We start from the raw sequence: 144,179 nt of genomic DNA on the forward strand, positions 1-144,179 counted from the left end.
GTTCTATGGAGTTGATCCTATTTGTTCTCCATCAAATGCAATCAATATTTTGTTGTACTGTGTTTAACAAATTAATTTTTAATCTAAATATTGTCTCCAAAAAGAAATTCCTTTAATTTCTAACCCTTTCCATTCAGACCAAATTCATGTCATTGCATTAATAGTTCAGAGAGAATGCGGTTTTAAATTTTGTTGGTTTCGAAACGGTAGCCAAACTTGATTTTTTTATTAAAAAAAAATTGGTGAACAATTTTAGGAGGAAAAAAATCGGAAAAACTATTTTTGGTGAAAAAAGTCGGTTTAAAAAATTATTTTTTTGATTTTGTCCAATTGTAAAAAATTGGAGAAAAATTTTGAGTTAAACAATTTTAGGAGAAAAAAAAATCGGTTAAAAAATTATTTTTTCGATTTTGACCCATTATACGTCCGAATTTATATGGCGTTATATACATACGTCTTTGGAAAAATGTTTGCCTTTACTTTGATTTGATATCCATATTGTCTATGACTCAGTAATCGAGATATAGGTTATATAAATCGGGGTGTTTTTCACATATATCAGCCGATTTTATATAGCAACCTAAACAGGACTATAGCCGATATATTGATGTATCTATCAATCAGTTGTAAGTAATTTGGGCGCTTAGGATTGTTGATTTCAGCAGAGAGACAGACGGATATGACTATATCAACAAAAGTTAGATTTTTCACCAAAAGACCGATTTTCGTTTAAAAAAATCTACATAAAATCAATTTCAGCACAATTTAGACAATGGATTTTCATCAAAAATATTTTGTTCTCCATTAAAATGACGAATATATCATTTTGATTTTGTCACAAAGCAAAAGCCGATTAATTGATTAAAATGTTGAAGATGTTTAAAGATTCAAGTTTACTATTTCCAGTTAAAGGCATTTTTTTAGACTTAAATTGCACAAACATAATTATGTTGAATTATACTCCTTGTGATGTAATATGTATATAACGACATAGATATTATTTTTTTTTTAAATATTGCAAATATTTTTTGTTTATCCTTTGTGTTTTTTAATCCTTTCGATTTGTAATATTATAAACATATATTTTAAATTCTGCACATTTTTCTCATAATTTAATAAAATACTTTTAAGTTACTGGATTTTCTTTATGTTCTTAAAAATATGTATCAGTACATAGTGAAAGTAATCACTATAATTCACTTTACAAAAGTATAGAGATTTCCGCCATTTTTTAGATTAAACATTTTTTTTAGAAATAAATTTCTTATCAGCATATTTGGAAGTTATTTCCTTTTCACTACAAAATTAAGTCACCACTTTAATTAAAATAAGAAAAAAAAATCTAATTTCAAAACTAAGCAACAACTTGAGTAAAAATAAGCACTATTTTAGAATTCATATATGTATTCAAATTGATTGATTGATTGACTACAGATTTGTTATGATTTCAAGATTATTAGGGATATTCAATTAATTAATTTCAGTACCGGGGGTCTCCAAACGATTTGTATTTTGAGTTTAAAAGTTTATCCGTTATTTAGTTGTTTCTTTTTTTTCGATATCCGCTATGAACCGAACCCGTCCAGATACTCGCCAAGACTGAGCATTAAATTTCGAAAATATACTTAAAGCATACATACTCACACATACAAAATGTACATTCAAGTTGAATTGAATGAAAAGAAACTCAAAATATAAAATACAACATGCATGAAATGAAAGGCGATAAAAAAATATTATACATTGTACATTTAGTATTTCGTTTTAAGTAAGCCTTATAGTTTTAAACCATTTTTTATCAGTTTTTCTTAAACAAATACACTGACATTTGGACTCATTTTACATTTTTTTCTTTATGAATAAAAATTCTTATCAGCATCTTTGAGAATTTATGTTTTGGTTTTTTTTTTGAAATGTTTTAAATTAAGATTTATTAAATAATATGAACAACATACAACAACGTTAAGGAATAGAAATTAAAATTTGGTAAAATATATTATTCAAAGCAGGATAAAAAATAATGTTGTACAATATATTTTTTATAGAAAATATCAAACCTATAAATTGGCAAATATTGTAAGTGAAATTACCAAATTAATAAATTATTATTTAAATAAATTCATTGAAATTATTGTCATCGAAAGTCTAAATATAAGCAATTCATAATTATTATTTAGTTCTAAGAAAAATCTCAATCTCAATGAACTAATTACGAGGATGGGTCAAAAAGTCCGTGACTTTTTGAAAGAAACACATGTTTTTGGATAAAAACTTATTTTATTTTACAACATAGCCTCTAGAATATCCAAAACCGAAACCGAAAACCGGTGAACCGGTTTTTTCATCTTTGTAAACTCCACCGGTTTCGGTTTTTTTTAACTTTTCGGTTTTTGTAAGACGGTTAACCGGTTAAACGGATTTTTTTTGAAGACAAAAGCCGAAACCGTTTAGCCGGTTTTTTAAAAGACAATAATCAAAACCGGTTTTTTTAAAAACACACTTTTTCGGTTAAACCGGAAACTGGATTTTCAAATTTGCCGGTTTTTTGGACACTATAATAGCCTCATTTGAGCTCTATGCACTTTGTCCAATGTTTCTCCAATTCTTTTATCCCCTCCAAAATTAAGATTTGTCTAGGTCATAAAAATAAAAATTGTTTGTGAGATGATTTCATCGTTGGAGTCAAATCTATTTCTAGACATTTCTTCAGGTTTGGAAACAATATAGAGGAAGGGGGAACATTTCGTAGCCTAATTCATGGATTTTTGCCATGAAAACTGCACATGTGTGTACCCTTTTGTGCACCCAATTGTGAGCAAATGCGGCAGCCATCTTGCGGAAAGCTTTTTTATACCCAAGTGATCATTCAAAATTGAAACCACTGAGCACTGAGATACCTATGGCTTTCACAATCTCTCACACTATCAATTTCTGATCGGCCAACACCATATCGTGATTTTTTCAATTTTTTCGGGTGTAGAGACCTCAACTGGGCGTCCATAACGTTCGGCATTTTCCGTGCTTATCCGGCCACAACGAAATTCAATATTTTCTAATTTCTCCTCAAGTCACGAGGTAGTCTGCTGTCAAACACAAACTAAATGACACAGCTTGTTCAAATTTTGACAGGAATCAACTGACAGATGCATGTTTACAGAAGCAGTGTTGCTTTTAGTTAAGAGCCAGGAAATTAAAAAAGTCGCGATCCACCCTCGTTTTTTCAAAACACATTTCTCTGTGAAATATTTCTCGGCTTGACCCTTTCTTCATGTTGTCTTTTTCTGTTGGTTACACTTTTTTTGTTTATTTTAAATTTAGTTTGATAAGAGTTCATTCACTGATTAGAAAAGTTATTTATATGTACATTAATAATATTTTTAATATTAAACTTATTTCATTCCAAAAAAAAAATATTTTTTCTTATGAATAACAAAATGAGCTCATGCTAGTTTCAAAATTCTATTAATTAATTGTGAAAATTACTTTAGTAATCATAACATACATACTTGTTTAGGAATTTGAAGAGAAATAAAATAAACAACGAAAATATATTTTTTATCTCATTTGTATAATAAATATTTGCATTGTATTTTTATTTTTTGTGTATTTATGAAGTGCAAACATTATGAGACTTGCAAAAAAAAATGAAAAAGAGTTGTGTTGTTTAAAATGACTATGGTAATTATTAACCCTTTGAAGATTCACTACATATATGGTAACGCAAAAACAAAATTTCTTGAAAACCTTTAATAACATATTGCTTATTGGTCATTCATTTGGCGAAAAAATTATTATTCATTTGTATAAACAATTAAAAATAATGTAAACAAAATACATCAAACCCAAATAATATACAAAAAGACTATATTTAATTAAATTTTTTTTAGAGTTCCTAAGAAACGTGTGCCCCAACACAGCAGGAATATATAGACAGTTTTATTTAGACTGGACCACATTTAGAATACACATTATAAAACCGCAAACAAACAAACAGAAAAAAAAAACATGTTGTCTAAAACAAACAATTATTTCATTTCAATTCGATCTGTTGATCAAATTGTGAGTGAGTGAATGAGTAAATATCTACATTTTGCTGAGAATAATCAATGAAGTAAGAACATATGCATAAATGTAGTGTAGTGAAGTCAACGAAGAGGTGACCAACTGATAATTTTTTAGTGTGTACTTACTGGTATTTATTAGAAATTATTAATTTGTTTAAAAAGCAGCAGTGTTTTTTTTTTAATTTCAGTCAAAAATTTAGACCCCCAATAGCTTATGAATTTATGTATGATAACGATTTCAATTTTAACAATAATAGAATTCTAAATCCTGATCTACGCTTAATACTGCACCAATAATCTCAAATAAGAGAATTATGTTCGATTTAACTCGATATGAAATGCGGTAATTTGGCCCCTAATTTTTGACCAAACTTTAAATCAAAACACAGATTTAAAAAACAATTGATTAAGGATAATCCATGACACACTGACATCCAATTATCAAGTAACAGAGAGCTATATTCTGCTGTTCCGAATTTTATGTACCCTTTAGCATAGTATGTATACTTTAAGATAAAGATTGAATAAAATGTTTGTTGAAATTTTTTTTTTTTTTAATAATTTCTTGAAAAAGTTTATTCGTTGAAAACATTTTTTTGGTTAAAGTAAAATTATTTAAGGGAAAAAAAATTAAAAAAAATAAAAATTTCACCAAACGTTTTTTAAATCGGTCTTCAAATGACTTATCTTAGCCATTTGAGGCTAAGTTTTGCTTTACTTCTTTATGTGCTGTTTTTATAATACAAGCGAGTACTTTGAGTGGAAATTTTACATGTATCTACATATTTTGTTTTTCATGTAAAATTTCCACTCAAAGTATTCGCTTGTATTACAAAAACAAAATATTAATTTGAATAAAATTGTCCCTGAAACACACCTCTTGCTCAAAAAAGCTTATGTTGAATGTATTCCATTGCTTTCAACGTGCGAGAGATGGATTGTTCGGTTCAGAAGTAGTGATTTTGAAACGGACAGGCTGTTTGAAGACCAAGAATTGGAGGCATTACTGAAGATGTTGATTGTTGTCATGATTTTGTTAATCTCACTTTTTTCAAAATAAAAAAGTAAAAATTATTAAACCAAAATGGAATAAGTCAATTTATCGCATACAAGGCTTCGTTGAAGTGACAGGTACACCTCCCTTTCATATTAAATGTTTGATTCTCTGCCACTTTACTATTTGAAATGTGGTATTTTTGTATTCTCTTTGCATGGTAAGAGTATAAAGTATGTCACTCCGTTTGTAAGTGACTGCATCGTTATAGATAGGGGAGTCAATATAGCCATGTCTATATGTTCAAATCCGAAGCCCCCAAATAATACATATTATTGATACATCAATATATCGACAACAGTCCCGGTTAGGTTGTCGATCCCGGTCCCGGCATATAAGGACAACATCGACTTTTTACCCATTTTTGATCTATTTCTGGATTGCTAAAGTCATTAAGATAGACATTAGAAATTCGGAACACGAATATTGGTCAAAATCGGGAAAAATATTTTTAACACGATTTTTTTTCATAGAAAATTATTTTTTCAAAAAAATTTTCAAAATCGGTAAAAAAAAATTTAAAACCCGATAAATTTAAAAAAGTAAAAAAAAAATTCACCTAAAAATATTTAAATTCTTTTTTCAAGTTTTGCCACTCATTTTTTCCAGTAATAAATTAAAAAAAAATTTCAAGATGAAAATTCTTTTTTTTATCAAATCAGGAAAAATATTTTGAACTCGATTTTTTTTCATAGAAAATTATTTTTTCAACAAAAATAGTTTTCAATCATTATGTTAAAGTAAAACTTTGGTGAAGGGTATATAAGACTCGATTAGGCGAATATATCTTGTTTTATTATTATTTGATTGTGTTCGCATTATAAATAAGTATAAAATGTAATAGGACCGTTCTAATTTCTTCAAAATTACAACTCATGGCCACCTCATTAATGACTACAAATGAATACATACATTAAATATGTATTTGCAAAATTGCTGAAACTGAAACTCTCCAGTTAAGAAATTATTTAAACGAGTACAAAAAAATAAACAACTAATAACACGAATAAATGTTTTTTTTAGCCGACAATTTTGTTAGTTTTTTGTATTTTTATATTAGAATACATTTTAAAACATATTTTACAAATATTCTACTTATATACATACAGAGCTACTAATACTACATACGACTACAGTTTATTATGTTTCCTGTCGGTTTTATTTTCTTTTTAATTTTATATTTATATGAGAATGTAAATGAAATATCATGTGTTTGAACGTTTGTTGTACAGAATCCAACACATGTTTTTTATTTTACTTGCACTTTAATATTCCCAAATAGAAATGTGTTTAGAGAAAAAGACGAAATATTTTTAATGAAAATAAAGATGAGATCAGCAAAATGTAATGAATTAGAAAATATGGCATAATGAAGAGAACAAAACTGCTAATGATATCTAGTTTACAAAAAAAGAAACAAAATGCAATGTTAAATCTTTTAAAATTTAATCTTGTTCATTTTTTGTTGTTTATAAAATAATAAAACAAAAAACACTCATACATTTAATAAGTTTATTTGTATGGCAATAATTATTTCAGTTGGTTTCAATTAAAGTGTTTGGACACAATTTAATGTATTAAATGAGACTCACAAAAATAAGCCAGGGCGGATGATAAAAAAACAATCAAAAAAATAATAATAAACAAGGTTTTAAAAAAGTTTGTATGCTTTATTTATACTCTTCTAGCTAAAATATTTGTATATACAGAAATATAAACAAGAGTTTAAGAGGATTTTTTTAACAGATTTTATAACAGACACACTGATGTCATTGTTTATTAAGAATAAACAAAATTTTTAAGTGGTCTAGGTCGAATTGTTTATATATACTACAATTTACTGATTTACTGATATATTACCAAAGTTTGCGAATTCATGATTCATATATTGATACAAGATTTGGGCCCGTATGATGTCAGTTGGCCTACGAAAGTACTTTATAGTCGCAAATGTAAATTATAAATTGGGTTTCCAATTCACCGACCCTTTTTTATTACCGGTACCCCAGAATATTTAATTATATATAATATAAATTAGGAATAATAGAAATTAATTTTTGATAAAAACAAATATGGAAGAAAAGAATCGGTTTAAAAAATATTTTTCCATATCTGAATTCATTAAAATTTCTAAGGCGTTATTGTATTTGTTAATGGCTTGGTAATGATTTTTTGCTTATACCTCTGCCATTTGTGGCCCGAATAGCAACCTAAGATGTACCATAGCGAATATATTGATGTATGATTGCAGTTCTGCAAGTTATTTGGACGCTTCGGAAAGTTAATTTTAACATACAGACGGACATTGTATATAAACCCAATGCAAACATTTCAACAATACAGCTCTCAAATGATAGCAACATTATTCCATTTTAATATAAACAAATGTATTTAATTATTTTTGTATCGTTCGGGATACCATGTTTAATGCTAATATTTTGGAAAACATTAAACGACAAAACCTAACTTTTACACAAAACAGATTTCTTTATTTTATTTCACTGCAAAGACGTACGAATGTCGCGTCGAGTTCGGGACCGAGAAATGCTCATATCTAACTAGTCTTAATTCATCAACTAAAATTACTATCTGTCTCCTTAAGTTTTTCTGCTCAAAATGATTTAAGATCGTTCAAAGCAATCTGGAATCTGAGAGATTACATTGTGTAAAGATCTTGAAATACATTCTTACAATATCAAATTATTTCAAGTATCTGCAAAAGTTTGAAAAGGAAAATCATCATCCGCATTTTAGCTAAATTTAACTACAATAGCACCCAACAAAATTACCGTGTAATAGATTTCAAAACAGAGTTGTGATTGGATCTATGAAAATGATAATTACCATGTTACACCAAACAACTAGCGGAAAATGTTACCAGCCTTATAATAAAACTACAATGACCATTTAGTTTAAAGTATTTAAAAGCCTTTGTTGACACAATAATATGAACAACAAAAAGCTGAACTTGAGTTTAGTAAAATGTTTATGCTCTGCTTAGCAATGCAGTTTTATTTCCAAAAAAATAAATGCAAACAAATAAAACTATAGTTTAAATTACAACATCCACAAAAACAATTGTCTGAAAGAATCTGATATACATACTTTTGATATTTTCTTAACAACAACAGCAACAGCAGAAATATGAAAACAGTGAAAACCACATGAATAAAGAAAGGCATGTTTTTTGTACTTTAGAAGATCAGTAAAGAAATACAAAATGCACTTCAGAAAACTGAAGAAAACATTGCAAGAAACCATATTAAAGAAAAACAAACTAAAAAGTATAAGAAAAAACAGGCAAACCAACAAAAAACTAAAAGAAAATAATACAAAGTAAAAAAACCTACAACTCATTTTACATTAAAAGTATTTTAAAAGCTTGTAAAACATTACAAAAAGAAAACTGGTACATTTTATTGAAAAATTCATTCTAAACACCATACCCTTTTAATAACTTAAAAAAAAACATTAAATTAAATTTTATAAAAATTGTACTTACCATGTGTGTTGAAAAGTTTCATTTAGTTTTTAACAAAATTGCTGTTGAAGTAATTTAAAGTAATTCCTGGGCCCCTCACTGATCATAATAAATAGTTTCTTTTAAAAAAGCCACCACACACCAACATACACTCGCACATATTTTAAACACATCTAAAGTTACAACATATGTACATATAGTTTTTTGAATGTTTTATCTGTTCAGTTTGTTTTTTTTTACTTCTTATTTATTTTGATTGTTTTTTTTTCAACTTCAGATACCGCCGCACTATATTTAAGCGTTATTCAATCATTTAACATTAACGTTTAACTCACTACTAAACTCTGTAAATGCGGCAAAACATTTACAAAGTCTTTAATATTTTTAAAGAAAAACGCACTCTCTCTCCTAAGATCATATTGTTTTTTCTCTGGCTCTCTGTGATCTCAGTGCATGAAGAAGTCACAGAAAAAAACGAGAATATGTATCTTTAAGATATTGTTTTCTTGATTCAAGTCTGCTGTTATTTGAGCAACAGGCAAAATGGGTTAGCGTTTATTTATTTACGAGTTCAATAAATATGCAGTTTGTTGAATAAAGAGTTTTAGGTGGTGTTTTAAAAGAGTAGGATTTATGGATAATACTCTTTTAATATTTTTTTATGAATAATTATGTTGCAGATCGATATGGTGCTAGCAAGAAGTTTTATGTTTTAATTTTTAGTGGAGCAAAAATAAGTTTATATCTTTTATATGGAAGCATAATAATTTCTTTGATTATTTTGAAAAAATTTCTCATTTTTGAGAATTGTTTGACAAGTAAATGCACAATTATCAATAAGGCTTTCATATGGTGGAATAGAAAAATTTTGACTTTTAGTTGCTGCAATATTCAAAATAAGCTGTAGATTTTCCCAACTAAAATGAAGATACAATTTCAAATGTTTTTATTTATGTGCTGTTTTTCTATAGCGAACGAGTGCTTTGAGTGGAAATTTTACATGTATTTTGTTTTTGTTACAATAACAAAACACATGTTAAATTTCCACTCAAAGTACTCGTTTGCTATAGAAAAACAGCACATTAATTTTGTTTTTGAAATTGTTGGACATATTATATAATATACTTGGGGTATTCACACGGTCTACTATTTGGTCATATTGTCATAATGTCCTAATATATTATGATAGTTTAAACAAATTTGTGTTGTGTTTCAAACCAAAAAGTTCTAAACTAATAAGACTATTTGAACTATGTTTATTGTTTTGTCATAAAATAATACTTTTTTGTGTTTAAAACACAACAACAACTATTATAATATATTAGGACATTATGACAATATGACTAATAGCAGACCGTGTGAATACCCCAACTATGTACGTACAGAATAATTCACAAGAGAATGTAGAGCATGTGATTTATTTTCCATTTTACTCCAAATTTTACACATTTTTCGATGCTTGTTGTTAAATTTTACATTTTGTTAGAATATTATCTAAAATATTTCATTCATGTTTGTAGTCTGTAATGAAAAGTCAATTTTGAACAATTACTTTTACTAATTCGATAATTTGCAGCAAAATGGCATCAGCTTAATATTGCACATTTTTCATACTTTGTTGTAAATGCAGTTTTTGATTTTATGTGCATATAATTTGCATACATATTTAATAAAAACTTTTTGATTTAATTGACTAATACTAAATATATATATGTACTTATATAAACACATACTAATTGCTAATTATTGAACAGATATCAATTAGGGCATAATTTTCTAGTAATGTTTTAAAATATAATATGGTGAAATTTAAGTTTTGATAAATAAATTTAAAAAAAATAAAAATATACAATTTAAAATTTATTTAGTATTAATTTAATAATTTATTATAAACTAGTTGACAGCCCCGGCTTCGCCAGGTAGCATTTACTAATGTTAGTTCTTCAAGTTTCTCCAACCCACCTACACCTGCCTGTTCTTATTTATTTGTAAATAAAATATCTAAATTTGTACTGCATACTTTAGGGCGCTTTTTTTATTACATTTGACTGTACTCAAAAAAATTTTTCCGAGTTTTACCCGGAATTTTTTTTCTTTACAAACAAACCATTTCCTGAAAATTTCGAATCGAATAAAAATGTTTTTTTATTTAAAATGCTTTGGTTTTTAAAATGTATTTTTAAGTTTCAGTTTATATTTTTCGGTAAATCCATAAATTCGTTTTTTAGGTCATGAAAATCTCAGCCCTGTTTATGACATTCAATGACCTTTTGTAAAACTTTTCATGTGCTACTAAAATTAAGTCTTTTGCTGCAAGTTCATTATTTTGATATTGACAAAACAGTGGAAATTTACAAAAAAAAGTCCCTTTTAGTAACTCTCTATTTTGTTTACTGCTTCACCAATTAAAGAATCAATTGTCCATTTTTCAATACTTTGACATTCCCTTATAATGGAATTGGGCAGGTCACTTCAAAACACGTACCTCATTGGTTTGTAACCACTCGGCTACAATCCCTATAGATTGTTTTTGCAAATTGTATATAAGCAGAACGGGATTTTTAGAAATAATAGGTTTTTTTCGCTGGTCGATATTATCCAAGACTATTTTTTTTGCCCTGCTGCAGTTCGAGAACTTATTTTCAATTTTAGATTCTTGATTATTAAACTTTCTTGCTGATAAAATTTTGAAACTGCTGATTTATTAATCGAATATTTATCTCAGATAGTTTGTTCTTCCTCAAGCCTTAATTATTTTGATTATATTAGCCTTTATCATTCCTGAATAGAAAATATCACTATGAGCTTATAATTTCTTTGCAAAACTTAACTTTTAGACAGCCGAATCAAAAAAATGTGCCTGAACATTTTTACAAACTCAAACAATTGTTGCCAGCAGTTTATTCATCCCCATTTGATGCATGATGCATTTTCAAAATATACTAGTTAGATTAATTGAAAACTATTTGTTAAAATAATGAAATATTTGTCCCATAAAAAAAGAAAATTACGGATGCAACAAGTAACAGTAAATTTTATAACTTACCTCCGTCTCCTACAAAATTTTCTTGGTTTACTTAATATGTTGATGAAATTACACACTTTTTCTTTATGTTTTTAAATCAACTATTATTTTTGCTAATAGTTTTATAACATAAAATATAAATTTTAACACCAATTAAATTTTACAAACAATTCGAATGACAGAGAACTTTTGCCACCATTTTCCAATAAGAACTATTTGAACAAAGTAGCGAATAAAAGTAACGAGTGTGAACAAGAAAATAATAGAAACCAAATGAGTGAAGTTTATCTAATGGTAATGCAGTTTTGTGTTATGAAAATAGTTTATTTGATATAACAAAGTTTTGAATATAATAAAAAAACCAGGAACCGTAAGAATTATAATTATTATTTAAAAATAACAATTTTTATTTATCTATTGCTCGTAAAATAATAATTATTTATTGAGTTTTATTTGATGCTTAAAAAATAAGCTAATTATAATTTATTAATTATTATGTGTCTTTTTTAAATTTAAAAAACATACATATATTGTTTTACATATTATAATATTATTTTTATCTTTGTGATTATAGAATTCAAAAATGTCCTTTTAAACGTTTAAATTTTTTCTCTCACTGTGTTTTAATTTTCACTCGTTAAGTTACAAAATGCAACTATGCATAGATTATTTTCTGTGATAATACAGTTTTGATAAAATGATAAATATTAGCAGCCAAAAAAACAGCTAAATAAATCTTATTGTTTTATTAAATAAAATTCATAAATTGCATTAACATATTATATATTTAATTTATATCTTTATCGTTTAAATATATTCTAAATTCTTTTTAAGGGATAATGCAGTTCTACGGTATTATCATTGTGGCGAATATTATCTGTAGTGATACCATATCGCTATAATTAGTAGCTCGCGAAACTCCTAAAAACGCTAGTTTGGTGTCGCAAAAACGTCTAGGTTAACGTAAAGTAAATTCGTTTAAAACATAGTGTGATATCACACTGGAACGCACAGTGGGAGAAATGAAAAAAAGTGAAAATAAATCAGTAAGGGGAAGCAGAGACTCAAGGCCCCAAATTGGGGTATCTCAAGTATATGAAAATTAAAAATAGCGCCAAATTTGTGAACACATCCTCTATAGTCGTGGAACGTTTTAAATCGGATTATCAGTTTAGAAGTTACAGATTTATTTTATTAAAATGTTTGAAATTTTCTAAATAAGCGTTTTTATGAAAACAACTAGTCCGACAACCCTGTTTTGCTAAATATTATTAAGAAAAGGTTGGCAACTCCGTCGATTACTATTTTTTTGACATTTCGTGTTTTTTGTTTTAAAATATTTTCAGTCGATTTTTACGCGTCCGCAAAACAGGTTCTACTTTTGTAGCGTACGGTCGTTATTTGTTTATCTCTGCTTCATTCATAAATTGTATATTATTTTGAATAGTAAAAATTTGTATAACATTTGTTATTGTTTCTAATTCTGCTTACACGTAAATAAATTAATATATTTGTGTTACTTTTCGCTTTCATTATAATATTTAATGCGAAACAAGTGAAATTAATAAATAAAAGAAAAAAATTGCACGATTATTGGAATATATAAAAGGCAGGAAGGTGCAAAAAGAATAAATGTGTGTAGGTGTATAAAAGGAATGGAATAAATTGTGCAAGAATTGTGAATGAAATTCTAATAAAAGAAAAATCTTAATAGATTTATTGAATAGATAAACCAAGAATATGTAAATAAAAATATTTTGCAATATATAAAATTTGCTACAGAAAAAAAAACAAGTGAGTGTGTATAACAAAATAGAAGAAAAAAAGCCGCTAAGGGCCCTTAAACTAAGTAAAAACACCCTTTGCTAAAAAAAATATGCATAATTTAAATAAACAAGTGGAATAGATACAAATCGTAATAAATCCATATTCAAAAATATATTATTAAAAAGTGTATGTATAAAAAATAAAACGCAAATATTAAAAATGATGTAGGAAGGATTACACCTCTCTACTAAATGGATTAAGGATTACTCATCACGTCACTATCACCACTATCAGTGTTGCCAAATAGATGTTTAACTCTGTCAATAATTGAAACTTGTGCAATTCCCAAAATTATAAGATTTACAAAAGTTAATTGTCCTTTCTGGAGTTATTCATACATATTTATTGGAATTTGAAAATCACAAACTCATATTAAAGGCTCCAGCTCACATGGGTCCTTGGGTTGGTCCCTTTGTTATAGACTTCGGTAGTTCATGAACAAACTAGTTCAATTGACCGATTCCATTATTTGAACTAAATGAACTAGTTCAAATCGTTTGCTCACTTAGTTCTGTATTGAACTATGAACTAAAATGGTTTATATCTACACCCTTAACTAAATGGGTGTTTTCTTTACCTAGTAGTTCATTTTTGAACTTAAATGAGCGGTCATTGAAATGAACTATTATGCAGAAATCTGGTTTATTAGAGACAGAAAGGAGACTATAAAGAAAATTGTATGTGAAGTCTATTTTAGACATTCCCCCGAGTTAAGATACATTTTTACACCATAAAATCAAAAAAATTGACATTCTAGTTACTAGAATCTAGTAGCCTTTTAAATGATGCTCATATCTTTGTAATGATAAATTATTATTATCGAAGATATTTAAGATTTTCAGTGAGTGAAATATTTACATAGAACATAATTTTCAGAATTTTACGATACTTATTAATACATATGTGCTGTAAAAAATTCCAGATCAATTAAGTTCATTTTAAAACAATAACACCCCTTTTTATATGCATGAATGTTTATAGCTGTACAGGTAGCGGAATTCTTAAACTATTTTGATAGGTAGCTAAATTCTAATTTTAAATAGCAAATTTCTGGACAACAAAATTTTAGTTGGAAATTTTGTTCTAATAAAATTAAGTGAAACCCTATTAACAAAATGGGTTGTTATAGAAGATATTTACGATATTAAGTGAGTGAAATATCTACATAGAACATAATAATTTCATTTAATTTTAAGAATGTTATGATTCCTTTTTTAGAATGTGTTAATTTTAAAACAATAAAATCATTCTTTTTTGCGGAATTCTTAAATTCTTTTGGTAGGTAGACCTAAGTTGTAAGTTTAAATAGGTAGTAAATTTCTGGGCAATTTTTTTTGGAAATTTTGTTCTTATAGAAATTAAGTAAAAACCCTATTAACCAAATTTTTACTTATAATAATAGTAGGTAAGATGTTTTATGGCCAGGGTTTTAATAATAAAATGTATCAATTAGTTTTAAAGAAAGTCATTGATAGACATAGCTAATTTAAATCTTTAATAATTTTTTGATTTAATAGATAATTCTTTAAATAAATTAACCAATAAAAAAATCCAATTGTGTATAGACTAAATATCATCTTAATGGCAACACTGATAAACATAAGAAACAATAAAAACATCATCACAGAATCATTTTTACCTTGTTTTTGCAGTTCTTTGATTAAACTTCATTATTACGTGTTACGCCAATAACAACAACAACAAAAACCACTAAACAGGCCTAAAAATATAAAAACAAAACCAATACAACAAAAACAACAACACCATTTTTGAGCATCTCTCCCAATTGCCCCCACTGTTTTCATAACAACTTTATTGTTGAGAGTGAATGATATTTGTGCGTGTGTAACAATATTTGTGTTTGTTTATTTTTGTTTTTGCATACGAACTAGAATCAACTAAAAATAAATTTTGAAAACAAAAACAACAAAAAGGGGGAAGAGTTGCTTGTTCTTCCCTTAATTAATGTGTTGACTTGTTGTTGTTTCTTGTTCGTTTAGAATTTAAGCGCCCGGTTTTGAATAATGGCAGAACGTAAATTTACCCGGGCCCTTAATAAGCCGGGTATGGCTGCACAATTGCGTGAGACAGTATCACAAGTTGTTCGAGAGAGTGCAGTGTTGGTAAGTGTTGTTGTTTTATTTTATATTTTATACATTTTACTTAATTATGCATTTGCTTGCCTTAAATTTTGTCATTTATTTTATTTATAAACATGCGAATCCCTTTTTTTTTGGAATTCCATTTCATTAAAAAAGGGTGTGTCTCACTTTTATCAACCTTTATCAAGTTTGCAGCAAATTTGTTTTCGCAATTTTATGTTATGTTGGCTTTTGCTGTTTGCTTTTTTCTTTTGCTGGAAATGTGTGTGCGTAACCAAAAACATAAAAAATGTATTCAAAAGATGCATTTGGCAAACACCTTCCGAATGTGTTTGCAACTTCTTGTTGTTGTTATTAATATCGACAACGTCATTTATGTCATGTTTATTCATACCCGTGCTAAAAAAAAGTTGTTTATTTATCATATATTTGTGTACAGTAATTTTGTTTAATAACATGAAATTATGCAGATCCACATACAGTATACGAGTGCAATGACAGTAAAGTCTTGAACTCAAGGAGTTCAATGAAAATGTTGCAATAGAACTTGTAGTTGAAGCAATGTTTTGAAGAGTGTATTTGTCTTATTCTCTGTCATTTGATTTGAGTTTTTACTGTTTTTTTATAGTATTGAAAAACAGTAGTCAGTATATTGACCTGTTAAATGAAATTGATAAGAAATTTGTCAAAATGTACACGCCCTGAAGACATTGATTTGGAATATGTTAATAATTTAAAATGGAAATTATTTTATTTTAAATCATTATGGTTCAAATTGCCAACTAAACTATTACATTTGCTTGAAATATTAAGCATTAAAAGCAACATCAATTTTGTAAAAATTGTACTTAAGCCCTTGTTATAATTGCTGCTTAATAATATTGGAAAAAATGTAGATTTGTTTTACAATTAATATTTAAGTCACGTTCAAGTAATTATAAGGGCTCACATTTAATTATGTTCAATTATAGTAGTTTTTAACATGAACTTGAGGGGTCAACTCCAAATACATAAAATATAAATTGAAAATGAATTAAATAACAATATACTTGGGACATTTTCTCATAATGGTGGTATGTATGGTAGGCTTTGTAATTAATAAATAACAAAATTTCATAACATTTGGTTTATTGAGGTTTTGTCTTGTAAATAAATATGTACTGGCAATAATTTAGAAAACAAATCAAAATTAAATAAACCCAATCAATATTTACATAAATCAAGTATTTCTATATTTATTTCTGTAAGTAAACACTAACTAAATTAAATAAAAAATTTTATATTTGTATTTGTTTATTGTTAATTGCTAATACATGCCACTTTAATAAATAAATGTGTGTTTTCTATTCAAAGGAATGTTTAAAATTACTTACAGCTCTTAACGTCATGGATCAACAACTAAATATTCAAATATTATTTAATTTGTTTAGCTATGTTTTAATACCTTATATTTATACGCCCTAATTTCGAGTGAAACCTTTAAAATGCTGTACATTTTTTTTATTAGTCTGGACAATGTATGAAAATCATGTATTTGTTAAAATATTTATTATTGCATATTTTCTAAGCTAATGCTAGTATGAATAATCGTTAAAACGGAAGTTATTATTGTTATTTACATTAAAAATATGTAGAGAACTAAAAAAACTAGTCATGTTTTTGAGTCATTTGATACTTGTTTGTTTAAAAAAAAAATGTTTAATGTTTATCGTGAGAGGGAATCCACTACACCATTTTTCATTGAAATTGAGAAAATTCCAAATGAAATTGTGAATTTCCATTTTAAATTGAGAAAATTCCAAATGAAATTGAGAATTTCCATTTTAAATTGAGAATTTCCATTTTAAATTGAGAAAATTCCAAATGAAATTGAGAAATACAAATTGAAATTTAGAAAATTACAAATGAAAATGGGAAAATTCTAAATAAAATTGTGAAACATTATATAAATTATTTTAAACTAAAAAAACAAAATTAACGATTATATCAGATGTAGAAAGATGTGGTGGTCTGGATAGAGACCAATTTCAATTTATTTTGTCGTAGAAAACATGGTTGGTCTCGTGTTGGATCCCGAACAGTTCTTTCGATACCTATGATAGTCGCAGAGGTTCGTTCACTGCCGAAAGCGCAAACGAATGGGTCAAAAGTGTTGATAGCAAGAGTTGGGAAATCAGTTATCTGAACACGATTTGGTATGTGACAATGCCCTTTGCCACAGTCGTTTACGTGAAATTTTCGACAACTCTCCAGCAACACTTTTACCATTGAGTCCCTATTCACCAATGCTTTTTCAAATGCTTAACCCTATTGAAAAAGTCAAAGATGAATATATCAACCGTAAATCCTCCAAATGTAGGAGAGCAGAGGATTTTATATCTTCAAGAATTAATTATTAATTGGAATTGCAAGATATGCCTGTTGGTCAATAAGACTGTGTACATACATATGTTTTTTATTTAATGTTTTTATTTTCTCAATTTCATTTGGAATTTTCTTAATTTCAATTAGAATTTTCCCAATATCATTTGGAATTTTCTTAATTTCAAATGAATTTTCTCAATTTAAAATGGAAATTCTCAATTTCATTTGGAATTTTCTCAATATCATGTATAATGTTCTCAATTTCAATGAAAAATGGTATAGTTTTTGCTTTTAAAATACTAATATGAATTTATTTCGTTGTAATTTTAAGCGCATTTTTTAAAATTTTTGGCTTATATTCTGAAACATTTGTACAATATAAGTTAATTCAAAGTATTGGCCACTATTAGCTATGACCTTTTCCCACTTTTCTGGCAACACATGGATTTCGAGCCAAAAGAACTGCTCTTCTTTAGAGGCCATGAACGAATCAAGCCAATATACTATTTCAAAGTGAAGCGTATCTCAGAGAGATCGATCGAAACAAATAGTAGTCGGACGGGGCACGTTCTGGACTATAAAGCGAGTGTAGCAAAACTTCCCAACCACTTCATTCCAAATAGTTTTTAACAGGTATTTCAACATGTGGCCGAGTGTTGTAATGGAATACTACGGTTTCATGTCTGGCCGCATATGCTGTGATGGTCTGGCTAGATTTCAGCAGCTCATAATAGATAGCACCCTTTTGCTCCCATCATTCGGCTGGTTGCCCGGGCTTCACGTACACGCAGAGAAAAAATATAATTGGGCATGGTTACTGTAACCATTTATATAGTGTTACAAGTTTTTTAACTATATTATAGTCACAGTAACCATTTACATGATTGTGGTAACCATAATATGGTTAACTTACGATACACATGATTGTCTCAACGATATATATGGTTACAGTAAACATATATATGTTTGTGGCAACCATATTTATGATGAATAATTTTATCATAATATGTTGTTCTCAGATTATGATAAGCCGAGAGCACCATAATATGATAAGTCCTTCATCATATAAATGGTTGTCACAAACATATATATGTTTACTGTAATCATATATATGGTTGAGACAATCATGTGATTACTATTCACATATTATGGTTACCACAATCATGTAAATGGTTACTGTGACTATAATATAGTTAAAAAACTTGTAACAATATTGAAATGGTTACAGTAACCATGCCCAACTATATTTTTTCTCTGCGTCTATGATCTCTTATGTTTCGGGTTATCTTAATGGATCCATTTTTCAACGCAAGTAATGATTCGGTGCAAAAATGATTATCATTTATAGCGTTCCAGCATCATTTCGGACATGGAAAATCGACTGATGTGTACCCTCCAAATGACATATAAGATAGACGTTCAAAAGATCTATTGTAAATCCCGAATTTTTATGTCATACACCCAATACAATTAAGAATGGTCAATTATCCTTGTCTCTATTTTCCTTGTAGTAGAATTTAATGTGATGAAAAAATTCCAAATTAATTAAAGTTAATTTAAAAATAATTATCTTCACATACAGTGACGGACAATACAAAAGAATCACTACATATGAATTCGATTAAAGCGGTAAAACTACAAAATTTGATTTCAAAATTTAAAATTTGTTCATTATATATTAATGCTCATAACGTAAACAATAAATAGAAAAAAATAAAATAAAAAAATAACACATTCTTATGTTAAAAACGATGTCAAATCTAAAAGACTAAATAAAATATGCGACATTCAAATAGAATCAATCAGTCTTAAAATGATTAAAAATAAAAAATCATCATAAGAATTCGTTGTTTTCTTAATATTTTGTTGCATATCAATTATTTCTAATAACAGCATCAAATCTTTTGGGGATTGAATTTAACAAACTTTCGCATGTAGATCGGGAAATTGCATACCATATTTCCTGAATTTTCTGCCAAAGTTCTTCCTTGTTTTTAAATTTTTCAGGTCCGAGTTTGTCTTTTACTATTTTCCATAGGATTTAAGTCTGGTTATTGAGACGGCCATTCCATAACATGAATTTTGTTATATAAAAACCATTATTTGGCAAGACCTGACGTGTGCTTTGGGTCATTATCTTGCTGGAAGAGCCATTTTAAGGGCATATTCCATCCTGCATGTGGCTTTATAACATTCTCCAAAATATTTACATACAAGTGCTTATCCATATTTTCTTTAATCCAATAAATTGGACCAACGCAATGCCAAGAAAAGCATCCCCATATAATAATATTTCCTCAACCATGTTTAAACGTTTTTGGTTTTTGCCATTTTATGGACGTCTAACCCATGTCTTATCATCACTACCAATTAAATTAATGGTCATTTCGTCCGTCCACAACTCATTTTGCCATAGATGTAAAAATCTATGTGAAAACAAAAATAACACTCGTATGTATGATTATTTTGAGTAAGATTTTTGTTTGAGTTTTTTTTCTAGTTTCCGCTCTTGTTGTTTCTCTATGGTTAGAATCATACATTCTCACCACTTAGGTTTTTGACAACTGAGTTAGGTCTTTGACAGGAGAGTTTCCGCTCTATGTTTATTTCTCTATGATTCTAACTTTTTGTTGACACTTTTTCCAAAAAGGTTATTTAAACTTTAAACAAATTTCGTTACTGATATACATCACGATTTCTGATATTTGGTTTGACCAATTAGCAAATACATACATTTTCAACAAAGATCTATTTTACATTATTACAATTTGAATTATACTTAAAATAGCCAGCAGCTACTAGTTAATTCTATTATTATATTTATTATTTAACATCTGTGTCTTGTTAACCAAAATTTTGCAAACGAATATTTTACAAATTGTTGTCATTTTTAAATATCAACAAGTTGTCAAAGCTTTGTGCGAAAACGGCATTTTAAAAAGCATTTTATTTGTTGTAGTTTTTTTTTTAAATAAATTTGTTGTAGTCGGTCGCACACCGTTTGTTGTGAAAAAAAAATTGAATAAAACTTTCCAATGTTAATAATAAAAATCATTAAAATTAAATTGTACAAAGCAAAAACAAATAAACAATGTCATATCACATAGTCTAGGTATAATAGAGCAAAAGACGTATTGTACATACAACCAAAAAAGTTTATTAATTGTTGACACGAACAGATGAATTACAATTAGCTCGACAGGCGACAATTTACGAAATTTTATTATGTTAAAGTGACATAAATTTAAACGTTTAAGTGTGATAACATTTGTTTAGGCCTTATTTTGTTATTTTGTTATTTTTTCTGGTTTCTGTTTTATTTTGTGGGTTTACTGGAAATTAAGTTTTGTTTAGAATGTTACTTTTCGAGTTTGTTTGGCATTAACAAAACTAGGCATTAACTAACAAGAAGTTTAACTGCTATAAATAGAATATTTTATTTGCAAAAATGATTTTGAAATTTGTACAATTTAAAACTAGCTCCATAATTAATTTAAAATAGCAGCTAGTTTGAAAATGTATTTAATTTTATGGCAAATTACAATTGGGGTATTCACACGGTCTACTATTTGGTCATATTGTTATAATGTCCTAATATATTATGATAGTTTAAACAAATTTTTGTTGAGTTTCAAACAATGTTTATTGTTTTGTCATAAAATAATACTTTTTTATTTAAAACACAACAACAACTATTATAATATATTAGGACATTATGACAATATGACTAATAGCAGACCATGTGAATACCCCAAATGATTTCAATCTACTTTAATTTTACCTGGGAAATGTTTATTGAAATTTTTGTTGTAATTAGAATAGTGTTAAGAATTAGTCGCTTGCAGTTTGCCGTTGCAGTTATAACTATAAACGTAAGTCTCTTGATGATAGTTTTTAATATTTTAATTGATTTTTTTCTGTTCTCTTCTGAACTGAATTATTTTCATGTAGAGATACAGCACACATAACCTTGACCACACATTTTATTTTATACTACTTATGTATGACAAATACATGATGCAAGAAGAAATTATAATCGGATGACCTCTTGAGATAATGAGGTAACGTTTTTGTTTTGTCTACAAAACGCCTTGAGAATATCAAAAACTGACACATTTTAAATATTACAAATTTAATAATTTGTTTAAGAAAAAAAATATTGAAACTTCAAAGAAATTGTTAAAAATACTGATTATTTTCAAACTAAAATAGTTTGAGGTAAATAATTGCTTTAATTTTTATTATTTGTAAACAATTTTTTTTAAATTTCCAATAAATATTAACATTTATTTATGTTATTGTTTATTTTATTATTTTAAAGTATGTAGTATATTTATTTTCAATAACATACTTAGGTTATTCTTTACCATTTTGTAGCAGTACTGATAGACGTAACAATTTGGCGGGATTTTCCAAAAAAAAATATAAATTTCAAATAATTTTTGGTTTTTTCTAAAATTATCTTTTTTGAGTTTCTAAAAACAAAGGAATATTTGGATTTATGCCAAACGTAAATAACGTAAAATATAAACATACACTGATAAAAATGTAATATTTCAAATATAAACAAAAAACGAATAACCCTTCGTGTGTGACAAGGGTATTTAATATTTATTTTAATAATCTACAGATTCACATGTGGTATTATCATATCAAAATCGCCCCATAAATAGCTGAGCTATAACGTTATCTTACAAATTATGCTGCAGTAGTTGTGTGAATGGCAACTAAAAACATAAGTGGTTGGAAACTTTTCAAAATATTCAATTAATATTTTCTAAAAAAATTAAAAATCCTCATTTTTTAATGTTTGCTCTTACAAAAGTTGTTTAAGAACAAACAATACTGGTTATGCTTATTTTGTAAAATAAGTATTTCGCTCATTTGCTGCAACAAGGTCATAATTCAAAAAAAGCCCTTTTGAGAAAAACGGCTTTGAATGTTTTATGACATTTTGCTATTTCTTAAATAAATGTTCAGCATATCATGCGATTTCCGAAATAAAACCTTAAATAGCTTTAAATAGTAGATATTAGAGTATTCGAATTATTCGATTTTCCTCTTGTTCGAATAAAACGAATAAGAGATTTTAACTTGTTCGAATAATTCGATCACACGTTTAAAATTAATCTAATTATTCGACTAATTTAATTTTTTTTTAAAAAAGTAAGAATGAAGTTTTGATGTAGGTTTTTTAATATTTTATTGTTAAAGAAAATAAAAAAATAACGTTAAAATTAACAATTCAAGTATTGATAATGTTAAAAAACATTCGAAAACAAAGTTCATCATTAAATTTTCATCCGAAATATTCTGATCAGATTCCCTCCCGAAAAATCTACAAAACAATTGACTAGCAAACTTTTTAGTTTCCATTTTGGAGCTATGCTTTATAAAATTTGAGCTAGTTGGACATGATCCTGAATTCAAGAACAGTATATGTTAATTCGGGTTTTAAAGTGAGTAACTAATTCTTTAGTAAATTAATTATTCACTTTTTCTAAATTATTTATAACAACATTGCCGAATCTTTGATGTCCTTCGTCTATTTCAACGTAATCATTATAAATGTCATCCTCAATATCACTTTCGACGACCGTTTCTAAATCACAGTCGCCATCACTTTCAATACCTTTTATTTATTAATTTCGATTCTACTAATATTTAGCCAGCATATATGTTCACACCTCCCCTTCATGTTTAGACACTAAAATTTATGTTTCGAAATCAATTCTCATTCATATACAGTGATCGAAAGACGTCATTTATCTTTAGTTATTTGTCGAATTTCAGAAACAACACTTAAATTTGGAATTATGAAACATTTGAAGCAATTTACATTTATTCGTTTTATTCGTTTTGTTCGATTATTCTACATAAATTTGTTCGAATTATTCGTTATTCGAAAATGGCTATTTTTAAATTGTTCGAATAATTATTCGTAAGAAAATATTCGATTAATCGAACGATCATTACTCGAATGAATACCCTAGTTGATATTAATATCTTTCTAAACTGTATTTAACCCCAGGTTTTACTTGTCAAAAATACGAGAAAACATGAATATTCATTTTGACGTTTACAACGAAAAAACACTCTCATACAAAAAAGAATTGACTTTTTTTAAAACTTATAAAACAATATGAAAGACTAAAGAACGGCGTATATTTTGTATTACTCAGTTCAAAATATCCGGATTTTGAGTTATGACGTTGTTGCAGAAAATGAGCGATTTGATTAATATGCACATATGTTCATACTAGGATATTCAATTAATCGGGTTACTGGTTTAATCGGTAAATCGTGCAAATAATTAATCGGGGTTTAGATTTATTCGGTTAATAATCGGTTAATTTTAAATTATTCGATTAACCGAATAATTTATATTTAAGTATTTTATTAATAAAAATAACAAAACATAACATAATTCAGTCAAAAAATAAATTATTTTCCTGAGATTTAATAAAACTCGACTTTGAAAAAACTCTCTCGCTGATTGCACAGTGCAACAGTGAAAAAAACACACGATCATGACTATATAGGTTCGACTCTACTACCAAAGGGTAGTAAAACCCTATACTCAGTTTGTCCATTTTGGTGACCGATTTTTTTTTATGGGCTCCCAAAGTTTCTGAAAATCAGTGGGGCCTCTAAAAAAGGTGTCATCAGTTTTTGGTTAACAGCTAATTCAGACTTTGTGATACAGCTTAACTTTATATGGCAATAATATAGCTAAGATTCCGCCAAATAAAGTTTGTTACAATTTGTTTTCAAAAAATAGCTTTTTCGTGCACTTTTGTTTAAAAAATATAGGAAGAAACATTTTTTTTTTTACTTTTTTTAGAATAACTTCCAGGGTCTCCTAATTTTTCACTAACAATATTTAGCAAAGTTGTAGCTACGGTAAAGTTGAACAACTCTTGAGAACAAATCAATGCATTCTGAACGTGTCTAGTCACTCTAAATAGCACATAAAAATCACTTTGTACCTAAAAATTTACGTTTTTACTATTTTATTACGCTAAAACAAAGATTTTTTGTCAAAATAGTATGATCAAGTCCACACTTCTATGTTGTGCTGTATTATTTACTCGGCTGAGGTGTTCGGAATGGGGATCAGTGAGTGGACCCTTAATGTCACACATTTAAAAAAAAATCGCCAAAAAGCCATTTATGATCCGAATGAGCTGAAATTTAAAATGTAGATAGTCCTTGAGAAGGTCTACAAAAATATGCTTTTATCTGTAGGTATATCTTTTAGTTCAAGAGATATTTAAGTTTAATTTTTTTTTTAAATTTTGCTCGATCTTTCTTTTGTATTTTATACATGAAGGTCAAAATTTGTTTTTTATATACGACGTATATTTGCGATAAAATTCTAAAGAAAATAAAATAAACCTGATAACAATTATTTCGTCCCTAGAACAAATTACACGCATCCAAAGTTGAAGCTTCTTTTTATATACATTTCAACTTTGTATGCGTTTGTTTTTTAAGTTTTTTCCCAAAAAAGTCCCCATATTTTTTCTTTTATAAAAAACTAATTTTCTTCGTTGCTATCTATATACATTTTTTATGATCTGGAAAGAGAACTTAATGCAAAAAAGTATAAAGTAAAATTTGACTAACTTAAGCGGACATTGTACCCCCCAGCCCTATCCAAACTTGGCCAATTTTGAAACAAAATTTTAGGTTTGAGTAAAAAATTCTAAAAACGCAAAGCACCGATCCTCAAAAGCTCATGATATTTGTATAGCCCTATATATTGTTTATATACATACAAAACGTTTTTACTATCATACTGTAAATAACGTCAAAGTGGGCTATTTTCTTAAAAAGATCAGTTTTTGGAACACATTTTCCCCGTTTTAGGAATTTCGATGTTTGAAAACAAAGAATGGCAACATTAGTGATGCCATTGACTTAAGAACATTTAGATCTATATTACTTCCAAATTTTATTGTGATGTCTGTAACTGTTCAAATTTTACATTAATTCAAAGTTTTTATTTTTCTTGATGGAAAATCAACATTTTATAATATAGTTAGTTTTTAAGGTAAAATACGTCCGAAAAAGCACAAAATTTATTCATTTCACTAAAATGTCAATCTCCAAGTCATAAGGTTTCCACCGATATCAAAAACTTTTATAAAAAGCTTATATTTACACTTCAGAAGCTCCACAAACCTTTCGCACTTTCAAAAATTTTGATGTTTTTTCATATCTTGCATCAAGCCGGTCTTGCGTGATCAACATTGGATACAGTGATGCGCCCGGATCATATCGATAATGATTTGCCCATTCTTCGTTATTCCAGCACAATAGAGAAGTATACACTCGAACATACATTTTTAACAAACAATTTTTGTTTTAGAGTAAAAAAATAGTAAAAAACTAAAATTTTTATGCTACAAAGTCATTTTTGACAGCTATTTAGAATGCCTAGATATGTTCGGATTACATTGATATGTTCACAAGAGTTATTCAGATTTACCGTAGCTACAACTTTGCAAAATATTGTTATTGAAAAATTAGGAGTCCCTGGAAGTTATTCTAAAAAAAGTAAAAAAAAAAATTTTCTTCCTATATTTTTTCAACAAAAGTGCACGATAAAGCTATTTTTTGGAAACAAATTTTAACAAAATTTATATGGCGGACTATTAGTTATATTACTGCCATATAAAGTTAAGCCGTATCACAAAGTCTGAATTAGCTGTTAACGAAAAACTGATGACACCTTTTTTAGAGGCCCCACTGATTTTCAGAAACTTTGGGGGCCCATAAATAAAAATCGGTCACCAAAATGGACAAACTGAGTATAGGGTTTTACTACCCTTTGGTAGTAGAGTCGAACCTATACTGTCATGATCTTGTGTTTTTCCAAAAGTCTTCATTTGTTGCATAGTGTTGTAGATGTTGGAGAAATCGAAAATAAGGCATGATAAAGAATATCCAATATTTCAGTATTTTTTTTTTAGTTTTTCTAAGCATATAAAATCCTCCTTTATACCATTGAAGTCCTTTTTGAATACTTTTAATAATTTCTACAAGTTCTGATAAAAGATTCGTTTCAGTAATGTCTCCAGTTTCGTCAATTATCATGTTTTCATCCAACAAATATGTACATGTAAATTAAATATGTCAGTTGTTATTGGATGTTCGAAAAAATATGTAATTTTACTTTAATATTTGTAAAAATAAATTCATAAAAATAAGTTAAAGTGCAAAAGAAAAGAAATTTCGGTTAATCGGTTAATCGACACAAATTAATCGGTTTATTTGTTATTTGAAAATCGGCAATTTTGAATTATTCGAACAGTTAACCGACCAAAATTAATCGGTTAACCGATTAACGGTTAATCGATACATAGTACATACTATGTATGCTCACTTCTGATGAAGTTTATACAAAATATATTAATTGCCATTTCTTTTTTAAATCCAAAGAATAATCTTAATTACCAAGAATAGTATTATTGTATATTTTTCTTAATAAAACAAGGGTTCACATTTTTGTTTAAAATTTATGAAATTTATATAAATACTTGTAAAAAAACCAAACGAAAAGAGGAAAATAATTTGAACATAAATTTTAATTAAATCAACATTTAAATAATTCGCTAGAAAACAACAACAATAAATATAAACACTCTAATACAAGGTCAAAACAAAAACATTTAATGACGCAAGATGAAAAAAAATGAGTTTTTCTTTTTTTGTATAAAAAAAAAACGTGCATACGCTGACTGACTGGCGGACGACGAGACTTCACACGTTTGTGTATGCAAACAAAAATAATAATAATAATAAAAATAACAATATTAATAATAATAAATTGGTTCGTAACATCTGTTTGTTTGAAAACAGAATTTAATTTCATTAAAACACCACAACAAAACAGAAAAACTAAAACGTATCTGTATTTGATTGAGCAGAGGTGAATTTTGAAATAATTTTGAAGTGAAATTGATTGCTGGGGGGTTATTTTATAATTCAATTTGAGAGAAAACATTTTCGAATAATATCTTAACCCTTAACATTAACATTACAAAACACCAATTATCTCAAAAAGTAATTATAATTTTTTTTTAAATTAAACTATGAATTTAGTTACAGATTTGTTAACATTTCCCTCCAAGGTCGAAATGCATTCTGACTTTTAGTTTTTGTTCTGTCAGCTATTTTGTGAGTGATGTCAAAATTTTAGCACGTGAAATTTTTTTTTTTTTTAAATCAAAGTTTTACTAACTTTTAGTTGCCCGACCTATTGGAAATATATTTTATTAGTTCTTTTTGATTAGTTTTCCAATAAAATCGTATCATAATTATTGTTTTTACACCTAAACCGGCAACAATGCCCTGAGACACTCTTAACCTTTTTGCACCTGGTTCCAAAATTTAATTTGCAAATTAGTTTCTGAGGTCTGTTCTGAGTTTATTGGGTCATAATTACCCTTACAAAAATTATTCGACAACTTTTTTTTTTTGGCTTTTTAAAGTTTGCGGGTTAGAGGGTTAAATATTCAAAAGTTTAAAATAATGACAGCCCCTAACTGTCTTATATATTTGGAAATATTTACGTTTGTCAATTAGTCGAGTTTTATTTTAATCGAATAAATGTTTCTAATTTGTTTTATTTTTCGTGTTCGAGTATTTGAGTGATCATCAATCGATCACTAAAACAATTTTTAAAATTTCTTTGATTATTCGAGCAAATAACGAATGAAAAATATTATTCGAATAATTTAATAAATAAAAAATGTATATATTTGATAATGAATAAAAGCTAAATTAATAATATATAGTTATAAATAGTAATAAATTTTAGCATTTTAATTATATAAAGTATCGCTAAATATTTTATGAAATAATTGTTGAGTCTTTAGATCTCAAATTATTTTTAAAATTCGTTGTTAATATTAAATGCGTTTGACTAAAATAGATTATTAATTATAACTATTTTGTTTGTTATTAATTCATTATTGCGGATAATTTAACCTTAAGTTAGGTTTCATATTTGTGTGTAAATCCAAAGTCAATTGGAAAATGAATCGTTTCTAATAACTAAAACTATTATTCATATTTCATAGAGATATTTTTTTTATTAAAATTATTTTTTTTTTTTAATTTCAAGTAGAAAATAAATTTATTCGAATAATTTTATATTCTAAATTTAAAAATGTTATTTATTCGAATAAAAAATATTTTTTCCTCGATTATTCGAATAATTTTTATTCGATTTTTTTTTAAATTTTAACTAGAAAATAAATATATTCGAATAATTTTTTTATTCCAAATTTAAAAATGTTATTTATTCGAATAAAAAATATTTTTTCCTCGATTATTCGAATAGTTTTTATTAGATTATTCGAATAATTTTTATTCGATTTTTTTTTTTAAATTTTAACTAGAAAATAAATATATTCGACTAATCGATTAATCGACAATTATTAATCGAATAATTTTTTATTCTAAATTTAAAAATGCTATTCATTCGAATAAAAAAATATATTTTTTTCTCGATTATTCGAATAGTTTTTATTCGGTTTTTTTTGTTAATTTTAACTAGAAAATAAATTTATTCGACTATTCGATTAATCGACAAATATTCGAATAATTTGTTATTCTAAATTGAAAAATGTTATCCTTTCAAATAAAAAATAACATTTTTTTCTCGATTATTCGATAGTTTTAATATTTTTTTTTTAATTTTAACTGGAAATTGAATTTTTCTACTATTCCATTAATCGACAATTATTGATCAAACAATTTTTTATTCCAAATTTAAAAATTTTATTCATTCGAATAAAAATATATATTTTTTTCTCGATTATTCCAATAATTTTTATTCGAATGACAACACTAGACAAATTTCATCAGGACAAAAGCAGTCTATACTTAAATACTATTGACAAACTGCTGATATTGTTCTGCTGACATTTGACCAAATATATTTTTTTACTTTTAACTTGAAAATAAATTTATTCGATTAATCGAATATTTTTTTTATTCTAAATTGAAAAATATTAAAAAAATATATATTTTTCTCGATTATTCGAATAATTTTTATTCAAATGATAATCCCAGACAAATGTCATCAGCAAAAAAGCAATCTATACTTAAATACTATTGACAAACTGCTGATGTTGTCCTGCTGACATTTGACCAAATGTATGAGAAAGTCGGGAAAATGTTGTTTTTTAGAAAGCCAAATGTGCGAAACTGAGAAGGTTAACTAGAAGAGGAAATTCTTATAAAGAAAAATGCGATCATTATTCCAATTTTAACTAGAAGTTTATTGATTTTATTGCACCACTTCAAATTATATGTATATTCTATTTTGTTTTTAAATTTCCACAATTTCTGCCTTAACCTTTCTACAAGCCTTTTAACATATTTACTAGATAATATAGAAACAAAATATTTTAATATTTCCCAATTCTTAAAGTAATTAAGAAAACCCATCAACAATTTATGGTTATTAAACGGTTTTTTTTGTAAACTACAAATGTTTTTCCTCATTTGTTTGCATTTTGCGGAAATTCTAAAAACAAACCAAAAAATCTTATTGTTTAAGTTAATACAATACGACTTGTCTTATACAAATCTATTTACCTGGCAGGTACTGAACGAAAAAACAAACGTATGTGTTGTACAAACTTTCTTTATTCACAACTTTTTTTATCTCATTTTAAATCAAACCACGTGTTGAGTGTTTGTTTTTATTATGACGGGGTACTTAGTACCTAGTACTATAATTTTATTTTAGTGGTTTTTCGTTTGAATTTAAATAAATATATAGGGAACCACTAAACATCTCACAGCATGCTACTATTGAAATTAGGGTTGTCAATTAATTATTCGAGTTTTATTTTAATCGAATAAAAGATTGTAATTTCTTTTCTTATTTGAGCGATCAAGTAATTTTTAAAATTTCCAGGATTATTCCAACGAATAACGAATAAAAATATATTATTCGAATAATTTATGGTAATAAAATATGTTTAAACCAGCAAAATCTTATATATAAATAGGCCACACGTTTTTTTGTGGTACACTTTTAAGTATGTTATTGTCCACGAATATTGATGAAACATATACGGTTTAAAAGGTTATTTTCTCTAGATTTGCAGAACATAATTTTAAATTCTTTCTATAAAAGTGGTAAAAAGCGTTTAAAAGTGGTCGAATTTCGGCCACCGGGCGATCCTAGTCTTAATAATTTGTTAACATATATTTTTCAATTTAAATTTGAAAATAAATTTATTCAGTTAATCGATTGATCGAATAATTTTTTATGCTAAATTAAGAAATTATATTCGAATAAAAAATATAACTTTTTTCCACGATTATTCGAATAATTTTTATTCAAATAGTTTTTATTCGAATGACAACTTTAATTGGAAACCATAAAGAAATATGTATTAATTTCATATTAAGTATTGTTTTATAAATATATGTAGATTCATCACATAATCGCGACTTAAATTAACTTTTTTTAAACTTTATGAATTTCAAGGTTTTCATTAGTTTCATTCATTTATATTTTTAGCAAATCTGGTTATTTTTTTTTTACATTTTATTCTCACTTGTATTTCCTTTCGATTATTGCAGTTTCATTGTTAATTTTCTAATGTCGTTCTTTTAGGTTATGTTTCTAATTTAATTTTTTTTTTAAATGTTTAATATAATTGTGGTTAATCGATTATTTTGGTTTTTAAACAATTTAAACATGCATTTTAAGGTTTAATGTCTAAAACAAATAAGCATATCTAGCTTCATTTTGTTTTAAACAATAAAGGTTAATTATTGTATTAAAATTAATGATTAATACTTTTGAGTGTATAAACACAATGAAAACGAAACGGAAAAATCAAAATCGTTATGCGTTTGTCATCAAAATTACGCATTTTTTGAAAATTTTTGATAATTACCGTTTTTAATAAGCGAAATTATATTTGGAAAAATTAAATTTTTTTAAATCGCTATTTTTTGTGAATGTATCTATCATATCAAATAATTGCATTTTCGAATTCAGCTATGAAGTAACCCCCCAGTACAACACCATTTTGGACCAAAATATAGATTTATTTCTTTCACCAAACACTTGAATACTGCAAAACGTACCTTAAAACTCATGCATATCTCAACCAACCATAGTATGGTTGAGGCCAACCATAGTATGGTTGAGGCCAACCATAGTATGGTTGAGGCCAACCATAGTATGGTTGAGGCCAACCATAGTATGGTTGATACCAACCATATTATGGTTGATACCAACCATATTATGATTGTGTTACAACCATAATATGATCATATCTGCTGTTATGTTCTAAACAATCATATTGATGGTGGATTTATGAAGTAATGGGACTTGTTTGTAAAAAAATGAATCCATTGTTTGGGTTTTTGTTTTTGAAAGATTTTGTTTGTGCATTTTTACTTAGATTTAATTTAACGCAATTTAAATTAACCCTAAGCTCTCTTTTGTTGTGTCTTATTTCTGAATTTCTGGTTGAATTTTCCGTTTTGGTGTATTCAGGGACTTATAGTAAAATTTCACGGATAATATTTCTGCGGAACATTTTAACCCCTTAAATTCCTGTTTTAATTGTGGTTTTTGCTCTTTTTTAAAAGAAGGATTTAGAGGGTTAACATATTCTACAAAAAAGTTGTCCTTAACATTTTACATAAATTAATTGGAAAATACAGTGACGGACATTACAATAGAATCACTACCAATATTTCATTTAAAACCAGGAGCAATCATAAGGATTGGTGTGGGCCAGAAAATATAAAAAAGTGGCAAAATGTGTTGTGGACGGACAAAACGACCATTAATTTAACTGGTAGTGACATGGGTTAGACGTCCCAAAAAAGGCAAAAACGTTTAAACATGGTTGGGGAAATATTATTATATGGGGATGTTTTTCTTGGTATTGCGTTGGTCCATTTATTGGATTAAAGAAAATATGGATAAACACTTGTATGTAAATATTTTGGAGAATGTTATAAAGCCACATGCAGAATGGAATATGCCCTTAAAATGGCTCTTCCAGCAAGATAATGACCCAAAGCACACGTCAGTCTTGCCAAAAAATGGTTTTTATATAACAAAATTCATGTTATGGAATGGCCGTCTCAATAACCAGACTTAAATCCTATGAAAAATAGTAAAATACAAACTCGGACCTGAAAAACAAGGAAGAACTTTGGCAGAAAATTCAGGAAATATGGTATGCAATTTCCCGATCTACATGCGAAAGTTTGTTAAATTCAATCCCCAAAAGATTTGATGCTGTTATTAGAAATAATTGATATGCAACAAAATATGTATTAAGAAAACAACGAATTCTTATGATGATTTTTTATTTTTAATCATTTTAAGACTGATTGATTCTATTTGAATGTCGCATATTTTATTTAGTCTTTTAGATTTGACATCGTTTTTAACATAAGAATGTGTTATTTTTTTATTTTATTTTTTTCTATTTATTGGTTACGTTATGAGCATTAATATATAATGAACAAATTTTAAATTTTGAAATCAAATTTTGTAGTTTTACCGCTTTAATCGAATTCATATGTAGTGATTCTATTGTATTGTCCGTCACTGTATATAGTTTTAAATTGCCATTGCAAAAATCCCTACAATTCATGCAATTCGCTACTACATGCGAAATTTTGGAAAAAAATCCCTACAAAAAAGGGAAAATTCCCTACACTTGGCATCACTGCTTAAGATACAATACAGTGTTGCATTGACTATTTTCAACATGATTTGGGATGATTGCGTGTCAATTGTTTTAACCTAAATCAAGTGGAAATGCATTTGGCGAAAAAATCTAAGCATACATGACAAAAAGTATGGACAAATGCGTTTTTTCAATATACAAAATAATTTTTTTGAGCAAAGCTCGACCAAGTGTTTCCACTCTGTTGTAAGTGTTTTGTAGTGCAATATTTTAAATAAAATTTGCTGTGCTTCATATAAGGTAAAGGCAATGTATCTGACATTTTCTTCCTGTTGTTTATTTTTAAGCATATCTAGCTTAGATACATTTAACAAATAAGTAATTTTAGACATGATTTGCAGCCCATCAAGTAGTTTCTCTCAAGTGTAACATTTATCATGTAGCAAATCAATCGATTTGAGCAAATCAAATGATTTGGCACAAATCACTTAATTGGAAACATACTTTAAGTTTTACTTCCAACACACTTAACGAAAAAATCTAAGCATATAAGATATAAAAAAAAGAAAAAAATCTTTAGTGATGCAAAAAATATTTATTTCGTTTGAAACTAAAAGCCATGACGTTTAAATCAAATACCATCTGATTCAAATTTAATAAAAACCAAAAAATCTTATATAGTATGCGAAATAGCCAAAGCATACAAGTTAAAAAAGTAGAAAAAAAATAAAAAACAAAAAAAATATTTATACCATATAAAACTATAAACCATGACATTTAAATAAAATACAAAATAAATACCTTCTGATTCAAATTTTGCAACAATTTTGGATGAACTTGATATGGAATGACATGTAGTAGCGAGTATCACGATTGAATTTGGTCACACTGTCGTCAATTTAATTCAGTTCGCCACAACATTCTTCAAGTATTTGCATCCAAAAAAAAAAAAAAATAAATATAACCCGTAAGAAAAAAAGATTTGAGAGCCTGCACTTAAAGAACTTCATACTTTATGATACCCATGTCAAATTTGACATGACTACCACAGTGTTTCCATATATCAAATATTAAGTAATAACTGTATGGCTACCTTTTCTCTGGTCTTATTTTGTTTCTTATAATTTTTTGTTAATCTTAAGCTTACTTTTTTCCAAAATAAAACAAATTGAGATTCCCCTATTATAAACCATTAAAATTTTAACATGATCAATCATAATTTTATTTTGAGTATTTACTTTTTACTCCAATTTCTTTTGTGCATGTGTGAAATTGTTAAAAATAATTTCACCTAGTGAAAATACTGCACACATTTTAAAACGTTATATTTTATAATAAGTTTCCCTGACTTGGCAGTAAACCTCATGCCAAAATCTAAAATATTGACGTGAGCGCATTTTAATAATAAACATTTTGGTTACTATAGTTGTTATTAAAGAAATTAATGATAATAATTTTTTATAAACCATAACATTTGCATATTTATTATTATAGTAGATATTAATATTAAATTAATCTTTTTCTCTCTCTTTATCTTTCATTCTTGTAAAAAAACAAATAAACGCTAAACATCATCATCACATTGTACGGCAAATTCAAATCAGATGAAATATCCTACAAACAAACAGCGTAATACTGGTAGTGAAAAATGGGTAATGTTGAGAATTGAATAATATGGAATGAGTCATGTTTCTCTAAATAGAAAATAATTTCATATTTTCTTTTTGTCAAAGCTAAAGTGGAAACTCTATTATAAGAAATTAAATCAAATGAAAAAGAAAAATATTTTGCACAAAAATTTTTCAATTTGCTTAATAATAAATCAATATTGTGTATAATTGAGTTTCTACTGTTTGTTTATCGTTATTCTGTTGTAATTTCAATGTAAATTATTCTTGAAGTTTTGTTTTTGTTCTATTTCAACTTGTTGATGTTTAATTTTAAAAAATATTTAAGATTTATCCATGTTATCTTGAATTTATTTTCAATCTACTAGGCTTTAAATACATTTATAAATTCAGTTATTTTCCCTGTTATTTTTGTTGTTGTTGTTGATAACAAATTATTTTTAATAATAATTTTTGCACACAGTTCTTGAGACGACTTCTGTTTTGTTTGTACATACATATTTTCCTTACACTTGATTCAATATTGAGTCACTTTACAACAGCCGTACGTACAACATGGATACAAGGTTCTTTACTTTTTCTTATTTTATCATTTGTATGTTTCCTTTATAAATGTGGCATGGTTTTTTTATTATTTAATATTTAAAACACCTAGCGCCAAACAAAGTTCTTCGTTGCTTGTATAGTTTTGAATTTATTGCAAACATTTTCAAAACATTATTCAAACAGTAGGACTGGTTTTGTCGTTGGCTGTATGTTTATTATATATATTACGTGTATTTTGTTGTTAGTTGTATTATAATATTCTTCTAAATGTACATATATACTACAATACATAATACTTTTACTATTTTTCATTTTTGTCCTTGTCACATTATTCTGTGCATTAAATTTATGTCATTTCACTTACCACATTAAGCATCTTTTCTACTTAGTGATATAAAAAATCAATTTACTTTTAAAAGTGCCTTTAAAATGTTTAATAAATACTATAATTATAAAATTTAAGAGGTCATGTTCTTAAGCTGCAAACGAAACAACCTAAGCATACAAAATAAAGAGAAGATAAAAATCAAACAAATATTAATTGCATTCCTGGCTATAAACAACTGAATAAATAAAAAAAATTATTGGTTCAGAACGAAATAATCTAAGCATACATCCTATTTTATAATTCAAATAAATATATAATTAATAAATCTATAATTTCATTGTGATTTAAGGTGCACTAAAAATATTTGGTCAATTCACAAGGTCCTCTTGTCATATTGTCATAATGTCCTAATATTTCACGACTCGGCGGCTCGGTTAAACCGTCTCTTAGGCGTTCGGCGCAGGTCTCTGCTGGTTGGTTACGATAACACAATAAACATAGCATACAGAGTATTAATTTCTTAGGACATTTTTTGCTTGAAAGGCAATATTAGGACATTATGACAATATGACATGATAAGAGAACCTTGTGAATTGATCAAATGTCTATGTCATCATGTTGTAATGTTGAAATTGAAACAATCAACAAAGCATACTGAATAAAGAGAAGACAAAACCACAAAAAATGTATTCCATTCCAAGCATTATAAACTTTTTCTAATTATTTGCTTAAATTTTCACTTCAAAGTGCCTTAAAAAACTAAATAAAGAGAAGAGAAAAATCAAAAAAAATATTTATTCCATTTGGCACTAGAATTGATAACATTTAAATAAAAACAATTTATACTTCAAACCAAATTATACTTCAAAACACAAATTTTAAATATTTTTTTTTCGAAAGTTTTTTTTAATTTTTTTTGAAATTTTTTTTTTAACATTTTTTTTTATGAACAAAAAAATTCGGTTTTTAAAATATTTTTTCCGATTTTGACCCATTGTAGGTCCAACTGTCTATGGTCTTATAAACGTCGTTGCAAATATCTATCATTAGATATCGATATTGTCTATATTAATGACTTAGTAATCCAGATATAGGTCAAAAATCGAGGTTGTTCTGATTTTTTCCTCATATCTCAGCCATTTGTAGACCGATTTAGCTGCTTTTAAATAGGAAAATTCTCGAAAGCATGTCTGACAGAATTATTGACGATTTGGATCCCGAAGATATCTGGGGTCTTCAGAAAATTGATTTCAACAGACAGACGGACATGGCTATATCGAGAATATATATACTTTATAGGGTCGGAAAATTATATTGTCGACATTACAAACGGAATGACAAACTTATATATTGTTACGTTTTAACCTTTTCAAAACGTTTGTTTATTTCCTTTAAATAAACCGGATACTTTTGATTGCAAATGAAAGCCGTTTAGTAGTTTGAAAATTGTAACAACTCTTTATTTTTTTAAAATGTACAACAACAGAATTAAATAGTCACTCAATGTTTTTTATACACGTTTATAAAATCGCAGAAATACAGACACACTTTATAATGTACACGAATTCACTTGAAAAATACAGCACTCAGTTGATGTTTATTCTAAAAGCGTCTCCGATAAACTCACTAACGACTGCAACCTCTGCCACTATTTATAACACTGCCATCTGCACTCTAGATTGCTCTTTAACTGTCAAAGCTCGTATATTCTAGAGCTTTCTAATACATACGCCATCTGTGGTGTACTTTCTACAATGTTCTTTAACTGAATATTCGAATTCGAATATAGGGTCGCAGCAACAGCGTTGCCATACTTAATGGTCAACTGAAAGCTTTTATTCAATGTTAATAATGAGAGGCACTGCTATTTGAAAGCATTAAGCAACTTTTAAATCAGCCGTTGACATCGTTATATTTGAATTCAAGTACAATTTCGTAACAATATGTATACCCTTCTCACGAAGGTGAAGGGTATAACAAGTAAGAGAGGTATATTCGGCTGTGCCGAAATTATTACTTTAAAAGTTTAACATTTTAAAAATTTTTAGGTAAATAAAAATTTTTTTTTCTTTAATTTTCATTTATTTTTTTTTTTAAATTTATGAGTGAATTTTATGAAAATAAAATTCTTTTTGGTGAAAAAAAATCGGGTCAAAAAATATTTTTCCCAATTTTGACCCAATGTAGGTCCGACTTACTATGGAGCTATATATACCTCGTTGCAATGTTCTGAAATATCTATATCCTTATTGTCTATATTAATGACTTAGTAATCCAGATATAGATCAAAAATAGGTTTTTGACCTAATCGACATTGTCCTGTTTTTTTTTTCTTATATCGATTTTAAATAGCAACCGAGCTGGGTCTATAGCGGATATACTGATGTATTAATCATGTATGTAAGTTATTTGGGGGCTACAGAAAGTTGATTTCAACATACAGACGTACATGGCTATATCGACTCCGCTATATATAACGATTCAGAATATATATAGTTTGTGGGGTCGCAAATGAAAATTGTATAAATTACAAACGGAATGACAAACTTAATATACCCTTACTCAATTTTTAGAAATAATCTAAGCATACACATTGTAAACTAAAGCATAAAAAGTTGCTTTGTTTACGTGTTTATGATTTTGATATCACTTTGAAATTACATGAATTTCCAATTTATAGATCTGAAAAAATAGAATTAAGGATTTAAAAAATATGTTTTTATTTTACGAAAATATCAAATAATATGTGTTTCAAAATATACATACATACATAAATACATATAATTAAAATAAATAAAGCATTATTATTTTCCCAACTCACATATATAGAAATCTTTAATTTCAATGTGATTTTAGATGCACTAAAATTTATTTGTTAAAATCAGTAAGTCAGTCAGTCACGCTATATAAATAAATTAAATTTGATGAGATTCGTTAAACGCAATTCTTTACAAACAAAAATACAACAATACAAATTATTGAATAATTTAATGTTTTGGAAATTAGTGTCAGTTTATTTTCATAACAAAAAAAAAAAAATAAAAAATAAATAAAATAACAACAGCCATAAATGAAAAGATACAATTTAAAGTATCTCTATAAAATACAATACAACCAACGTACATGTAGGTATGCTTTGCGGCCAAAATTCATAAAGTCTTCAATATGAATTGAAATGCAAAACATAACAATAATTTTAATTAATTAATTAATAGAAATAAAAACCAGAATGTTTATTTAGCAACAACAATTTGAAATTCAGTTCTAGGCGAGATTTTTGTTTGTTTATTTGATTTGAAAGAATGATTTCGTTATAATAAATAGAATATAGATTTTTCAGTTTGACAGCTGACAATTGATTCACATAATATTCTAGAATCTACAGGCTGAACCGAACTTAATATTCAGCCAAAAATCATTATTCCGTTTAATCAGAAACAAACCGAAACTTTTCAAATTAATTAAATTTGAGAGCATGTTTCAGCTAATTTAGCATTTTCATTAATCTTGTTTTTTCATCATGAACTAAGTTTTTTGAGGAAACCGTTTTTAAATTCTTTAAAATTCCACAATCTTTGTTTTCCTTTTCGGTTTTGGTATTCGTCCAAATTTTGACCGAATACTGCCATTAGGGTGAATACTGGCCTAATCCACTTTCTCCACTTATGTTTAATAAAACTTTGCATGCGCTTAAATCAGTGGTCGGTACTCATAGCCAATTACTTCTAAGATTTTATGTAAACAAATATAAAGTGGAAAACTATTCCACATGAAATGCTCTAATCAAAGCTAATTAATAATATAAGGCCGCACGGCGAATTCATATATTTATTTATATCAATGAGAATCAATATAAAATGGTAGCTCCATAAATTCAGGCGAATTCAACTATTTTATACTCTTCAGCATGAGTGGCAGTTTGTCATTCCGTTTGTAATTTCTACATTTTTCATTTGCGACCTCACAAAGTATATATATTCTGGATTGTTATAAATAGCGGAGTCGATATAGCCATGACCGTCTGTATGTTGAAATCAACTTTCCGTAGCCCCCAAATAACATACATATGTACATCAATATATCAGCTATAGACCCTTGCTATTTAAAAACGAGAAACTCGGCCGACAAATGGCTGAGATATAATGAGATATATTTTTGATCTACATATATCTGGATTACTAAGTCATCAATATAGACCTTATAACGCCATAGTAAGACCTACATTGGGCTAAAATCGGGACCCGAATTTTTTTCATCAAAATTTTTTTTAAAAAAAAATTAAAAAAGACATTTTTTGAAAAAAAATTTTGCGATATATTTTTTTTAAAAAATATTAGAAAAAAAATGTTGGAAAAAATTTAAAATAATTATTTTAAAGTATAATTTAGTGAAGGGTATATAAGATTCGGCAAAGCCGAATATAGCTCTCTACTTGTTTTGTTTTGTCTGTTTCGAATAAGTCATGTACATAGACAATATTGATATCAAATAAAAGGTGTTTTAAGGACTTATAAATTTTGTCCGACAATGGTTCAGTTTCTGGAACATTTTTTTCTCACTAAATATTTTTTCTCCATTTTTTCACGAAAGTTTTTTTTTCAGAAAAAAATGTTTTTAATTTTTATCTTAAAGTATATTTTAGTGGAGTTTATATAAGTTTCGGCAAAGCCTAGTTTCTATATCATAAATTAATTACACTCTGCTACAAAATGACGCTTTTTGCCAGAACTTGAAAAGCGACCTAATGGAGGTTGTAGGCCTAGGTGAGGACATACTAAAACCGTTTTCAAAGATTTTGAAACAACCTCAAAATTTTGAGATATTTTGAAAAAATTGTTTTAGGGTAGGTCGTAGTACTTTAGTACCTCTAACTCACACATTTTTAGACCGATTTCAAAATTTTAAACAATTATGGATATACAAACAATTAAGCTTTCATAAAATGTATGCACAAAATGTATATCAAGAAAAATTGCGTAAGTTTTTATAAAAAGTTTCGCTTTATTTTTTTATTTTTTATTTTTTTTTCGTAATTTTTCATATTCAACAATAGTTAATTTAATTTTTTTCTATGAAAACCTATTCTTTTTTGCACAGTGTTTTAAAGACAACTTTATATGGGAAACAATGAGATATTACTTTTAAAATCGGTTTATATTTGCAAAAGTTATTAAATTTTTTTCAAATCAATTCAAAATTTTACAAATATTTTTTTTCTACAGTTTTTTGTTTACTTTTATTTATATGCGCTGGGGGAGAAAATACTAAAAATGGTATTAATTAAAAGTTGAATAACTTTTAGAATTTTCATCCGATTTGAATAATTAAAACCATGTTTTGTTAAGAACTAAATTTCCTATATATGTTGGTATAAATTTTTATAAACTTTCATATCAAAATAAGCAATGAAAAGCGACTAAAATCAAAAAAGTTGATAAATTTTGTTTTTCTTTTAGATATTCTTAACAAAAACAATACTTATAACTTAAAAATGTATCTAAAAATGCATGTCATTTTAAAGCGCAATCAGTTTTTTTTCCAAGCCCGTTAAAAAATTTAAAGTCGGACAAAAACTGACTAAGCTACAGATCGATAAGTCGACGAACATCACTGAAAACGGTTTTTTCAGAATAACTTCTGAATATGAGGGTGTTTATGAAATTTTTAGAGACAATTTGTAGTGTACTCAGCAAGACCTATAACCCACGCTAGGCCGTTTTCCAAGTTTTTTCCATCGTAGCACCGTGTTATTAGAAAAAAGAGAATACTTAATTTTTTTAAGAAAAAATATATTTCTAATTTCGAAATGAAAGGCTTATCAAGGACATTCCCGACTTATATAAAGCCTTTGGAATTCGGTCCGATAATAGTTCAAATTATAACCCGAATTTTTTTAAAATTTTTTTTCAAAAACAATTTTATTTATCAACAAAAAATATTTCTAATTTTCCAAAGACTTTCAACCAGCTTAAAACTGAAATATCGGTAAAATTAAAACAATAATATTTTCAACATATTTTAAAGCCTTCCTTCTCCTCACCGTCAACAAGTTTCCCATAGAAAAAACTAGTTTCATAATAACCAAAGAGGAGCAGCATATTAATAAACTATGGATGTAATTTTAATAATACAAGCAATTTTTTGCCAGTTTTATGAGTATTTTTATTTGTTTTCCTCCTCATCATCAACAACATCACCATGTTGTAATACTTGAATGAATGACATTTACTTAATGTGAATGTTCAAGTATTATTCACATAAAATTGTAGGCATATGATGTGAGTGAGGATAGTTGTTTGTTTGTTTGTTTATTTGAATAGATGAATGGAAACATAAATCCAACAACTACAACTTTGTTTATTCATAGATTCATTTCTGGGTAAAAATTGTAATCATTGAATTTAATGATGAAAAATCAAGCCATAACAGAAATATACAAGGCGGAAAATTCAAACATTGGGCAAATTAGCCAAGATATGCAATGTTTTAAATGTAATGGGGACTCACATCAATGAAGTTTTTAGTAACCCATAAAATAAACAGACGTACATATATGTTAACAAGGACTGCATACATACATATGTCTGTATAGACTACAAATATCGTTTAAAACAATTACAAGCATGTGTTTATGGCTTGACTTTGATAATTGAAAAATAAAGTCTGGAAAAATTGCCATTAATTGGGGACGTTAGTTAGTAATTTATTTGTGGCCAAGTTTTTTTTTTGTTCACTCTTTTATTTGTACATGCGTCATTTATTTAACGTGTTTATCACGTGCATATTTATTTAATTGTGGTGATATTTTCTTTCATGTCGTATGAAGTCTTATTAGTTTCACTGTCTTTTATTAAATGAATAATTCTTTACAATTCATTAGCTTTGTCTAGTCATAACATATCAACGGTGCAATCATGTTGAGAGTTATTTATTTTAATGCCTTGCCATTTAAATTTTAAAATTTATTTCGTAATGCGAATTCTTTAATAATTTATTAGAAAATTACGCATAATGTCTTAATGATGTCTGAAAGCAACATGTGAAATGACATTTGGGTTTTTTTTTAAATTTAAATTAACATAATTTAATGATAATCTTTATTTGAGTTTAATAAAACTCATTTAGCCTATTATCAATTAGGTATAGTATTTAAATATAGACGATTTATAGAATAATGATCAGAAACAATGTGTAATTTGCGATTTTAACCATAATATGGTTGGGATCAACCATAATATGATTGTGATAGAAACATAATATGTATGGTTGGGTACAACCATAATATATTTGGGTACAACCATAATACAACCATACTGTGGTTGGTTACAACCATACTGTGGTTGGTTACAATCATACTGTGGTTGGTTAAAACCATACTATGGTTGATTACAACCATACTATGGTTGATTACAACCATACTATGGTTGATTACAACCATACTATGGTTGATTACAACCATACTGTGGTTGGTTACAACCATACTATGGTTGATTACAACCATACTGTGGTTGGTTACAACCATACTGTGGTTGGTTACAACCAGAGTATGGTTGGTTACAACCATACTATGGTTACAACCATACTTGTGGTTACATGGTTGGTTCCAACCATTCTATGGTTGGTTACAACCATACTATGGTTGGTTACAACCATACTATGGTTGGTTACAACCATACTATGGTTGGTTACAACCATACTATGGTTGGTTACAACCATACTATGGTTGGTTACAACCATACTATGGTTGGTTACAACCATACTATGGTTGGTTACAACCATACTATGGTTGGTTACAACCATACTATGGTTGGTTACAACCATACTATGGTTGGTTACAACCATACTATGGTTGGTTACAACCATACTATGGTTGGTTACAACCATACTATGGTTGGTTACAACCATACTATGGTTGGTTACAACCATACTATGGTTGGTTACAACCATACTATGGTTGGTTACAACCATACTATGGTTGGTTACAACCATACTATGGTTGGTTACAACCATACTATGGTTGGTTACAACCATACTATGGTTGGTTACTACCTTACTATGGTTGGTTACAACCATACTATGGTTGGTTACAACCATACTATGGTTGGTTACAACCATACTATGGTTGGTTACAACCATACTATGGTTGGTTACAACCATACTATGGTTGGTTACAACCATACTATGGTTGGTTACAACCATACTATGGTTGGTTACAACCATACTATGGTTGGTTACAACCATACTATGGTTGGTTACAACCATACTATGGTTGGTTACAACCATACTATGGTTGGTTACTACCTTACTATGGTTGGTTACAACCATACTATGGTTGGTTACAACCATACTATGGTTGGTTACAACCATACTATGGTTGGTTACAACCATACTATGGTTGGTTACAACCATACTATGGTTGGTTACAACCATACTATGGTTGGTTACAACCATACTATGGTTGGTTACAACCATACTATGGTTGGTTACAACCATACTATGGTTGGTTACAACCATACTATGGTTGGTTACAACCATACTATGGTTGGTTACAACCATACTATGGTTGGTTACAACCATACTATGGTTGGTTACTACCTTACTATGGTTGGTTACTACCTTACTATGGTTGGTTACAACCATACTATGGTTGGTTACTACCTTACTATGGTTGGTTACAATCATACTATGGTTGGTTACAACCATACTATGGTTGGTTACAACCTTACTATGGTTGGTTACAACCTTACTATGGTTGGTTACAACCATAGTTGTAACATAGTTGTAGTTAGATCTAATTTCAATTTATTTTATTCAAATTCATGCTTCATAATTAAGGTAGAAAGAACTCTATTATCATGTTGCGTTACAAATAATAGTAGCTGCTTTACCAGCCTCTTTTCAAATAATTATGGTCCAACACAACCCAAAATCCGCATCAAACACGTTGTGGACAATCAGATCTGAGCTGAAACATGCTCGAAATTAAAATATATATTTTTTTAATAGTACATTTGAAAACTTTTGTTTTTTTTCGAATTAGGCCGAATATTAGGTTCGGATTGGTTTCGACTTAAAAATCCCGATTACCGTCGGACTCTTCTGTTTATATATATAAGAATTAAAGTTTCTGGCAATCGTTTAATGGAATAAAATGCGTTAATTTTTAGATCTGAATTAGAAGCTCTGTTCGGTATAAGTTTAGAAGATATGAAGTTACCAATTTTACCCGGTTTTGCCCTATTATTCCCTTTTCTTATATCCGAAAATCTATTTCGAACATACCATAAAAATTTCTCTATTATTAGGTTTTCTGTTAGGTGATCATGAATCAGTCAGTAACGCTATGTATGGTTCTCTTGAAATTATACACTATTTATTTCACGCTAACATAAAATTGTTGCTCAACTCCAATTATTTAATTCTAATAAAACACAATTATTTGCGCCGCACATTTAACAAATAAAATGAAATGTGTCTTGAATTTCCTGCTAATATGTATCTTTTTTCCAAATCATCTTTATATCTTTATTTTATAGTTTTATTCTATCGTTTTTCAAACTATTTAGACAGGAATTTAACTTCAGTTGAAAAACAAGTTTGAATTTGAATTTTTAATGTTAATGTTGGTTGCTTCTCTTTAATAAAATGACGTAATGTTTTCTGTGTTTTTATTTATGTTGGTTTTGTTGTACATAATGTTGCTAAAAATGTCAGTGGGTACAATCCACTCCATACACAATGATGTTGGTGTTGCCAAAGGTGTGGAGATTTCAAATTTTAGCTATAAATGTTTAATCTTTAATTCTTAAAAACAAAATTTAAAAGAAAAAAAAACAAACTTTAAAGGTTAAAAATCTATATTACAAAAAGACTATAGATATGTTGTGGTAATAAATTTTTGGTAAAATTGTTATTGCTTATTTTTTAATAAATTGTAACTTGACATTTATTAGTTTTTTATAGGTTTTTTTTTTTGTAATTACTCGTAGGTACTAATGAAATTTTATATGTAGCTGTGTTTGCAAACAATTCATTAATAATTTAATATTTTTTGCGGTTAATATTTAATTTCAAACCTATAATTTTCTATATTAAATAAATAACAGAGAGAAAGATAAGAGTAAAAGTAGTAGTGAATTGTGGATAATTTTGCATAATTAATATTTGTGCATGTCATAACATGTATGAGCAAATAAATGGCAATAGATACTAAACAAAGTTTGATTTTTAGAAAAATAGAAAACAGTAGAAATCGATTTCCAAAGTAAAGTTTCAAAAGTTTGTGCTATAATTTCCTATATATCTGTATTTAGCTAGTAAAAGTTTATGAATTCATAATTTGTATTTTTTGTTTTGTTTATCTTTAAACAAGTTCATTTAAATAATATTGATTAATTAACTAATATTTGTGAAATTTGCGAATAATAACATTTAAACAGAATTAAAATAATCAGCTTAAAGTTGCACAAGAATTAGATTTCTAAAGATTAATTGTGTAAACTTTAGTTTTCTAAATAAACTTTATACATTATTAAATTACTTTAAACTTTAATTTGAAATTTCCTTTTTTGGTGTCTCTTAATTCAATATAAAAACTACTTCTTGTTGCTTATTACGCCGTTTTTTCTTTCCCACTTTTGCTGCGAAATGAAATTCTTCATGATGGTTTTTTTTTGTTCGTAATTTTAAATCATGTCTTAAATGTTGAAATAATAAAAAGAAATGTATTTCTTTTAATTGCTAGCAAGTGTAACAAAACGTTTTAACAATAATCTACTTACTTGTATGTCACCCATGCGGACAAACTGTATATGAAGACAGCCAGACGGTCAGACAAGTAACCGACTGACCCATCATTTTGACGCACTGACTGTCATGTAGGAATGTATGCTTGTATGTACGAGTATCTATGTGAACTTTTTCAGCTAAATTGCTAATAAAAAATACACTCCGTTATATTAAATCACGGGTAAGAGAAAGCGATAAAGGTACACCGAATTATCGGATGACAATTTGAGGACAAATATAATAATTGTATCCTACCAAAGCGCCAGATTGGTGTTGGTCAGGAAATATTTTATAAATAAGGAAGTGCAAATCGTTTCTTATACGAAAGTTATTACTAAAGTTTATTACACGCTAAGAAAAAGCATAGTTGTGGTGACCATAATCGAACAGCGTTATATGGTTGCTGTAAAATTTTATTATTTATTTTTATAATGTTTATTATTATAAAATATCATAATATGATTCTACTTAACCATAATTTAATGCATTTTTATATTTATTTGTTTATTAGTAAACATAATGAAATGGCGTGTAACCATATTATGGTTCAACGATCATATCATTATAGTAGTACTACCATAATATGGTTACATAAAAACGTGCTTCGTGATATGATCAGATTATGCACAAATTGGCAGCTTTATAATGATTTTATGCTAAAAATGGAACATAATCTTGAAAATTTCTGCGTATCCACGTCATCATTGGTTTTCAGAATGCAATCGTAGTTTTCGATTGTTCCAAAACGATTATTCAGTTGTCACAAAATAACTCTATTTCGAGCCAAGAAATTAAATGCAAATTCAATATTTTATTTAATTATAATGAAAGTTAATTTATTCAAACTTTAGAAAACAATATATTATTTATTAATAAAAATCGATTTTAAACACGACTGCACTTGTCTGCTGCCACAAATCGAATGCTTCTCCTTCTTCGTTTTCGTCTCTCCCTTTCTCATGTTCGTAACTATTCTGTTAGAGTTGTATTTTGGAGACAGTTGGCTGTCCAGTTAAAATCGTCAAAAATCAAAAGGCTCATGTCATTTTGCCATATAATACATTGACAAAATCGATGAGATATTTTAAGATAAACGAAATCGAATAAACAATTAAGCTTTTTCTAGCAAATTCATTCGGAATGTTACAACACAATTTGTTTACCAGAAATCTTTGGAGAAATTAGGAAAAGCAATCGCAAACACGAAGCAGTTCTCTTCACGATCATTGCGCAATAATTAACCACAATATGTTTGCCAGAATTATTTTCTCTACGATTATTTCGGAATGGGTTTCTATAATTTGTTTGGCAGACGTTTTATGAGAATTAAGTCGAAGCAATTGTTAAATACGGATCAATTCAAGCCATTCAAGGTTCAATTAAAGAAATTTTTCATACAGCCCTGATTTGATACATTAAAAATTTAATATAAAAACAAGTAAAAGAGTTATATTCGTCTGTGCCGAATCTTCAGAAGTATACTTAAAAATACAAATTTTAAACAAAATTTAAAAAAACATTTAATTTAAAAAAAAAAATGTTATGACAAAAAATTTTTTTTTGGTTTAAAAAAAAAATTCGGGTTAAAAAATATTTTTCCCGATTTAGACCCATTCTAAGTCCGACTTACTATGGCGTTATATACGACGTTGCAAAGGTCGTTGAAATGTCTATCATTAGACAGCCATATTGTTTATATTAATGACTTAGTAATCGAGATATAGTAGACCAAAAATCGAGTTTTTCCTGGTATTCATTTGAGGCAATCAAAACACTGTAACCCACGGCGACTTCGAAGAAATAATGCCCGATGACACCACTGCCGATACTTTGTGTAGATGTTGTAATAACTAAAACTAAACAATTTTCAAGGCCAATTGAGTTCAAGACCAAGGAATTGTGCTACTTCTACCGGGTTTGTCCAAAAATCCAATGAACGAAGTAAAGTGGGGTTGGCTGGGCAGTTGAACATGTGGGGATGTCATGATCAGAGGCTAGGAATAAAATGGGAACTGTGTAGTTTTAGGCTTGTTACTCCACACCGACCTTAGTTCCCAGATATACTCTTGTTTTCCTCAGGTTGTTCCTTGTGTTTGCTATGGATGGTGGATGACCTCAAAGTATGTATGACATTCCTGTGGAATTAATAGCGACTCTATGAATATCATTCAAACTCCCTTAAACCAGATCCGACCCAATGAATCCTGCAAGTATTTTAGAGGGTTCTTCTTGACATGCATTGGGGAAACTGTATAAAGACATTATGTTCCATGACTGGGAGAATCTTCGTTTCCTCTTGTGGAGGAATTTGCAGGCAGCGATTTGCCAGTTTCAATATTTCGACCAAAATCACTGATCAAAAGCCATGAACATTCGACAAGGTTTGCTACCGACTCAAAAAGGTAACGGTAGTGCTAATTTGGCATATTTCGGTAACGATGATTTAGCGATAACGATAGTTAAGATGAAAGAGGATTATTAGGGAACGGTAGCTTAGTGCTAACGGCCATCACGCGCACATATTAAAACTTTCTGCGCATGTTGGAAATCTGACGTCACGCAACCTGTCTTCCTATTGGCTAATAGTCAAGTAATTTTAATTCTATGGATGCAAACTCTCACATACTACATAAAATGTTTCGCAAGAAATTGTAATTTTCACATTCCATAAAATGGAATAACTACGTCATATACGTTATCATTATTGTGTACTACTACTTGGTATTCCCTTTTTATGGAGTAAAATGTTCAATGGTTTTATATTATCTCCCAATAGGGCAGGCGATCCAGGGGGATGATAATATTTCCCCTCAAAACCCTCTTCCCCACAAATGGTTGATCTGGATCCGCGCAGCAATAGGGTGACACATTTAAAATCAACATGTATTTGGAGTATTTTTAAGATTTTTAATGAAATACTGAATTAATAAAATTTACAAATTGTAATCGTGGACCTAATTTGTATCTTTTAGAATATCTGAATGATTTAATTACTCAATACTAGTTTTCTATTCTCAATACTTGTCTGCTTAGTGAATAATATCTATCTATATATATAAAAATGAAATGGTCCATGTATGTAATGTCATCACGTGAGAACGGCTGAAGCGATTTGGCTGATTTTTTTATTCGATTCGAAATTTTCAGGAGATGGTTTGTAAAGAAAAAAAATTAAAAATTCCGGGTAAAACTCGGAAATTCTTTTTTGTGAGTCCAGTCAACTGTAATAAAAAATCACCCTAAAGTATGCAGTACAAATTTAGATATTTTATTTGCAAATGAATAAGAACAGGCTGGTGTGAGTGGGTTTGAGAAACTTGAAGAACTAACATTAGTAAATGCTACCGGGCGGAGCCGGGCGGGTCCACTAGTTGTTAATAAATGATGATGCCCTTAATAGAATTGCTTGTAATATAACTAGTATTTTATACTACACATATTTATTAAGCCGCGAAAGTTGTTTTGTTTTTCAAGAAATTAAGAATTTTAATTATGATGATTTGTGCTTCTTTGGTGGTATAGTTGGCAGTAGAAAAACTTGCAATTCTTTTCTTTTATAAAAAATGTTGTAAAATTTATACATTTTCATTTTAACATATTTTTTATTTGTTAAAATGCTAAAAGAAAGAAAAAATTAAATAAAACATTTAAAAAAAGAATAACTACACTAGCCACTAGCCAGTCAAGTAGACGGCTACTTAAAATTGAAATATGAGCACAGATAAAAATATCAGGTGTATCGAGTTGAAAAAGGCTAGTGGTTAAGTAGGTTTATTTTGAAAGTGAAGCGAATCTGAATAAAAAAAAACCAACGACAGCAATTTACTAAGTTAAGTACTCATAAATACTATCGTATGTACATAACAATACAATTTGTAATAGCTTAAAAAGTACTATAGTACCAGGCACTAAATGCCATTTTATATGTGTGAGTGACGGATTGTATGGAAAATTAGTTAAAGCTTTTGCAATGTAAAGGTGTTTGAATTAAAAGTATTTTTAAAAGGTTGGTGAACAAAGAGTTGAAAAGGTTACAAAGTTGCAGCAGGTGATTTTCTTAAATGAAACCGTTTGGCAAATATACATACAAAACAAGTAATAAAGTAAAGTCGGTCAAGCCCGATTATATGATACCCTACACCGAGACGTACAGTTTTCTTTTAAAATTAGGTGGCATGTCTTATATATATGTATATGAAACTTATTTGTTTTGAATTTTATTTGAATACCAACATTTTGAAGAAATCTATACTCGTTAAAATGATTTTCGGAAGTGGGTCTTATATGGGAGCTATGACTAATTATTGACCGATCGTTACAAAATTTGGTGTAATGACTTTTGTATATACAAGGTGGCGCAAAAAAAAATCAGAAAATGCTATAAATTTTGCGATTGGCCCCTAATGTCAGTTCTGTTTTGACATTTGTGTAGTAAACACATGCGAAATACACGTTAATAAACAATGTTACGCTACACTGCTCCAGAACGCGGAATATTGCTGACTATTTATTTGACCAATAATCGGTCGGTGATTTTTCATCAAAAATAATCATGAGTGATGAGGCCCATTTCCATCTTAGCGGGTACGTAAATAAGCAAAATGTACGCTTCTGGGGCACTGAAAATCCGCGTGTAACCCACGAAGAGCCATTACACCCGCTCAAAGTCACTGTATGGTGTGCTGTTTTCGCTGGAGTAGTCATCGGACCTTTTTTCTTCGAAGACGTCGCGGGCCAAACGGTTACTGTGAATGGTGAGCGCTACAGAGCAATGATCAACGAGTTCTTTTTTCCGCAACTTGATGAATTGGGATTGGAAAACATGTGGTTCCAACAGGACGGTGCAACGGCACACACTGCACGTGCCACAACCGATATGCTGAAGGATGCATTTCTCGAGCGCCTAATCTCTCGTTTTGGCGATTTGCACTGGCCAGCAAGATCGCCTGATTTGACCGCTCTAGACTTATTTTTGAGGGGCTTTTTGAAGCCGCGGGTTTATGTCAAGCCTATATAAAACAAGCCTCAGACTCTTGCAGCTCTTAAAGACAATATCCGTCAAGAATGTGAGGACCTATCGCCGGAAGTTTTGGCCAAAGTGATGGAAAATGCCATAAAAAGGGCTCAAATGACAATCAACTGTGGCGGCGGCCATTTACATGACATCATATTCTCGACTTGATGTAAAAAAAATTAAAAGACCAAATAAAAATAATCCACAAGAAGAATCAAAGTTTTTAATTTTTTTTTTAATTACAGCCAAAAACATCGGAAGTTTACTTTTGCGCCACCTTGTATATAACATATTTGTATTGAATTTTATTTGAATACGAATATTTTTAAGAGATTTATGCTGTTTAAAGTGATTTTCGAAAGTGGGCCTTATATTGGAGCTATGACTAATTATGGACCGATCATCACAAAATTTGGTGGTGCTTATATAAAACTTATTTGTGCTTAATTTGGTTCGGATATCAATATAAATATCTTATGAGAGCTTAATTATTTTCAGATAGAGCAATCATATGGGGGCTACGAGAAATAATGGACCGATTTTAACCAAATTCAATATGCTCCGTCCTTGGAACTTGTACTTTGATTACAAGGTTTACATGAACGGACAGACGGCCGGACGGACATCGCTTAATCGACTCAGAAATTGATTCTGAGTAGATTCGTATAATTTATGGTGGGTGTTGGGACAATATTTTAGCATGTTACAAACATCAGCACTAACCCTCCCCACTATGGTGGTGTAGGGTATAATGATTGGAGTGTTCGGCATTAAGAGAACTTGGATTTTAATAGCATGTTATGGAATTTATTTCTCTACTGCAATCTGACCAGCTAGTGATAATGATTTCTGTTGACTTTTGAGTGGTTCGGTCCCTGGTGGCTATGAGTGTCGACCACTGGTTTAGAACAATATTAAATATGTATTTTGTTTTTCATGTTATCCTAAATTAAACTTTTTCAAGTGGAGACTCCACCCTGGTAAACATTATTTATATAAGTGTTTTTTATGTTTTGATTCCATTAGTGTTGACAATTCCCAACAACCGTTTAAAGGGGGCCACAGACAAATGCAAATACGAACACTGTACTGGGCAAAAGTAAATGTAAATGAAATTTTGAATTTCTTGTTAACCCCAACATGCACAATTCTGTTGCTGCATGTTTTATTTATGGAAAAACCTTTCATGAAGAGCAGGCAGTGTCTGTCTATCTACATACTTCAAATGATGAGACACTGAGACAACACATTTTATTTGATAAACTTTTCATGTATGAGATTGTTGTACATTATATGCAATCTCTATCTCTATTGTGGTAATGCCGTTTATTTTTATTTGATTTGAAACAACAACAACAAAAATATTGTACTTTCTATCTTAAAGGGTGAACTTAATATTATCTAAACGCCCCTAAAAGATTTAAAGATGAAAAGTTTAAATGTTAAACATTTTATTGCAGACAGTATAATGTAAAGCCTTTGAATGAATTGAAGTGGTAAATGCAACTTTTAAAATGGAAAAATAAAGTCTATTAAAACCTAATTGTATGCTACTTAAACATTTTCCTTAATGTTAATAGTTTTTCAATGAAGACTTCTGTATTTTTCCTACTGAATTTGCTTGACAATGTGAGAAAGTTTTCAAAATAAAATTTCTTGGAAATAACTAAAAAAAAATTAAATTTTTTTAAAAAGGCAAATGGAAATTTACATTTTTTTCTCTAAATGCATCTCGTTTTTTTCATCAACAAACTTTTCAAATTTATTATTGATTGTTATATCTTTCTCTTTACAATTTCATACTTCTAATAAAGCAATATATTCTATTGCAGATCCTTTGCAATATAGCTTGACGGCAAATCATTATGATTAATCATTGCCTGTCATCAGCACTTGAGCATCCTCCTCTGCTAGACATGCGAAACATGTAATTTGAGACATTAAACTAGATATAAAAGATATTTTTTAACTTGAAAAAAAGGTTCATTAAACTTTGTCATAGATTTTTATTTCTGAAGTTGTTGTTTAAAAGTTAATAAAACAACAAAAACAAATAAATAAACAAACAACAGAAATTGAGTTGAGTGAAATAGTTTATAGTTCACTTTTATTGTTTACAAACAGACAACAACAATAACAACAACAATAACAACAACAATAATAACAATAATAACAACAACGAACTGACTACCACTGACTGACTGACTACTTCCACATAATGCGATGGAAATATATGTCAATTACTTTTATGTACATACGGGGACCGAAATGAAAAGTCTTTGGAAAACAATTTGAAAATGCATTATTTAGATTAAATCACTGGGGCTTTTCAACATGAACTAATGTTTGTCCGTTATATTTGATTAATATTTGTTATTCGTTTCAAATATATAATAGTATTTCACTTTATTTTTGGTGTAGCACAGTATTTTGTCAATAATATTCTGGTTATTTTTATTTCAATAAACAAATTTGGTTGTTATTTTTAGTACAGTAAAACCTTGATAATCCGGATAATTTGAAAATGTCCAATTATGTACCAACAAAGTGTCATATGCGGGAACTTTTGTTTTACTTCTTTAATTTGGAAAAAGGTGCCGCTGAAGCACACCGATTGCTTACAAAAGCTTATGGTGAATGTGTTCCATCGATTTTAACGTGCAATAGTGATGATTTTGACACGGTTTGACAAAGACCGCCAAGGCCAGCCAAAAAAATCATTACTCCATGAAGATTGATGTCAAACTCAACAAGAGCGTGCTAAATCATTGGGAGCTACTCAAACAGCAATTTCAAAACGTTTGAGATCACACAGGATTCATTCAAAAGCAGGGAAATTAGGTACCATACGAATTGAAGTCGAGAGACCGTGAAAGACGATTTTGCATATTCGAAATGATGCTTGAGGCTATTACAGAGAATCATTTTTGCACCGAATCATTACTTGCGATGAAAACTGGATCCATAACGATAACCGAAGCGTAAGAGATCATCTGTGAAGCCCCGGCAACCAGCGGAATTGACACCAAAACTAAATATCCATGACGCTAAGGTAATTCTCTGTATTTGGTGGGCAGCAAAAGGGTCCTATCTTTTCTTGTTTTTATACCCTTCACATTCGTGAGAAGGGTATATATAAGTTTGTCATTCCGTTTGTAATTTCTACATTTTTCATTTCTGACCCTATAAAATATATATATTCTGGATCCTTATAGATAGCGGAGTCGATTAAGCCATGTCCGTCTGTCTGTCTGTCTGTTGAAATCAATTTTCTGAAGACCCCAGATATATTCGGGATCCAAATCTTCAATAATTCTGTCAGGCATGCTTTCGAGAAGTTTGCTATTTAAAATCAGCAAAATCGGTCCATAAATAACGGAGATATGAGCAAAAAACCGGGACAACCTCGATTTTTGACCTATTTTTGATCTATATCTGGATTACTAAGTCATTAATATAGACAATATGGATATCTAATGATAGATATTTCAAAGTCCATTGCAACGATGGTAAGGCTATAGTAAGTTCGACCTACAATGGGTCAAAATCGGGAAAAATATTTTTTAACCCGAATTTTTTTTTCATCAAAAAAATTATTCTGTCATACATTTTTTTCAAAAAAAAAAATTTGGAAAAAACTTTTTTTAAAAAAAATTTTTTGAAAAACAATTAAAAAAAAATTAAATTTTGTTTACCCAAAAATATTTATTTTAGAGTATAATTTGGTGAAGGGTATATAAGATTCGGCACAGCCGAATATAGCTCTCTTACTTGTTTTTCTAGCGAATTCAAGCCATTGAATTAGGACGTTTCACTCAAGAGCCTTGACATTTTTAATGTTTCTTAAATTTATCAAATTGTTAAAGTTTTATCTAACGACTTATCCACTATTAAGGGAAAGTGGGCGGATCGTGGCCTTATATATAAGTCGTTACGTTTCCTTTTAATGTCGTTCACATTAACGCGAATCTTCAAAAAAATAAGTCTGGATCAGTTAAATCTGAAGACATTCGTGATTGGAAAACATTAGTAGTAAGCCTCGTAAGATATATCGAAATAGCTGGAAAGTTTTTATTACGATATATTTTCTTAAAGTACTTTTTAAACTACCCTCGTTTTAAAAGGCATTTATGCATATATATAAAAATATGCATGTCGAAATATTAATTTGTAAATGTTTGTATGTAATTTTTGTTTATAAACAAAAAAAATTAGTAAGTGTATAAGTAAAAATAACAATAAAAAATATATGAAACAATAAACACGTAAATTAATGATGCTGGTTTTAAAAAAAAAAAAGAATAATAAACAATAATATAAACAAAAAACAACCTTTTTTTGCCTCCATCCATATTCACAATTTATCACTTTTATCATAATTCAAAAGCAGGGTTGAAATTTAAAACATTCTTATTAGATCATTTCAACATGAAACCATTAAAAAAGGGTTTTGAAAATGTATGAGAACGAGCAATAAACGAAATATAAAAAACAGCACATACTTAATTACCGGAAGTAACAGCTCTTTCAAATATAAAAATGAACTCAAACTGTTCCATTCTTTACTCTTACACACATTGTCATTAACAAGTGTTTTATTATTCAGTGTTCAAATAAAGATATACGTTACAAATTATGCATTAATTTGCATATTTAAAATTGCTTTTAAACACTTTTTTAATTTGATAAAAAATGTGTATATTTAATGACAATTTATTTTTAATATTTAAATATAAATTTTGCCAGAAACTATTTAACACTTTTAAACAAAAAATTAAAATGAAAAAAGACTAAAAGAAGGAAGGAAAATAAATTGCTTGCAGGTTTGCGTTTGGTACTCGTCGTCGTAGCTCAAAACACTGAACCTGAACTAGACCATGACTTTGTAGTTTGTTGTTTTCAGTTTTAATAATTGTTGTAAAATGCTTGAATGGTCTCAACCTAAATGCGTGTGGTACGACAGCAACATTTTCAAAATCAAAATAAAAAACTGTGAATTACCAGCCAAACACAGGCACAGTGCCGAGAAATGAGTAATAGAAAATAGTGTACTTGTCGTAACTAGCACTTGCCAAATTGCCCAACCATCATGGAAACAAACACATTTTAAATGATGGAAAGTTTTCTTGACAACATTTCATTTTTTTTCTTGTTTTTTTTGCTTGTTTTCTTGCAACAATAGCAAAATTAAAAATGAAAATTTCGCACTGCAATTTGTTTGCATGTTATTCTATTTTTTTTTTTTAAACATTAACTTTAAATGTTTTAAGTTGTTGGAAACGAGCAGTTTTATTGTAAATTAAATGCCAACATTAACATTAATTGCAGCGAAAATTTGTTTAGAAATGGCAAATTTATTATCACAAACAAAAAAAGAACAACTTTGAAGCCATATAAAACTTTTCCTGTCTGTATTAAGTGACGTTATAGATGAAATTATTTTCGATTAGAATTTAGTTTACTGAAGTAATAAATACTAAAATCAGTATTGAATATCCATACATGCCCCCAAATTAAACAAATTCGTTACCGATATAATCGTAAATACCTTTACCTCTAAATACCGTTATCGCTTTTCTATAAATAATTTTAAATTATGAAAATACAAACTTTTTATTTCAATAATTGAGTTTATTGAAATGTATTTTTACCGTTACCGAAATAAAATAATCCAAATTAGCGTAACCGTAACCTGTTAACCGTTTCGATTCGATAGCCAACCTTGGTTCAAAATAACACTTAGATCAATTTAAGAAGATTTTGAAAAAATAAACTCAAATATGTAGATATTAAGATTACTCTATTAATATACTATATCTGCCTAATAAAATGTCTCGACTATTTCAAATAAATTTTAACACTTTAACTTACTTGTGTTTGCCACTTGCTGTAAGCGTAGATAGAGTATGTGCAATAAAAAAGTACATGAAACTATTTTAATGTCAATGGCCAAATTATGCCACAAAATATGTTTGGCATTTTATGCGTAGTCAGACGACGGCCGACAGTGGTTTTAAATGTGGTTTTTATTTTCACATTTGTTGAATTGAATTATGTACAAACTGACCATATGGGTAAATTCATACGAGTACATGAATATGAGGCAACATATGTAAACAATTTGTAATTAGTTATTTAATAAAATTTTAAATGCAGTTAATGTGATTTTAAAATATTTGTTATTTTGTTAAAATATGTTAGGTTATCATTAACCCTTAACTGGTATCGTGGGATCAAAATGGACCCCAATATTAAAAAAAAAATTACTTAAAAACAAAAGGCTACTATTTATATAAGAAAAAAGTTATTTTATATACAAAATGAATTAATAAAACTTTTATTTTTAATTTAAAATATAAAAAAACAAGTAAGAGTGCTATATTCGGCTATATTCTGTGCCGAATCTTATATACCCTTCACCAACTTATACTTCAAAATTTTAAATATTTTTAGGTAAACAAAATTTTATTTTTTTTCCAGTTGGTTTTTTCATTTTTTGGAACAATTTTTTTTCGATTGTTATATTAAATTTTTAAAATTTTTTTTTGTTTTTTCAATTTTTTTTGGTGAAAAAAAAATTCGGGTAAAAAATTTTTTCCGATTTTGACCTATTGTTGGTCCAACTTACTATGGTTTTATATACGAGTTGCAAATGTCTTTGAAATATCTATCATTAGATATCCATATTGTCTATATTAATGTCTTAGTAATCCAGATATAGGTCAGAAATAGGTCAAAAATCGAGGTTGTCTTGGTTTTATCCTCATATCTCATCCATTTGTGGACTGATTTTGCTGATTTTAAATAGCAAAATTCTCGAAAGCATGTCTGACAGAATTATTGAAGATTTGGATCCCAAAGATATCTGGGGTCTTCAGAAAATTGATTTCAACAGACAGACGGACATGGTGAAGGTGAAGGTTATAAAAATTCAATTTAACTTTAGAACAGCAAATATTTCATTTCTTTAATGGGGACAATTTCGACCCCCGATACCAATTACGTAACTGGAAATATAGACACCAGTTAAGGGTTAAACAGAGAAATCGGCTCAAATACGTCTGAGATATAAGGAAAAAACCAGGACAACCTCGATTTTTTATGATAGATATTTCAAAGATATCTAATGATAAATATTTCAAAGACCTTTAAACGACGTATATAACGCGATAGTAAGTCGGACTTGCAATGAGTTAAAATCAGGAACAATTATTTTTAACCCGAATTTTTTTTTTTAAACAAAAAACTATTTTTTCCAAAAAAAAATTAAAAACAAAAATTTTAAAAACTTTGGCATATTTTTTTTTTAACTTATAAATAATTTTTTTTTTAAATTTTGAAAAAAAATATTAAATTTTTTTTTTGCCTAAAAAAATTTAAAATGGGTATGTTAAAGAATAATTTGAGAAGGGTATATAAGATTCGGCACAGCCGAATATAGCTGTTGTTTTAATTAAAACTGTCTTCATTTATTTAAAATATCTTGGGTATCAAAAAGTACCAAGTAAAATGTTCAGCACTAAATTAAATTTTAGAGGTATCAATTACTTATTAATGTAAATCCGACTCATTTTCTTCAAATTTAAGCATGTGGTTTAAAATAGATATCGGCAGCCATAGTCACCAGGGTCTGTTTGAACCTATTTTGTTAAGTTTTGTTCAAATAATTTAGCAATTAGCAATACATATTTGTTAAAATTGTGTCCGTCTTCAGACGGACGGACATAGCTACATCGTACAAGGGTAGTACGAAATATTCTGATATACACTGATTAATAAGCAATATCAGTTCTCAAATAGCATCGATAATGATTTAGTACCTGTATATTTTAATACTTAATTCAATTATGTGGAATTTTTAAACTTTTATATTTTATTTTATACATCTATGTTTCAATACATCTATGTTAAGCAATAAACTGCTTTCAAGTGTAAAAAAAACAGTCGTGACTAGTTTAACAAAAATTGTTGAATTATTTTAGCATAAGCATGAAAAATAACAAGTGTTTTTATCAGAATTGCTTTAAATACTATTAATCAACAACTTGAAATGAATTAGAAATTTTAGTTTTCATTTCCAACAAAACACATGTATAGATTTGCAAACATGCAAACATTGTTTTCTGCAGGCAGGCATTTTTCAATATTTATTTTTGAAATTATAAAATTGGAGCAAACATTTCTTAAGCGAGAATAATGTAAATATTTGGGATTAACAAAGGTTTCGCAAAAAGTGAAGTTATTTTAAATGATTTTGAAAAAACTCGAGTTTTAAATTTAAAGAATTTTTTTAAAAATTATTTTGTATTGAATAATCATATGTTTTTTAAAACATTCTAAAGTTACTTTTGTTTTGTTTTGACTGTGAAGTTTTAAAATAACACTTTTTGTTGTCAACCCCTTTCCAAAAAATGCATTCATGCAGCATGAGTGTATTTTATTTTTAAAGTTTTTCTTAAATTCTTTTCATGACTATTCTTCTTTTCATTTACAATAGTATTTATTATGAATTGAATTTTTAATGGAATTCATTGAATACATGAATGCAACGCACAAGGGAAAGAACCGTGGAAAATGCTTATTAGTAATGCCTATTGAGCGATAAACTCGTCGAACTTCTTCCATTGAATGTTAGAGTTTGTTTATACTATTGATGACCTCATAATTTATTAAACAAAATATGTAGATATTTAGAACAGCTATTAAATAGTAATATTTATTTGATTTCAATTAAATAAATATGCATTTTAAATGTTTGATCAATAAAAATTTGAAAAATATTTGAGGGGATTAAGGAAAAAGAAACTGGACCAAATTTGTTTAAATTATTTAGAGTTATTTATTTAAGAAAGTGGCAAAAGTTAATATTGGAATGATTAGATTTCATTTAATTTACAAGGGCTTGTGATAATTTTCAATATTTTTTTTAAATTTAATTCAAAATATTAACGCTATGTTTTCAGTAACGAAAGAGATTATTTTTCATCTTTATTAAAAGAATTTTATAATTTTAAAACGAATTTATACGAAAAAATAAACAAAATTTTCTGATTTTTAAAAACCAAATTTTAAACACATTCGTTTAGAAATATCCAATTTTAAATTTGAGTTGATTTGAGTTTTTACGTTATTAGAGTTAATTAATTTTTGTTTAAAAAAATTAAATGAATATGAAAAAAATTTGTTGGCGCAACGTACAATTAAATTAATCTCTATTAAGAAAAATTAACAAATTTGCAAAAAGGTTTATCTTTAGAAATAATTTCCCTTGGAGGGAAATTTTCAAATATAAGGGAAATTCAAAAATGATTTCCAAAATTTCTTTAGTTTTAAACTTGGTCAGCAAAATATAGAAATTTTCAAAATTATGTTAAAACGAAAAATTTCCCTTGAAAGGAAATTTTTTTAAATAAGAAAAATTTTTAAAATTTTCCTGAATAAAATTTACAGAGAAAAATTAATAACGAATTTAAACAAAATTTTAAAAATTTCTATTCAGAAAAAATGTCCCTTGTAGGAAATGTTCAAATATAAGAGAAATTAAAATATTTTTCACCAAAATTTCTTTAGTTTTAAACATGTTCAGCTATAATGTAGAAATTTTCCAAATTTACTTAAAAACTAAAATTTCCCTTGAAGGGATTTTTTTTAAATATGGAAAATTTGGAAAATTACTAAATTTACTAAATTATTGAGAAAAATTAATAACGAATTTAAAAAAATATTTAAAAATTTCTCTTCAGATAAAATTTCCCTTGGAGGGAAATTTTCAAATATAAGAGAAATTCCAATTTTTTTCATCAAAATTTCTTTAGTTTTAAACATGGTCAGCAATAATGTACACATTTTCAAAATTAACTTAAAAATCAAAATTTCCCTTCAGGGAAATTTTTTTAAACAAGGGAAATTTTGAAAATTTGTCTAAAATAATATTTATTAAGAATAACTACTAGCAATTTTGCAAAAATAAAAAAAAAATCTTTAATAAAAATGTCCCTTATATAAAAACTTTTTAGTTAACGGAAATTTAAAAAATTTTAAATCAAAATTAAAATTTATGCATGAAAATACAAAATTTAAGAAAAATTCCTTAAACATAAAAATATCCTAAAAGGTACATTTTTTAATTAGGGGATACTGTCATTCCGTTTGTAACATATCGAAATATCGGTTGCTCACAATTGTATATATATTCTGGGTCCTCATAAGATTATAAGACGATCTAGCTATGTCCGTCCGTCTGTCCGACTGGCCCAAACGAAAGCAACTAGGCTGAAATTTTGAACAAATTAGTTATAACTATTCAGAAATTATACTATAAAGTATGGCGAAAACCGGTCCATAGTCCCCACACATGGTCGCCATCAGAATAAGACTTGAAAATTCATAGTTGTCTTATAATAAATAATATCGTGATGAAATTGGACATAAATAAGTTTTATATGAATCAAAATCTTTCTAACAAATTTTGTGAGGATCAGAAATTGACCCGACCCTAGAGTTATCGAATTATTCGATAAGCCAAATGTAACACTGTTACTTGTTTTACTTTTATAAGCGATCAAACTTATCATTAAAATTCCTTTTCCTAATTAAGAATCCATCAATTTTGAAATTGTAACAATTTTAATTTGATTCGTATTACATTGTGCCAGCAGAACATCACTTAACGTTATTGGTCTGTCTATACTTTGCTCAACTCTTTGCTTCAACAATATTGAAAACATGTGTAATTTATGACTTCTTTTGAAAATATTTACCAAATGAATGTTTTATATCGTAAATATAAACACAAACAAACAAACCAACATTTCCAATAATAAAATAAATAAAATTCCCAATAGATATTTCAAAAATTCAATAAATTTATCACTAAATAAATTCTTTTAAGTGGATAAACAAACATATATACAAGAATAAGTACAGAAGAGAATTTTCTTTTTCTTAAGACGTTCAATGCCCTTCATTAAAAAGTTTTGTTTAAAGATTTATGATGGAACTTCTGTTTAAAGATAAACCATTTAGGTTTAAAATATATAGGAGTATTTATACATATTGTAATCATAAATAAACTTGATGTAAACATATGTGAAATAGAATAGTTTATATAGAATATATATTTATATACTTTACTATAAATTTTTACAAATTCCCCTGGAAATAAATTCTATATGACTGACTGCCTGACTATTTTACCATATTGTAACTAACCTTGACCGCTTTTAGTATACATTTTTAATTATTGTAGTCTATTCTATTCTATACTAAACATTTTGATCTATATGTACGTATTTGTATAAAACAGAATTGTCTGTCTATTCATTTTATAATACTTGCATGTACAACTAAATAAATATTTTCCAAATTTGTTTTAAACATGTAACAAAATTTTGGCGTTTTTTCGTTTTGTTTTTTTACTTTATTTGTGTTTAGATTTTGTAATACATTTGTGAGGTCAATGCAAAGTTTGTTTTTATTTTGTTAATCCAATTTTTAGCTAATAAATTTTTGTCATTAATTTTCTTGACCACTCCACTAAGTATAAGGGAAATTCTTATATTTTCTTTAGCCCCTCCCTTAAGTTAATTTTTTGTTTTCTTTTATTTCTATTTATGGTTTTGTTGGAGGCGTCAGTCATGAGAAGGTCCCACCTGTTTTACATTGTTTAATATATTACTTAAGCATAAGAATTTATGGCCTTTTTCGCACATTAATCGTGAACATTTGAATAAATGATTAGTCAGAAAGGGTATATTCCATTGAGATGAATGTTATACAGTTGGTTTTTAAACTTAAATACCATTAGTTGTGTTATTATCTTAAGAAACGCAGAATTGCATAATCATAATTTCTAAAAATGATTGTTTTCAAAATATGTAAAATTTGTTGCCCTTAGCAGGCTGAAAATGTTGCATTTTTTTAACTCGTGACTCTACCATTTTATTTGTAAGTGATTCTGTATTGTAAATGAAACAATTTTTTCATATAATTTCAATTAAAATTGTTGCCTTGTTACTTACTTAAGGCATCATTAATGCCGTTTCAATTCCAGAAAAAAATTTTGCCCTTTTTAAAGAATTTTGAAATATTGATGTTGCCTTTTTACATCTTTTTTCTTCTTATTATTAAATTTTATATTTTAATTATAAATGTATATATCTCTTAAAGTCTAAAAATATATTAATAATATTTTATCATTTCTCATGCATTTACATTTAAAAAAACTTCAACTAAACTAATTTGTTGTTTTATTTTTTTATACTTTTAGAATAAACCCCTAGTTGTGGAACCTATAGACTTTGAAAGCTTTATCTCCAAAAACAAAACTCTAATACAAAATGATCCCCAAAGAGAATTGCTTATATATCCAAGTGATGATGTATCGGTAAGTAAAAATACAGATAAAGAATAATATTTAAAAACTTTTAAAAAGAGCAAAAAAAAAGTTGAATTTCGATACTAAAATAGTGAAAAATTAATGAATAAAAATATTGAAGAAGTACTTAAATATTAATGGCTGTGAATATTAGATATAAATACTTCAGTGAACGTTTATGATTGCACTAATTTAAAAAACTGAAATATTTTACAATTGCAGGAAAAAATTCTACCCCGCAAATTACGCACAAAATCCAAATCGATAACAGATCGCTTTGAGCCACCAAATGAATCGATAGTTTGTCCCTTGCATGGTGCTAACAGTGGTTCCACACCCAACGGATCACACAATGTAACACGACAAAACAGCAATGCTTCCAACAGTCCGCGTTTGACGCAACGTCAATTAAGTAGTCAATCCACAGCTTCTAATGGTTCCATACAGCAGCACCAGAATGGTGGTAATATTTCACGTAAATGTTCACAAACCTCAACGGCACAACTTAATTCAATTAAGTCACCTACCTCATCACTGGAATCATACGAGTCTGCATTGTCAACGAATGGCACAAGTAAATCCATATCTTCCTCCTCATCAACACTCAAATCAAGTAATCTAGCCCAGCCAGAAGACGATGACGATTTAGATACTGTAGGTGATGGCTTGTCAAATAATGGTGTTGGTCCGCCGGCCAAACCGAAATTTGAATGTTCACGTTTTACGCGGCAGGCTTTGTACACGTATCGGGCAAAAAATCATTTAATCCATTATAAATATCATGAATATGGTGGCACCTGTCATGATTTGCCAAAGTAAGTTGAAGAATACAACTATTTTTTTATTAAAAAACTTATTTGAAAAGTTCCTGCTTAATTTATAGAAAAACTCCCTCTGAAGTTCTTAAAGAAGAAGTATATGAAATCGATGCCGATCAAGATCGTATTGATGAGCAAATGTCTCGCTCTCAAGCTGATTCCATTACAAAACAAGGCTTTTTATTCAAAGGCCCTGATTCCGGTTATGATCGTATGTTTGCCAATATTGGCAACAAGTCTTTTAAAAGAAGGTTGGTTTGGTTTTTTATTGTTTAAACAATGTTGGTTTTTATTTAAATTTGTGTTTTTTTTTATAGATATTGCTATTTACGTCAGGAAGTAGATGGTACTTATATATTAGAACTGCATAAGGATGAAAAACAGGGTGAGGCCAAGGCCACAATAGTCATGGACTTTTGTACTGAAGTTGTGCAGGTGAGTGGGGAAAATTACAAATTAAATACAAATAAATTTTGATAAACCAAATTGTTAAGGATAGGATTTTTACTAAATTTCTATCAAATTGGCGGAGTCCGACTGAATATCCGTTTTATAATCAGTCCAAAAGTCAGCCTTATAACATTCCAAAATTTGTATAAAGGACCCGATTTCAGTCGGACTCTACAAATTGGTCTAATAACGGCTTTAACCAAAAACTATTTAACTAAATTTTTATCCTTTTTATTTACCATTCAGAATCCCAAACGTGGTCGCTATTGTTTTGAATTACGTATGACTGCCGGTCATAAATCCTTTACATTGGCTGCCGAAAACGAAGATGATCTCAAGGATTGGTTAAACAAACTCTCATCAGTATTGCAACAAAACAAAATCCAAGAAGATAAACGTGTTGCATCGTTAGAAAGAACACCTCCTCCAAGTCCCAATACCGTAATGTTTGGCACTCTTAAGGGTCTGGATCAATCTATGAATCCGCAACTAATCAAATATGGACGAGAAACAGATATATCCATAGCTCAGGCTCGACGAGAAAACAGACGACGGCTTTTTGCCAACTATCAATCAACAACTAAAGCAACACCAGCCGATAATGTAGATCAGTACAGAGAACAATTTGGTAAACGTATATTCCTTAGTTGTCAGAGTCTGAAATTCCGCCTACAATGTCCTTCTGATAGTCAAAGTACGGCAGATGGCAGTCATGTGTGTCAGGTCGAGCCTTATATAACTAGTCTGGCTCTGTATGATGTACGCGCAGGTCGCAAACTTACAGAATCGTTTTACTTCAATATAAATGATGAGCATGTTCGTGATATGTTACCCACTACGCCGGTGCCACAATCGGTGGCCACTTCAAATGTTCCCAAAAAAGATGTGCACGATGAACGCACCAGAAGTACTTCGCAAGCCTATAGTACGCTTATAGAAAATCTTTCGGCGGAATTACAAAAATGCACAAAGGAGCACTTTGCCCAATTGAAACAGGCTTTATTCTCTGTCACCTCTCCTCATCCAGACATATTTCTTGTCCTTAAGATAGAAAAAATCTTGCAAGGAAATATAGTACAGGCCGTAGAACCCTATTTGAAAGCCAATAGAGATCCCAGATTTGCTCAAAAATTGCACAAGAATATACGCAACTATTCCCAGAATATTGGTCATTATAGACAACCATTTGCTTGGGCGGCTAAGCCATTGTTTCGTCTGTACAGCAGTGAATTAGATACGGAAAAGGATGGTGAATTTGAATTTAATACCATCTACCGACAAGAAGTAAATAAACTCAAAGACGAAGAGTTGTTAAAACTATTATCCGAATATCGAAAACCAGATAAATTAAGTAAACTGACGGTAATACCGGGTCAATTGAAATTAATGATTGATGAGGTGGAAAAGGTGGAAGGTAAGTTTCAATTGTAGGTTAAAAATATATTTATAAGTTTAATGCTAATTTCTTTTGATTGTATCTGTAGGCTCATTTACCAAATCATTAGTACCTTTGGTAAATTTCACCTTCCCCCCTACCAAGCCAGCCACTTTAGAAATAACTGAATTCCAAAGTACTTCCGAACGAGATTGTCATCCATTTACGACATTTTGTAATCATTTATTTGTATATCCCTTAAATTTACAATTCGATAGCCAAAAGATATTTTCACGAGCTCGTAATATTACGGTCGTGGTAGAATTAAGAGATTCGGACCATGAAAATTCAAAACCCTTAAAGGTAGGTAGCAAAGAAATAATTTAAACTCAAGATAATAAATAATAAATCTTTATTATTAAATATTACTTTATTTCAGTGCATCTATGGCCGGCCGGGTCAAGATTTCCTAGTCTCCCAAATTGCTTGTCCCGTTTTACATCACAACACCACACCTTTGTGGTATGAAGAATTAAAATTACGTCTACCTTTGGGAATTTTTCCCGAACATCATCTTTTGTTTTCATTTTATCATGTTGCTTGTAATCTGGGCAAAAAACGTGATGCAAATGCTACATTTGAGACACCCATCGGCTATGCCTGGCTGCCGTTATTACAAAAGGGTAAAATAAATTTGGATGAACAAGTCGTAGCAGTAGCAGCCACCTTGCCTGTTGGATATTTAAGCATTCAGCCCTTGGGCTTGGGCAAAGGGGTAAGTACAATTTTAGTAGTTTAATATTAAGTTTTTGTTTTGAGGTCTGTTCGTTGGTTAACTATTTATATATTGATGCTTTAAATCATAAAATAAAAAAAAAATTCAAACAAAAATTATTTAATTTCCAAGTTTTAATCTAATATTATATTTTGTACATATTTCTGATGGAAAACTTAATTTAAATGCGCGTAAATTAAAAATGGGTCATTTAACGGAATAGGATCCCCATTAGCCGTCTCTAAACTAAGCCAATTTTAAATAAAAATTTCAGATTTATTAACAAATTTCTAAAAAAGCTAAATATTATTTTTGAAACGCCCCATATATAATTTAAATACACTTAAATTTAATAAGCTATCACACGGGAAATAACGGCAGAAACAACTCAATTTTTGGAACATATTTTTCCCGTTTTCGAAATTTCGGTATTTAAGTGAATCAATATAATAGAATTTTTACCAGTTTTCACACCATACACATAAAAAGAACTAATTTTTCAGAAAATTATTTATATTTAGTGACTAAACGAACAGACCAAATAATGTATGTATTTAAATTAAAGAAACTTTATGTGTGACCAAACTTATTTTAAATCGTCATCGTCATTTTATAATTTATTAAATAATATTTTTGACAAGAATTAAAAAAAAATTTAAGTAAAAAAATTTAAGTTAAAAAAAATAAAAAAAAATTTACTCATTGACCCCGACGTGATTTGAACACGCAACCTTCTGATCTGGAGTCAGACGCGCTACCGTTGCGCCACGGAGTCATATGAATTTAGCTCACTTAACATCGCATTTATTGTGTTAACATTGTTTGTGTGTACTTGTCATTTCATATAATTTACTTTAACATTTCATTGTTGTTATATTGTTTCGCATAACATTTAATGTTAATAACAGTTTGAGGGTTTAACAGTTTGATGTTCATTGCAAGCTATACAGTTTGAGAGTCACATTAAATTGATTGACTAACAGTAACTGTAAAGATGATTTAAATAAAAGTGTTGCCAGTTGGAAATTATTTGTTCTATAACAATTTTTGCTTTGTAAACATTTCTAATGTTTTTCACTAATAAAAATAAAAATATTACTTATAAATAAAATAATAATATAAAACATAACTTCTAATCAAAGCCTTTAGAAATAATTTCATAATTATTTTAAAGTTAAAAAGTTTGAGGGAAAAAATTTACTTTAACCTTCGCTTTACCAATACCCACCCGGGTGACCACTCGGTTTTTGTTAGCTTAATAATTTTTTTCATTTTGTTTCGATTTGAATAAAATTTAGACTCAATGAACAAATTTTATAGTTCTATATAATTTAATAAAAACATTTTAAACTTTTTATAAGGTTTTTTCGATTTTTTAAAATTTTGTTCATCGGATATATGTATAGAAGTGCAGTATCACCCGGGTGGGTATTGGTAAACCACGTACACAAAAAACCTTTGGTAAAGCGAAGGTTAAATTCAACAGCCATATTGCAAATAAAAACAGCATGCTAAGTAACAAGTGGCTAACTTTGTGAATTTTTAAAAATGTTTTATTTCGGTCTTGATAATTAAAAAAACGTTCATTACAACCATGTACCAGATTTAAATAATATTATGTTTTAATTTTAACTTTAATTTGTTTATTTACAAACGTTTTCTAACTTTTTTGTTTTTTCACATTCACATCTCTTTTTATTTTCCATGGATGGGGTCTAAAAATTACATAACATAAATTTTTTCCAACACAACACAACATCATCATCGTCTCTCTGTCTACTCCTCATCATTATACTCTGCCTCATCTTAAACACACTCCACACATACGTTTCTTGTTACTTGTTTACACACACACATTTACCCTCTGTACTACTATTATTTCGGCTATCTACAAAAAACTACCCTATTTTTAGCAGAATTGTGGGCCAGATATACAATGGATCGATAATCAGCGGCCACTCTTTGGTGTGGCTCTGCGCATGGACTCTACAGTACACACGGCTGATCAACATTTACACAATTTCTTTGCTCACTCCGAGCGTCTATTGGAGGGCGGCAAAACCTCTGCAATGCCGGCCGAAACAGAAACCTGTAAAATATTAAAAGCAGCCCATGCCATTGATATTACGACACTCATCAATTATTTACCCACCATACTAAATGAATTGTTCACTTTATTGGTGCACACTCAATCCGAAGAGGTGGGCCTAAATATTATACGTTTGCTGATTAACATCATACACATGATTATCGAGGAGGCTGGTCGTAAGGAGTTATTAACTTCATATGTAACCTATGTCTTCCATTCACCCTATTATTCTCAAAAGACATCGCGTACTGTCCATGGTGAATTGTGCAAACATTTGCCCTCAATTCTACATCCTAATAATACAGACTTTTTGGTGGTCAATAAATTTATGCGTTATTCGGGCATATTTTTCGATTTGATTGTGAAAAGTATGTCGCAACATCTTTTGGATACGGGCAGAATTCGCATGTTAAGAAATGAAAGATTTCCCAAAGAATTTCCCGAAAGATTGGAGAATCTTATTAAGGTATTGATACCATATCTAATATCACGCTACAAAGATTTACCCGTGGAAACCCAGCACCTTAATAAGTCGTTATCACAGTTTGTACGTAGAGCCTTGACCTTTATGGATCGGGGTTTTGTTTTCAAATTAATACGCTACTACATGGAACAGTTTTCTCCGGGAGATTCTCGTGTCTTGCAGGAATTCAAATTTAATTTTCTGCAAGAAATATGCCAACATGAACATTATGTGCCCTTCAACTTGCCATTTGTTTTGAATCCCAAAAATCGTCCTCCCGAAATGATGCAACATTTTAATCTGACCGAGGATTTCTGCCGGCAACATTTTTTGTCAGGCTTATTGCTGCAAGAATTAAAAAGTAGTTTAAATGAAGTAGGCAATGTTCGGAAACATGCCTTGATGGTGTTGAAGAATCTCTTGGCCAAACATGAATTGGATGATCGTTATCAAAATAGAGGTCAACTGTCTAGAATTGCTTTGTTGTATGTACCCTGGTTGGGTATAGTAATGGATAATATACAAAGAATCGATGATCTCTCAGAAGTTACCACACCCAATGGCCATGTCTATGCCGACTCAGCTTCCTATACCCAAAGGCTATCATGCTCCAGTAGTTATGTGTTTGGCAAAGATTCCACCCTGAATTCCAACACCTCTACACCCAGAGGTAAAAACAGAGCTACGTTACACATAGAACATCCTAGTCCCGTAAGAGCTTCCGTACATCTTAAGGAAACCAACTACTTGGCTGCAATTGCTGGTACCGTCATTACAAATGGCTGTTCAGATTCTTCTCTCAACTCTTTAACGTCCGATTCACAAAACTCTCAGGATACCACATTGGGTGCCAATAGCAATGGTAATCATATAGAAAATATGGATGTGGCTTTAAGAAATGGCCACAATCGCTCCATTAGCGTTACTCATGCCACGGTCATGCAAAGATGTGATAAATTCTCAGCTGCCGAGAGCAAAGATCTTCTGTTGGGTTTTCTGTTTGTCATTAAACATCTTTCGCAAGAACAAATGATTGGCTGGTGGCAAAATTGCAATGAAACCGAGACCATTAATTTTATGACCATTTTGGAATTGTGTCTCATACAATTTCGTTATGTAGGTAAGAAAAATCTGCACTTGAATGAAGAGTCCAGAGATGCTCGAGCTTTGAGAGCAGCCAAAGCCAGTACTCTACCAGCCAGAACCTCGCCAGCCGCTTTGGAAAACTCCTCCAATTTAAATGACACAGGTACCCTAAATCTTACACACAATCGGGAGAATTTATTAAGTGAAACTACTAGAAGTCAACAGGCTCTGTATGAATCCAATCTAGCTACAGAGGTGGGCATGATTATTTTGGATTGTTTGGGACTATTTGCAGTACAGTTTAAACTCAAACTTATAGACAGCCTGATATTACCCAAATTGGCGCGTGTTTATCTCAAGTTCTTGCAACTGGGTCAATCGGAAAATCTATCGAAACATGTTTTTGCAGCTCTGCGTGCTTTTATCAACAACTTTTCGCCGGCTCTCTTTAAAGGCAATGCCATATTGTGCGGTCAAATGGTATACGAACTACTAAAGGCGTGTGACAGTCGTCTAGTGCAAATTAGACATGAATCCTGTGCCGTTCTTTACCTACTAATGCGTAGTAATTTTGAGTTCAGCGGCCGTAAAGGTCTAACAAGGGTACATTTACAAGTCATCATTTCGGTGTCACAAATGATTGGCAATGTAATCGGTCTCAACAATGCACGATTCCAGGAGAGTTTATCGGTTATCAATAGTTATGCGAATAGCGATAAAGCCATGAAGGGTACCGGTTTTCCAGTTGAGGTTAAAGATCTTACGAGGCGCGTACGTACTGTTTTGATGGCCACTGCCCAAATGCAAGCCCACCATATGGATCCAGAACGTTTGCTAGAATTACAATATTCTTTGGCTAATTCCTATGCCTCCACTCCGGAACTAAGACACACCTGGCTGGTGACAATGGCTCGTAATCATGAACAAAATGGTAACATTTCGGAAGCAGCCTGTTGTCATCTACATATAGCCGCCTTAATGTCGGAATATCTACGCCTAAAGGGAGGCGGTAGCATTAATTGGGGTTCTTTGGCTTTTAGCAAAATTTCACGCAATATCAATCGTGATGAACAAGGACTCAAATTGGATGCTGGTTCCCAAGACTCTCAATATACGGAATTAATGCTATTGGAACAATTAAAACAATGTGCCGTGTTCTTGGACTCAGCCGAACGTTACGAGTGTCTGGGAGAATTGTACAAGTTAATATTGCCGATTTATGAGAGAACAAGAAATTACAACGACTTGCAGGAATCCTATGAACATTTGGCCAAAGCTTATAGTAAAATAATAGAGGTTAATCGTTCGGGAAAACGTATGCTGGGCAGATTTTATCGTGTGGTTTTCTTTGGAATGGTAAGTTGTTGGATTTTATGAAATGTTGTTTATTTTATATAATTGTTTTATTTTTGTATTTAAGATGTATTTCGAAGAAGATCATGCTGTGGAGTATGTTTACAAGGAGCCCAAATTGACTTCATTAAGTGAGATTTCAGAACGCTTAGCAAAGCAATACAAGGAGAAATTTGGTGCCGATGTTGTTAAATTAATAATGGATTCATCACCGGTAAGTTTAAATTTTAAATTTATTTATTCAAATATTTAAAATCTTACCGCCAAATAATATTTTCAACATTTATTTAAATAAAAAGTCCGACATTTTAATAGTATCAAGATCAAAAAATAAATTTCGACGCTGTTTAAACAAGATGATAAAAAATAAAATTGACAAATATTTACATATCAAATCATACAATTCAGCTTACTTTTTGAGTTTCCGTCTTGCGTAATTTTGAGGACAACGTGGGTCGTGGTGATTTCGGCACATACTCTTTTGTTTTGGGCTTTTCGTTAGATTTTACTCTACAGCCTTGTGTGGAAGATCTAAAATTGATAGAAGTGGGAATTGGAAAATATGATTATTTATTTAAATTGTTTTTATAATACTTGATAGAGGGCGAACTCTTGTCTGTGGAACTGGAAGATCTATTTGAAATTGTATCTTTGTTTACACTATTGATCACTTCCTTTTTAAATGGCTGCAATGTGGGTTTGTTTGCTGGTAATGTATGGGATTTGAAATTTGTGGTGGTTTTTGTTATCAAATGGTTTTTCACACTTTTGGCTAATTTGGTGCATTGAACAATCGTTGGTGTTTTTAATTTAGTTTCTTTTCCGGATTCTACGGCTGCATTTAATTGTTTGCACTCTTTAACTTCATTTATAGGTTTAGTTGACAAGCCGGGTTTCTTAATAGTTCCAGTCTTGAGTACTTGTGGCGCTGCTATTTTCGAATTGACGTTTAATTTTGTTTTAGCAACTTTTACTTCTTGAGAAATTTTTATATTTTTAGGCCTCCCACAGGTACTTGTTTTTTCAACACCGGCATTATTGCTTTCTTTTATATTTTGAACTTTTGGTTTTTTATGCTCAACTGACTCTAACAAATTATCATTTATTTGAGGATTCTTATATTTTGATTCAATTATTTCAGTTTTATCTATAAAACTTGTTTTAGATTTCTGAACGATTTCATTAGTGTTATTTGCATTCTCTGCATTGACTTCAACAGGTGTCTCATTTATAATACCGGCAATATTGGTTTCTTTTATATTTTGAACTTCGTGATTTGTTTGTTCACATAACTCTAATACATTTTCATATAGTTGAGGTTGCTCAGATTTTAATTCTAGAATATCAATATCATCTCCACTATTGGTTTTATCTGTTGGGCTTATTATACATTCCTTAATGTTCCCATTAGATTTATTTACATTCTCTGGATGGACTTCTAGTAACTCATTGATATCATCAGTAATTTTTAGAACATTTTCATGTAAACAAGTATTTTCTTCAGTATTTAAATCATTTACCTCTATCTCACTTTCATTATGAATTAAATTAATTTTTTTGTCAATTATTGTATTTTCTGGCTGGATATCATTATCTTCTGATATTTCTGTTTCTGAACTCGTATGTTTAACTTCAGAAGGTCTGGCAAACAGCATGTACAGTTGATTTGTATCAATATTTAAATCTATTTTCTCGTGCCCATTTGCATTTGTTCTCTCATTTTCCTCTATTGGCTCAGCTCTTGTTATATTCTTAGATACTTGTTTATTTCCAATACTTTCAATATTTTTAGAAACAATAGGTTCGTTATCATTTATGAAATGTTCTTGCTTTTTAAAACTCTTTTCTTGAGTAAATTTTCCATCTATTCCATTTTTTAGTATTAATTTTCTTAGTTCTTCATTTAATTGTATTTGAGGCTTATTTTGCAAATTGATGGGTATAAATTCTAAAGCATTTGGATTTAAGTTCGATTGTATCTGGAGACCATTAACTTTAACAATTATATTTTTAGGTGTCCTTGATTTCTCTAAATTGTTACTAGTTTCTGTGTGTTCTGCGGTTTTTTCGGATAACAGCAATGTATTTTGCAGAACTTGATCACCAGACATCGCTAATTTTGTAATATATTGTTGGTATTTGTTTCACCTTTATTGAATCGTTTTATATGTGATTATAGGCTGATAAAAATATTGAGTTGATAAAAATATAAACTTTTTTTCAAACTTATGAAATTATTTGAAATATTTTGAAAAACATAATTGTGTCATTCATTTACAGTGATGCCAATAAAATTGAAAATTATTTAAATAATAAATATTGCTGAAAGATTCAAATATTTTATTTAGAATGTGATGAAATTAGGCGATTTTTAAAAGATCAATTATCACCAATTGAAAAGATGTTTTCTATTTTTCATTGCATTGCAAACTTTCTACAGATAATATCACAGCACTTATATATTTCTATAGGAATAGTTTCTATATAAAATATCGCACTGATACATTTGTATAAAAACAACATCGTATTGAAATTTTTGTATAGAAAATATAGCTCTGACTCTGACATTTCCTTTATAGAAACATTTGAAGATTTCCTATAAAAAATAACATCTGATTGACAATTTTATATTAAAAATATTCTCGCATTGGAAATATTGTATAGAAAATATCGTCGCATTGACAATTTTGAGAAGAATATATCATCGCATTGAACGTTTTGTAAATGCAATATCATTGCATTGAAAATTTTCCACAGAAAATATAATCGCATTTAGAAAATTTTCTATTGAAAATATAATCGCAGTTAAATTTTTCTTTAGAAAATATCATCGCATTGAAAATATTCTATAGAAAATGTCATAGCATTGAACTGTTTTTATAAAAAAATAAAATTTTTTTTAACTTTAGGTTAATATAAATGACCTCGATCCCAAATTGGCCTACATCCAAGTAACACATGTGATACCATTCTTTACCAAAGATGAACTTGATCAACGACTTAATGAGTTTGAACAAAATCATGATGTTGATACATTTATGTATGAAACGCCATTTACTAAATCGGGAGCAGCCAGAGGTGCCGTCGAGGAGCAATGGAAACGCAAAACCGTGATAAAAAGTATGTGAACACTATAACCTACAATATGAAACCTTTAAATAAACTAATTATCCTATATTACAGCTACCTATTCATTCCCCTATGTGCTAAAACGTATACCCGTTAAAGCAAGGGAAATTATAGAGTTGAGTCCCATTGAAGTGGCCATAGATGAAATGCAAACCAAAGTATCAGAGTTAGAGGAAACCATACTACCACCAGCCGATGTTAAAAAATTACAACTAAGATTACAAGGCAGTGTAGCAGTACAAGTGAATGCTGGTCCCCTGGCTTATGCCCAAGTCTTTTTGGATCCAAAAATAGTTAATAATTTCTCAGTAGATCGTGTAGAAGATTTAAAAGATGTTTTCAGGTATTTAAATAAATTTAAAATACTATTATTGTAGCATATAACATACTTACTTTGTTTATATTTACAGAGATTTCATAGGCGTTTGTCATACCGCTTTACAATTGAATGCCCGCATGATATGCAGCGATCAAAAGGAGTACCACAATGCTTTAAAGGAAAACTATCAGAAGCTGTGCCAGGCCTTAAGCGATTTGCTGGATGAACCTTTCCAACCATTGGATGACAGTGCCAATAATACACAACGCAATAGCATGGCCTTATTTAATGCCATAAGTGGAGCTTCAAATAACTCAAGTACTGCCTAAATTAATGTCAACGTTACAACTATTCGTACTTCCTTAACTATCTTCTTCATAGTAGTTAAAAAAAAAATTAAGAACAAACAAAAAGAAAAATCCAAATCCAAAATTAAACAAACATATATCTTTCAAACGTAGTTTGTGTGTTATCATCTCTCTATATATGTGTATCTGTGTGTATTTAACAAAATATGTTACTAACAACTAAAATTACAACCTTTTTTACAATTTAGAATAATCACGAATTTATACCTATTCATTACTAAATCATAGTGTCATAGTTTTAACTAACTGTAGTTATATATTCTGTTTGGTTGGAAATTTATTTTCAGAAAAAGCTATTCAAAAAAAAACGTGTAGTTATTTAAATGTCGAAGACTTTTTCCAAAATATGATGGCTACATATTTGGGACTTCTATTTTTTTATTTTAGAGTTTTGATCATCGCATTGATATGTTTTTATGAAAATATCATCGCATTTTCTATATTTTATTGTAAATGTTATTACATTTTATATTTTCCATACAAATATCATCGTACTGAAAATTCTCTGTAGAAAATATCATGGCATTGATATATTTTTATAGATACCCAGCAAAAAAAGTGAGGAAGAAGATGCAGAATTTTCACAACAAATAGCATGCTTGATGTACTTCCAATTTTGGTGAAAAAGCTATGAATTTTACATTAGCTTGTCATTGGAGGGATGTTGTTCATTTTTGACAACTTTTTACTTAATAAATTCGATGCTTTCGATGCGATTAAATTTCGATTTTAAGGTGTTATTTTAATGTAGGTAGTGGATACCTATATTTTTTGGCATCTTGGATGGAAATATAAATAATAGAAAAAAGTGATGTAATTGAGCATTTATGAATTGATTTTAATGTAGTTATAAAATTTATGAAACAATGGTTGATTAATTTTAATGATTAAAAAATGTAAAAATTGTTTGTATACCAATTTTTACAGGTTTTAATAAATTTTATAAAATTCAAAAAATGTAGGAAACAATTACATCAACGAAATATTTATAATTCAGTGTGAAATACCCATATTTAAAATCACATCTTCAGAGGTAGAAAAGATTCATTTGCAACTTTAGATGTGATTAAAATGTCATATGTAAAGATGCACTTCCATTATTTTTTGCTGGGTAATATCATGACATTGAAAATTATCTATAAAAAATATCATTGCATTGAACATTTTAGATGGAAAATATCATCGTATTGGAAATTTTATATAGAAACACCATCGCATTGAAAATTGTCTGTGGAAAATATCATGACATTGAAACTTTCCATTAAAAAATATCATCGCATTGAAAATTTTCTATAGAAAAATAATCGCATTGGAAATTTGTATATATTTCTGTAGAAAATATAATTGCATTGATATATTTATATAGAAAATATCATCACATTGAACTTTTTAGATGGAGAATATCATGTTCTATGGAAAATATCAACGCATTGGAAATTTTCTGTGGAAAATATCAACGCATTGAAAATTGACTATGGAAAATACCTTTTAAAAATATCATCGCATTGAAGATTCTTATTTTCAGATATTTTTATTTTTTATTTATTTATTTTCAACAACCTAGCCTTATTGGCCATAACCGGTTATAAATTTTGCTATTGTATTTAACTAATTTGGTTAGTTTTATGTTTAAAAAGATCCTATGGTGATTTAAAACATTTAAAAATAGTTTTGAAAAGGAGTTCTCTGATTAAAAATCAAATTTCTATAGTAGCTACTCATTAAACTTTAAAGCAAAATATATAGTTTAGTAATATTTAATGAAGGTACTGCTCTAGAAAATGTAGAAAAAAAGTGTTTAACTTACATAGATATAGTGTGATACTTAAATTGGGCTTCTTTATGATTGTAATTAATCCATTTATTTCCTTAAAATCAAAGCTATGCAATTATTTAAAATCTCTTTTCATTCATTATTAATTAATTTTTTAACTTTTTTATTTTAGGTTTTCCAGTTTACTAAAACAAACTCATTGAAATACGAACAAACATTTAACACTGAATTTATTAATTGTACTACACAACAAACAAACAAACAAAAATCCCCTCCACAATTCCCTACAAATCCTACAAAAAAACCCTCAGCACAAATGCAATTAATTTTTAAATACATACATTAATTAATTAATCAATCAATTAATAATATTATATTTTTATTAAAACGTAAGCATGATTTTGCTTTATTTTACAGTTTAACTGTTTAATTATAATAATTATAATTATGATTTGTTATTTTTTTTTATGAAATGAAATTAATTTTATGTTTTTTTTTAAGATTACTCTATAAATTCAAGCTGAATTTTTGCATTTGCATTTAAGTTTATGTTTATTCTTAAGAAATGTCCAAAATACAAAAAATGTCTACAAATGAGTTCGAATCAAAACTTATATAAATACATAATACAAATACTATATATGTAGTTATTAAATCTAATTGATATTAAAAATTAAAATATAGATTTTAATCTTAAACTATTATTAACTAATGTCTGTTTCAGTTTTTTTTTATATATAAAACATTGAATTCTAAATTTGTTTAGTTTCGAAATAATTTACACTTATTTTCTTAGGCTTTTTTAATCATAATGAAATGTGTATGCTACACATTTGTTAACATAAATATTTCATTGTGAATAAAATGGTTATTATTTCTCCTAGACATCCTAAACTTAATATAGTTTAAGCATTTAGTTTATTTAAAGTTGGATTAAAAAAATATTTTCTCTCTGTATTGTTAAGTGTCTTTTTGAATCTATATGTATTTATTATATATATTAAAAACAAATCTCTATGCCTTTGTTATAAAATACCAAATTTTTTCATAGTAATTATATTTAACTTTTGTATGTATTGTATATTTTGTAAAATCTTAATCTTAATACTTTGACTTTAATATATATTCACTAACTATATATATATATTATTTTTTTAATATAATTTTGAAACGCAACTACCAAAGTATTCAAACTCATCAAATATTTATATATGTATGCGCTATAATTTAATGAATAATCGAAATATTAGTTACTAAATATAGATATTTTTTGTGTTACATACAAAAATAATAATGATAATTTAGAAATCGTCAAAATATGTCTTACGTTAATAAATGTTAAAAATCAAAAAAAAAAAAAAAAAAATATAAAAAACGTTTCTTATTTAAATGAAGTTTTCCAATAATATAGTTTACAGGTGGTGAGTAAAATAGCTAGCGCTAAAGTGGAAAACAATAAATTTAATTATGGCTGCAGCCAGTGGTTATTACTATGTTCCTACGGCAATTAAATCTATGATTTGGATCTACTTGGGTGTCGTCTCTCTACTGATTTTGAAATCAGTGGCCGCTGTATCAACTAGAAGTTTTTTCCTCAGGAATTAACTTTCGACAAACAGTTCTGTTACATGCATCATTGTTGGTCATTATGAGAAATATGTATATTAGTTGTTCCTTCTGGGATGTCACCGGTGGAGTCATCCAAACTTCAACATCACACAGTTGGAGTCTCCCCCGAGGCATGTCAGACAGGACCTTAGAAAATACGAGGAGAGCATACAGAGGTATGTGCAGGATCCATTGGATCGTAGCTCGTATATGACAGCTTTGCACGACATTCATAGAGACGCCATCAATTCCACTGTAACAGGATACCGTATGAATGTTGTACTTGGAGGTCGCCCACCACCGATAGCAGACGCCGAGAAGATTCTGCCGCGGAAAACAAGAGTCATTCTGGCACAACCAAGATAAGGATGGAGCAACAGGCTTAATGCCTTCTGGTCCCGCATAGACCGTGCCGTCCTCAACTTATGCCCAGCATGTGGTCAGGGTCCTCATGATACCCTCCACATTTTCAACTGTCCAGCCAGCCCTACTTCACTACGTCCAGTAGATTTATGGACCCATCCAGCTGAAGTAGCACAATTTCTTGGACTTGATATTGCAGAAACCCCAGATTAAATATTGTAAAATTGCTGAAGCTGCTACAACAACAACATGAGAAATATAATCGCATTGAAAATGTTCTATGAAAAATATCAAATTTCCTGTGGAAAAAATCATCACTTTGGAAACTTTCTATGATGAATATCATCACATTGAAATTTTTTAAGGAAAATATGATCGAATTGGAAATGTTCTATGGAAAATATCATCGAATTTCTGAAAATGTTTCAAGACTCTGTAGTTAGAGATGCCCGGAAGAATAAGCTAAGACATACAGAGGCGGTTGCTGAGTTGACAGTCCTTGGCCGAATGAACTCCGGTCATTCCGGAGCGTAGAACCGGCTGTCTTGGGAATGAATACAGTCGTAATAGGTAGTGGATAGAATGATATTCAAAGGCGTCCGAGGTGTGCTTCTAATTGCCCGAGTGTTACTAAATAAGGAAAATAACATCGCATTGGAAATTTTCTATGGGAAATCTCATCGCATTGAAATTTTAGTATAGAACATATTATGACATTGAAAATTTTCTATACAAATAGCATCGCATTGAAAATTGTCTGTGGAAAACATTTTCTATAGAAAAATATCATCGCATTGAAATTTTTTTTATAGAAAAATAATCGCAATGAAAATTGTCTATAAAAATATCTTCGCATTGAAAATTTTTATATATTTCTGTAGAAAATATCATTGCATTGATATATTTATATAGAAACTCTCATCGCATTTATATATTTTTATAAAAAAAATATCATCGTATTGAAAAGTTATCACGAGATGTGCTTCTAATTGCCCGAGTGTTACCAAATAAAGAGCACCTCTGACTATCTTCCAATAGCTATCTAATAGCCTTCTACCAGACAGTGCAAGCATATATCGGAGAATATATTTTATTCTCCGATCACAGGCCTGATCTTCAGTACTTTATCAAAGAATATTTGAAATTGAGTTTTAAAATTGAATTTCGCAGTTAAAATATTTAATTTTTTTTTTAGTTTCTTTTATTTTACTCGCTTTGTCCCCAGAATAATAAATACAAACACATTTTAGTATAATTTTGTTTTTCTTTATTTAAATAAATGCAGTTGTTTTTTTTTGTTTAATGAATTTTGTATACATTTTCTAACCAAAAATAATAATTAAAATATTTAATTAATTACAAAAATTAATGTGTGTTGATGAAATTTTGTTGCTGATTTCCGTTTTTTTTTTTTCACTACTAATGACAACAATTTTATACAGTTTTCTTGTTTTAAATATAAAATAGAAGAGAAAAGATAAAGAGACATCAAAACCATCCACAACAAAGATGAATTTCGTATAACAAAACAAATAATGATTAAAAAAAACAATAACAGAATTTAATTTCTTTTTTTTTATAAATAAACGATTTCATTTTTTAAATTTAAACTTAAAATAAATTTTTGTTTTTCCCATTTTTCTATAAAATACACATAATTTTTTTTTATATATAATGTATAACAATTAACCATAGATCAGTAATAGTTTGAAGAGTGAGAGAGAGAATGAGAGAGGTGGTGGTAGTGGCCGGGGCTAAATAAATTCAAATATTTTACAGACGAAGACCAGGATTGCGTGAGCGTACAAAGTTCAAAAGTTCATCGGAATCTTCACACACAAATGGTTTAAGATGATGGCAGGCCACATCATGCCATTTAACGCCATCATTGTAGAAGTTGTTTAAGATGGAGAGGCAAGATTCATCATTACCTTGGGCAGCTTCACGATTATCGGGTTGAGCTTGATTGTAACCACCAGTATGAGACCAATCGCCTGTATTGCGCTGAGAGGTGGGACCAATTTTGGCGCCTGAACCAGACCAGAACCATCCATTCTCATTGGGGGGTTGTAAATCGGGACGATCACAGCCTGCGAAATTACACTTGCGACCAGAAGTCCAGATATAGCGTACATTGCCGCGAGCTATGCGTTGCTTAACGAATTCGTTTTCCTGGGGAGTTTCTAGGGAAACGGCATCCATACAATGACGACGACAAATGTTGCGGGCATCCAACCAATCGACTTCTAAGCTACGGGTGGGAGCATGTTCCCAACTGAAGAAGTATGAGTGAGAAACACCACGAGCATCACGATAGGAGGCATGTCGTACACCTAAGGGTTTAAAATAAGAAAAAACAAGTTAAAGTGAAGTTTTTAATGTTTTAAAGATTTGAATGAATTAATTCTTAATTTAATCTTCAAAAGCAAATTTTATTTTATCTCTTAAGCATTCCATTATAGAATTCATTACATATACATAAATTCATAGGCTTAATTCATTTGTACTTCAATCATATTGAATTCAATCCTTTGAGAATCCATTCTATAGAGAATTAATTCATTATTGAATCATTCAAGTTGTCTTTAATTAAAATCCATTACAAAGTAAATTTAAAAAAATAACTGAATGCTTCAATTTTTTGTTTCAATTCAAATCTTATTACAAATAGGTTTCAGATAATTTTTAATGATTAAAAATTAAATGAAGAAACATATATTTTGAAGTCTCAATAAATTTAATTAAAATTAATTATTTCAATTTAGATTAGATTTGAATTAACAAAAATTTAATTATTCAATTCGTTTTTTGGTAATGAATTACTGACATTTTTTAATTCTTAAATAAGAATTTAGTGAATTCTACTCAAATTTAAGTAATTTAAAGATTATAATAAAAAAACGTTCATTATTACTTACGATTGGCACAACTTCTAGGATCAGGTAACGCTAAACGTCTTTGAGCCAAAGTGACGGTGGCACCCAAAGCCAACAACAACATGGTACGTAGCACCGCCATTTTTGTTTGTTTTTTAAATTGAATTAAAACAATATTTTGTTATAAAATAAACTGAAATTAGAACAAATTAAATAAAAAAATAAACGAAATTAGTAAAAAAAATAAATAGCAACAGCAACTATTACGTTTGAAATTTCAAAATAAAATGAAAATGTTTTCAAAATTTTAGCAAATACACCTTAAATTGAAAACACAGGCCCTTCTGTCTAACAACAGGTGAAGTTTTATGTTGTTCATTGTTGTTATTATGGTTGGTACGGTCATTGGTCTTATTTGTTTAAATGCTGCTGTTAACCAGATGACCAGACGCACCCAATGATACGCTTGACTGACACAAAAACTTACTGTTGAAGTCACAAAAACAACAAAAACAAAAAAATCAAAAAATGTGTAACAGTTTCTAGATTTTGTTTTTCATTTGTCATCAATATTTTGGGGGAAATTTCAAATTTTCATTTATAATTTCATATACTACAGCAATTACATATTTAAAACAAATAATACCAAATGTTTGTGTATTATATTATGAAAAAATTAATCAATTCTAACGTATTCAATGACTGGAAAATTTATTTAAATACGTAGCAAGTTTGTATGTTTCAAAATTTCCAGCATACATATGTATGTATGTATGTTTGCATATAATTATATGCTTTTCATTACTAAATGACTTTTATTACCTTCATTAGTTTCATTTGCTTAAATTGTAGAATAAACAAATAGTTTAAACGGTTTTAATTTTTTTAGTTTTTGCATTGAACACAAAACAAAATCTTAATCAATTTTTTATTTAAATTAATTTCAAGTATTTTTGTTTTGTGACCATTTAAAAGTACATATATGTACATACTTATAAGTATTAACAAAATGTTTTGTAATCAATCGTCATGAACGTGAGAATTACAACGAATTTATTTAAATTGGTTTATGTAAAAAAAATGACAGTAAATTGTTAGCATGGAAATAAAATTACATACGAATATGTAAATATTTTCATCAAGGCAGATTCGCAATGTTCAAAAATTTGGCAAATACCTTAACGTAACTACTATTTTATACTATTTTTAGCAAATGCTTATTTTTTCTCACATGACTTTCAAAGGTGGTGATTTTTACACGGAAGACAAATAAAGAGTTAGTCAGAACAAACTTATACACACTATTCTAGCTAAAACTTATCCTTGGTCCAAAAATATGTCAGATATTATCTTTTCTGAATCATTAATATATCAGTTATTTCGCTCAAAATGGACAGCGATAAAAAAGTACGTGAAAAAATAATTAAAACATTTCAGAAAATCCAATATAGACTTTCAAAGAAATAGCTAAAGATCTGAAGGTTCATCATCACACTGTTTGAAATGCCATTACACAGTATGTATAAGGAAGACTTGAACATTGCATGAATACCTTGATCAGGAAGAAAAAAAAGGTCTAACAGATACTGGTAAGGCAAAACAAGTCGAACAACTCTTTCGAAGAGCACCAAACACTTCTCTTAGAAAACAAGACAGAAAGTATTGTCGGTCAAGCCCGACCATATAATACCCTACACTAAGCAAAGAGCAAAAACATTTTTCTTTTAAAATTTCAATAATATATATTTCTGAGTGATTTTCGGAAGTGGGCCTTATATGGGGGCTATGACCAATTATGGACCGATCACCATAAAATTAGGTCGTGTGATTTATATCTATATGAAAGTTTAATATGTTGAATTTTGTGAGTATACCATAATTTAAATTTTTAAGTGATTTTCGGAAGCGGGTCTATATGGGAACTATGACTAATTATGGACCGATCGTAACAAAATTTGGTGACATGAATTTTGTATATATTAATCTTATTTGGAGCGCAATTTGTGGAGATAAATTTATAAATTAAACATTTATGACCGATAAAGTCCAATTTCGGAAGGACATTTGTATGGGGACTAGGTGAAATAATGGACCGATTTCAGCCAGTTTCAATAGGCTTGGTCCTTGGGCCGAAAAAATAATAACTCAGTAAGTGATTCTAAGTCGATCGGTATACTTTAAGGTGGGTGTTAGACTAATATTTTTGGGCGTTACAAACATCTGCACAAACGCATTATACCCTCCCCACTATGGTTGTGTAGGGTATAAACAGCTCGTAAAGCTAAATGCTCTGATTCTTTTGTGAGCAAAAGCTAATGCTATGTTGAGGTCGTATAAAGTTCAGAAACATAAAGATCGAAATGTAGTAAAGAACTTACAAGGAAAAGAGCGACCGAAAAAATTGAGGTAAAATTTTATAAAAAAATAAACCTGTTGTGTAATGGATGATGAAACTTATATAGTGGCAGACAAGCTATTTGCAGTTGTGGCAAAAGAAGACAATCATTTGTGATATCAGGCACGATAAACACAGAAATATATATTATGGAGAGTCTACAAAAACGGCCTTACTTAAAACAGCACAGAGTGACTTCATATTTCTGGCCCGATTTGGCATCATGCCACTGTGAAAAAGGCCTTTGAGTGGTATTCAAAAAATAATGTAAATTTTGTACCACGGGAGGCAAATCCATGCAACTGCACAGAATTTCTGTCTGTGGAAAGGTATTGGGCTCTTGTGAGAAAAGAATTAAAAAAACACAGGAAAGGTATCCCAGGACATGCCTTATTTTAAGCGGACCACCTCGTCCAAAAAGGTAATGGAAGCAACTATAAAATGTTTAAAGGGAGGATTTCCGGAAAAAGTGAACGTTTAAATGAATTTGTACAGTATTTGAATAAATTTACGTATTTTTGAGAATATTTATATTGAGCGGTTTTAGTTTTATTTATCTTAACCCTCTAATGCCCAAGCATACCCAAAGCGCTCATCGCGAAAATGCCAATAAATGCAAATATAACTGATTTTGCATTTAAAAAACTCATGTAACAGTTGCTAAAAAACACACTTAAATTATTTTGAAAATCTTTCAAAGTTTTTGAAATGAAATATCAGTTATATTTGCATTTATTGGCATTTTTCGATGAGCGCTTTGGGTATGCTTGGGCATTAGAGGGTTAAGTTAAATAAAACTAAAACCGCTCAATATAAATATTCTCAAAAATACGTAAAGTTATTCAAATACTTAAATGCTTAAACATTAGAGGGTTAATACAAGTATAAGTTTTTTCTGGCCCAGTCTTTATTGCCCAGGCCATCTCAACGAGTTTGAAACCCAAGAGTTGGAGGCATTACTTCATGAAGATTGTTGTCAAACTCAACAAGAGCTTGCAAAATCATTGGCAGCAATTTCAAAACATTTGCGAGCAGCAAAAAATTATGATTGAACGCTATAAAAGAAAATCATTTTTGCACCGAATAATTATTTAAGGAAATTCTCTGTATTTGGTGGTGGCAAAAGGATCATATCTGTTATGAGCTGCTGAAACATGTACCGAACGCAGCATTGGCCGAAAAACAACCAGAATATGCGGCCAGACATGAAACCGTAATATTTCATCATGCCAATGCTCGGCCACATGTTGCAATACATGTTAAAAAGTATTTGTCCAGACCGCGTTTCGTCCGACTACTATTTGTTTCGATCGAAGCAGAATGCTCTCTCTGGGATTCTCATCACTTTGGAACAGAGTATCCGATATTGGCTCGATTCGTTCTTGCCTCAAAAGATGAGCAGTTGTTTTGGTTCGGAATCCATGTCTTGCCAGAAAGATGGGAAATGATCATAACTAACATTGGAATATAGAATTAATTACATATTGAATCATTCTAATTTTCCTCAATTCAATTCTATTAGGAATAGGCTTTGGGCAAGTTTTTCCAATTCATTTTGTAAATGCTTAAAAACAAAAACAAATTGAATGAAGAAAAATTTATTTTTAAGCTATGGTTTCATCGGCAAACTTTCTTGGAATGACCCATAGAAAAAGAATCGAAAGTTGTAAAATGTTGTTCTAATACATGCAAAATGTTTAGTTACAATTTTGAAAACTATATTTGAAATACATCTTTAATTAGACAAATGTTGACCCAAAAAGCGAAGTCTTAATGCCACATACATATAATTGGTTAGAGAGTTTTTCAAGTGTCATGTGTTATTTATGTTCACACTTATTCGTACATCATTCTTTGTCTTCTTTATTAGATTTTTTTTCAGATTTTATTAGTTTCATTTTGTATTTTTAAATCCGCTTGAGAAAATTGCATGCATACCTTGCAACACATTACAAAACTAAACATTATTATCATGTATGTATGTTTGGATGTAAGTCAACAACATCAACGACAACATCCAGCAGATAGATATCATTCATAAGAGTACGACAAAGACAATCATTCATTTAGTCAGTCACTCAGTCAGTCATTTAGACATTCTTACGTTCATCTAAATGGCCATGAATGTGTTAAAACCAAAACAAACCAAATGTTAAAGAAGAGACACACACCGCTGCTAAGTCATGCCTCACATGCCACTTGCATGCAGTCTGTATTTCTAACAAAAACAACTAATCGACCGATAGATGTAAAGATACAAAAGAACACTTGCTGCCACCAGGCCAACAACAGTTGTTGTCTTGTGTGGCAGTTATACTACCAGTAGCTTAAAACAGGCGAAACTTATTATAATAATAATTGTTAATGTTAATGTTTTCAGTTGGATTTTGAGATTTACAGACTAGACGGATTTGCCACCTCATTACGAAAGCCCACTTTTATATTTGCCATTCTTCATTCATTCATTTGTGCATTTTTATAATTATTAGATTTGTTTATTGCTAGAAAAAAAAATTACTGCTCGTAAAACAATTTAATAGTGTTAGTGTTACTTGGTATGTGTGTTTTTTTTTTCAAATATTTTCAAATATTTTGTTGCAACCACACATACCATTTTCATAAATTAGCACTTAAAAAAGATGATAAACTAAATTGGAGTGCATTGAATGAAAAAAACTGCTGAAGAATAGTTAAAAAAAATAGTAGTAAGCAGTATTAATAAAAGGTGTTTGCTTTTAACAATTGTGTGTTTGTTTTAATATAAAATTTATGGGAATTTTTTAAACAATGGCTATTTTATTTTTTTGGAATTTTATTTTGTTTGAAGGTACGTTCACAATATTTTCAACTAATGTTTATTTGATCTTACATGACTTTTGTAAGGTCTGATAACTTTAAACATTATAATAATGATTTCCATCTGTAATCTATTATACCTATAAAATAATCTAACATATTTTCAACTTGAATGATAAGACATTTATACCCTAGAGAGAAATAAATTGGCCGTGATTGGATAAATACCTTTCCCCAAGTATTTATCCAATCACGACCGTTTCTAGTTCATTCACACTATTATTAAAAGGGACCAGTCACTTTCACATGACATTGTCCTAGAATGGGTAAATTTACATATATTAACCATTATCAGAGGATAAATCACTAAACTAGTTTAAGCGTAGTTGTTTCCGTTTCTGTTAAAGGTTGGGTAAATTTGAGATTAGGAAGTAAATTGGATGCCAAACTATAAAATGTCAAGAATAATTTGACATTTATTTAGAAAATTTAACCATGGAACGACTTGGATGCCAACAAAATCATCTTTAGCGGTTAAGCCTATTTACAATTGAGTGGTATAGAAGCAAAGGCAGCCAACTCCACTTTTTTAGTTTCTGTGATAAATAACAAAAATATGTCTCTCTGATTCTCATATTTATTAGAAAGTATGTTCCCAATTATAATTTCCCTAAAATGTCAAACAAATGAAAAATATCAAAATGGAATGTCTAAGAAAAAAATAAATTAAATTCCAGTCATGACACAACAATATAAGGTGCACTCAGTAGAGAATAAATTCTCAATTATACAATTCTTGTAACGTCAAACAAAAGAAAATATAAAAAAATATGAAAAAAAAATCAAAATCAAAGTTTGACGTTATGGGGGTAAATATTGAAAACTCTCTCTAGTGATTCTACCTTCTACAATTATTGTATCATGAATTCCAGTTTTGTTGAAAAAATCAATCCTGTGTGAAAAGAAATTGAGAAATTAATTTTTCTGAAATAAAAATGTGAAAAATTAATGTTTATCGCTAACAATGTATAAAAACGCGCCCAAATTGAATGAAAATATAAAGTGATAACATCCATAGTTTGACTTTGTAGGGGTAAATATTGAATAAAAATAAATGGGCAAATTGAGAAAAAGTAACTGATTATTTGTTTTGTTTGTTTATTTTGTTTTTTTAGACTTTAGCTCATAAACAAGTACTTATGTATCAGATTACATGCCAGCCATTACTTAACTACTTATATGTAATGCAGGTGGTATGTAGTAGTCATTGGAAAGTAAGCTGTTCGGTAATTGCAAGTCATTACCAAATTTTAGCTGGGTACCACTCAAGGGCCTTTTTTCTATAGTGACATGATGCTAAATCGTGCCAAAAATATGAAGGCAATCTGTTTTAAAAAAGGTAAAACCTATTTTTGTAGACACTCCATAATGTACATAAAGAAGTGGCTTAAAGCGAGCATAACTTTTAAATGAAACAACGTATGTTAACATTTTATACATGAAATTAAAGGTAATTTATTAAGCTTTTACAAAAATATAACTGTAGGTTTATGTGTCTTTATTGCGAATACATTTTCTGGCTTTTCTTCTTGTGCCTCCCATTAATAGCTGCACAACTTTTCTTCCCACTTCTACCGTTATTCAAGCATATTTATTCCACTTTGTTCTCATCAAAATCTGGTTATTTACTATACCTGCACTCTTTTTCAATTTACGTTTAACAATTGCCCAATATATCTCGATTGGACGAAGATTTGTGCAATTTGTTTAATTGATGTGTTTTGGTATAACATCAATATTATTCTCATTATACAATTTCATAGTTGTATTTGAGTAATGACAACTTGTCATTGAGTAATGACAACATGACTAAAACTTTGTATCAGATGTGTGATGTCTTATAAATGACAATAATCGCTTTTCCAAACTATCTTTTTATATAATTCTGAAAATTCTTTAAAAACATGTCTGAAAAGCTTAACTCTTCAAACCACAGCTGCGGATTGCGTTCCAAATTAATATTTTTGTTAAATTTTACATATTCATATTTAAAGGCCACACAACCTTGAGCTGTCGAGACGTAACAATTTTGATATTATATGTGCCGAAAATCCGATTTTGGCTATCTTTTTTAACCGGATAAAGTCGGAATTTCTAGATATTTGTGCACAATTTTATCTCTAGCTTCATTTTCCATTGTGTCTACACTTTTTAAAACTAAACATAATGACTTGCAATTCATTGTAGAATAATGGTAGATTTGTTGTTAAAAACGTATGTAAATCTTTTTCCATTTTGATAACAGGGGGCGTTGCTATGATTACTATAGTGCGTACGGATTTTAAGTGGCCACTTCTTCTTTATATTTCTATGTTTATCGTGCCTGATGTCACAAATGATAGGCTTCTTTTGCATCAAAGGCAAATGGCTTGCCACACAAATAACTTCTTGGGGAATTTTGTTTGTTTTTTTGTCTGATATTGTTCACCTCGACCATCAGCCACATAAAAATCTTGACCCGGAAGTTGTGAAAAGTCTGCCGGTACACAAGTTTCATCATCCATCACACAACAGGTTTATTTTTTTATAAAATTTTACCACAATTTTTTCGTTCGTTATTTTGCTTCCACGTTCATTAACGCAATTTCGATCTGGAACCTTCTGAACTTTATACGACTTCAACCCAGCATTAGCTTTGACTCTGCGCACAATATAATCAAAGCATTTAACTTTACGAGCTGCTTTTCTGCTAAAAGTGTTCGGTGATCTTCGAAAGAGTTATTCGACTTCCTTTTCCTGTTAGACCTTTTTTTCTTCCTGATCCAGGTTTTAATTCAATGTTCAAGTCTTCCTTATACTGTTTAATGGCTTTTGAAACAGTGTAACGATGAATCTTCAGATCTTTTGTTATTTTTTTGAAACGTCCTTTTTTCGATGTCCATGTTGACCGAATTAACAGTTGTAAACAGTTTCTTCAACAAAGTTGAGCAATAGGATTTTATGTATTAAAAACGTTTACTTTCAATTCCAATTCATTTAAATAGCAGTAGTAATAACTGCTTTCAATTTTGTCCTCAAATTTTTATTTAAAAATCTATATATTTTTTTATTAAGTATTTACATGTTTGTCTAAATATGTATGTATTTTCAATTCAATTTAAATATGTCTAAAGCAACATTGTCGTTAAACATCATCTATAAATTACCAAAAATGACGCTCTTGGAATTGAACTGGTCTTTTTCGTTACCCAAAAATTTGATTTATCAAATTTGTTTCAACAAATTTTTATTAATCTTTCAATTTTTCCAAATGTTCATCACAAGTGTTCGAGCGATATAAAACCAAATTTGTAAATTTTGTTTCTAAACAATGTTGAGAGTCTTTAATCACATGTATCATCATATGGATGTTGCTTAAACAAGTTTACAACTTTATCTGTCTGCCTGCAATTACGACTCCTTGACTGTATAAAAGTTAATTAAAAATAATTTAAAGTGTCAATGAAAATCTCATAATGAATTAATAAACAAATACATACAAATGCAACCCGCCATCAAGTTTCAGGCAATTTTACTACACAGCCACAATAATAACAAAATATTTTTGCAAAAACTAAAAGTAGCCTAAAATTTTGTTACCAGCAAAACCTCTTGGTTACAAGTTGTATGTATGAAAAAAGGCTATTATAACAAACTTAACTGAAGAAGAGAATGGCTGGCTTATAAAACCACAATAAAACAAGTCTTTTACTACAACTTTACAACGAATTATTTATTTTTTTTATTTTTTTCTTCATTTTTGCAGATGTACAATTCGAAAAAAAAACGAAAAAAAGACAAAAGTATTACTTTTAAATACAGTACAAAGTTTATTCGACTACGCGAATTACACCACGTAAATAAATTATGCAATCAAATGCTTAAAATTTTTTATTATAAAAATAATAATGGGGAGTCTTTGCTGCAATAATACATACTCATTCATGTCTTCGCGATGATGCAGGAAAGGATTTATTGTTAGACTTAAATTGTTTTAATTATTTTGCCACAAGCTGTTACTGCTTCACAAAATTATTTTAAATTGCTATTATTTGAAATTTTTTTAATAAAATTTTGGTTTTATGTAGGTGTTCAAAATGTATAATAAAACCAAAATTTTGTATTAAAAAATTACTTTATTCGTTTCACTGCATGGCTTAACTTCATTTGTCATTAACTTTATTTTATGCAATTTTATATTAAATTCAATTTACAGGCAAATAAAGGGTTTTTAAGAAACTGGATTAATTTCGTATTAGAGTTTCAAATCTGGAAAAATTTCCCGGGAATTCTTGGGAAAATTATTTTGAAATTTTCGGAAAAATGTTTTCGTTAATTTCTTCTTAAAGTTACAGTATTATTTCCTCACAGATGCAATAGACTCGTTGTAATTTGTTTCTTTTAATTTTGTCATATTTAACTGAATTTTATTTTCACTTTCATACAAAATGGAACTCTGTGACATGGCTGAAGAGAGAAGAAAACTGCCACTAGTTATTAACGTGATTGATTCCTCGTGGTTAGAGACTTGTTCCAGATAACCCTTCCATTAAATAATTCATATGAATAAATTAATAGCCTTAATTCGTTAGTACTTCAAAGGTGTTTAGCTCAATGTTTAGTTGGGGATGAAAAAACTGGAGGATTGGAAGCTTATAAACTCTCTGATCGATATTTTGTTACTCAGAATAATTTAATATGGATATGCAAAGATAAGGAATGGGAAAATAAAACAAAGCAATTAGGATTTTTTCTTTGTATTTATTAAATTATTTGGATGAAGGAATTCTTACCAACGCTAGGAAAAGTGGACAATCGGGTTCAATAGAAATTTTCTCTCTACCGGAAATAAGACTTTACGACATATTTGCAAACTTTACGTTTTATTTTAGAGCTATATGACAATTTAACGTATACTGCAATTCATATTATTCAGCATTAGTATATATCATTACAAATAGGAATTGCGGGGAAAAACAAGGGAAAGTTAACACTAGTTGTTTTGTTTGGCATAAACAAAAGGTATTGAATTCATTCCTTAGAGAATTCAATATTTATTGAATTAATTTCTTAATAAAATTTATTAAATGTTTCAATCATAGAGAAATATACATAGAGCGGAAGCTCTACTGTCAAAGATCTAACTCAGTTGTCAAAAACCTAGAAGTAGAGAATGTATTAGTAAGAAAACCTATACGAAAACAAAAACAACACTCGTATGTGTGATTATTTTGAGTAATATATTTTTGTTAGAGTTTTTTTCTAGTTTGCGATCTATGTGTATATTTTTCTATGTTTTAAATTTTTCTTCAATTTACACAATTTTTTTCAATAAATTTTGTAAATAAAAAGAAAACATATTTCCCTTTATTCATAATCAATTTTTATGCCCTAATTTTGTAATACGCAACGAAACGTTTTTTGCGAATAAATTTGTCATTTTTGAATTTTCATATTTTTCAAAACGTATTTTTCGTTTCTGTATATAAAATTGAATTTTATAAAACGTTTTAATACATTTTTCAAAGATTTTTAAGGTCCTCATTTTGTAAAACGACGCGTTCAGAAACGTAAGCAATTTGTATGGAGAATACTGGGAAAAGGGTTTGAAACTTGAATATTTTCCATACAAAATTTGTTTAACGTTTGTCGTTTCGTTTTATAAAATGAGGCCATAAATTTTCAAAGAAAAAAGAATGTGTTTTTTCTTTTCATACATAAAAAATATAACAAACAAATTAGTTTTCCAAATAAATGTAAAAAACAATCAAAAATTTCAAAATTTTTTCAATAAATTTTATTTGTTGGAAAATAAATAAAAATAATTTAATTTATTTGGCAGAAAGTTCACATAAAAACGATGTTTTCAAACTTGGTACCACATCAAAAAATTGACTTGAAACGCAAATATCGTTTCGTTTTATAAAATACCAAATTTTTATTTTTTCGTTCCAAACGGAAACGCAAACGAAAATTCGTTTGAAGATACAAAATGAGGCCATTAATTTTATAAAAGGTTTATAAAACAGAGGGTCTCATTTTGTAAAACGAAACGTTTGTAAGCGTGAGCAATTTGTATGAAGAATACTGGGAAAAGGGTTTGAAACTTGAATATTTTCCATACAAAATTTTGTTAACGTTTGTAGTTTCGTTTTATAAAATTAGACCCAGAATTTCCAAACAAAATTTGTTTTATAAACCTGTAATAAATTTAAAAATTAATTATGAATAAGAAATAACAAAAATTAACCCATTCAAAGGTTGAATGAATTTTATTATGAACTTATTCAACAATGAATGTATTCTATTAAAATAAAATTCTTTGAATGAAGCTAAAGAATTTATTTTGTTGTTAATGGTTTTATAGAATGCTTATTCACCATCAATCATATTGAGGAGTGTATTATCCGTCTGACCATGTAATTTAGAAGATATTTCGATCAAATTTGGCACATACATATTTTTCAGCCCAACATTTAGAATTTCAAGCACTACATCATGCAGAAAAATCGAACCACTTTTTTCGATCCAATTATTTTGATATAAATTAATGAAATTTTAAATTCATGCAATGTATGAGAAAACTTACAAATGTTGCAAAATGAGAAAAGTTTGTGGATCTTCGGATGTCACACAGTGGTATGAGAAAAAAAAGAGGAAAATAAATCTGTAACTTCTAAACCCTTAGTCCGATTTGAATGAAATTTCATACGCGCAAAGAGGAAGTGTAGTCGAGTTTAAGTTTTGAATCGGGACCTCATGAGCCCACCAGGAGCTGGGCCAGGGATACCCAGCTAAATTCTCAGCGAGTTGTTAAGTTTTCCCTAATTAATTTGCCACGTAAAAACATAAGGTTTATATATCAATGGATAGAGGAATTTGTATACTTTTCAAAAATATATATAACTTTTGACAATTAAAAAATTCATGGAATACTTTTTTGAAAAATATGACAAAAAATGGTTTTTATTGAGTTTTTGCATAGATACAACTTTTTAAAATTTAAATTAAATGTTTATTTATGAATATTTTTTAATGGAATTTCACAGTTATGTAGATTTTTCTATTTAAAATGGAAAAATAATAACAAATTTTGTATCAAGTATCCCACAAAAAAGTCTTGAAAAATCCCAAAAATGGGATTTTTTCGTTTTTTGGCTATAATATCCACACCAAGGGCGGGGTCATCCAAAATAGGTTACTATATTTTGATATCGACTATGCGATTTGAGAATTTTTGCCCTAAATTTGAATTTTACATAAAAAATAGGTTTTTTTTGAATGGACCTGGTCCCCTCCATATCAAAAATTATAAATTCTTTTTTCATTTAAAATATTTTATGTGAAGTTAGCTTTTCAAAAGGAACAAATTTATTATACATCCTTTTAGAAATTTTTTAGATAACGTAAGAAAAATAAAAATACTTTTTTTCCCAAAAAAATAGACTTTTTTTATTTTTTAAATTCAAATGCATGTAACTTTAGACTCAGTCATGATTTTTAAACAATTCTTTCTTTATTTGATATATACGTCTGTTGTTAATCTTAAAAAAGAAAAATGGAGAAAATCGGGAAATATTTGGAACCGGGGTCATCAAAAAACTGGAGTAGGGTGGGTAAAAATGTTGAAAATTTTATTTTCAAATGCGAATATCTCCTAAGCTTTAAGAGATAATTGATAGCTACGACGTGGTTTTTATGTAGTAATTTTTTTGAAAACGCAACACAAACGAAGAAATAGTATCATTTCTCTTGCTTGGACTTTACTTAAATTTTTTAAAAATAAACTAAAATTTTTCTTAAAACTATAAGTGTACATTTCACTTTTTCGACTTTTTGACATCAAAATCCCTCTGTGCCACGCACAGGCCCTCATTAGCGCTAAAAAGCTGAACAAATATAATTCAACTCGAAAACACCTCAGCTCCAACCATGTGAATGTTCGTAACATAGTTCCCGAGATACCGAATTATTTAAAAAAAAGTTTCTAAACCACTGTGCAATGTATTAATTGAAAACGTCGCATTTTTAACAAAATTCAATGTTTTCCAGTTGTCACAGAATAATTTAAATCAACGTATAAACGTATCGTCTGCTGTGTTAACTACAAAAACTTTGGAAATTATTAATTTTGATTTGTGTACATAATTTAAAATACATGCTGTACTTCCTTTTTTTTAAACAAAAACTCCATTCTTTCTATGTGAAATTCAGTCTGTTCGTTTGTTTTTGTATTGATAATGTCCAAAGCTAGGAAAAATAGTAAAAACTAGGAAGCAGAAGAAAACCAAACAAAATTTCCTATAATAGCATTTATAATTTATGACATTGTGGTTGCATTCAAACAACGAAATGAATATTGCCCTTAACCAATAACATTAAAATGATTACACAAAAAATTCAAACAAATTCAATTTAAAAATTTTATTATGTATATAAGTACCATGACCTTAGACAATGTTTGGTTTAAATTGTTTTTATTTTTTTCAATAAAGTCTTAAAATAAATTAGTTTATTGTACCCACTACCAAGTAACTGACTGCCTGACTGTCGTGAGGTGAATCTTTGGTAAATAAATATTGTAAGTGTGTCATTATATTTGTTTGAATGTACCTTACAGCGGACAAATATTCAAAAACCACACTGAGACCAAATTATTTATTTTTTTATGGCGAAAGTTTAATTTTTTTGTTCATCATTGGTTGTACATAGCAAGTATTTTTTAGTGTTTGTCATTGTCTTCCGCATAGTGAATTTCATAGTAGTGGCACTACGAGTGTTACAAAGTATTAACTGGCAAAGCATATAAAAAATTTGTTAAATAAATAAAAAAAAACAAAAATATTTAACAAAAATTATCAAACAAACCCTCATTTGTTGATGATGTGCTGAGTGTGTGAGTGTATCTTGACAAGGTTTCATTTATTGCATTTATTGTTTAAACAATAAATAATTGTAAATATTTTGTTAGTTTTACTTACTTATGGGTAGTTTTGTTTATTATGCATAAAATGTTAAATGTTTAAATCATACAAAAGTTATGTAGTTAAGTATCCATATCCATGAATATATTTTAAGTACATATGGTTAATTGAAGGAAAATATTATTACAAGCAAATGTAGATAACAAATATTTAGAAATGCATTTTTATGCTAATTCCCAGTTACGCTATTTTCAAAAATATTCAAAATAAATTGTGTGCAAAATTCCTTAATTATAACCCTACAACTAACATGATTGATTCAATCTTGTATACATATATGATTGTGGTAAATAAATATATGTTTATGGTAGTCATGTATATGATGAATCATAATATGTTTGTCTCAGAATCTGATAACTATAATCCTTCACCAGAAATGGTTATCATAATCTGTGAACAAAATATTGTGATTCATCATGCACATGACTGCCATAAACATATATTTATTTACTACAATTATATATATGATTGCAACAATCATGTTTTAATGTAGTATAGTTGATTTAAGAAAACATCACCATATTATGGTTGCCGCAATAATATACAGTGACCATAATATATACAATTTTTAAAAATATTGAAATGGTTACTCTAAACATATACAACTATTTTGTATAAACCGTTTATCTAGTCGGTGATGTATAAATATTTGACATCATCTACTTAATTGTATTTATTTGCACTAATTGCTGCTCAACTTTATTTACTTTTTTTTGCGCGAAATTTTTTAACGTTAGTCTTTTTTTTTTTTCTTTATAAACCAATGACAAAATATTTGGTTTTAAAAAATTTTGTATCGTTTTGTTTTTGTTCAAAATTTATTACATAATAAGAGTTTATTGTGATTGATAGCCCGCAATAGCTGATACATAATAACTACGAGTACATGTGTTTTTTTGAGGAATGCGTCGTTGTTGTAGGTATTTTACATTTAATTTATTTTTGTGCACACGTTTTTGGACGTTTTTCATAAAAAAAAAAATATTTATTTATTTTTTCCTGTTTAAATTTTGATTGAGTTTATGTACAACATTAAAATTGAGTAGTAATTGTAATTTTTTAGTGTTTATTAATTTTAGCAACATGTGTTTTAATGTTACAAAGCAACATGTTGCTGGCAACATACTTTTCAAATTCATAAAAATTATAAATTTTCGGTTGTTGCTGGCAAGAAATATATTTCACTATTAACGACTTAATTCGATGGAATCAATTTAAAAAAAATTGTGAAATAGTTCTTGGGTACACACCAAAAAAAATCTAGTATTCAAAGTTTAAACAAAGTTTTTTTTACTTGGAAAATGTCGAATTTTTGCTTTACTCCTTCAATTTAAAAAAAAGGGCCGATAAAACATACCAAAACTTATGGTAAATGTGTTCCATCGATTTCAAAGTGCGAGAGATGGTTTGTGGGGTTCAGAAAACAAAGATCGCCCAGGCCAGCCAAAACAGTTTGAAGACCAAGAAGTGGAGGCATTATTACATGAAGATTGTTGTTAAACTCAACAAGAGCTTGCAAAATCATTGGGAGCTACTCAAGCAGCAATTTGCAAACATTTGCGAGTAGCAGAATTCATCAAAAAGTTGGGGAATTGTTTACCATACGAATTGAAGCCGAGAGACCTTGAAATACGATTTTGCATGTCCGAAATGATGCTTGAACGCAATAAAAGAAAATCATTTTTGCACCGAATCATTACTTGCGGTGAAAAATGGATTCATTACGATAACGCGAAGCGTAAGAGATCTCATTTAAAGTCCGGGTAACCAGCCGAATCGCCACCAATACCAAATATCCATGGTTCTAAGGTAATTATCTGTATTTGGTGGGAGTAAAAGAGTCCTGTCTGTTATTGACAACGCTCGGCCACATGTATCAACACCTTTTTAAAAAAATATTTAGAATTTAGAAAGTATTTAAAAAAGTATTTTAGACCATCCCCCGTCCGACTACTATTTGTTTCGATCGATGCATAACGCTCTCTCCTGGACACTCTTCACTTTGGAACAGAGTATCCGATACTGGCTTGATTCGTTCTGTATAAGAAAGTGTCAGATGTCAGACATATTTAACGTCGAAACCATAGGGCAACATGGAGACGATACGTAATTAGATATCTGATTTGTTGTATTTTTGTTTAACTAAACGGAGTCGAAACTATCAGTCCCATAAAAAATCTGATTATATCGTCCCCTTAATAAAACCAAGGCAAATTTATTTACAGGTATACCCAATTCTACAACAAATACAACTTTAGCAAAAACAACATGTACTTTGTTTTTGTAAAATTATTTGCTAGCTGTCAAACAGCTAAACAACAGCAGACTGCAAAAATCAAAAACAGGGGTGAAAATAAATAAATACGTGAAATTTACTTTCAATAAGTACTCCATTCACTTTTCTACTATTTTATATTTTTTATTAAAAGAAACAAAAACGTTAATTTAAATTAATATAGAAATGTAAACAAACTTTGACAGCTAGAAGTGAAAAAACTAATCGAGCAAAAAAAGTCAGCTGGCTTTTCGACGTCACCTTATTAGATACGCCTTGAATAAAACAATAGTGTATATTTTTTTTTGCCATTTCGAAATAATTGAGTTTAACATTTTTGTATTAGTAGACATCTAGAAGAAGAGTAATATTTCAATTGATATTTTGACCCACTTTGTGGAAGTAGAATTTAAAAAAATGGTGTATATGCTTATACACTATTGTTTTATTGAGGGGACGATATTATAAGAACGTTCAAGCCGATTTTTTTGTTTCGCTTTCGAAATTTGTGTGTCTCACTCGCTCTAGCATTGGTATTGATGATATACTTCGCATAGCTGTTTTCACAGTTCGGGTCATTTATATTAATTCAATTGCGATCGTTTTTCATAACCTTTATTTGAAGTTATGAGAAGACATAATATACATACACATTATATGAGAGATCATTTCTCAATGGAAAACAAAACTAATTTCTGAAGAAAAATATGATGGAGTTCAATTATACCCCGAAGAAAATTTCATAGTACCTGCTTCATATACAATGTTATATATAGGTTTATACGGGTTATTAATGAAATAATCTGACCTATACCTATAATAGATTATCATTTCATGTTTAAAACCAAAACCGTAAACAATTTTTGTTTTTTTATGTTAATATCTCTGCATTAGCCGAATTTTGTTTAAAAAATATTGTTTCTCAATCTTATTTAATGTGCAAATTGACAGTAAACGAAACCCACTTCTGGTAGTCGTCATTAACACATTCTAGCTGAATATTTATGTGGCTAACATTTTAACTAATTAGTGTTTAGACAACAATGCATTAAAAAAAAGACATAGAAAATATGTTGCAATTTAAACATGCATATTAACACTTAATTAATGTAACCAAAACCAAAGTGGTTACATTCATAAACATTTCAAGATGCTTTAGTAATTTCTGTATTTTGACAGCATGAGCAGTAAAGATTAACGGGTTCTGCATGGTACATTCGAGATTTGAATATCCATAGGGATCTTAATATACCCATAATACGCGAGGAGATCAAATACTCCGGTTTAAACTACATGGTAAACTACTAGATCATAAAAATTCCCTTGCAAAGGAGTTGCTACCGTTTGAGGATCAGAGACCTGGACCTAGCTAGAAAATCTAACTCATGATCATATTTTGGCAATATCAACTTTATTTATAGTTTTGATTAAGATATTAATACTTATTGAGAATTTCTACAAAGAAAGATATAGTAAAGAAAAGTTTTAATAAAATAAAAAACATTTCACAAGCAAATCAATAAACATTTTAGTATTTAGTAATTATTACTTTAGAATTCATACAAAAAATCTGTCTACTAAAACAATGTAATTTTTCATATTTGATTAATACAACAATTTGCATAGATAATAATTAATTTAATTAAAAAGAAGAAACAGAGAATTATTGAAGCGAATCGTAACCACATACAAGATACATATTTATTATATCTTAGAAATATTCATGATTGCATAAGTATTCGTTAGATACTGTTAGATATAAGCTCAAAATAATAGCTATTTGAAATTACATAACAATAAAGATTATAGTTGCAATTGTTTGAAAGACTTGCAACATTTATGGGGGCAAATTAAATGGAAAATATCTAGACATATGTATAAGCCAGAGCTTGCAATTAATTGATTCAATTTGAGCTTAATTTACTAAAATCTTAATTCGGAATTCAAAATGTCAGCTATTCATTGCATAAATCCATTCCCAACATCTAATTCTTTAGTTAAATTCAAAGAGTTTTATTTAAATGGAATTCATTCATCGTTAAAGTAATTTGTAATGAAATATTTAGTTTTAGTTAATTCAAATCTAATTCAAATATTTTTTCTTTATTCAGTTTTGTTTTGCTTTTAATCATTTACAAAATTAATTGAAAAAAATCTGTTTAAACCCTATTTATAATAGAATAAAATTGAAGAAAAATTAAATCATTCAATACATTTTTAAAGCTATTTTGTAATGAATTTGAATTTGAGAAAATTTGAATGATTCAGTAAGGAATTAATTCTATAACGAATGGAATCTCAAAGGAGTGAATTCAATACATTTGAAATACAAAGGAATTATGATTATGATTTATTGGGTGTATGACTTAAAAATGTGGGATTTACAACAGATGGCGTATGTAGTGAACGAGGTTTTTGTTTTTAATAACTTATATGTCCTTTTGAAGGGTACATATCCGTCATTTATTTCTTTTTTGCTACGAAAATGTCGAATTTTATGACAACCAAGCGTCATATATGGGAAGTTTTGCTTTTCTAATTTTATTTGAAAAAAGTGCCACTGAAGCACACCAATTACTCACCAAAGCTTGTAGTGAATGTGTTTCATCGGATTCAACATGCGAGAGATGGTTTGTGCGGTTCAGCAGTGGTGATTTTGACATAGAAGACAAAGATCGCCCAGGCCAGCCAAAAAAGTTTGAAGGCCAAGAATAAGAGGTATTACTTCATGAAGATCATTGAGAGCTACTCAAGCAACAATTTCAAAACGTTTGCGAGCAACAGCAGGGAAATACGATACCCAATTGAAGCCGAGAGTTCTTGATAGACGAATTTTCATGTCATACGGAAGATAAAGATCGCCCAGTCCAGCCAAAAAAGTTTTTCTCAAACTCAAGAAAAGCTTGCAAAAGCAATGTCAGCAATTTCAAAACGTTTGCGAGCAGAAGGATTCATCCAAAAGCAGGAAAATTGGGTAGCATGCTTGAACGCTATAAAAGAACATAATTTTTACAACGAATCATTACTTGCGATGAAAAATTGATCCATTACGATAACCCGAAGCGTAAGAGATCGTATGTGAACACCAAAGACAAATATCCATGGCGCAAAGGTAATTCTATGTGTATTTGATGGGAGCAAAAGGGTATTATCTATTACGAGCTGAAATTTGACCAGACCATCACAAGAACGCAACTGATTCTTTTGAATCGAGCATTGGCCGAAAAACGCCCAGAATATGTGGCCAGATATGAAACCGTAATTAATATTCCATCATGACAACGCTCGGCTCATGTTGCAATACCTTTTAAAAAGTATTTGAATGAAGTGGTTGGAAAGTTTTGCCTCACCTGCTTTATAGTTCAAGCTGTGCCCCCTCCGACTACTATTTGTTGCAATCGATGCAGAACGCATTCTCTGGGATACGTTTCACTTTGGAACAGAGTATCTGACATTGGCTTGATTCATTCTTGTCCTCAAAAATGAGCAGTTATTTTGTCTCGGAATCCATATGTTACCAGAAAGATGGGAAAAGGTCATAGCTAACAATGGCCAACACTTTGAATAAATTTATATTGAACAAAAGTTTCAAAATAAAATCTAAAAATGTTTAAAAATCGCACATTTTTAAGTCATACACCCAATAAAAACATGCTGTTACTACTGTTATTTAGAAATACATTTGAAATTATAGGTAACAATACTATTATAAAATTGATTTTAAATTTATTAAAAATTAGTTTGTTATCTTAGAAAATATCCAAAAATGGTAACATTAAACTTAACACATTTCAATTGTATGCTTTGTGGCTGGCTCAACATATTGCCAAGATCTTGATTATGCTGTAAAACCAAAATACTGTTGGTATGAAGATCTTTTTAAAAAGATCTTCGTAATTACTTATTTAAAGAGTTTTGTTTTTTCTTTAAATTTTAAATTAAATTGTTATAAATTTGTTGACTATTATTTTAATTGTTATTATTATCTAATTTACAACTCATGCGGTTTTAAAGTGTTGTTTCAAAATGTTTCAAATCCAGATAGATGTATTGTTTCGAAAAATACTTTAAATGTCATTATTTTAAATGTAAACCGGAAGTATTTATTTCAAAGCGGATATTAAAACAATCTTAAATTATTTTGCAGCAACCACAAAAACACACATAAATGGTTGTAGTTATAATAAAAATGTTTTATAAACATAAATTAATATTGATTAAAAAAAAAAAACATGAAAAGAAATGAAATTGAAGAAAAATAAACAGATACAAAGCAGCACTATAATGAGTTCACAAATCTAACCCACTAACCGGCTTAAATGTTTAGAAGAAACAGACAAGACAACAGCTTGACAACTGTAGAAACATTTATTTGGCCAAGCACGCATCAAATGATGCAGACAACGTACACATGTTCCAAACGTACGTAAAAGGTGCGTTACTTTTACTCAAATCATCATTTAACACAGAAAAACTAAAATAACTAAAAAAAACAATCAAACAAAAACTACGGACAACCTCATCATCATCATCAGCAACAGCAAACATGACCATTATTGGTTGTCGTCATTGCAGCCAGGTAAATAAATATTTAGTTGTAAATAATTTATGGTTGCTTGGGCTGGCTGGCATAAATATGGACTAAACTAAAAGTGTAAAAATAAAATAATTTTCTTTTCTAAGTAAACAAGACAAACAAGACCGTCAACAACAACTCCTTTTGTCGTTTGAATTTCAGTCTCAGCCAGCCAGCCAGACAGCAGCAGCAAAAAAGTCGTTATGTTAGCAACAAAACAAAAAAATCAAAAAAAAAAAAACCATCGTTATTACTCTTTTGCAGAATTATTGGAAAATACCCGTAAACGAGAAGTTTTGTAAATAAGTGAAAACTTTTCCTTTAAAATAAAAAAATTTACAAACAAATATAAAAAAGCACAGCAGCACATCTTTAAAAACTAAAATTGAAAAAAAAAACACAGAAAAGAAACTTGATAAATGCATAAACGTGAAGCATCAAGTCTGTCATCTTTTGTAGAGAAACAAAAAAATAAACTGAGAAAAAATAAATGCTTAAAAGCATGAATGATTTTTTAAAAATTGTGTTTATCTTAAAAGAATCGAAGAAGATGAAAAAGTGAACCAAACAACAACGTGACTGCAATAAATAATGCCTTTCGGGCAAAAAATATCTATAAAAAAAACTATAAAAATCTTTTCATATTTTTAAAAAAACGTTGGTTTATAAACACATGTTTAGCAATATTTCCTTAATTTGTTTGGCAATAATGTAAGTATTTAAAACTATTTTATGCTAGTTAAATTTGTTAAAAGTTTTCAACTAAAATTTATCAATTTTAATTACAATTTCATGAGAAACAAGTGAAAATTTTAAGACAGAAATAAACAAAGCAGACAAACGAAACAAGAATAAAACTCCCGTCCCTATATTAGCGCAGACGTGAGAACTATGTTGCTGGCAACATGTTTGTGTCGCTCCTACCTTAATAGGGTTCATAATGGGAAAAATGTTACCGGAAATTCCCTAACATTTTTGTCACGAAATTTCGAGAATTTCTTTAAAAGATTTCTTAATGTTGCAGTATATTTATAAATTCATAGATTGGCGTACAAAAAATATTTAAATAACCAATTAAAATGCGTCTGGCATAATAGAAAAATTCGTTAATTTATACTGAATTATGTGATTAACAATAAATTCGGTTATTCGATTGTTTCAAACAGAAAAATTAACTTCTCTAATTGAATTAAAAAATTGAATTAAAAAATTCAATTAAAACTTAATTCACTAAAATCTTATTGGGTGTATGATTTAAACATGCGGGATTTACAATAGATGGCGTATATATTGAAAGCAGTTTGTGTTGTTCAGAAGTGGTGATTTTGTCACGGAAGACAAAGCCAAACAAATTTGAAGATCAAGAATTTTAGGAATTATTGCATGAAGATTGTTGTCCAACTCAACAAGAACTTGAAAAATCATTGGGAGTCTCTCAGCAATTTCAAAACGTTTGCAAGTATCAGGATTCATCCAAAAGTAGGGAAATTGGGTACCATACGAATTGAAGCCGAGAAACATTTAAACATGATTTTGCATGTCCGAAATGTTGTTTGAACGGTATAAAAGAATCCAAATTTTCCACCGAATCATTACTTGCGATGACAAATGGATCCATTACGATATTCCGAAGCATAAGACATCGTACGTGAAGCCCGGCCAACCAGTCGAATCGACACCAAAGCAAAATATCTATAGCGCTAAGGTAGTGATCTGTATTTGGTGGGTGCAAAAGGGTCCTATTTATTAAGAGCTGCTGAAATCTGCACTGGGAACCTGTACCGAACGCAACTGATTCGTTTGAAGCGATCATTGGCCGAAAAACGCCCTGAATATGCGGCGATAGGCCACTTGTTGCAATACCTGTTAAACAATATCTAGAAAGAAGTGGTTGGAATGTTTTGCCTCAGCCGACTATTATTTGTTTCTATCGATGCAAAACGCTTTCTCTGGGATACGCTGCTCTCTGGGATACTTTTCTAGCCGAAATTGGTTTGATTCGTTTTTGGCATGATAAGATGAGCAGTTCTTTTGACTCGGAATCAAATTGAATTTCAGAATATTCCAATTATATTTCAGAATTATCCAATTGTACTTCAGAATTTTCAATACAAATGGTAATTTGTGAAATACAAATAAAAATTCTGAAATACAATTACACAGAGAAAACAGATTCGTAGTGACAACCGAATTTGTAGCCAATCGAATGATTCGGTTGCACACATAAAATTTGTCGATTCTAGCAAACAGAAAATCAGTTACTAGGGAAGAATTTCGGTTGAAGCAACCAAATTTTGGTTATCTCTTATACAATTTTGTAGCCACAACTGTAAAATTCGGTCACCAAGGCAGAATCATTCGATTAACAACAAATTCGGTTGCTATTACGAATCTGTGTTCTCTGTGTAGAAATTTCTGAAATACAAATGGAAACAACTGAAATATAATTAGAAACTTCTAAAATACAATTGGAAATGGTGTAGTAGGATGACTTAATAAATATTGAAATTTTAATTTCTTTAAGGAATTTTTAAGATGATTAACATAAACACTTCAAAGGATATTCATATTTAGAGAAAATTAGGAAATCAAGATATGTCAAAATCAATTGTCGTGAAATGTTTTCAATAAATGCTATCAAAGTTTGTACTCTGATTGTTTTATTGTGAAATGTTGCCAGCAACCAGAGCATCTAATTAATAAATTCAATTTAAGCTTATTAATTCACTAAAATTCAGAATTAAAAAATGTCAGCAATTCATTACATAAAACCAATCCGATCAAAACAAATCATTTAGCTTTATTTAATAAAATTCATTCGTAATAAATAAAAATTAATGTTGCCAAACATTTTCTTGCGAAAGAAAACAGAGTAACTAGTAGGGTATTCAATTAATCGGGTTTCTGGATTAATCGGTTAATCGAGCAAATAATTAATCGGGGTTTAGATTTAATCGGTTAATAATCGGTTAATATTAAATTATTCGATTAACCGAATAATTTCTATTTTAATTTTAAATTGAAAAGAAAAACACGAATTTTGTATACTTATATAAGCAGTTTGTTACTAAAAAGAACAAAAACATAAAAAACAAACAAAACATAATAATTCAACAAAACAATAAATAAAAATATACACATGTGAGTTCTTTTTTTAGATTTTAAGGAGATCTTCTGAAATAATCTTTTAAAAAAAGAATGTAATTTAAATGCTTCAATTTTAAACGATTTTTTTAGTTTTAATTAAACTTGTCTTGAAAAAACTATCTCACTGATTGTAGATTTGGAAAAATCGAAAATAAGGCACGATAAAAAGTATCCAATTTCTCAGTTCTTTTTTAGTTTTTTTCTAAGCATATTTTTTTAGATTTTGAATACTTTAATATTATCGTTAAGTTCTGATTAAAGACTCGTTTCAGTAATGTCTTTAGTTTCGTCTATTACCATGTCGTCCTTAAACTCATTATCACACAGATCATCATAGAATATTCTAGAAAAAATGTTATTTCCTAATTCCTTAGTTTCAGTTTCCGTACTATACTTCAAATAACTATTGCTAGAAGGGAATGTTCACGAGTTAAGAAATTAAATTTTAAAGAATAATTCTGTATAAAGTGCAAAAAAGATACATTTCGGTTAATCGGTTAATCGACACAAATTAATCGGTTTATTCGTTATTTGAAAATCGTCAATTTTGAATTACTCGATCAGTTAACCGACAAAAATTAATCGGTTAACCGATTAACGGTTAATCGATTGAATACCTTAGTAACTAGCTATTGGAAATAGAAAATTCAATAAATTAATAGTAAGAATTTTAAAATGTTTAACAATAATTTAAGCTATTATACTAAGCTATTTAAGCTAAGTATACAGACTTTTAAGTAGCTATTTAAAATCATTAATAAATTTTTCAAATATGCACTAATTCTATTAATTTATAGGCTTAATAATGGCTAATCTATGTTAATGCTTGTTAAAAGAGTTTTCAACAACAACGAGTATTTTCCAAATTAAATAATTCAAAACATGACTTAAAAGACATATATTGAACATTTTATTAGCTCTCAATGAATATTAAAATTTCAAGTAGACTTTTATATTTGCAATGATTCAAATATAAAAAAATGCTTAAATAAACTATTATTTTAAACATTTGGAAAATTATAAGTATGACTAATGAAAACAGCCTTAATTTGTATCATTTTTGGCAGCGACATGATTTGTAGCGAAATTAATATTTCATGTTTGTGTTGCTAAGCTAAGTCTAGAAATATTTCATATTCCACTTACATTTTAAGCAGCTTAATAGTGAAAATATTAGTCCAGCAACATTTCATAATAGCAACATTTTATTATGAAATGTTGCTGGACTAATATTTTCAGTATTAAGCTGCTTATTAGCTTAATTTCATAATGAAATTCGTTTAGGACATATTTATATCTAGATATTTAATCAATTTAGTTGGTTTTATATCTAAAATCTGCATAGATTTACATAATGTGTGCTTTTAAACATAATAATGCTGTAAAAGTTTAGTTACAAGTTGCTTAACATAGCCCCTGCAACATTATAAACATTTATGCAGATTTCATAGTCAAACTATAAAAAATCTAAGATCTATTACTACAAAAAAAATAACTTTTTCTTAATATGTATTTCATCAAAACAATATCAAGAGCAATGTAAATATATGTATAAAAATACCAGTAATGCAAATAAGTTTTTGTTTACAATAAACCGCAGAAAAAAAAACAAATCGGAAAACATTCCAAAGAAGAAATCGCAAGTTGTTGAACAACAACATCAGCAGCAGCAACCTGATGACGATATTTATGATGATGGTAATTGTTTGTTACTCGTTTCTTTGCCAGCTTCATCTTAATACACTGGCACCAAAATGTTCAAACTAACCACTGCTGGAAACTTCTCCAATTCCGACATACTCACAACATAATTGATCCTCAAAATATAAAAAAACGACTTTTACATAAAACTTGGGCGGGAAAGTCTGCGTTTTTATTATTTCTACATTCATACAAGAAGAAAAAAAACAACACATGATAAATTTCAATAAAAAGCGAAAATAATCGAAAGTATGCAAAGAAAGAAAGACTTTTACTTGACCATAAACATTTTCAGCTAAAAGTAGTAAATGCGAATGAATATAAACTCAAACAAAGTTATTGAATTTGGTTTAAAATAAACCACAATGACCGCCTACTGTAAACAAACATTATTTTTTTCGCTTTAGTCGTCTAAACCTGTTGCAAAGTTGTTTAAGAAATTAGCACCTCTTTGAACCGTCTAAAGAGAAAGAAAGGGGGAGGAGGGAAAAGAAAATTAAACCACAATTGATTTTAAACAAATGTTGGCATTAAAAAAACAAGTGTTGTTCATGTGAAACATGTTGTTGAGCAACACAAATGTGTCAATAGGTGATGAGAATGATTTTGTAGTTAAAATGTTTAGAGGAAAATTAATTTAAACACTATTAAACCATAATAGTTTTAAAAGATTTTGAATTATAATTTTAAGCAACATGTTGCTAGCAACATTACTTAGCTACATTGTTAACATATGATCAAATATCCCCAGAAGGAAGGGAACTGATGTAGAACTAGCCTCGTGATTGGTTTCTCAGGGGTATGTGCCGGTTCTAGTACTAATAATTTACATAAAAGGGGTCTGTAACCACCCATAAATTTCCACATTTCAGCCATTTGTCGTGTTTTGAATATTATAAAATTTAAATTAAATGATTTAATTTTCTTACCAGATTTATTTAAAATTCATTGATAAATCGTCACAATTATATTTACAAATATTTTAGACTATAGCAACATTGTTATGTAACTTATTAATTTAAATTTACATACATGTTTCTCATGAAGATTGTTGTCATACTCAACAAGAGCTTGCAAAATAATTGGGAGCTACTCAAGCAGCAATTTCAAAACGAGAGAAATTGGGTACCATATGAATTGAAGCCGAGAGACCTTTAAAGACGATGTCCGAAATGAAGCCTAAACTCTATAAGAGAAAAATATTTTTTCACCGAATCATGCGATGAAAAATGGACCCATTACGATAATCCGTGGCGCTAAGGAAATGTTCTGTATTTGGTGACACCAAAAGGGTCCTATATATAATGAGCTTCTGAAATCTGGTCAGACCATCACAGGGAAGCTGTACCAAACGCAACTGATTCGTTTGAAGCGAGCATTGGCCGAAAAACAGCCAGAATATGAGGCCGACTTGAAACCATAATATTCCATTATGACAACGCTCTGCCACATGTTGCAATACCTGTTAAAAACAATTTAGAACGAAGTGGTAGGGTCAAGACCTTGCCCCTCTGACTGCTATTTGTTTCGATCGATGCAGAACGCTTCACTTTGGAACAGAGTAATGGAAATTGGCTTGATTCGTTCTTGGCTTCAAAATATGAGCAGTTCTTTTGGCTCGGAATACAAATGTTGCCAGAAAGATGGGTAAAAGTCGTAGCTAATAATGGCCAATACTTTGAATATATTTATATTGTACAAAAGTTTCAAAATAATAATTTTATGTCATACACCAAATATTTTTGTTTAAAGTAAATCTTGATTCAACCATTGAAAACATTAATAAACAAAATTTGTTCGCAACATGATGCTGGCAACATGCATTTTACACTCCGGTGTTATATCGAAAATCTTTACTTTATTTGAGTTACAATATTAAAAAAATTTACATTTAACAGAACTTAAAATAAATTGTTGGTGTAGGGTATAATAATGAAAACATATTTTCATTAAATTTGATTAGATTTGAATTTACTAAAATTGAGTGCTTCAAATGTTTAATGAATTTTATTATGAATTAATTCAACAATGAATGAATTCTATTCAAATAAATCCTCTTAATCGAGCTAAATAATTGGTTTGTTGGGAATGGTTTTAGGGAATGATTTGCTGATATTTATAATTCTTAATTAAGATTTTAGTGAATTAAGCTCAATTTAAATTTAATCGTTTATTTCAAAAACCAGTCTAGCGACAAAAAAATTAAAAATTAAGTTATTGGGCGATTATTGTTTTATAAAGGTAAGTCCATCCTATTATGGTGAAGCAAAATCGAGAAATCGGTGTTTAGCGCAAAAAGAAGTCAAGGGACTTTTTATACTATGTAATCTATTTTATTTTTTCATAAATGTTTTATGTCTCAATGAGTGTAAAAATATTAAAGAATATTTCATATTAAATTTACAATAGTAATGATTAGGGGGCGGATTTTCATGCATTTATTTTTGGAAAACATGCGCCTAAAATATGCTCCAAAAAAATCAAAATATGACCTACAAATTTTAAAAATATGCACTTATATTTTTGGGCAGTAACATAAAATAATTATTTATGAATCGCGCAATGTCCAACAAATACCAGGAATTAAATAGCTAACGTGTTAAAATTATAATTGTTTTTCTGAGAAATGGATGGATATATGTAGCATCTAACCTTAGTTTTGATCTCGCAATAACCCAGCAGTTATGCAAGTAGTAAATGTTTCCCTTATAGACAGTAATTGTCACTAATGTATGATCACTTAGCTGACTACAATATTTTGGGTCACAGCTGGGAAATGACTGTAAGGAGCGGTAACTTAGTATGTTGAGTTAAAAAATCTTTCGATAACGATATCTTATAAATCGGATATCTATGAAAACAATTATAAATGTTTTTGATACATTTAATAAATTTTTGATGCTTTGAAAAAAATCTAAACTTTTTTGAAGCAAAAAGTTTTGAAATGATAATTGTCAATTGCTGATAGAGAAATGAAGAACTTAATGCAAGTCGAAAGAAGTAAGTCTATAACATTTCATGTTATTTCTATAACAAATTCTACAAAAACTTATATTTTTATTAAAAACTTTGAAAATATGCATATAAATATGCATTTTGAAGCAAAATATAACAAAATACGCATTATTAATAAAATATGCACTAACAAATCGAGGCCATTTTACAGCAAAATGTGCGATTCGGATAGATAATTAGTCTACATTGTATTTGGACGTTCGAGAAACATGCATTTGCATATAAATCCGCCCCCTAGTAATGATTGTTTGTTTCAGAGACCAGTCAAGTTCAAACTTTATATTATTTTATTTATGTTTATCAAACAGTTACACAAATGGATAGCTTTAATTATTTCTTTGATTTACTCCAAATCCATAATTTGTTGGTTGACTGGTTTCTGAAATAAACGATTCAATTAATGACTTTGAAACTGTTATTGCAAAATTGTTAATTTAAGTAACATGTTTCTAATAACTACTTGACAAAATAGTGAATTTTTCTTAAGTGTTCTTAAACTATTTTTTTTGTTACATTTTCATGAGTTCTAAAATGCTTCTGTAGAAATGTTTACAAGCTGTTGTTTCAAAAAATTATTATTGAAATGTTAAAGAATTTTAAATTTTTTCTCTAAAGACATTTTTAAAGTAACAACATGTAATAGTAAACTAGCTTAAAAAGAGCAACAATTACTAAAAATATTTAAATGCAATTGTTTTGGTTCCAGTGAAAACTTAAGTTAAAATGAATACATTCTGGTTTAATCATATTTAATATTTAATAAAAAAAAACTCAAATCATCAGTGTAGCTGATTTAAACTAAAAACTATATAACAATGATACTAGCTGCAATTTAACCATTAATTTTTTCAATTATAAATTAATATAATCAATTTTGTACTAATAATAAAAAACTATGCAAGTGTTTTATTATTAATAAACAATTTAATAATCATTTTACTCTACCACAGTTGCACGGTTTAATTTATTTTAAAAATCATTAATTTTGAGCGTCTTTAAGTTTTAATAGTTTTGTTTAATAAATAAATATGTATTGTATGTAAATTGCTATGAACACCTAGCTTAATTGCTATTACAATATAAAAACTAAATTTTATATTATTGTCCATATGTCATTACTACTTATAAACATTAAATTCTATCTATAATTATTTAGAAAGAATTAATAATCTTCAATTTGAAATGCAAATAATACAAATATATTATAGAGAAAATGAAGATTCTTTTTATATGAAGTAAGCGTTCGAAACACGATTATATTAAATGATTCTTTTATTTGAAATCTTCATAGTAATTTTAGTTTGCAATAATTATTTTTTACATTTATAGTAAACCTAGCTTTGCAAACTAGTAACCAAGTTGAATTTATGGTAAAATATATAAAAAGTTAATGTGTTAGGCTAATATAAGTACGAATGGAAATAATAATAATAATAAAATACAAAAGATATATGTATGTTAGAGAAATCCATCAAGCAGAAAATATTAAATAAAAACAAAATAATGCAAGACACGTTTTTTTATTATTCTAACAAAATACTTAATTTAGATTTGTTGCACATAAAAAACAACGAGAAGTGGAAGCAGAGAATTGAGCTCATGTGGCGGTATAAGTGTGACATGACACACTGTAGGTTGTATGAGATTCATGATTTTCTTTAAATAAAAAAAAAATATAAAAGAAAATTTTAAAAAAATTAAGTTTTTTGTCAGTGGAACAATAAAAATCCCAGTTATACCTTTATATGGCAATTATAGTGCAACTATAAAATTATCGTTTAGAAATTTTAAATATCTGAAATTATTTCCATTTCCCTAACTTTTGCATTGATGCTTGAAACGAGTAGTCAGAAAATCATGTAAAAATCCAATTTATAATTTAAAATTAAAAAATTATCATATTTTAATTAAAGTGCATGAAATAGTTTGAAGTGGTTTAAATGTTTTCTCCATATTTAGCATAGTACTCTTTTTTACGTAAATATTTTATACAAAATTCATATAAAAAGCTATCAATATTTAAACAAAATGTCATAAAAGTTACAGCCTACTCCGTTCAACATTTCATACAAAAGTCTATCATCTGAGATTGCCCAAAAGTTCTATCTAAAGGAACTACAATATTTATTAGCTCCTGTGCCAAATGAAATCGAAAATTTTCTATTAAATCGCGGAATAGATATCACTTGTAGCTTGTTATGTTTTCATCCGACTTGTCCTTCGAGTCACGTTCCTGTAGAAAGGCGACATTTACATGTTGATTTAAAATCATGGCTTTTTTTGTTTCTCTTTTGAAACCCCTACAAAAATCTTCTTGCATTTATATGATGCCTTTTTTTGTCAACCATGTTTGCCTTTTCTAGGCAACTAATCGTTATCTTCATCATTAAAAACCAATCAGAAAAGAGCTCAAAGCAGAATATCTAAACAAAAGTCATGAAAATCAGAAAACGTGCCTTTTCTTTCATCAGAATTTGCCAGTATAAAAAAACCCATGGCTTTAAGCCATGGTAGGAGTTCATATTGTTCAGGTTAAGATGATTTTCGTCAAACAACCCGAATGTGAACAAAAGAGCGTAAAAATACACACAATTCATTCTTGATTTTGTTGTGGATATTTTATTTTTTACCCAAAAGAGCACACAAATTAAATGCCTCTTTTTGCTTACCAATGGCTTTAAGTCATGACTAAAAGTCATAATGTAAATGTCCCCAAACAAGATTTCTATAGCATAGAATGTGAAAATATTTTGACGAAAAGCTGAGTTTCAAATTAATAAAATTCTATTTGAACTAAAATCTTAATTCAGAATTTAAAATTCTTTAGTTTCATTCAAAATCTTTTATTCGAATAGAATTCATTCATAGTTGATTTAATTCGCAATGGAATAAATTCATAATAGTATCACTCAACATTTCAATGATTAAATTTTTGTTTATTCAATTTGTTTTATTGAACTGACAAACATTTTACAAAATTAATTTTTAATAGATTTGAAAGAAAAGAAAATTGAATATTTTAATATATTTCCATGATACAACAATATAAGGTACACTCAATAAAAATAAATTCTCAATTATAGATTTCTTGTAACGTCAAACAAAAGAAAATATGAAAAAAAAATCAAAATCAAAGTTTGACGTTATAGGGCTAAATATTGAAAACTCTCCCTAGTAATCCTACCTTCTACAATTATTGTATCATGATATATTTCATTAAACTAAATTGTATTATATTCAAGATAAATTAAATGATTCAATAAGGAATCAATTATACCAAGTAAAAGTGTTATATTCGGCTGTGCCGAAACTTGTATACCTACCATCACATAATATTCTGATATAGAGATTATATTGAGGGTAGGGTCAATTATGGACTGATCCTTACAGAAGTTGGTAGAAAGATTAAGGTTCATAATATCAAGATTGATGCATAATCAATATATGTATTTATGACTGCTCAAACGGTATTCCGGGGGAACATAATTATGAAATTATTTCAAAAACCTTATCAACAGAGTATTTATATTTGTGGATTATTTCTGCCAGCTAGCTCCTTTCGTTTGGGCGCTATCTTGTTTTTTGGACGGACCGATCGTCTTAGAATCTTATGAGGACCTAGGATATTTATACAAGTATAAGTCTGCGACAAATATTTTGATGTGTTACAAACGGAATGTCAAAACCATGGTTGATATAAAAAGGAAGATTCTTAAAGAATGAATTCAATACATTTGAAGTACTAATTAATTAAGACTATAAATACTAGAATATAAAATTTAATTTGTTTTGGTGATTGAGTTAAGAATTAATTTTTTTCAAAACTTTTAAGAAAAGTACTTCTTCCCGGATCTTGAATGAAAACCAATGCGATTAAAATATTGTAAATCAAGTTGGTTAGTATTGGATTTCTACCTAAGGGAAACTTCCGTTCGACTGAGAAAGTCTTGAAATTTGATAGATATAGAGCAAAAGGGCGATAATAAAGGTCCGATTTTAAAAGAATTGAAAAAGTTCGGTGTCGAGCGAAATTTCCATTTGAATTCTATAGAGATTTCGATCGAAATCGATTGCCGTAATTTGATCCCGGATATTCCAGCAACATGTTTATAACAATACGAGTTTTTTGTCCCTAATTTATTGTGTCCCTTATAATGATATATTTTTATGTATCTTGAACGATCTTTTTATGTTGCTGATAATAATATTTAAGACTAGAAATATTAAAGATCCCCAGGGAATAATATTGAGCGATGAGGTTCGTTAGTACGAAAATAATTATTGTTAGCAACATGTTGCTAGTAATACAAATTATGTTTAATAGTTAATTTTAGCATGGGCGATATTTTATTATTGAAACAAGATTCATCATCGCACTACATCGATGGTAGTCGATCTGAAATGGTATTTTTGGGGCAACTGTACTCAAATGTGGCTTAATAAGTTTATGTTTATTTGTGAAACTTAATAAACATGTTGCTAGCAACATAAACAAAACAATAAAATATTTTAAATAATAATTTTTGTTTTTTTGTAAAATGTATTTGTTTTACAAATATAAAATCACAAATTGAACAGAGCTTAGTATTTTCATGTAGCTATAAAATATATTATTTATAAATAGCTGTCCTGGCAAACGTTGTTCTGCCATAGCTCACACAAAGTTTGAAGACTCCCACTAAATAGTTCTCCAGATATGCAATAATAAATTTTTACTTTGTATGGGAGGTGTCATGCCCATTGTTCCTATATAGGTCAATTGTGGATCTAAACCATCCAGGGACCCACTCAAATACACACACAAAATTTCATCGAAATCGGTCCAGCCGTTAAGGTGGAGTTCAGTTACTAACACACGTACAGAAGAATTATATATATAAAGATAATAATACTAATTCGAGATGTTTGATTTTGATTTAAATAATATTTTATTCCATTCAATTGGTAACTACTGAAAACAAACATTCAATCTCCATTAATGACTCTGAAATTCTCTAAAATATAAACCCAACAAAAGTGAATTTCTAAAGGAAATGGTGTAAACGAAACCACACACAATATTTTTTCAATTCAATGAACTCTTAAGCAAAATAACGAAAAACGTGAGCCAAACTTTTAAGCAAACGTGAACATAATCCATGGAAATCTTACCAAATATACAATAATTTATTATTTAATTCTATTTTAGTTTTTTCTAAATGCACTTAACAACAACAATAATGTCACTTCCTTTTTGTAGGATTTTGCAGGAAAAATTCAAATTTACAATATATTTTTAATAAATTTAATCCATAAGTTTTTTTATTTTCTTGTTTAATGTTTGCCAATTTTTAGCATATTATTTTAATTGATTTATTTGCACACTTACACTTGTTTTAATGCGTTTTCTTTTTTAAAGTTTGATTTCAAACATAAAATGAAAATGAAACTTGACTTGTTGTTTTAAAGTTTCGATTTTATATGTTTTTTTTTTTAGCTGTTAAACTCTTGACAATCCGTACGCAACGATATACTTTTACCAACTGATCGTTGAGACTATCTTACCATGGTTTATAATAGCTTGTCCCCAAAAACAGCACAACTGTAAAAAAATAAATAAAATGAACAAAAACAACAGCAACAACAAAAAAATACAATAACAACAACGGCAAATAAAACAAACAAACACACATCCATATACATACATACAACAAATGTAATCACAATTTTTGCCACTACACTAAACTACTCCAATGTATTGAATCTCATCAACATCAACAACATTAAGACAGTGGAACAAATTGGGTTAAACGATTTAATTTTTTCTAAGAAACTAAGAAAAACCAGAGCCCCCTCCAATTTTCCATGACTCTGGCGGATAAATCAGACCGATTATGTCGGCTCTGAGGGTCCTCGTGGTTTGAAAAGAAAACCTCACAAAAAAAAGTCTAACGAGGTCAAATCGCACGATCTCGGTGGCCACTTCACATCACCTCCTCGGGAGATGCCCATAAATTGCTTGTGCAGAATGTCCAATGTGACATGAGCTGTTGCTGTCCATATCATCCAATTCAGGACAAAAGAAATTGGTAATCATCGACTTATAGCGCTCGCCGTTGACAGTGATGGGGTGGCCAAACTGTATGACTTAAAAAAAAATGAGGGATTTTTTTAAATTTCGAGCTTTTATTTTAAAACATTTGTAAAATATAAATTTATTCAAAGTATTGGCTATTATTAGCTATGGTCTTTTCCCATCATTCTGGCAACATATGGATTCCGATCCAAAAGAACTGCCCATCTTTTGAGGCCAAAATCTAATCAAGGCAATATCGGATACTCTCTTCCAAAGTGAAGCGTATTCCAGAGAGAAAGTGTTCTGCATTGATCGAAACAAATAGTAGTCGGAGGGGGCACTGTTTGGTCCATAAAGCGGGTGAGGAAAAACTTCCCAATCACTTCATTCTAATTAGTTTTTAACAGCTATTGCAACATTTGGCAGAGCGTTGTCATGATGGGTGTTTTTCAGCCAATGCTCGCTTCAATGCTCGCTGGTCTGACCAGATTTCAGCAGCTCATAATAGATAGGACCCTTTTGCTCCCACCGAATACGAAGCATTGCCTTAGTGTCATGGATATTTGGCTTTGGTGTCGATTCGGCTGGTTGGCTGGGCTTCACATACGATCTCATACTCTTCGGGTTATCGCAATGGATTAATTTTTCATCGCAAGTAATAATTCGGTGCAAAAATGATTTTCTTTTATAACGTTCAAGCAGCATTTCAGACATACTAAATCATCTTTCAAGGTCTCTCTCTCGGCTTCAATTCGTATGGTACCCAATTTCCGTGCTCTTGGATGAATCCTGCTGATCGCAAAAGTTTTGAAATTTCTGCTTGAGTGCTCGAAAAGATTTTTGCTGGCTTTGCCACCTCTCGCACGTTGAACCCCATGGAACTTTGCTTTAGTGAGCAATCGGTGGGCTTCAGCGGCACTTTTTTTCAAATTAGAGAAGTAAAGCAAAACTTCCTGCATGTGACGCTTTCTTGGCAAAAACAATCGAAATTTTCGATGCAAAAAAAACTTTGTTGTTTACACTACAATATTAAATAACTAAGTGAGAATAAATGACAGATATGAACCCTTCAAATTAATTCTGTATTTTCAATAAAAGTTTAGTTTCACATAAATATGTATGTCAACGCTTCAGATCCACATGTTACATTTAATTGCAAATATTTCTTCAGGTATTTCATCAACAGACATTATAAAACGATTTCAATGTAAATTATTTTGCCAGATATCTAGAATATATTAATGTAAAGAAGAAGATATTATAGATAAAAGTTGAAATATTTTTTGTGAAATTCAAATTAGAAAATGAATTTGAAAACTGTTTAAGCTTAATGATTTTCTGAATTCTTCGCAGCCCCTGGAATTTTTATGCAGACCCCTACAGGCACGTGGACCCCCTATAAAGGTCTGACATTTCTTCGTATGTTGGTAGTAATTTTTGATGTCAATATGTTGCTATTGATGTATTTTTATAGGAATTATTGAAACATTGACTTCAAATAAAATAATATTTCATTCTCATTGCAATTATCTCATACTTCACTCCCACTGTTCAAGCATACAGCAGCAGCAGCAGATACATAAAATACTGCAAACATACGGTGATGTTTTTTGCTTCAACTGCTACCAGCCATTAGCAACAACAACAACTACAAAGACAATAAAGAAGCAATAATGTTGATTGGGTTGGATTAAGCTATGGTTTGGTTCAACTCCACTCCACTACACTGTACTCGCTCATCAACGTACTTCACATATGTGAATTGTACGTCCTCTAGTAAATAAGTTGCCAGAGATGGAGTCAACACAAGTCGACGCCAGCAGAGTTGGGTTTAGTTTCGGTTTAATGCAGCAATTTGAAAGAAGACGACATCTTCTTTCCTCCCAACACAAAATCTATCTCTATACTATTCACAATGCCTGAGAATTTTGTGCTCGGTTCGTTCATATTGTTGTAATTTTGAATTTTTGTTAGTTGGTTAAATAAACAAACTCGTACCGCTAAATGATTCACTTCACTTCTATTTTATGTTTTTTTTTTTTAGTTTTTTGTTAGAAACAATCTTTTTTTTAGAAAAATTTTTTGTTTTGTATTCAAATACACTTGTTTCCATAAATTACATACGAGTCTACAAAACAAACAACCAGGCAAATCGAAATGTTCATCATCATCAGCGGCAAACAAGCAGGCAGCAGCATTTATCACAATGCTGGCTTTAATGTTAATTTTGTACATCTGCAATGGTGGCACTGAACATTTGTATTCTGAAACAAATTAAGTCAAATTTTTCTTAACTAATTTCTAGAATTTGTTTTTAACCACAAAAAAAATTAATAATTTACATACATACATATGTATATGTATTTTTAAGTGTGTTAAGAGTATAGCAACTTGTTGCTATACAAAAACATTAGATGTTGCTAGAGATATTTTGCATTGAGTTTCTAGCTGAATGTTGTGTAACAAAATTTAACTTTTAATCAATTTTGCATACATTTCAAATCATGGACTATATGTATATCAGAACTTTCTGAAACTCCCGAATTTATTTATATCTAAACTCTCTATATTTAAAAATGTAATATTTGATACATATGTAAATATATACGCCTTTGTACAAATATTATTATAAATAAAGAATTGAGTTGAAAAAAAACTGCTAAATTTGAAAATCGTTCCTGAAGCATTGTTTTATTCTACGCATAGCTGAGAAACTTCTTTCGCAACTAGCAGAACTAATAGTAAGCTTATTGCCACTTGTAAAAGTATGTATGTAAATGGTTGGAGAGATATTCTTGTCAATTTTGGATTTTATCATATCAAAGTTTTATTGTTTTTCGCTGAATATGTTTTTAAACTAGCTTTCATAGAATCAGAATCAATTTGCAAAACATGTTTGAATTCATCGGCGCCATCCAAATCTTATTTAAAGAAATTGTTAACAGCTTTAGGTAATGGAATGTTTTGGAATCGGTATTCGATATTAAAAGTTATGCTAGCTATTACTGGAATATATACATATATTTAACTTCCAATAATCAACTGAAGGAATAGAATCCGGCAAATCCAGATTTTAGCTTTTACCTAATGTTGATTCTATATAAAAATCTTCAAGATCACTTTTAATTACAGCGTAATTTTTTTCATATCTACAACTCCACAAGCTGTGCAAAGGCTGTTTATTTTATATTGTTTAATTTGAAGAGCTTGTCTTAGGCTTTTTAAATCATTATTGTTTTCTGGTTTCGAAAAGTGAATGCATAAAGCCTCCATGCTAAGAATGTTTGCGCTGATGATACATATGTGCGAACACGAATCCACAATAACAAAGTTTAGCCTGTCGGATAAACAATGAACCAAAATGGCTTGCGGATTTGACTCCTTTATTTTAGCTTGTAAACCGTTTTTAAAACCAAACATTACATGTGCTCCGTTGTACACATTGGAATATTTTTTTTTAACTTTTTGGGTTCCAAAAACCCCATGATTAATGTTCTTGGGCACTGGAATCTTTTAACGGAACAATCTACAAATCCAAAAAAAAATCTTTCTGCGACTTTCCAAAGATGCGAGTCTGGGGAGTTTTGCCCACCCCAGCCCCCACCTATCTACGCCAATGCTCATCTCGAATCTCTCATAATGATTTTTCTCCTACCAAGTTCTGGGAAAAGAGGTTGCGTAAATGTATTGGGTGTATGTCTTAAAAATTTTTAGTTTTTATTTTGAAACTTTTGTACAATCGATTCGGTTGTTTGGCCGGAATTAACATACGATCTATTACGCTACGGGTTATTTTAATGGAAACATTTCTCATCGCACGTAATGATTCGGTGCAAAAATTATTTTCTTTTACAGCGTTCAAGCATCATTTCGGACATGCAAAATCGTCTCTCGGCTTCAATTCATATGGTACCCAATTTCCCTGCATTTGGATGAATCCTGCTGATCGGAAACGTTTTTAAAATTGCTGCTTGAGTAGCTCCCAATGATTTTGCAAGCTCTTGTTGAGTTTTACAACAATCATCATGGAGTAAATCCTACAATTCTTGGTCTTCAATCTTTTTTGGCTAGCCTGGGCGATCTTTGCCTTCCACTTCTGAACCGCAAAAAACATCTTCCGCAGATTGAAACCGGGGATTATGTTAACATATTTAAAATTTACAGGACTTAGCCCCATTTTCTCAATGTCTGGTTATTTTTTTGTCGTGACGTTATACTGACAGTTCTCATACAAAAATATATTAATTGGAAGTATGTATATCGTTACAAAAACCTATAACCAGAGATTAAGAAAATGGGGCTTAATCTTCTACAGAAATCTTTGGCAAATATACGTAAAAGTTAAATAACAGAATCCTGATTTTTATTTAATTTTATGTCTTTTGGTATAACTGAAATCCGACACTATTCGAAAAGAACATAATCAAAAGTAATTAGCATAAGCAAACCCGTTATTTATGATCCATTATATTTCGAGCTTCAACAACTAAACCCGTATGTCATTGAAAAAATATGCTCTAATTTGTAAGTTTTCAATGAATTATTTTAAACAAAACATCATTAAGATCTTTGCACAGTACAGTACAGTATAGTACTGACTGCTTAATGTTCTTGAAACATGTATCATTTAGTTATAAGTCTGTAGTTAAGCATTTTGTATATTTTCTATATTATTCTCATTTATACCACCAACTAACTAATGTTCAAAATAACCTTCAGAGTTGAGGTTTAAAACACCAAAATTTTGCCACCACCATTTAATTATATCTGTTATTTACTTCTTTTTTTTTTGTGTAAAACATAATGTACATATTATTTTTCTTCTTTTAATTCAAAAAACCTTAAGGTGTTTCTAACAAAAACTATTGTAAAATAAAATTAATTTTTATATTGTTAAATAAGAAAATACCTTAAAGTATAAAGAAGGTAAAGGTAGGTAGGTGGTGGTCAGCAGTTTTGAAATTATTTTGGTATTTTATGATTGTTTTTTTTATAACTATAATTAGCTTCATTTATTTATTTGAAGAAGCCTTTAGAGTTTGGATTTTATTCTTTTTCCAAAGGTACTAACAATGAAATAAACAGTAAATTTTATTTATAAATTATAATCATAAACACTTCATAAACTAAGCATTTAAATCATGAATAAATTTATTATCTATTGAAATAAATTTAAAAAAAAAATATGATTTATAATTCTCATAATTAAATTGTAATAAAACAGCAAGAGTACAAATTGGTCTGCTGACTTTGAAATTGAAATGGAAGATCTTTAACGTCTTTGAAGTTTTAATTGCTGGTAAATGAGATGGATGGTTTATGTGTTGAAGTAGCTTGTAATAAAATTAAACGAATGTTTTGTAAAAAAAGCATTTTGTTACAATACTTTAATTTACATCCAGAGCATCAAATTAATTAATTCAATTTAAACTTAATTCAATAAAATCTTAAATCGAAATTAACATAACCAATCCCAACAATTTAAATTCTTTAGCTGTTTTCAAATTTCAAGAACTTATTTTATACCAAAAATCGATAAAAAAAAACTCAAATATTATATAAATACAGCGATTTTTAGGAAAATAAGGCCAATCTGTGATCACTCATATTTTATACAAAAAATCGATATTTAGTATGAAAAACACAAATATCTTAAATCGTCCATAACTTTGTAAATACAGCGATTTTAAGGAAAATAAGGCCAATCTGTGATCACTCATATTTTATACCAAAAATCGATTTTTAGTATAAAAAATTCAAATATCTTAAATCGTTAATAACTTTGTAAATACAGCGATTTTAAGGAAAATAAGGCCAATCTGTGATCACTCATATTTTATACAAGAAATCGATTTTTACTATGAAAAACTCAAATATCTTAAATAGTCCATAACTTTGTAAATACAGAGATTTTAAGGAAAATAAGGCTGATCTGTGATCACTCATATTTTATACCAAAAATCGATTTTTACTATGAAAAACTCAAATATCTTAAATCGTCCATAACTTTGTAAATACAGCGATTTTAAGGAAAATAAGGCCAATCTGTGATCACTCATATTTTATACCAAAAATCGATTTTTACTATGAAAAACTCAAATATCTTAAATCGTCCATAACTTTGTAAATACAGCGATTTTAAGGAAAATAAGGCCAATCTGTGATCACTCATATTTTATACCAAAAATCGATTTTGACTATGAAAAACTCAAATATCTTAAATCGTCCATAACTTTGTAAATACAACGATTTTAAGGAAAATAAGGCCAATCTGTGATCACTCATATTTTATACCAAAAATCGATTTTTACTATGAAAAACTCAAATATCTTAAATCGTCCATAACTTTGTAAATACAGCGATTTTAAGGAAAATAAGGCCAATCTGTGATCACTCATATTTTATACCAAAAATCGATTTTGACTATGAAAAACTCAAATATCTTAAATCGTCCATAACTTTGTAAATACAGCGATTTTAAGGAAAATAAGGCCAATCTGTGATCATTCATATTTTATAACAAAAATCGATTTTTAGTATAAAAAACTAAAATATCTTAAATCGTCCATAACTTTGTAAATACAGCGATTTTAAGGAAAATAAGGCCAATCTGTGATAACTCATTTTTAGACCAAAAATCGATATTTAGTATAAAAAACTCAAATATCTTAAGTCGTCCATAACTTTGTAAATACAGAGATTTTAACGAAAATAAGGCCAATCTGTGATCACACATATTTTATACCAAAAATCAATTTTTAGTATGAAAAACTAAAATATCTTAAATCGTTAATAACTTTGTAAATACAGCGATTTTAAGGAAAATAAGGTCAATCTGTGATCACTCATATTTTATACCAAAAATCGATTTTTTCTATTGAAAACTCAAATATCTTAAATTGTTAATAACTTTGTAAATACAACGATTTTAAGGAAAATAAGGCAAATCTGTGATCACTCATATTTTATACCAAAAATCGATTTTTACTATGAAAAACTCAAATATCTTAAATCGTTAATAACTTTGTAAATACAGCGATTTTAAGGAAAATAAGGCCAATCTGTGATCATTCATATTTTATAACAAAAATCGATTTTTAGTATAAAAAACTCAAATATCTTAAATCGTCCATAACTTTGTAAATACAGCGATTTTAAGGAAAACAAGTAAGAGTACTATATTCGGCCGTGCCGAATCTTAAATACCCTCCACCCTAATATGATGGTATAACAACTGAAATAATATAACAATTGTTAGTAAGACTAATTTTTCCTTTTTAACCTCAAGTGAATAAACAGAGTATAAAAAAAGAAAATCTTGTGTAGAACAACATTTTCTGTAGAAAATCTTGTGAAGAACAACATTTTCTGTAGAAAATCGTGTGTAGAACAACATTTTCTGTAGAAAATCTTGTATAGAACAACATTTTCTGTAGAAAATCTTGTATAGAACAACATTTTCTGTAGAAAATCTTGTATAGAACAACATTTTCTGTAGAAAATCTTGTATAGAACAACATTTTCTGTAGAAAATCTTGTATAGAACAACATTTTCTGTAGAAAATCTTGTATAGAACAACATTTTCTGTAGAAAATCTTGTGTAGAACAACATTTGCTGTAGAAAATCTTGTGTAGAACAACATTTGCTGTAGAAAATCTTGTGTAGAACAACATTTGCTGTAGAAAATCTTGTGTAGAACAACATTTTCTATAGAAAATCTTGTGTAGAACAACATTTTCTATAGAAAATCTTGTGTAGAACAACATTTTCTATAGAAAATCTTGTGTAGAACAACATTTTCTATAGAAAATCTTGTGTAGAACAACATTTTCTATAGAAAATCTTGTGTAGAACAACATTTTCTATAGAAAATCTTGTGTAGAACAACATTTTCTATAGAAAATCTTGTGTAGAACAACATTTTCTATAGAAAATATTGTGTAGAACAACATTTTCTATAGAAAATCTTGTGTAGAACAACATTTTCTATAGAAAATATTGTGTAGAACAACATTTTCTATAGAAAATATTGTGTAGAACAACATTTTCCATAGAAAATCTTGTGTAGAACAACATTTTCTATAGAAAACCTTGTGTAGAACAACATTTTCTATAGAAAACCTTGTGTAGAACAACATTTTCTATAGAAAATCTTGTGTAGAACAACATTTTCTATAGAAAATCTTGTGTAGAACAACATTTTCTATAGAAAATCTTGTCTATAACAATATTTTCTATAGAAAATCTTGCCTATAACAATATTTTCTATAGAAAATCTTGCCTATAACAATATTTTTTATAGAAAATCTTGTCTATAACAATATTTTCTATAGAAAATCTTGTCTATAACAATATTTTCTATAGAAAATCTTGTCTAAAACAATATTTTCTATAGAAAATCTTGTCTATAACAATATTTTCTATAGAAAATCTTGTCTATAACAATATTTTCTATAGAAAATCTTGTCTATAACAATATTTTCTATAGAAAATCTTGTCTATAACAATATTTTCTATAGAAAATCTTGTCTATAACAATATTTTCTATAGAAAATCTTGTCTATAACAATATTTTCTATAGAAAATCTTGTGTAGAACAACATTTTCTATAGAAAATCTTGTGTAGAACAACATTTTCTATAGAAAACCTTGTGTAGAACAACATTTTCTATAGAAAACCTTGTGTAGAACAACATTTTCTATAGAAAATCTTGTGTAGAACAACATTTTCTATAGAAAATCTTGTGTAGAACAACATTTTCTATAGAAAATCTTGTGTAGAACAACATTTTCTATAGAAAATCTTGTCTATAACAATATTTTCTATAGAAAATCTTGTCTATAACAATATTTTCTATAGAAAATCTTGTCTATAACAATATTTTCTATAGAAAATCTTGTCTATAACAATATTTTCTATAGAAAATCTTGTCTATAACAATATTTTCTATAGAAAATCTTGTCTATAACAATATTTTCTATAGAAAATCTTGTCTATAACAATATTTTCTATAGAAAATCTTGTCTATAACAATATTTTCTATAGAAAATCTTGTCTATAACAATATTTTCTATAGAAAATCTTGTCTATAACAATATTTTCTATAGAAAATCTTGTCTATAACAATATTTTCTATAGAAAATCTTGTCTATAACAATATTTTCTATAGAAAATCTTGTCTATAACAATATTTTCTATAGAAAATCTTGTCTATAACAATATTTTCTATAGAAAATCTTGTCTATAACAATATTTTCTATAGAAAATCTTGTCTATAACAATATTTTCTATAGAAAATCTTGTCTATAACAATATTTTCTATAGAAAATCTTGTCTATAACAATATTTTCTATAGAAAATCTTGTCTATAACAATATTTTCTATAGAAAATCTTGTCTATAACAATATTTTCTATAGAAAATCTTGTCTATAACAATATTTTCTATAGAAAATCTTGTCTATAACAATATTTTCTATAGAAAATCTTGTCTATAACAATATTTTCTATAGAAAATCTTGTCTATAACAATATTTTCTATAGAAAATCTTGTCTATAACAATATTTTCTATAGAAAATCTTGTCTATAACAATATTTTCTATAGAAAATCTTGTCTATAACAATATTTTCTATAGAAAATCTTGTCTATAACAATATTTTCTATAGAAAATCTTGTCTATAACAATATTTTCTATAGAAAATCTTGTCTATAACAATATTTTCTATAGAAAATCTTGTCTATAACAATATTTTCTATAGAAAATCTTGTCTATAACAATATTTTCTATAGAAAATCTTGTCTATAACAATATTTTCTATAGAAAATCTTGTCTATAACAATATTTTCTATAGAAAATCTTGTCTATAACAATATTTTCTATAGAAAATCTTGTGTAGAACAACATTTTCTATAGAAAATCTTGTGTAGAACAACATTTTCTATAGAAAATCTTGTGTATAACAATATTTTCTGTAGAAAATCTTGTCTATAACAATATTTTCTATCGAAAATCTTGTGTAGAGCAATATTTTCTATAGAAAATATTTTGTGTAGAAAATCTTGAGTATAACAATATTTGCTATAGAAAATCTTGAGTATGACGATATTTTCTATAGAAAATCTTGTATAGAACAATATTTTCTATAGAAAATCTTGAGTATCTTGTGTATGACGATTTTTTCTATAGAAAATCTAGTGTAGGACAACATTTTCTATAGAAAATCTTGTGTAGAACAATATTTTCTATAGAAAATCTTGTGTAGAACAATATTTTCTATAGAAAATCTTGTGTAGAACAATATTTTCTATAGAAAATCTTGTGTAGAACAATATTTTTTATAGAGAATCTTGTGTAGAACAATATTTTCTATAGAAAATCTTGTGTAGAACAATATTTTCTATAGAAAATCTTGTGTAGAACAATATTTTCTATAGAAAATCTTGTGTAGAACAATATTTTCTATAGAAAATCTTGTGTAGAACAACATTTTCTATAGAAAATCTTGTGTAGAACAATATTTTCTATAGAAAATCTTGTGTAGAACAATATTTTCTATAGAAAATCTTGTGTAGAACAATATTTTCTATAGAAAATCTTGTGTAGAACAATATTTTCTATAGAAAATCTTGTGTAGAACAATATTTTCTATAGCAAATCTTGCGTAGAACAATATTTTCTATAGCAAGTCTTGCGTAGACCAATATTTTCTATAGCAAGTCTTGCGTAGACCAATATTTTCTATAAACAATCTTGTGTATAACAATATTTGCTGTAGAAAATCTTAAGTATAACGATATTTTCTGTTGAAAATCTTGAGTGTAACATTTTTCTATAGAAAATAAAATAATTTTCTATAGAAAATCTTGTGTATAACTATATTTTTTGGACATGTTGTGTATAACAGTATTTTCTATAGAAAATCGTATGAAAAACAGCATTTTCTTTAAAAATCTTGTCTATTATAACAGCATTTTCTATAGAAAATCTCGTATTCAACAGCACTTTCTATAGACAATTTTGTGATAACAGACGACTGTTTACAACATAAAGCTACAGTAATATTAAAATTTTAAGTACTCTGGTGATGAAGAAAGTAATTTTTTAATACTATTTTAATACGGAACAAAAATATAATTTTCCATCCCTGTATATAAGATTAAAAGTAAATCTTAAAATAGGAGAACACATATGGAACCGTAACAGCAAATCAAATATAGAATCGTTTACATAATCTGTTGAAATTTCATAAAATTTTATAGAAATTGCAAACGGAATGACAAATTTACATATACATATGTATATAGCCATGCCACTTATGATGAAGGGTATTAAAAGAATTAAACACAACAATCGAACAAAAAGCTTTTTCTGAAATGTTTGTTATTTACTTTCATGTTTAAAAACGGCTAAAAAAATAGAATAACAATATGGGAGTCAAGGCGAATTGTTTAGACAAGTGAACTGTCAATTCACTTGTGATTGTTGTGGCGAAAAATACAACAAACCCAAAAGCAAAAACAACAACAGGCAACTTTGACAGTTCGACTATCTTTTAACAAAAACAAAGTACCTGTTGTTTTTGTACATGTTGTAGTTCTGTCGTCACCTTCTATAGATTCGCCTTGCTGGGAGTGGTTGCGTTGCTCAATTATTTGTTGACAATAGCAACAAACAACAACAAAAATGAAATAAGCGCAAAAGCAACGTGCTCAAACAACGTGGTTGTTGTTTTTGTACAATATGTGTTCTGTGCAGTGTTACCATATGTTAAGTTTTCCCTTTTTAGCAAGGTTTTTGAGACGCAAAAAGTTTTATTTTTAAAAAAATATTTTTTTTGGAATATTGATATCAATAAGTTGAACCGATGATTTCAAAATGATAGTCCCCAAATTCATTCACGAAATGGGGAGATTGATTTGAATATATTGAAAGTGTCTCCAGCACCAAATTCACATAAATTATCTCATATATGTACGAATTGGGTTTTGTAATTTTAGTATGTACTTAGAAATAAAAAGTTTTCTTCAAAAAACATATAGCAACACTGGTTCTGTGTACGCGTGAGAGAGTTGCTCTTTTGAGAACACATTATAAAAAGCTCTCTCTCAATGCGAATTTATATACTAGCTGGTGTTGATAGCACAGCTGATTAATGCTGTTTGAGCTGTCAATTATCCTGTGATTGTTGCGGCGAATGCTACAACAAACGTAAAAGTAACACAAACAACAGGCAAACTTTGACAGCTTAAACCACATAAACAAAAACAAATTGCAAGTGGTTTTTGTAAATGTAATACTTGTTGTAGAATCGACACCACCTGGTATATAAATTCGCATTGCTGAAGATTGACAAAAAAACACATACATACATACATACAAATAAAGATTTGTTTGTTATTATACATATATTTGCATGACGTCATGGAAAACAATAACAAATTACATTGTGTTTTGGTTTTTTTGGTTATATCTCAGCCCAGGTCCAACTTACTATGGACTTATATACGTCGATGCAAAGGTCTCTGAAATATCTATCATTAGATATCCATATTGTCTATATTAATGACTTAGTAATCCAGATATAGGTCAAAAATAGGTAAAAAATCGAGGTTGTCCTGGTTTTTTCCTTATATCTCAGCCATTTGTGGACCGATTTTCTCGATTTTAAATAGCAACCGAGCCGGAAGAATTCCGGAGATATTGATATATGAATCATGTATGTATGTTATTTGGGGGCTTCGGAAAGTTGATTTCAACACACAGACGGACAGACGGACAGACGGACAGACGGACAGACGGACATGGCTATATCGATTCCGCTATCTATAACGATCCAGAATATATATACTTTATGGGGTCGCAAATGAAAAATGTGGAAATTACAAACGGAATGACAAACTTATATATACCCTTGCCACTCATGGTGAAGGGTATAATAAGGCCAATCTGTGATCACTCATATTTTATACCAAAAATCGATTTTTACTATGAAAAACTCAAATATCTTAAATCGTTAATAACTTTGTAAATACAGAGATTTTAAGGAAAATAAGGTCAATCTGTGATCACTCATATTTTATACCAAAAATCGATTTTTTTTATAAAAAACTCAAATATCTTAAATCGTCCATAACTTTGTAAATACAGCGATTTTAAGGAAAATAAGGTCAATCTGTGATCACTCATATTTTATACCAAAAATCGATTTTTACTATGAAAAACTCAAATATCTTAAATCGTTAATAACTTTGTAAATACAGCGATTTTAAGGAAAATAAGGCCAATCTGTGATCATTCATATTTTATACCAAAAATCGATTTTTTTTTATAAAAAACTCAAATATCTTAAATCGTCCATAACTTTGTAAATACAGCGATTTTAAGGAAAATAAGGCCAATCTGTGATCACTCATATTTTATAACAAAAATCGATTTTTACTATGAAAAACTCAAATATCTTAAATCGCCCATAACTTTGTAAATACAGAGATTTTAAGGAAAATAAGGCCAATCTGTGATCACTCATATTTTATAACAAAAATCGATTTTTAGTATAAAAAACTCAAATATCTTAAATCGTCCATAACTTTGTAAATACAGCGATTTTAAGGAAAATAAGGCCAATCTGTGATCACTCATATTTTATACCAGAAATCGATTTTTAGTATGAAAAACTAAAATATCTGAAATCGTCAATAACTTTGTAAATACTGCGATTTTAAGGAAAATAAGGCCAATCTGTGATCACTCATATTTTATACCAAAAATCGATTTTTACTATTGAAAACTCAAATATCTTAAATCGTTAATAACTTTGTAAATACAGAGATTTTAAGGAAAATAAGGTCAATCTGTGATCACTCATATTTTATACCAAAAATCGATTTTTAGTATAAAAAACTCAAATATCTTAAATCGTCCATAACTTTGTAAATACACCGATTTTAAGGAAAATAAGGCCAATCTGTGATCACTCATATTTTATACCAAAAATCGATTTTTACTATTGAAAACTCAAATATCTTAAATCGTTAATAACTTTGTAAATACAGAGATTTTAAGGAAAATAAGGTCAATCTGTGATCACTCATATTTTATACCAAAAATCGATTTTTAGTATAAAAAACTCAAATATCTTAAATCGTCCATAACTTTGTAAATACAGCGATTTTAAGGAAAATAAGGCCAATCTGTGATCATTCATATTTTATAACAAAAATCGATTTTTAGTATAAAAAACTCAAATATCTTAAATCGTCCATAACTTTGTAAATACAGCGATTTTAAGGAAAATAAGGCCAATCTGTGATCACTCATATTTTATACCAAAAATCGATTTTTACTATGAAAAACTCAAATATCTTAAATCGTTAATAACTTTGTAAATACAGAGATTTTAAGGAAAATAAGGTCAATCTGTGATCACTCATATTTTATACCAAAAATCGATTTTTTTTATAAAAAACTCAAATATCTTAAATCGTCCATAACTTTGTAAATACAGCGATTTTAAGGAAAATAAGGTCAATCTGTGATCACTCATATTTTATACCAAAAATCGATTTTTACTATGAAAAACTCAAATATCTTAAATCGTTAATAACTTTGTAAATACAGCGATTTTAAGGAAAATAAGGCCAATCTGTGATCATTCATATTTTATACCAAAAATCGATTTTTTTTTATAAAAAACTCAAATATCTTAAATCGTCCATAACTTTGTAAATACAGCGATTTTAAGGAAAATAAGGCCAATCTGTGATCACTCATATTTTATAACAAAAATCGATTTTTACTATGAAAAACTCAAATATCTTAAATCGCCCATAACTTTGTAAATACAGAGATTTTAAGGAAAATAAGGCCAATCTGTGATCACTCATATTTTATAACAAAAATCGATTTTTAGTATAAAAAACTCAAATATCTTAAATCGTCCATAACTTTGTAAATACAGCGATTTTAAGGAAAATAAGGCCAATCTGTGATCACTCATATTTTATACCAAAAATCGATTTTTACTATGAAAAACTCAAATATCTTAAATCGTTAATAACTTTGTAAATACAGAGATTTTAAGGAAAATAAGGTCAATCTGTGATCACTCATATTTTATACCAAAAATCGATTTTTTTTATAAAAAACTCAAATATCTTAAATCGTCCATAACTTTGTAAATACAGCGATTTTAAGGAAAATAAGGTCAATCTGTGATCACTCATATTTTATACCAAAAATCGATTTTTACTATGAAAAACTCAAATATCTTAAATCGTTAATAACTTTGTAAATACAGCGATTTTAAGGAAAATAAGGCCAATCTGTGATCATTCATATTTTATACCAAAAATCGATTTTTTTTTATAAAAAACTCAAATATCTTAAATCGTCCATAACTTTGTAAATACAGCGATTTTAAGGAAAATAAGGCCAATCTGTGATCACTCATATTTTATAACAAAAATCGATTTTTACTATGAAAAACTCAAATATCTTAAATCGCCCATAACTTTGTAAATACAGAGATTTTAAGGAAAATAAGGCCAATCTGTGATCACTCATATTTTATAACAAAAATCGATTTTTAGTATAAAAAACTCAAATATCTTAAATCGTCCATAACTTTGTAAATACAGCGATTTTAAGGAAAATAAGGCCAATCTGTGATCACTCATATTTTATACCAGAAATCGATTTTTAGTATGAAAAACTAAAATATCTGAAATCGTCAATAACTTTGTAAATACTGCGATTTTAAGGAAAATAAGGCCAATCTGTGATCACTCATATTTTATACCAAAAATCGATTTTTACTATTGAAAACTCAAATATCTTAAATCGTTAATAACTTTGTAAATACAGAGATTTTAAGGAAAATAAGGTCAATCTGTGATCACTCATATTTTATACCAAAAATCGATTTTTAGTATAAAAAACTCAAATATCTTAAATCGTCCATAACTTTGTAAATACACCGATTTTAAGGAAAATAAGGCCAATCTGTGATCACTCATATTTTATACCAAAAATCGATTTTTACTATTGAAAACTCAAATATCTTAAATCGTTAATAACTTTGTAAATACAGAGATTTTAAGGAAAATAAGGTCAATCTGTGATCACTCATATTTTATACCAAAAATCGATTTTTAGTATAAAAAACTCAAATATCTTAAATCGTCCATAACTTTGTAAATACAGCGATTTTAAGGAAAATAAGGCCAATCTGTGATCACTCATATTTTATACCAAAAATCGATTTTTACTATTGAAAACTCAAATATCTTAAATCGTTAATAACTTTGTAAATACAGAGATTTTAAGGAAAATAAGGCCAATCTGTGATCACTCATATTTTATACCAAAAATCGATTTTTACTATGAAAAACTCAAATATCTTAAATCGTCCATAACTTTGTAAATACAGCGATTTTAAGGAAAATAAGGCCAATCTGTGATCACTCATATTTTATAACAAAAATCGATTTTTACTATGAAAAACTCAAATATCTTAAATCGTCCATAACTTTGTAAATACAACGATTTTAAGGAAAATAAGGCCAATCTGTGATCACTCATATTTTATACCAAAAATCGATTTTTAGTATAAAAAACTCAAATATCTTAAATCGTCCATAACTTTGTAAATACAGCGATTTTAAGGAAAATAAGGCCAATCTGTGATCACTCATATTTTATACCAAAAATCGATTTTTACTATTGAAAACTCAAATATCTTAAATCGTCTATAACTTTGTAAATACAGCGATTTTAAGGAAAATAAGGCCAATCTGTGATCACTCATATTTTATACCAAAAATCGATTTTTACTATTGAAAACTCAAATATCTTAAATCGTTAATAACTTTGTAAATACAGCGATTTTAAGGAAAATAAGGCCAATCTGTGATCACTCATATTTTATACCAAAAATCGATTTTTACTATGAAAATATATGAAAATATCTTAAATCGTTAATAACTTTGTAAATACAGAATCGATTTTTAGTATAAAAAACTCAAATATCTTAAATCGTCCATAACTTTGTAAATACAGCGATTTTAAGGAAAATAAGGCCAATCTGTGATCACTCATATTTTATACCAGAAATCGATTTTTAGTATGAAAAACTAAAATATCTGAAATCGTCAATAACTTTGTAAATACTGCGATTTTAAGGAAAATAAGGCCAATCTGCGATCACTCATATTTTATACCAAAAAATATTTATTAAATAAGTAAAATAAATTGTTTAAAAAATCCTTTTATATTTTTACTATGATTGGTGTAGCGAAGCGAGCCGGGTTTGCTAGTTATTTAATAGATTATATAAAAGCGATTACTTTTTTTAATTTTCTTCATCACTACTAAACTGCATCAAGTCAATTCATGTCATGAAATTTTCTTCACATTACATGTTTCATGGTTAAACATTTAATATGAATCCATTTCCTTTTTTGTTTCATTTTTGCTATTTATTATGTAGAAAAAATTAAATAATTTACAGCAAACAAAAAAAAACAAAGGTTCATTTTCCTAAGTAAATGAATTGTTAATGTTTGCAAAAATTGTATAAACAATATGAAAAAAAAAGTAATAATAAAGTAATATCATGCAATTAAGTTTTATTTGTTAAGAAATATAAAAATGTATATAGTCAAAATGTAATTAAAAGAAATGCATAATGTCAACTACATTTACTTTGGTACAACACCCACCACCTTCTCCAAAAACCATTCAACTTATAATTAAAACTTTCACAACTTTTTTTGTTTGGTTTTGTTTTTTTCATAAAAGTAAAAAGTAATTGAAAAGTATTTTAAATGTCTAAACAATTTAAATTCAAATAAATGTATTAATAGCAGGTGCATTAACTAACACAAGAAGAGGTGTGCAGACTAGTAGACTTCAAATAGTTTGATTGATTTGATGGATCAGTAAAATTATTAATATAAAATTTTAATTTTTATTTCGTATAAAACTAAAATAATACCGTTTTCCTCAACATATTAGTAAAAGGAAATGTAAAAATTGTTGTAAGAGAATCATCAAACACATTTTAAAAACCAACATGTTGCTAAGCAATGTTGCTAAACAATATTGCTAGTTAACTTGACCTACCTTAACGACGTTTGAAATCCTCTTATAATTTTAAACCCCTTTAAATAAGACCCACGGGGTTTAACTTCATTATGAATACACATTTTTTAACAATTATTTATTTCTTTAAGTAATTTGAATGATTTAACAAAAAAAAAAACAACAATTCATTAATAATACAAGTGAGTACTTGATCAATTAAATGATGCCAATATTATCGATACCAAACAAAACAAAGTAAATTGAATGATAACAAATGCTTTAAATTATGTAATATAATACCAAAAAAATATATAATTTCAAATAATAATTACACTTAAATCAACAAATTGACATACTTTTGGGTATAATATAAAAATTGTAGATGTTAATTTTGATATGCACCCACCACACGCATGTAGAAAGTGGTATGATTTTGTTATGCGTTTGCTAACATTTAAATTATTGAATATTGTGATTTAATGGTTGTTAAAATTTCTTATTAAAAATGTAAAATATGGGTTTATAACAAATCCGAAATATGTCAAAAGTTCTGATTTTCATGGTCAGCTACATGATCTTAAGGCAGGTATCTAATCCAGTGATCGACATAATTGGTTATATACAAACTCACAATTAATATTATGTTTAACTTAAAAATGCGGGATTTTTTTAAATTTTTATTTTGAAACATTTGTACAATATTGGCCTTTGTTAGCTATGACCATTTTCCATCTTTCTGGAAAATATGGATTCCGCGGCAAAAAAAAACTGAACATCTTTTGAGGCCAAGAACAAATCAAACCAATTTCGGATACTCTGTTCCAAAGTGAAGCGTATTCAAGAGAGAGCGTTCAGCATCGATCGAAAGGCAAGAGCAAGGGGGCAAGGTCTGAATTATAAGGTGGGTGAGTCAAAACTTCCAAACCGCTTTTGTACTAGCTTGGGAAATTAATTGAACCCAATAATTTTTTGCTTGAAAATTTCACAGAACTAGTTCTAGAGAAGCTTTATGAAGCTAGCAGAAGTTATTTAAAAAGGTTCTGGAACCAGTTCATTAATTAATGAAATTGTTATCTTCAGAATTAGTCCACAGAAGCTTTATGGAGCAAATATACATTACTTTGAACTAGATCTTTAATCGATGATTTTTGTTCGAAATTGTCACCCTCGGAACTAGTTCTACAGAAGACTTGGAGAACAAATACACCTTTTTAGTAACTGTTCTATAATTAATTCTTTCATAAGTGATTTTGGAACTAGTTCATAAAAACAGTTGAGGAATTTGTATTACATATTTCTTTGGTTCAATTATAGAATTAGCTTAAAAAGACATACACTCTATTTATAACTTAAATGAAATTTGTGATCTATAATCAGGCTGTTATATTTTAATAAATCTTAACAATCAATTGTTTTATTCATTCACCGTACGCTGTATTAGATTTAATTCATCAATACATATCTATAAGCAATATAGACTTATTTTGGAAACGTTTTTGAAGAGTTATTCGTTTCTCAAATTATATATTCCCTGTTTCACAACATAAATAAGTCCAAGCATAGCTACAAATTATTGAATTCAATTTAAGCTTAATTCACTAAAATCATAATTGAGGATAAAACATGCCAGCAATTCATCCCTTAAGGCCCTGTCTATACTTGACAAATATTTATCATAACAATTAATGACGTTTGTTGACAAGACAAAGTTGTCGGAGAAAATGCTATAACAATTTGGTCATAACGAAGCAATAATAATAAATGGACACTATACCATTTTGACGTTTATCATAAAATATATCAGATATAGACTTAGGGTAAATAAGTTCAATTGAACGATTCCATTATTTGAATTAAATGAACTAGTTCAAATCGTTTGCTCAATTAGTTCAGTATTGAACTATAAACTAAAATTGTTCATATGTACGCTCTTAACTAAATGCGTGTTTTCGTTGTTTTTTCAGCTTCTTTTTATACAAATTCTGACATAATGCAGAAAATGTAAGGGTCATAATGGATAGAATCCGTTTTCAGAATTATACGTCAACTGATAGCAAATTAAAAAACCTAGGAGCATTTTATCTCTAGTATCATATCAGTTGTTTTAGTTCAGAACAGAGATACAATTTAAATATTTTATAAGAAATTTATCACTCGTTTCCTGTTTTTTTATAAATAGGTTGTTCAAAAGTCAAAAAGAGCGATTGAATTAGAAAATCCATCTAGTTCATTTTTGAACTATGAACTAAAACGAGCGGTCATTCAAATGAACTATTAAGAACAAGTTTAGTAAATATATTCCTCACAAAACAATTTCTTTAACTTGAATAGAATTCATTCATTGTTGAATTATCTATTACATGAATTTGAATGATTAAATTTTTGTTCATTTAAATCAAATCCAAATTGAAGGAAAATATTTTTTCTTCATTGAAGTTGGTTTTGTTTTTAATCATTTACAAACGAAATTGAACGAAATTAGCTAAAGCCTATTTGTAATAGATTTGAATTGAAGAAAAATTTAATCATTCAATAAATTTTATTCAGCTATTTTGTATTGGATTTTAATAAGAAATGAGTTAATTCTAAAATGAATGAATTCAATTAGTTAATAGTACTAGGGAATTAAGCCTATGAATTAATTCGTAATGAATTCTTTAATGGAATTGTTAAGGGGTAAAATTTGAATTGATTTTGATAATTTAATTAATAACAAATTCTTTCGAACCACTAGAACAATCGGAAATCTGATTGCACTCGTTCTGGAACTAGTTATTTTAGAATAAATTCTAAAAATATTCCTGGGGAGGTGAAAACTTTATAAATCCACTAATTTATAATATTAATAATGATTTGAATTAAAATCAAAGATGATAAATTATGTATTTTAACTTTCTATAACTTTATTTTCATTATACATAGATAGAGAAGTTACTATAATGGATACTTCTCTGCCTGGGAAGACACTTTTATTACTAATAATATTGCCAGCCTACTTTCAAAAATGGGCGTATTTATGGCAAGAAACAAATGTTTCTTAAAAATGTATAGTTTTGTTTATTTAGTACAAATGGTAAATTTTCATTGCCGTTTCAATTTTGGCAAAAAATGTTATTAAATTGCGTGCTACAAGATTTGATACAGTCGTTTTTACCAAATTTGTCTTTATTTATGAGCACAAATTAACGATTCACTCCTACTTTTATTTTCAAATAAAAAAATACATTTTGTTGTTGTTTCTTGTATCTTAAAATTATTTATTGTTTAAAGTTTTAAAGCCTCAAGCTAAATATTGATTTGATACACTATATTAATAAAGTGAATAATTGTTTATAGTTTCGGGGTAAAACTATAAACAAGGTGTTAAAATATTAAATGAATTATAAAAGAAATTATAAAAACCTGTAAGTAAGATCATAAAAAATTATAATTTAAAATAATATTTTAATATTTTTATTCACATTATTGTTATTATTTTGTAGTTTGTTTGTTAAGGTCACTTTTGCTTTCAATTGAAGGTTTCTTTTCTTAATAATTTAATGTTTGTTATTTGCTGCGGTTGTTGCTGATGGTTCGCCTTTAGTGTTATTTTTTCTATTTATAATTTGAAATTTTTCTAAAGTCATTTATAGGATGATGATGATGAAGATGTTTAACAAAAACAGTTGGATACAGTTACACTTGAACTACATTATAATAAATAATTTTTTCTATTATTTTGTTGTGCGTTTCTAAAGCTGCGTTTTATATAGAAAACATAATAGTAGTAATAAAAAAAATCTTGACACTTGACTTCTCTTTTTTATTTTTATGAAAAAATACAAATATGCTTTAAAAGCATAGTTTGTGTTTACAAACTATTTATTTTATTATTCAATTTAAGACAAATTTTTTAGTTAAAAATAAAATAACAGAAGTCAAAAGTCATTTAACACCTTAAACTGTTCGTCTGTTATTAATACTTTATCTTTTTTAAAAGTTAATGTGATGAGTCAAAGTTTTATGTTTTTCTTTGTATTTTATAGATTTTAATACTTTGTATTGATAGATTCGGATATTAATTATTGTGTATACATAAAAAACTAAATGTAATTTAAGAAGAGAAGTAATAAATGGCTGAATAATGCCCTACCAACTAAAGCAATGGCACGAAAAAAGTGTTAAAATTACTTAAAATGCGGGATTTACAATAGATGGCGTATCTTTTGAACGTGGTTTTGGTTTTTAATATCTTATATGTCATTTTAAAGGCTACATATCTGTCATTTATTCTCATTTAGTTATTAAGCATTATAATGTAAACAACATAGTTTTTTTCATATTCTGGAAGTTTTGCTTTACTTCTTTAATTTGAAAAAAGTGTCGCTGAAGCACACGGATTGCTAGCCAAAGCTTATGTTGAATGTATTCCATCGGTTTCAATGTGCAAGAGATGGTTTGATCAGTTCAGAAGTGGTGATTTTGACAGGGAAGACAAAGATCGCCCAGGTCAGCCAAAAAAGTTTGAAGATCAAGAATTGAATGCATTACAGCATGAAAATTGTTGTCAAACTCAACAACAGCTTACAAAATCATTGGGAGCTACTCAAGCAGCAATTTCAAAACGTTTGCGAGCAGCTGAATTCATCCAAAAACATGTAAAATGGGAACCATACAAATTGAAGCCCAAAGAAGCCTGATCGCTATAAAATAAAATCAGTTTTGCACCAAATCATTACTTGCGATGAAAATTGGATCATTACGATAACCCGAAGCGTAAGAGATCGTACGATCGTACAACCAGATACCGATCGATACCAAAGCCAAATATCCAAGACGCTAAGGTAATTCTCTGTATTTACTTGGAGCAAAAGTGTCCTATCTATTATGACCTCCTGAAATCTGGCCTTACCATCACAGGTACCCTATGCCGAATGCAACTGCTTCGTTTGAAGTGAGCATTTTCCGAAAAATGCCCAGAATATGAGGCCAGACATGAAACCGTAAATTTCCATCATGACAGCGAAATACCTGCTAAAAACTATTTAGAACAAAGTGGTTGTGATGTTTGTCTCACCCGCCTTATAGCCCAGTCCTTGCCATGTCCGAATACTATTTGCTTCGATCGATGCAGAACGCTCTATCTGGGCTACACATCACTTTGGTGCAGAGTATCCGATATTGGCTTTATTCGATCTTGGCCTCAAAAGTTGAGCAGTTTTTTTTGGTGCGAAATCCATATGTTGCCAGAAAGATGGGAAAAGGTCATAGCTAACAATGGCCAATACTTTGAATACATTTATTTATATTGTACAAATGTTTCAAAATAAAAGCTAAACATTTGAAAGAATTAATTTTTTAGTCATACATCAATAAACTGAACGTCATATATGATTAATAATATCAAGTTTTCAGAGAACTTGTGAAGTTTAGTTGCCTTTTATTTAACTGTAGGGTATGAAGAGCAACCGTTACCAATTAAATACCATCAAGATGCTTTATGACCTTGACAATTTTTCAATATTCATGCTTCTATAGACACCTGGCTGTTTGACTTTAATGTAGACTTCTTCTAAAAATATGTAACAACATTACTGTAAACAATTAAAAACAAAAACATCTTGCAGATGAAAGAAAACAATTCAACAAAAAAGAAACTCCCAGTTACTTAGAAAACGAAAGACTAAAGAAACATACGCAGTAATAGCTTGCTGCTCAAGTCTTTTGTTTTCTTTCTTTAAGCGCTTTTAAGCACGTAAACAAGAAGATAAAAACTAGGCCATTTATTTATAAACAACAGAATGTGTATTTATTTTCATTTCAAACATAAATACTTTAAAAATAATATGAAAAAAAAAGAAATACAATAAAATATTTACTTCCGTTTAAAATGTAGCTGATGATTTTTTCTAAATCAATCAATCTTTCGAAATACTCTTAAAGAAACCTAGAATTATTAAAGCAAATAGCAATGCTTGCATTAATAAAAATAATAACTATTATTATAAACTATAATAATTAAATAATAAATTTGCTAAATTAAAAACCACTTAACTTTTCAATTTGCTAAGTACTCGTCGTACTATCATCAAATGCAGCTCAAGGAATATTTGTATAATTAATGAAAATTATGAAATGAAATGTTGCCTTTTCATAACATCAACGACAAGTGTTACTAACAGCGACATTTTTACTCTTAAATAAAAAATAAAATTTGTGTGATTTTTTTTTATATTTTTTTTAATATAAACAAAAAGGTCAATTAATTTTTAGCAAGTGTTTACATTGAATTTATGTTTTTATGGTCATTAATAAAAATGAAACTAAGTAAATTGAAAATTGAAAAAAATGCGTTAATTGTATTACATTTTCATATGTTTTAGCTGTGAAGTTGTAATGCAATGCATTTGCTTTTAAAATTTCAAGTTAATTTTTGTAAGCGGTCATCTTCATTTTCAATGTCACCACACTATTAACTGAAGCAATCATATATTTTAACATTTAATGTTGTTTTTCGCTTTTCGATTTTAAACAACATTCTAAAACAATTTCATTAATTTATAATGTTTAAGTAGTTATACTTACTGTTCTATAAAATGTGACATTGATTGTACAATATATTCTCAAGAGTAAGTATTTGAAGCAGTTTAAGATTGTCTGAAAAATGCTTTGGGCTTTGGATCGTATTCAAATTTCTTCAAAAGAGAATATCAAGTTGAATATCTAAGACAATTTTCTTCCATTGCACAGTAAACTCTTTATTATTTAAAACTATGTTCAATGATCAGCAACTCATCAAGTAGCTCTCTTGATATCAATTTGATACATTGCGACTAGTCTCGATTGAAAATAATTGCGTTCTTCATCGGGTTTTTCACCGCAAACCGGATTTCGTAATCCGGGTAATTCCAGCGAGTTTAAAAACTCGGTTGGATTGTTGAAGACATCATCTTGGGATGTAACGAAATCCACCGATCTGTACGTCACCAATTCCTGAGCAATTTCACTTTGAATCTGAAAATTGAATTCGCCAACATCAATGTTTTTCGCATCCAATATAGCACGTTCCTTTAACCAATCAAGAAACCGATGGGAAATTTAATACATCCGGTCGATATATCAACGGGGTTTTTGTCGTTGCCAATATCCAGCAATTGATTTGAAAAAACTTCTGCAAATTGGTCGTTCTGCAGCTCAGCACGCATGTTCTTAGTAAGTTTAAGTTTCTTGATGTGTTTCCACAGACGACTTCAAACATGCATTAAGTTCATTGGCTGGCGTGATTGTTTCCGGTACATGAAGTTACCCAAGGATTTAAAAAAGGGGGCGTGGCCAATTTTACTATTCTTAAAAAACTTGTATGGATTATTACAAACATTACACAAAAATTTGCCAAATCGGTTCAGTCATTCATAGATTTTAGATATATCAATTTGTTTCCCTAAATACTTAAATTAGATTACTACGAACATTAAAAAATATTAGACAAATCGATTCTCCAATTTTAGATAAATAAAAAAAGTGTGCGTAAAAGTAGGCGTGATAAATTTTTCTTTCCGTAAAAACCCTAAAAAATTGGGTTATGACGAACATTTACAAAAAAATAGCCAAATCGGTGTATTCGTTCTCAAGTGATGCCATTACCAACGAACGATATTTGATTTTTATTTGTATAAGTCACCTATTTTTGGACTTATTGATATGAAGTTTTTTAGTTTGATCTCAAAGAGCATTTTCTTGGAGTAAAATTGTCTCAAATATATTAAATAAAAGGTTTGTTCGTTAACATATCGCAATGAAATTGTATGCGTCGGTTTACCTTTTGATACCAAATATAAAAGTGGAAACAAACATGTCGCACACCCAGTTTAAAAGTGACAGAACTCAAAATTTTAACTTTTCAGAAATCGAAAATAAATATATACCAATTGAAACATAATGAAAGACATTATGTTTTTTTTAGCCACAGTTAACAACAACAGAATACACTGATA

At 28.7% G+C, this 144,179-nt stretch overlaps 3 protein-coding genes and 1 non-coding gene across 6 annotated transcripts; 1 reads left to right on the top strand and 3 right to left on the bottom strand.

Moving 5' to 3' along the window:
- The first annotated feature begins 12,975 nt into the window (after window positions 1–12,975).
- On the top strand, window positions 12,976–78,602 carry Ziz (dedicator of cytokinesis protein Ziz). Of its 3 annotated transcripts, none has more exons than XM_065502573.1 (15): window positions 12,976–13,577; window positions 15,104–15,574; window positions 64,185–64,301; window positions 64,515–65,107; window positions 65,176–65,361; window positions 65,428–65,545; window positions 65,807–66,974; window positions 67,045–67,298; window positions 67,375–67,710; window positions 69,624–72,704; window positions 72,769–72,915; window positions 75,611–75,821; window positions 75,885–76,173; window positions 76,241–76,467; window positions 78,464–78,602. In XM_065502573.1, exons 2-15 carry the CDS (start codon window positions 15,476–15,478, stop codon window positions 78,478–78,480), a joined length of 6,843 nt encoding a protein of 2,280 aa, XP_065358645.1. In that variant the 5' UTR covers window positions 12,976–13,577; window positions 15,104–15,475; the 3' UTR covers window positions 78,481–78,602. The 3 variants fall into 3 exon arrangements, with proteins under 3 accessions (XP_065358645.1, XP_065358646.1, XP_065358647.1); XM_065502574.1 differs by having other exon boundaries at window positions 69,627–72,704; XM_065502575.1 differs by lacking the exon at window positions 78,464–78,602 and having other exon boundaries at window positions 76,241–78,120.
- Window positions 68,414–68,485, bottom strand: TRNAW-CCA (transfer RNA tryptophan (anticodon CCA)). Its single transcript has one exon. It is a non-coding gene; the product is annotated as a tRNA-Trp (tRNA).
- On the bottom strand, window positions 72,976–74,889 carry LOC135952245 (uncharacterized). Its single transcript, XM_065502092.1, has 2 exons — window positions 73,296–74,889; window positions 72,976–73,232 (listed from the first exon to the last, which is right to left on the bottom strand). Exons 1-2 carry the CDS (start codon window positions 74,810–74,812, stop codon window positions 73,106–73,108), a joined length of 1,644 nt encoding a protein of 547 aa, XP_065358164.1. The 5' UTR covers window positions 74,813–74,889; the 3' UTR covers window positions 72,976–73,105.
- Window positions 78,603–81,506: 2,904 nt separating the features above from the next.
- LOC135950343 (uncharacterized) lies at window positions 81,507–117,579 on the bottom strand. The gene is made up of 3 exons (XM_065499890.1): window positions 117,435–117,579; window positions 83,181–83,331; window positions 81,507–82,595 (listed from the first exon to the last, which is right to left on the bottom strand). The coding sequence occupies exons 2-3, from the start codon at window positions 83,278–83,280 to the stop codon at window positions 82,036–82,038; spliced, it is 660 nt and encodes a 219-aa protein (XP_065355962.1). The 5' UTR covers window positions 83,281–83,331; window positions 117,435–117,579; the 3' UTR covers window positions 81,507–82,035.
- Between the last annotated feature and the right edge of the window lie 26,600 nt (window positions 117,580–144,179).

The sequence above is a fragment of the Calliphora vicina genome, chromosome 2 (assembly GCF_958450345.1).
Source record: "Calliphora vicina chromosome 2, idCalVici1.1, whole genome shotgun sequence".
Lineage (NCBI taxonomy): Eukaryota > Metazoa > Arthropoda > Insecta > Diptera > Calliphoridae > Calliphora > Calliphora vicina.

What these genes read in the sequence shown, in the direction of transcription:
- Ziz (XM_065502573.1), top strand. Translation starts at nt 15,476, where the DNA reads ATGGCAGAACGTAAATTTACCCGGGCCCTTAATAAGCCGGGTATGGCT. An exon ending in CCTTGGGCTTGGGCAAAGGG is followed by an intron (nt 67,711 to 69,623) that starts GTAAGTACAATT and finishes CCCTATTTTTAG; the next exon opens with CAGAATTGTGGGCCAGATAT. An exon ending in GTGTGGTTTTCTTTGGAATG is followed by an intron (nt 72,705 to 72,768) that starts GTAAGTTGTTGG and finishes TTTGTATTTAAG; the next exon opens with ATGTATTTCGAAGAAGATCA.
- LOC135952245 (XM_065502092.1), bottom strand. Translation starts at nt 74,812, where the DNA reads ATGTCTGGTGATCAAGTTCTGCAAAATACATTGCTGTTATCCGAAAAA. An exon ending in AAGAGTTCGCCCTCTATCAA is followed by an intron (nt 73,233 to 73,295) that starts GTATTATAAAAA and finishes TATCAATTTTAG; the next exon opens with ATCTTCCACACAAGGCTGTA.
- LOC135950343 (XM_065499890.1), bottom strand. Translation starts at nt 83,280, where the DNA reads ATGGCGGTGCTACGTACCATGTTGTTGTTGGCTTTGGGTGCCACCGTC. An exon ending in TCCTAGAAGTTGTGCCAATC is followed by an intron (nt 82,596 to 83,180) that starts GTAAGTAATAAT and finishes TTAAACCCTTAG; the next exon opens with GTGTACGACATGCCTCCTAT.